General features: G+C 41.4%; 1 protein-coding gene across 1 annotated transcript; it reads right to left on the reverse strand.

Annotated features, from left to right (window-relative positions):
• Positions 1-1,447: 1,447 nt before the first annotated feature.
• Positions 1,448-61,314, reverse strand: AP4E1 (adaptor related protein complex 4 subunit epsilon 1). The gene is made up of 21 exons (XM_075207993.1): positions 61,144-61,314; positions 59,512-59,583; positions 56,806-56,929; positions 43,394-43,467; positions 42,385-42,506; positions 40,760-40,919; positions 37,516-37,682; positions 36,499-36,572; positions 36,274-36,396; positions 35,389-35,498; positions 32,991-33,134; positions 29,606-29,714; positions 27,969-28,087; positions 26,146-26,448; positions 25,425-25,539; positions 20,108-20,243; positions 19,180-19,435; positions 17,439-17,915; positions 11,840-12,030; positions 8,427-8,584; positions 1,448-1,776 (listed from the first exon to the last, which is right to left on the reverse strand). Exons 1-21 carry the CDS (start codon positions 61,267-61,269, stop codon positions 1,616-1,618), a joined length of 3,321 nt encoding a protein of 1,106 aa, XP_075064094.1. The 5' UTR covers positions 61,270-61,314; the 3' UTR covers positions 1,448-1,615.
• Between the last annotated feature and the right edge of the window lie 54,693 nt (positions 61,315-116,007).

Consider the following 116,007-nt stretch of genomic DNA (forward strand, 5'->3'; position numbering starts at 1 on the left):
GGATGCGGAATTCAAGAGAAAGTGTATTTTTACATTTTTATTAACTTTTCTTTAATCTTCATTTTTAACAACAGAGATCCTTAATAGTGATGGGATTCCCCTGTACACTAGAACTAGTAGATCCAATGTAAGTTGGATCTGTTAGCAGCTGCATTGTAATGCAGCTGCCACTTTTAAATTACATTTATAAACCGATCATTTATATATACAGTGCCAATCTTATTACACAGCAAATAAAACTAACTTGGGTTGTTAAGTTGGTAAAGTGGATTAGTTATTTTACTTCCAGTTTATTTACTAGCTTTTACGCCTTTTAAAGGAACAACTTAAGTAGTGAAATATTTCACTGTGGGCCCAAAACAACATAATTGCGCTCCCCCTGCACTTGATGGCACGTAGGAGTTGAACTGAAAAAGTATAATTTTTGATATATAGCAGAAAAGGGTGAACTTTACTATCTTAGATACCTTGATTGTCAAAACAGCTAAATGAATTAGAATATGCTCACTACATAATGCGGAGTGCTGGCATATTTCTATGAAACTGTCCAACATCCTTAATCATTCACTTTAATCAATTAACAGACAGCCCCAATCACACTTCTTTTTAAACCAGTTCAAATGCTCTCATCCTATTACTAACAAGACAGCACACTTCTAGGGGTATATTTACTAAACTGCGGGTTTGAAACAGTGGAGATGTTGCCTATTGCTGCCAATCAGACTCTAGCTGTCATTTTGAAGAATGCACTAAATAAAGGATAACTAGAATCTGATTGGTTGCAATTGGCAACATCTCCACTTTTTCAAACCCGCAGTTTAGTAAAATATACCCCCTAAAGTACTAATCCATTACAGCTACCAGTCAGATGAGGGTAGAGTCAGCAAAACTGATAACGGATCTATTACCTTCATAAGTATAAATAGCATCCTCTTACATGAGGTTTTAAAACAGGTCCTTTTTTTAACTTTAGTTTCAGTTGACTATGAAATAAAAAGCCAACAAAACATTTACAGCGACTTAGGTGAATACTGTATAGCTTTCAACTCATTTTAAAATAAATAACATATGTGCCATTAGCATACTAAATAAGATATTTACCAGTATGTTTATCTGTCAGATAAGAAAGTATAGGTTTGTATTGCTATTTGTTTCAGGCCTTGTTGAAGTAGATTAAGAAGCACTGCTGTAAAGAAACATGAGCACATTAGCAGTCTAACCAGCACCAGCTGCAGTCAGCTAGAGGACACCATACTAAGCTGGTTCTTATTTACCCAGCAGGAGAGAAATACTTGGAGGTGTCCTCTCTTATGGCGGAGCTTTATTAATACTGGAACATGCCAAACAGAATTTTCTTGTGCAGAATAACAAAAATAAAAACCTATTTACATTCATTAAAGTGCAAGCTAAATTAGCAAGTATCAACAACAAATAAACTTACAAAAGGTTTATAATAAAATAATTTAATATAAATCTGTTACTCTTCAAAGTCCTTAGTATCTTTGTCACCCTAAGACTGCTATTCTCCGCATTGGCGACTAGTGTTGCTTTGGTATACAACATATTGATGCTACCGTGTAAACCTCAAGATCCAGAAGAGGAGGCGCTGCAATTCTCAATCTTCTTTTAATGCTTTATGGCAGTAGTAAAATAAACATTCTGGTAAAGTTGAAGACGATGATCTTAACCACAGCACCAACATTCCCTCCTGAAGGTGGCAGTGCAACAGGGATGGTATAGAGGGCAACATCTGGCATGCAACTATCCCTTCATCACCTTAACAAAGGAAAAGACATGATTGGTTAAAGTAGTAATTACCCATTAGTACAAGATAAATACATACAGGTATCGTGTTATGGCCAATATAAGAAATGTAATGAATATATTTATATCATACTCGCCAACTTTTTTTTTATTTTCCTCGACAAACCGCTTAATGGAGGTCCCCATTCCATTGACTTGACTAGGGAGTGGGTAGGATGCGGGAGCATAGCCTGCACTCACAGGAGAGTGGGCAAGTATGATTTATATAGGAATTAATGAACCCCCTTCTGTGATTGATAAAGACATTATAAAAAAATAAGGTGTTCTGTGATCAGAACCTAAAAAATTGTTAAAAAATAAATAAAAACAAAACTACAGAACAATTATTTGTAACATTCACAGAAAATTTTTAAATAAAGTCTGAATTACTGTTCTATGCAATATGGAGTCCTATTTTAGAACAAGGAAATAAATCTGTCACAGGTAATACATTCAGCTGAGCAAAACTAACACATGGATAGTTACAAACTACACACTTTCAAACCTTATATCACTGTCAAATTTAAAAAACAACTTTTTACCTATTTCAATGTTCTCGACTGAAAGTTTATTTTGATAGAAAAGGATATTTTAGTACAACCATTTTAACTTAAAACCCACAATAATAATCACAATTATTAACCCTCTGGTGCAATGTTTCCCCCCCCCCCCCCCAAAGGCTGCACGTGTGCATGCCAGATTAATAACCTGTGCTGGATGGAGGCATGACAATATTCATAAGCACAAATACCAATTACTTATTTTTAATTAGCTATAGAATTAGTTAATTAGGAGACAGAACCCAGGAGGGGAAAAAAAAACACCTATTGTGAGGTGTAGCTGTAGGATGTGTACAAAACAGGTTGGGACTCAAAGCACTGAAACATACATGCAATAAAATAGGAATTTTGTACTTACCGTAAAATCTCTCTGAACACGAGTTGGGGGACACTGCTCACCTTGGGGTAAAGAGGGAGCTCTGGGAGTAATGGCACTAAAAACCTTGTCTAGCCTGCTCCCCTCCCCTCTATGCCCCCTCCACAGGAAGAGCTCAGTTTATTTACTAACCAGGCCACAAGAGAGGGCAAAAACCACAACCAACAGAACTGTCAGAACAAAGGGTGGGAGCGCAGTGTCCCCCAACTCATGCTCAGTGAAGATTTTACAGTAAGTACAAAAATCCTATTTTCTCTTTCACACTAGTAGGGGGACACTGCTCACCTTAGGAACGTTCCAAATTTGCCCCTATGGGTGGGAATGCTCAGAATTACCTGCACGTAAAACTTTACGGCCAAAACTTGCATCTTTTTGAGCGAAGACGTGGAAATGATAAAACCTGGTGAATGTATGAACAGAAGACAAAGCAGCTGCCCTGCACAACTGCTCAGCCGAGGCGCCATGCCGCGCCACCCTAGAGGCGCTAACCGACCTCGTGGAATGAGCAGTCAGACCTTCAGGAACTGGAGAGCCCTCCAAATGTATGCCTGCCAGATATTAGCGGTGATCCATCTAGCCACCAGACTTCTAGCCACAGGACTAGAAAACTATTCGTCTTCCGAACCGAAGCTGTACGGTCCACATAAATCCTCAAAGCTCTGACCACATCTAAAGAGACTGAGTCCTGACTGGGCACCAGAGAATCCTGAGAAAGAAGTGGCAGAACAATATCCTGATGTGAAACCTCAAAACCACATTTGGTTGAAACGAAGGCTTAGTTCTAAGCACCGCATGATCGGCATGGAAAATCAGAAGAGGAGCCCGACATGACAGGGCTACCAACTCCGATACCCGTCTGGCTGAAGCAATGGGCAGCAAAAAGGTCACTTTCCACGGGAAAAGTCTTAAAGAAACAGACTCCAAAGGGCGACTTTTGAAGTGCCGAAAGGACCAAGTTTACGTCCTATGGAGCCACTGGCGGAACAAAAGTCGGTTGTACATGAAGTACACCCTGTAGAAACGTCTGCACCTCCGGTAACAGAGCGATATGTTTCTTAAAATACGACAACGCCGTTACCTGGGCTTTAAGGGATGACAACCTCAATCCCTTCCTTGTCCAGACCATCTTCCAGAAAAGCCAACACCCTGGCTCAACAAAAAGAATTAGTAGGCACTTTGACCTTCTTACACCAACATATATATGCTTTCCAAATGCGGTGATAAATAGTGGATGATGACTTTTTTTCACCTGGATCATGGTTTTAACTACTCTCTAAAAACCCTTTCTTTCTGAGAATCAAGGATTTAACCTCCAAGCCGTCAAAGCCAATCGATCTAGGTCCTGATGAAAGAATAGACCTAAACTGAGAAGATCCTTCTTGAGAGAAAGAAGCAAAGGACGATCCACCGACATGTCTAGAAGATCTGAGTACCACACTCTTCTCGGCCAATCTGGTGCCAGTAGAATCAATGGAACCCTTTCGCCTCTCACTTTCTGCAAGATCCATGGCAGTATCGGAAGTGGAGGGTAAAGGTACACCAACTTTAACTTCCAGTGTACCGTCATAGCATCCACTAAGAACGCCTGGCAGTCTTGACCTGGCACAATACCTTTCTACCTAGTGGTTGTGCCGCAAGGCCATCATGTCTATTTCTGGATGACCCCACCGGAGGACTATTTGAGAAACCACCTCAGGATGGAGCGACCATTCGCCTGGGTGAAGGGCATGCCTACTTGAGTTAGTCAGCCTCCCAGTTGTCCACCGCAGAATGAACACCACTGAAATTGCAGAAACCTATTGTTCCGCCCATTTCATGTTCTTTGATACATCCTTCATGGCAAGAGGACCATGACTGTTCCTCCCTGATTATTTATGTAAACTACTGCCATAGCGTTTCCAGACTGTATTCGGATCGGCCAATGTGCCAGGAAGGACTGTGCCTGAACTAGAGCACTGAATACTACCCGTAGTTCCAGAACATTTATTGGCAACCGTGCTTCCTCTGGCATCCTAGTCCATTGCAATCTGAGGTGAAGAGTGACTGCACCCCACCCCAACAAGCTGACATCAGTTATTACCACGGTACAGTCCCACACCGAGAAAGTGCTCCCCTGTGTTAGGATGTCCCTCCTCAGCCACCAGAGAAGAAACAGGCGTGCTGTCTGTGACAACCGAAAGACATGCTTTTCTAAGAGGGGATCCAACCTTGACCACTTTGCTTGTTTCCATTTGTGCAAGTCATATTGCTTGTTTTTCTGCTGGCTTAGGGGCAAGGCGACATTCTCTTTGCCCCATCCCTTTGTAACCGTTCTTGGATTCTGAAAGAACCACCTCTAGAGCGACCAACAAACTGAAAAGAGCGAAAACGCCTCCCTTTTGCTTTTGGCACAGCTATCGGAAGAAGAGCACTCTTCCCCACCTGTGGACTGAGCAATGAATTTGTCCAAAGGAGAACCAAACAAATCCGCTCTGTCATATGGGACAGATTCCAAAGCTCTCTTGGAATCAGCATCCGCCTCCCAAAATCTTAACCACAATGTGCGCCTAGCTGCCACTGCTAGGTAAGAGGGTTTTGACCCGCATCCAGAACCGCATCCCCTAAAAACTCAGCAGCATCTTTAATATGCTCTGCCAGAGGAGCCAACTTAGTTCTGGTCAGTACTGTCTGCCACACCAGCAGACGAGCGCCCACCCAGGTCTTCAGCCTCGCATACCGTGCACAGGCCCCCCTGGTCTGACCGTCCATCAGGCAATTTGGACTCACACGTAATACAGGTGTAGTACACTAGAGAGACAGCCTTGAATTTGGCCCTGGTCCCACTTTCTGACATATTGCAAAACAGAAAGGTAAATGGGAGACACTGTAGAACCATCTTACAACAAAGAAGAACTGTACAGTATATGGCAAACTGTAACACTATAGAAATACACAATAATACAGTGCTTCAGCTAAGACTAGAACCAGAAGTATTCTGCAATGTACCTCTACAGGATGTACAGCAGATAAAAAACACACAAACACTGAAAAAGATATAAGAAATAGCAAAACCACTCTATATCTACTGGTTCTCAATCCCCAGGGATGTGTCTGCGTCCTGAGTGTCCTCCAGGAAGGGTGGGAAATGGCTAATTCGCTTGCCAGAGCCCTGGAAAAAAACTGGCGATTTAATTATTACCTAACCACACCCACTTAACTCTTTGCTGGCCTGTACAAGTCAGAAAAAAATATACATTTGTAATTGCAGAAAAAAACATACATCAGACCAGGGTTTCCCAAACCCAGTCCTCAGGGCTTCCCAACAGTGCAGGTTTTCTGGATCACAAGTGACATAATTAGTACCACCTATGGATCTGTTACAATGTGTCAGTCAGTAATGAATACACCTGTGCTCCAGCAAGGAGATATGGAAAACCTGCACTGTTAGGGAGCCCTGAGGACTGGGTTTGGGAAACCCTGCATCAGACTGTGGTATGGACTGCGCTCCAGCGACAGCTCCCCACCAGCATAACATGCCTCATTGCCTGTTTGCACTGCAACTTCTCCTCCAAATGCCAGCTGATAGGCTGGGCAACTGGCCCGCAAGCAGCAACGTCCCAACAGCAGTCATGTGTGACCGGAGCATGGTGCCGTGGCTCCCTGGGCGCCCCGCATCGCCTCCCTGAAAGCGGCTGAGTCCTCGATACAACCGGAGTGCCAAGTGACCCTTTTTCCAGTAGCCCTACATAAATCAGGGTGGACAGCACTAAAGCGCCTCAGGCACTTTCCTTGAAGAAGCCGCAGCGATCACCGAGAAATCCTAGCTATCTATAAAAAAAAAAAAGAAACTCTAAAACTAGACTAAAAGTGCCCTACTCCACGGGCACTAAGAAAAAAACTGAGCTTTTCCTGTGGAGGTGGCATAGAAGGGAGGGGAGCAGGCTAGACAAGTTTTTTTGTGTGCCATTACTCTCACAGCGCCCTCTATACCCCAAAGTGAGCAGTGTCCCCCAACTAGTGTGAAAGAGAAAGGCACTTTAACCTTAAACATTATCTTTACTTAATGTTGTCCAGTACACGGGAATGTATACATTAGACATGTAAACAATTTAACTAAAAACTCCCTCCCCTCTGCTTAGTTCTGGTCCTCTGTACCAGTTCACACCCCTAGGGATGTCATGTTTTATCTCCAACTATGTCAAGATTTACCCCTGGGAGTAAATGTATCAAGCTGCGAGTTAGTGGCGGGTTTAAAAAGTAGAGGTGTTGCCTATAGCAACCAATCAGATTATAACTACAATCTGATTGGTTGCTATAGGCAACATCTCCACTTTTTAAACCAGCTTGATACATTTAGCCCCTGGTATTATGCCATGCCCCAAACGATTGTACTGTAAGAGAATTACCACACATATAGAAGGTGTTTGGGGAGAAAATGAGGGGATTATGGGATAGAGACAAGAAAATGGTCTTGGTTATAGCTGAGACACATGTAGCTACCATAGCAACTGCATTTATGTGGTGGCTGTGTGTGTGCAGATGGCAGCTATTGGCATGCATAGTGCTCTCCTGGATGACTTGTGAACAACACTTAAAGCTGTACAACCACCAAGGAAAATATATTCCTAAAACGGACCATCCCCTATATAGATCACTAGGGGGTGCTACCTGCAGCCTTATTTCCCAGGGCCCTGCCGCTTCTGTAATACAGAATCAGCAAATTAATTTTGTTAACAAACATTAAATGGCAGTGGAGGGGGTGTGAGTGGGAAGACCAATCACAAGCAGCAATCTCTTGGTATTTAACTGGGGAAATGGAGAAGCAATAAAATAACAGTTGAGCCAACAGGCATTTTTAGGCAGAGAATATCCATAGAAGTGTGATGCCTGTAGCTGATCGGAACCATGAGATAAAACCAGAACTAAGCTGGTATCTTCTGTCGTATCCAAGTAGGCATGTGTTTTTCAACTACAGTGGCAGTAGAAATGACAAGAGACTGTTCAGACAGATCTGTAATATGAGTATGCTGTTTCAAATGCATAGGGAAGGCTTTGCCTATTTTTCCACACTCTCCTTAGAGCGTAAGAAGAGATGGCTCTGGATGAAGCAACATAATGCCTGGCCAAATCTTCATAAAATGGTTCTAATCAGCATAAGAAAAAACTAATATGCCCTAGCTATGTGAAAGTGATAGATTGAACTGTCAGTCAGAATTTACGTCCCTACTAAAAAAAATGCTGCCAGAAAATGCAAAATTTAAATAAACAATGTAAGCAGCAGGTCCCTGCAGACTTCAATCACAGAAGCCAGGCAGACCACTGGCCCAGAAGAAGTGCAGTAGCAGAGCCAGATGTATATATATGAGAAAATTAAAACTAAATATAAAAACACTATATAATAAAATTGTAACAAGGACTTGACCCTGGTCCTTCTGCTGCCAGTACAAAACTAAGAGCTAGAAAAGGAGTCTGCTTATTCTCCGAAATGTCAAGTCAGTACAGGTTAAAATCTAGGGTTTGTAATAACACTAAGATCGCTGGAGAACAAGTAGTTCTACCTTAACATAATTGCCACAGCATTACATCCCACACATAGTAAATTATTTATGATATTAGCCAAGAGGAGAGAGATTAAATAATACCAGCTATGTGTGTTTTGACAGATTTCAAAACAAAACAGTTTTTGGTCATTGTGGCCTCACACTTACCTATAACTTCTACAACATAAAGGTTTAGTTTGCGCTGAAAGACCAGCAGTACTTCAGAAAGGGACCACTGGGGACTTGGGATCTGAACTTCTAGCTTCACGTCATTACACAATGTCAGCCACATTTTACCAAACTCTTCAGTGGAAAGGATAAGGCGCCTGTATAAGACAAAAACAATAATAATGTTCAGACCCACATATTGATTACCAAGTATCACATTTGTGCTGCTCTCAATTGCATAATAAATAAGCAAACCGATATAACTACTCTCACTAATTATTGTTGCTAAGTCACCATGGTTTTACTCACTGCAGGAGTTAAGTACCAGCCTATTACAGAGACACCATGGAATGGCAGGTTGGCATGTGTTTATACACCTGTACTAAGCTCTCTGCTCTTAATATTTACATTACAGAGAGGTATATACACATAGGATTTTGGGGAAGAAGTGTAGTATGAATACAATACACTAAGGAGTTGGAGGCATTTGCTCCCTGACAATAAGCAGGAAAAGACACAAGCATGATAAAGTGCATTTATGTTATGTTCAGTCGGATGCATTAGAATAATAATATGCCCCATACTAAAGATTTGGTTTGCAGTCAGTAGTAAAAGTTGAATTAACCTACATGCACATAAACATATAATGAAGTGTCATATACACAAGACAGAATAACATATTGACAGAGCTATTAATGCAAAAGTTTTTTTCAAGCATTTTCAACATAATTATGTAAAAATTCAATTCAATTAAATAAAAATATCTGTTGTTTCACCTTAAAAAATCAAATGGGAATTCCTTTCACAGTACAAATGGAAATATCAATTAAGTAATGCAAATAGATGGCCACAACTTCATATAACATAGCAGCTACACTAACTGATAAACTATCTGCTAGAGAGGTCATTCTGCAAACAGCCAATCAGAAGCGGCTAGTTAGTGCTCAAATTCATTCTTCGTGTCTCACCAGCCTTCCAGCAAGATGAGCTTCCCTACAGAAGCATCTGTGTCTGTGTCCAGGACTACATCAATCACAATTACATGACTATTCCCTTACCTATGCTTGCCCACCACTTCCCTCCCCCTTTCTGCCTCTCCAGTTGTAAAGAGTTGTAAGTGTAAGATGTGCAAAAATCTGTATATAAACATATGCATATTCATTTTTAGTGCACATGTGCGGTACAGAAAAAAAAACTATTTTAAGCAAACAAAACAGAAATTACACTCCACATGAGCCCCTAAACTTATAGATTTTAATTATCAACATTTACTGATATAGAGCAAACATAATCTGTAGCACTTTACAATTGGGAACAAACGCAGCAATCAGACATATATATATATATATATATATATATATATATATATATATATATATATATATCTATCCGATAAACGGCAATGTGTTCAAAGGCAAAACTTGCCTTTAAGTAAACTGCCGTTTTAAACCTGGCCGGCAAAGTCACCACATATCGGCAATTTGCTAGGATCGGAGGTTAATACATTTACCCCTATATCTTTAACTGTGATAAAATTTCGCAACAGTGCACCTAGTTTAAAGGCAAACAGGTGGATGATATATGTGTAATTTAAACTAACATGTTTTGTAGTGGTTTAGAGGGATCTTTTTTCACAGCCAACAGCAAGCTGACAGGGTGTGTAAGAGCAATCAAGCAGAACACCTTTTTAGATGCAAGGTGGGAGTATCACCTGTCTATCAAGCTAGGGCTGAGGGAGGAGTGTATACTATTTAAACCTGTCCATTTCATTGTTCATGTGTGACCGATGCCAGATAGTGGTCTGTGTTTAGGGAGCTGGTCTCTGTTAATTTAGCATTAGGGTCACAAGAAAGTGCGCAGAACTTATGTGCTCAATTACTTTGCCATCCTGACAATAAAGCGAAGTGTAAAGCAAGAAGTTGTACGTGTGTGCATCATTAGAAAGATGCCCGTGCCACAAACACAATATCTTTTTTAGCTGATGTTAGGAAGCCCTCCAGCCAGTACAGCAAAACCCGGAGTCTGCTCTGAAGTCTGGTGTTCACTGTTGCCCGTAGTGGTGGGGACAGACTTGGCTGCAGACAAACAGAGGGTCGTGAGATGTGTACCGGCCAGGGAGAATCTAGGAAGAGAGTGCTATGGCAGACAGCAGCGTGGGGTCCAGGCAAAGGTCAGCCGGCAGCAGACAACGTATCCAAGGAACAAACCAAGGTCAGGGGTCACAGGCACAGGTTCTGAGTCCAGAGACAGACATAAGATCGGGGTCACAAGCAGAGGTTCAAATTCCAGGTTCAAGCAATAGGTCGGGGTCAGAAGCAGAGGTTCAAGGTCCAGAAACAGGCAAAGGTCATACACAGGTAAGCAATCTTAGGTTAAACACCAAATACAGGAACAAATAGCAGGCGGCAGTACTGGGACAGGACGCTATAACCGGCAGTGAGGCTCAGTCCTCACTGCCCGAAATAGTGCAGATGGCCAATCAGGACACAGTCCAGAATGTGTCCTCAGCTGCAGTATAATGAATATGCAGAGCCTGCAGCCAATGGAAATAGGCAGAGTGCCACGGGTAACTATTCCTTAATCAGCCATTTGACAGCTGGCCGAGCGCGGCGCCAGGAGCTCATCAGCGTCCCGGTTGTTGCCCAGGCAACCGGGACGAAGATACAGGAAGTGATGTCTCGGTCGTCATAGCGACGGCCGGGACACCCGGAAGAGACCTGAGAGAGTCGCGACGGTGCCCGCGGCCACCGCGACTACTAACAGCTGGGGTGCCAAATGTCAGTGAACAATTGGGGAGGGTTGATTTTCAGGCAGGCCATGCGGCATTGACAACCCAGTATCAATATGGTCTGAAAATCGGTTAAAGTCTGGTACTGTTTGCAATTATTAATAAACAAACTAATTTCTGTGTCGTATCAGAAATTCCCCCCTAGTTCTGGGATTCCAAGTATCATTGTTCCAAAATTCTGTGGTTGGGGTAACAACCTATAGGTTGAGCACCCTTGCTCTATCCAAATAAAATTAAAAAAAAAATTCAATATAGAAATTATTACAATTGAGAAATACACAGTGATGGAGATTCAACTGTGCACAATGTGCCACCGGACATCACTACGATGTGCGGCTGCGCGTACTTCCGCCTAAAATGGTACTGAAATTTTTACCTATTTTTGCAAACACCTCAATGAGGTGTGAGCTAAACTAAATAAATATTTCAAGCATGACAATGCTGTGTAGAGTCTTCACTGACCATTCTGGAGGCACTTGACGCACAATGGAATCTCCTCAAGTATGTAGTGACTGGCAATTAACATGGTCCTAGTGATACATGTCAATGAAGCTGTGAATGATTACATGAAAAAAACCAATACATGTAGTACAGACAGCAGGAAAAAACATAAAATCTACTTTACCTGATAAAATCCGAAAGCACAAAATCTATAGAAAAGTCAAGTTGAGAAGGCACGTCTGACTCCAACTGGTAAGTGACAAAGCCAGTGATCACCCCTTTTTTGCATGGGTGCATCATGTGTACAGTACCCCAGCACTGGTGTACTCCATGCACCTCCAGATGGGAGAGCTGGCCACAAAGGCTTTTGGACACCTAAATCACAAAGAAATAGCAGCAATGTCCACATTACAACACTACTGTATATTCAAACATGTTGCTCATAGGATGTAATCCTCTGATCTAGGTGAATTTTTCCCTGAATAACGGTTATGCATTATAGCATGGAAGGGCAATAAAATGACTTATTGCCTTACAGAAAACAGACTAAAGAAATATTTATGCATTGGATTAGCCAATTACTAATGTGTCAAAAGATACAATGCCACATACCAGTCAACCCCATAAGACCTTAAAATGTATTGACTGGTCTATCAAAATCTCGAAAATGGATTTTAAATTAATCAGATTACTTGATAGACAGAGTTTAATATAGTTAGCACTAGTATATAATATGCCATGCTAGAATAGAAAGACTGGTGGTGAATTAATAACAAGAGCAAACCAGACAATTACTATGATTCCCTAATTTGCGTCAGATTGGTCAAAGCTACTTGCTGATTGATTGATATACCTCCACCGGCTACAAGTGGATCACCCTATGCCTTTCTATATAGAACTAGGATGACTATAACACAAAAATACAAATAGTTTGACATAGGGTAAAACAGTGGTTAGCAATGCTGGCTCACTGCTCTGAGACCTTAAGTTGGACTCTGACAAGTTGCTACCTACGTGAAATGTGTCTTTCCTTGTGATCAGGATGGGTTTTCTTCATGGTCCAAAATTGTACGTTTGTTATTATCTATTTTACCACTGACATATGCACAAAACAGAATAAACCAGAGTTCCCATAATCGCTGCTCTTTCATATTAAATAGTGCCACTGCACCAAAAAAAATAAATCTATAAACCCATATGATAATGTGAATACCGGCACTATTACTCAAATTAGGCAGTCACAACAACTGAAAGTGGTTTTATACCTTGTGTTAATCTTATCTTCCTTTCTTTTCTGAAAATCTGTACACTTTATGCGTGAACATGTTAATAAACAAATAAAAGAGGATTTTTATGCTCACGATAAATCTGTTTCTCTGATTCCATCTGGGGGACACTGCTACCATGGGATTGTGGGAGGGGAGTGGAGTTTAGCACTTAACTAGATTTTTTTGTTAACGTATACTGCTGACAAACCCCTCCCCTCTGCAACCCCCTGTAGCCTCTTCAGTTTAAGTATAAAGCCCCAAGGAAAGGGAAACAACCAACCAAAGACCCAACAACAGAAGAGCAGAAGGGAGGGAACGCAGTGTCTCCCAGGTGGAATCAGAGAAACGGATTTATCGTAAGTATAAAAATCCTATTTTCTCTTTCATCCTATCTGAGGGACACTGCTACCATGGGGACTTTCTAAATTAGCCCCCTTAAGGGAGGGATCGCTCTGACAGCACGGCATGTAGAGCACTATGGCCAAAACTGGCGTCTGCCGATGCAAATACGTTGAATTGATAACATTTTGTAAAGTATGGACCGAGGTCCCCCATTGAACGACTAGAGCCTAAAAGACCTCCGAATGAAGAGACCATTCACCCGACAGAATTGCAAGCCGGCTTAGATAGTCTGCCTCCCAGTTCTCGATGCCTGGAATAAAGACTACGGAGATGGAGGGAACGTGGTTTTCAGCCCAGGTCAAGATCTGAGCCGCCACCTCCATCGCTTCTGCACTCCTGGTGCTCTCGTCTGTTGACATAAGATACTGCTGTGGCATTGTCTGACTGCAGACAGACCAGTTGGCCTTGCAGGATAAACTGTGCGCCCTGTAAGGCCTTTAACATGGCTTTGAGTTCCAGTATGTTGATGGAGAGAAAGGTCTCCTGAGCGAACCAGAGTCCCTGGAGTCTCAAATAAAGGGCCACAGCCCCCCATCCCCGTAGGCTGGCGTCTGTGGATACTAAGATCCAAGACCATGGGGCAAAGGACCTGCCGTCTAGCAAATTGTCCTGGACTATCCACCATCTGAGGGATTGTCTCGCCTCTCATGACAAGCGAATCAATTGCCTAATAATCAAAAATTATAATGCCAATTACAGAAGCAAACGTCCCCCCACTCAAACCGCCGCGAGAAGGAGTGAGGGGGGCGTCAAGCTGCCGGTTTATCCGGGAGCTTGGAAGGACGGTTCGTGGAGGAGGAAGATCTACTTCGGTGCGAGTGTCCTCTGGTGCCAGATGGTCTGGACCTGTGTGTGGCCCCAACTAGATCAGCCCCCCGAAAGTGCTGTCTGAATGAGCCAAACCTGGTTGTCCTAGGATTTGGGACATACACTGGTAGGAAGGTACTTTTGCCTCCTGTTGCCTGGGAAATTATGCTCAGGCCCAAATAACACACCACCTGAATAAGGAAGAGACTCCAAAGATTTATGCATCCCAGGGTCTCAGCCATAGGGTCCACCTGGCCGCAACCGCCATTGCGGAAACAGGATGAGGAAATGAAAGCTGCGTTTTGCGCAGCTTCATAAACGTATCCTGAAGCATCCTTGAAGTGAAGGTCAAGGGGGAGTAAGTCTGAATCCTGCAGACCCATGTTGATGAAAACATGGGTCTGAAAGAAATATCTGCTGCCATGTTGATGGACTTTAAGAAAGCCTCTAATATACGGTCAGTGGGATCCTGCAGGGAGGCTCTTCCTGAAACAGGAAGTGTGGTGTGGCGATCTAAGCATGTCACTGGTGTATCAACCCTTGAGACCTGTTCCCAACGGTTTAGGTCATCATCCTGCAGTGGGTACAGAGCAAGGTACCTTCGTGGTACCTGCAATCAGGTTGTTTCCAGGATGCTTCTGCGATCTCTTTCAACTTCACAGATGGAAGAAAATGGATCGCCCGCCTTCTGACCTTTTTAAAGAGTCTAGAAGTCCAAGTGCCTGCCGCACCGCTGCCATCAATCCCTTGATATCTAGGAGATTCCGCTGGGTCCGTAACTTGTGCAGAATCAGAATCAGCTAAAACCTCGCCCTCCTCTTCTGAGGATGTCTCCGAATCAGAGAGGGACAGAAGACGGTTAGCGGATTTGTGTCGCTTTTTCTTGGGAAAAGGCCTTGATGCCTCCAAGAAAAGGTTTAACCGGTCTAGGCCCCTGACCAATGATGTTTACCAAGCCGGTTCTCCAATAAGAGGGGATTGAGAGCATAATACGGATGGATCCCCCGTCTGTCCTGAGACAATAGATTTGGTAATCCCCCCTGAATTAAGGGGGTCTATTGTCCCAGAGGTTGAAGGGAGTAGAGCAGCAACCGCTGGAATCTCTGCCGACTTAGAAAGCAGTTGTACCAATGTGGTAACCTCCTGCTTCAGGGCAGCCGCCCATGCTGGTGTTTCCGTTATTGGTGGTGCGTTAGTCTGTGCTTGCGCTATCATGGGAACCCTACTGCAGTCAGTACAAAGCGCCCCCGGGTCCTGATGTTCAATGGGTAAATTAACTTTACACTTGAAGCAAGTATAATACTTTGCCCGAGGTGCTTTACCCTTGTCAGACATTTTATAAGGAACAGTGTCACAGCAATAAAATGTAAAACAGGCAATTACACAAGAAGTAGACAGAAGATACTAACTAATCTATGACAGAAGTCAAAACTTATGTTGTGTGTGAAACAAAAGAATATCTATGGAAATAGTATGCTATCAATTAATATATTTGCATGAAATAAGATTTTCTAATACTATGGCAGCACGGTGGCTAAGTGGTTAGCACTTCTGCCTCACAGCACTGGGGTCATGAGTTCAATTCCTGACCATGGCCTTATCTGTGTGGAGTTTGTATGTTCTCCCTGTGTTTGCGTGGGTTTCCTCCGGGTGCTCCGGTTTCCTCCCACATTCCAAAAACATACTGGTAGGTTAATTGGCTGTTATCAAAAATTGACCCTAGTCTCTCTCTCTGGCTATGTGTATGTGTGTGTGTATATTAGGGAATTTAGATTGTAAGCTCCAATGGGGCAGGGACTGATGTGAATGAGTTCTCTGTACAGCGCTGTGGAATCAGTGGCGCTATATAAATAAATGGTGATGATGATGATGATGATACTATCTACTTTCTATTATAGTGAGTATAGAAAAGACTTGTTTTGGTACTTAGCCTTCCCAAGGCTAAGATGTCTGAAGCAGGAGAGGTCAGTCAGCAGCTCTGCTTGTTTCCTCAGAAGTAGCTGCTGCTTTTCCCGGGCAGATCTTGGCGCCTTGGGAGAGTCCAAAACTTCTCTGCAGGCGGGGGAGCTCTATTGTCCTAGCTCTCACCGTCCTGCACTTGCTCCATCTTAAAACCAAAATGCCTGTAATGGCGATTTACTGCTTCTTCCTAAGCAGTAATCGCCGCTTATTATCAGTGTGGCCGCTAAAAGTAAGGACCAAGTCCCCCCCCCCCTCCTTTTCTGAGGGGACTTGGTATAGTCTAGAAAATGGCTGCCTCCAAAGCTAGCGATCACCGGCACTCTTTACCACTTGTGGCAGTGTCGGTAATAAAGTAATGATCAGTGTGACACCGACTTATATAAGCCCCGTGTCAGCACTGAGAAGAAGCTGAAAAACTCTCTGCTGTCAGTGAGAGCCATCCGGCTCTCTTTCGGATAGCTGAGTCCTCTCCTAAACGTGTGTGCTCTGTGTGTGGGACAGACCACACCTCTGTAGAGAATAATAATAAAAAAATTAAAGTTAAAGTATATTAAAAAATATTTTACTACCTAGCTAAGTGAGCCAAACTCCCTTGGGCACTCAACTAAAACTGAAGAGGCTACAGGGGGGTTGCAGCGGGGAGGGGTTTGTCAGCAGGATACATTAACAAAGTTGACTAGATAAATGCTAATCTCCACTCCCCTCACACAATCCCATGGTAGCAGTGTCTCTTAGATAGAATGAAAGAGAAAAACATATATAGTGTAATAATGGAATGCCTTGAAAATTACAACGAGTGTTGAAATGCGTTTAAAATTGGTGGGATTACAGTGGAAAGCAATCTAATATAACTGAATCTCATTCAAAGGGAAGTGCATAGACAAAGGGTTGCTTTCTGGTGAATGGCAATTGGATATCCATTTTTACAGTCCCTTTACATGGAGAACTCATAATAGTATCACTTTCAGTTGTTGTGATGGGCTAATTTGAGTTATAGCACCGATATTCATATTATCATATTGGTCTGTAGGGAAAATAGATTTACCTGGAGCAGAGCCACATATTGGCATTATATAAAATGATTATAATAATTTTCCTCAGCAATACACACACAAAACATTTTGTACGGATCCATTCTTTAGATTTAAATAGGCATATATGCCAATTTAATAAATACACTTACATGTTTCTTTCTTCCTCTTTGATACATGTTAACAGTAGTTTTAATCCTTTCAGTCTGCTCTAGCTATATTAGTTTGATGACATACAATAATCTGCTAGCATGCTGAGAGCATTATCTGTATACGGACACACACCAAATAAATTTCCTACAGCTGGACTTACTGTAAACATTTCCGAGTCTTCCATTTTCACATGAATACTTTTAATTGCTGAAGAAATCCGATTGGCAAATAACAAGGCTAGCAGCACACCATCATCCTTCCATACTTTGCTTGAGTACAGACTCAGAGCTTCACTTCTTGCAAGCTCAGTGACTGGAGAGTGTGAATGGTGAGCAAGCTCAGGGATCAAGGATGGGACAGAGAGGTAGGTGGTGGCACCTTGGGTGGGTGGAAAAGTCTCCAGGCTTGTATTTGCAAACAAAGATGAACCTTTTTCCTCTATGATCTCCCCTCCAATTGCAATGGGTTTTTGTGATGGTAATAACTTACTACTGGTCAATTGGACATTATTTGGTAATGCTAAGCTTATGTGATTCTGTTCCTCAGAGGAATACAAGAGCAATGCTTTGTCTGTTCCATTATTTCCAATTTTAGATTTCCTTTTGAACTTGTGTGTGGTCTGGTCTGCTTTACCCATCTGTGAAATACAACACATAGACTAGTCATATATTAAGGGATATCTAAAAACTAATATATTTTCACTTTATTTTTGTTATCAATTCTTCCACCTGCTAACAGAACCCCAATCTTTGCTATTCTGGAGTTACGTAATGCCAGAAGACACCACTTGGTGGACTGTCCAGGCATAGTGCCAGGAGAATTCTAAAAGTGAGTGAGGCAGAGCCAGAGTGTAGATGTAGACCCCTATACCTGAGAGGTGAGTGCATCTGATTTTAACTGTATTTTATTGGTGCTTAAAACATATAGGTCAGTGTAGGACCTGCATATAATGAGTTGCCCTTGATGCTGGGATACAGGCTTAAATGTTTTAATTAAAATATGAACTAATACCTCATGTTTTTAATTTGCTAGATACACACAGATATGAGGTGTAAAGGATAAGCACTGACAACGGTCTTTTTTTTTTGTATACATATATGGGCATTTATATTGCCACGCAGCTGGTACCATATACAATATGGGATATACTGAGTGCGTTCTTATTGCCATGCAGCTGGTACCATCTATAATATGGGATATACCGAGCGTGGGCTTGTTTTTTCTCTGGTTTGGTCTCAAAATATTGCCTTATTGTCATAGCAGCTGTCCATAAAGCCTATTTAAGGCACATTTGGGTGTGACTCACAAGCCAGCCCTTGCTAGATGTTAACCCCTTTACTTTGGAGGTGAGTGCATCTGATTTTAATTGCATTTTAATGTTGTTTAAAGCATATAGGTCAGTGTAGGACCTGCATAAAATGAGCTGGACTTGACGCTGTGATGCAGGTTTAAATAGTTTGATAAAAATATGAACTAATACCTCATGTTTTCAATGTGCTAGATACACACAGATATGAGGTGTAAAGGATAACCGCTGACAACGGTCTTTGTTTTTTAGAGCCAGAGTGTCGGCCAGTTTACTGGACAGCACAGCTCATTGTGGTCTATGCTACAAGACCGGCTTCAACCACAAAAGTGAGGACTTTAAAAATAAAATGATAATAATGTTTATTGTTACACTAAAGTTGGTAGACAGAAAATGACATGTGATTCTATAATCTTAGCTCATATCAGTGATTTGAGTGAGACAAACAAATTGCTGTGCAATTATCACAACTAAGGACAACCCCTCTATTACATTGAAAATACTGTTAACTACTTTTAGATTTTACTTTTAACACCACCTACATCTTAGCATATGCAATGCTATGATAATATCATGCTTCAAAGTATACACCTACCAAACTGACAGCATTGGATCCAAGGCCGACAAATAACGTAGAGGCCAGCTTCTTCTTTTCTTGGTCTTCCTCTGAAATAAGGTCAACTGATTGCTCTTCCGCAGTCCTGACAGATTCCTCATCTTCCCCCAGTGATATACCACTTTCTAATGGAGGCGAGACTGACTCCGACTTAACTGTCTTAATTTCCTTTTTCAACAGGTAACCTTCCTTACCCCAAACTTTTCTCACACCATCCATCTTCAAACGGTTTTCACTATACAGGAGAACAAAAAAACAGCTATATTTTATCATATTATTTTCAGAATATATAAATATCCTATACTCGTAGAGACTGTAAACCAGTTAACTGATCTACCAGAGTCTTAGAATGAGACAAAAACTAGTTAAAAGAGAAAGTGTCAATTCTCCAAAAGAAGGTGAGGAAGGATACTTTCTCTACATCTGAAACACTGATGTGCAAAACAGCCAAGATGAGGTGCAAAATCCTCTTTGGTGTCACAAGCCGAATTTGTGATGATGCACAGAATTCTGCCAAAGCACATGGTTTGCGAGGCAAAATAGCAGCATTTGTGGAGAACTAGAAGTTTTCATCGACTATGGGACACCTATGGACTAGGCATAAAGCTTTGCCAAAGATTTGATGTGACGGTTACACATATACACAGTGCAACTTTTCAGATCTATCGCCTACATGCACACTTAGGAGAACTTCTAGCGTGCAAGGAGAGGAGTCTCCAAAGACTAGAAAGAAGAAGTGTACCTTGAAGTGCGCTATCTGTAGTCACAAAGACAGTGGGTTCTATGTTACTAATAAACTTTTGAGAATTTTACAATCCCCTATTTTCCCCCCTTTTTTTGTCTGGTGTTCATACAGTGGAACAAACTTCTAATTTGCCTTAAGTGGTTGACCCAACCATTTTCTTACCCCTTTTGTCCAGTCTCCGCACTGTTTCCAGAGATCTCAGATATAACAGAGATCGCAGAAGGTGAGTGCCCATCAGCCAGACCAACAGTAGGCAAACTGGGGGAGAAACACAGTCCATAGGGTTCTAGATTCAAAGCTAAATGAAAGACACAGAAAAGGGAACTTTAATCACTAAAAGGAAAAATATATTCATGATTTATTTGATCATATTATGGCAGTATATATATCAAAGCTAAATGAACACCAAATCTATAAGAAAGCCAAACGTATATATTTTGCAAAGGTAAATATATTTTGTATTGTATCTTAAATTTAAAATAGATCACATGTATAAATGAAAAATCTTAGCCTCTGTTTATAATCACTCAAACATGTCCAGACATGTTTCACATAGTACAATAAGGTGTTGTACATTGTAAAATTGTAACTCAAAAGCTAAATGTTGTTTAAAAACCTCTTTCACATTTTGTCTGACATGATAGAAATACAGTACATGCAATACAGTATATGCAATAGTTCCACCATTCAATACCAGCTCAATTACTAAAGACAAGCTTTGCTCTAAAGTGATTGGATTCTGGCAATGGCAGCAGAGGTCAGTAGCCAGAGTTCTCCAGGAGGTCGTTGTGTTACAGCCATGTTATTAAGAGTCTATCCTCTTAAACAGAAGTGGTTACTCTGATGAAATATCTGTTTTCCCATCTGGTCCATATGCAAATAAAGGCACTGAACCTCGAGTAAACTCTGGATTACCTCAGAGCTGGCTCAGCTTATACTTTAAACACTTGGGTAAGAGAAATCACAATATCTTTCTCACACACACACACATACACACACAATGGTTATTAATTTGGTTCCCCTCTTCTACACACGATGGCATTTCCAGAATCACAACTACAGCCCCATCTGTCATGTCGGGATATGCAATACCTCTTACTATACTATACTATACTGCAGCGTGCACCAAAATGGAATCAGACAATACTATAACTTTTTTTTTTTCAAGTTTGCCCATCTGGAGCTGCCAAATTAATTCACATATTCCCCTGAATTACCCACCTTTTAAAGAGTCAATCAAAATAGTCTTATTTGATGTACAAAATGACTGCAATTAGGAAAATATATACAAACATATCTACAGAATAAATCTTTTCTTACAATAACTTTTCTCTATCTAGCCAAGTGGTACTTCCAAGATGTAGGGGATTCCGCTGCCTAACCACTATGGCCATGTACCTCTGCATTCACTTCTATAACCGCCTAGTATTGTAAACAAACACCTTGAGCCACTTATTTCTGCAAGTCCCCTGGGCAAAAAGTTGCAGTCATCACCTGTAGATGTGTTTGCATGCATAAATGCTATAATTATTAGTATTATCCTTAATTTATAGAGCACCGACCTATTATGCAGTACATTACAGAGAATATTTAATCATTCACATAAGTACCTGCTTCAGCGGAGCTTATAGACTAAATTATCACACTCACATTAGGGAATTTCACCAGTATGTTTTTGGACAGAGAAAAAAAACATGTAAAACAGGGAGTACACACAAACTCCACGCAGGTGCTGCCCTTTGCTGTGAGGCAGTAATGCTAATCCCACGTAGATACTAAGCCACTAGTGGCCTTCCCGCGCTATCCCTGCTCTCCAAGATCATCTGACCAGGGAATTACAGCAGAAACTGTGGATTTGTTTTTCATTAGTTTATCTCTTTCCTCCCTAAAAAAAAGGGGATGCATAAGAGTCTTTGGTAATTCTGCCCAAGCTAGGCGTATTGTCCATATCACTTTCATGGTAATGGGTATACATTGCCAGATTTTTTATAAGCAATTAAAGGTAACAAGTTAGAAGCCAGTGGCCTACCCTCACATCCATTCAAGTAACACTGGACATTCATCGCAATTGTGGTTGCGTTACTGCTGAAGTGAGATGGTGGCAGCGGTGGAGAGTGAGCGCTGATGCCCATATTCACTATAGGTAGAATTATTGTTACTGCCGATTTATAAATTGGGCACTTTTACGACTGCTGACATTTTAGTGAGCATTACACGACCATGGGTTTTTACTGGGCACTAGTGACAATAGAGGACACTATTTCTTTTGTTAACAGTTTATTACCAATACTGGTGTCTTCTTACTGTACAGTACAACCACTACTTATGTTTTAGAGGACACTACCTATACTGGTGGCTTATAAATGTGTATTCAATTTTATTACTGGCATACTACTGTATACAATTACAATTGTTAACATTTCATTGGGGACTGCTATTACTAGTGGCTTATTACTGGGCATTGCTTATTACTAGTGTTCAATACTGTTAATGGCATATTACTGGACACTACTACTATTGCTGACATTTCAAAGGACATTAAAAACAAGTGCCTTCTATTAAATGAATTAGGTTAAAAATATATATATATATTTACAAAAAACAATGTTCCAGGTCCCTGGGCAAAACCCAGTAAACCAAATAAAGGTCCCACCAGTTGCTCTAATTATAGAATTCTCCTTTTACCACAGACCTTAATTTATTTGCCAAAATACTGGCAAATATACTTAATATTATTCTGACCATTTTGATTGACTAAGACCAAGTAGATTTTGTTCCCACAAGGATAGAATCAGACAATTCCAGAAGAACAATAAACCTCCTCCACCATATCAATAAAAATAAATTCCACCGGCCTCTAAGACCCCTCATTCCCTCATGTCGCTCCCATCGCCGGTCTTGAATAGACTGACAAAGAGCGACAGTAGAGGTGGAATAACATTTTGGTACCACTATATTTACTCCCTGATTCCCACAAACAAAACTCCTGCACAAACTCAGTGGGAAACGGATTTGAATCTAACTCTTACCGAACAACAATGGGAAAAAATCTACGTAACCTCCCACCGTATGTCTAAGTGCATTAACCATACAGAGATGCAGGTCAAACTTATTAACCGACTGTACCTTACTCCAAAGCGGTTGCACAGGTTCTGGCCAGTTCAATCGAAATTTTGGTGGCGTAAATGTGACCAAGTAGCGGACATCTTCCATGTCTTCTGGACATGTTCGGTGCTTCAGCCGCTCTGGAGTGAAGTATTTGCCTTAATCTCTACTGTCCTAAAAACCCCTGTTGCCCCAGATTCGGCTTTGGCTCTTCTACATGTTTACCAGACATCCATTCCAAAACATGATCGGTACCTAGTGGGCCACATGTTGATAGCTGCTAGAGCGGCAATAGCGCAAAAATGGAAGTCCCACCTTCTTCCTACTATTACTCGAATCATTTCTAAGATTCAATACAGCTTTGAGATGGAAACAACAGACACGCCCTATGCCTCATCTGCATCAGCACCTATCATAAGATGGTTCAGATGGCATGAATATATCACAGATGGCCCAGGGGCCCCTCAGGATATCTCTGGTTACCAAACGACTCATTCACTAGCAGCCCTCATAGAACTCCCCCAGTCCACTGACCAGCTCCCATCCCCGGGTATTGTCCCCTTAGTGGAGGCATCTTCAGACAATCATAGTGAAACTTAAAGTTATTTTGTCTTACGGGTTTTTATATTTGTAAATACATATGGCTGATATTGTGTGCCTTGGTTTACCTGAGTGATCCCTTTCCCCCTGCGTGGGGAACCCCTATGTGTGTCCCTTTGTATGTATTTTCTCCCCCCTTTTTTTTTTCTGCACCCCATATACTTTTGTAAAATTTGAAGAAAAACATTGATGCAAAAAATAAAAAATAAAAAATAATTCCACTTGATTTTAGCGTTGGATGCAGGAAAAGCATTTGACTGCATATCTTGACTCTTTATGTACTCTACATTAAAAATAATTTCAGAAGATTTCAGGGAAAATCATGACAAATGTTCTGAATTTGGGAGAACGAGAATTAGGCTCACAACAATGCAACAAAAACTTGCTGATTATGTAATTCAAAAAGGAAGCCCACAGATTTTGCTTACCAACTTATTTGCAGGATTACATCAATTTGGTACACTATAATAGTATAACATTTTTTTTAAAATCAGAGGCTCTATGTAGGTCTGCATCATATGAAGCCACTGCAGTCAGAAACCCCCTCACAGCATTACGAACGGTGGGGCTACTAATGTAATGTGGAATTGATGGGGGTTATTTATATATTGTAGGGGCTAATAATGCAATGTCGGGCAAATAATTTAATAATGGGCCAGTTGGGAAGGGGAATGTCTGGCTTTAGAAGAGGTTTTTACTATCTCTTTTCCAAACAGGGACAAAGCATTCCAGGCACCAGACAAGTATCAACAGAGTTTAATACACCAGCAGCAGCATGTAGTCAAAGTTGCAAGAACAGGTAGGAGAGAGCAGCTCAGTCGGACACTAGTCTTAATTCTAATGGGCTAGTCCTGAATTTTTCAAATTGTTCTGCAGAGCCAGGAATTCTTCCCGACTGTAAGGACAGACTAGAAACATGCAATTTCATACAGTTACAAAAAAAGAAAATAATACGTTTTTGCGAACCAACACAAGTTAAGAAATGTAAATACTCTGTGGGTTGTAAACAATCTCTCCCATATGTTACACAATCCTAGCTTAAGAGCTCTATTCTCGTGAATCTCATGAAGAGGCAAGCGGAAAATACGTGGGGATTTCCGTGGCTGACAAGAAAGTGAGCTGGCTATCTCTGGGATAACCCCTGTTATCTGTTTTATATGGGCTGCATATCTGATTAAGGGGGTCCACTAAAACACTAAAAAGGAAGCTTTCCTCTAGTGTTTAAGTAATCAAAGTGAATAGTCTACCATTCTTCAAAATCATATAGCGATGGGTGCACACACTTCCATGTCTACAGATCATACTACATTTCACCTGGTCAAGCAGGCAATATGTCAGCTGCCTTATTAGTAAATGCAAATATGCAGAGACATGAGGTGTGAAACCGCTTATACAATAAGGGCCTGATTCATTAAGGAAAGTTAGGCAAAAAAAGGAGTTTTCTCCTGCACAAAACAATGTTACAATGCAAGGGGTGGAAATTATTTTGTACATAAGTTAAATACTCATTTTTTTCATGTAGAACACAAATACTTGATAGCTTTATTTTTACACTGAAATTTAAAGCTGATCTAGGGCATGCCCTACCCCAACTACAAATCTGCCATTACATTTTAAATTTACCTCCCCCTTCAATGCAACATGGCTTTGCCCAGGTGCAAAGTTACTCTTTTTTTTTTTTGCTTTACTATCCTTAATGAATCAGGCCCTATATGTTCAGAAAATTTGGCAGCCTGTTGAAATAAACATCCCAAAATAAGGTGATCACACAAACCTTTCTCCCGAGAAAGCTTTTCCTCTTGGCGCTGGTGACGAGGCTTGTAGGGTGCAGCGCCTTTACTAAGAGCCTCGGCCACATATCCGTCCAGAAAAGACAGAGAGGCATCAACCTGGAATGATATCCAAAAACTGGTATAGTCTTCATAGTATGATCCCCCTGATATACAGCGCTGCATACTTTGCTATATAACATGTACAGCGCACATATTGGTAGAGGTTCAAGCAGGGTTGTAACATTCGCAAACTAACAACACATGTCGGGGGCAGCACTCCTCCAGGGTGCAGCTTACAAATGATGTTATGTTCATTTTGTTTATTATTTTGCTGAAACTCAGTCTTTACAAACTGCCTATTTTCCCCATTAAACAAAGAGAGGGTTTGGGTGGAATGAGCATGTGTAGTGAACAATTTTGGAGGTTTATCCACCAACAAGGATTAATGCACCATCAACTCCTCTATACAAGTGTAATAAACTGTCACAGACAGCATGAACAAGCTAATAAATAAAAACATTTTTTATACACAGCTAAATATAGTCAATTTTTACCACCCCCCGTTATGTAAACTGCAATAAAAACAGAAATATGCTACCATGTCTGAAGCCATGCATGAAGACTGCACCCCTGAAACACACCTTTCAGGACCTTTAAATCATGTCCAACACTCTGAAGCAGTTGTTGCCATGTTTAAACAAAACCTTTTAAACCAATATTTACCAATACATCTTCACAGCTGGAGTTGAGTGGAAAAAGTTTCTGCATTAAAGGCTTGTCCTCCCGCAGTGCTTTTAATTCACAAGCTTGCTGCCTCATTGCCGTGTCCAGACAGGTTGAAAATTCTTGGATTAGTTTATCCACTAATGAAGAATGTGAAATGATCGCAACCAGCTTTGTTATTGCGGCCATAATCCAGGCCTTTGTTTCAGAGGTAACAGAGCTTTGCTGAATAACATTGTGAAGTTTTGATATTATTAATTCTATAGGGATGTGCTTTGCGAGGTAGGCATATTCTCCAAGTACCTGCAAACAGTAAAATAATAGGCGTATAAATGTAAAATTGCAATATTAGCTTACTATATTAGGAGCACTATATTCATATTGCATAAAAACATCATTAATGTCACCTTACTTCACATAGTATATGGTACTCTCTCAGTAGGTATTTTAATAAAGGTTAAAAGGGTTCCGCAGTTTAAAAATAAAAAATATATAGATTTCTCCCCCTTGTCTATTTATGACCATTCCTTCATTATGGGAAATGTTTTGAATTTATACTCGCCTAGCCGGTGAGCCGACACTGATCAAAATTTACCAGCTTTTATGTTGAAGGTTTTGACTGTAGACCCATGTTAACAAGCAACTCTTTTGCCTCTCTCATACACATATTATAGTACAGTAACACACAGCGCTATCACAAGCTATCAAATATAGCACATTACAGTGTAATAAACTGGCAAGAGAGAGCTGCATGGCAACATGGGCTTACAGACCGGTCAAATCCATGAAGTCCAATAACCTGGAGATTAGCGGTGTGCAGTTTCTGCAAACATCTTAGTCAGATCTCAACTGCTAAGATGATGACCCCCATCCAACAAAGATAAATAAATAGGAGGGTAATAGGAAAACATTTTTACTTGGAGACCCCATTTCATTTTATTAATGTAAAACTATGTTTTATGTTCTATCTTTCAGTAAAAACACTGATGTGAGAGAAGTAATAGTATTCTATACATCCCTATTGGGGAACACCACATGGCTCCTCCTAGGTAACTAGTCTTATAGCACAAGATATTTGGTGCTGTCTTCAGTAGAAGTGTTCCCCTCTGATGAAATGTCCCTTTATAACAGGCCTGTCCAAACTGTGGCCCTCCAGGTGTTGTGAAACTACAAGTCCCAGCATGCTCTTCCATCTATCAACTGGCTGTCTACCGGCAAAGTATGCTGGGGCTTGTAGTTTCACAACACCTGGAGGGCCGCAGGTTGGACAGGCCTGCTTTAGAAGAAACATGTAACATCACTGGTGATTTTCTAATCTATTTCTTTTGTCCTACTAAGAAGTAACCATTCAAATGAGAGAGAACCATCCTGCTAAAGACACAATACCTGTAGTGGGAAAACAGGCAATAGAAGGTATTTCAGTATGGTGATACACCTAGCCATGGGGACAGCATAACTTTAAGAAATTAAATAGATTATCAGGTTGGTAAAGCAACCCTATTTCAGAGCAAGAACCAAAGTGACCTCAAAGCAGAATGTTATTTTAGTTAAATAAATCCACAACTAATTAAAGCAAAAGTCTCTCCGCACATTTACTGTAAGCAGATTTTAAACTTTGCCATTTAAAATTTTTTAAATATTGTACATCTTTTTAAAATCCTCTGCTAGCAAGTAAGGAGTGTATAATTAGAAGTTAGCCAGTGTGAAAAAGCCAATTTACATGGCCGCTAGAAGCGAACAGCCCGGCCTATGAATAGAAAATGCTAATGTCTGCTCCATGTATCCCAACACAAAGAAGAGCTTTTCACTAATATCTTCCTCACCCAGCTGATAACCTGTAGGAAGCGCTGGGGATAATGCACATTCTCCATTTCCAGCAAGGCAAGATAAGACTGCACTGCGTACAGCCTCAGCTGTCCATCTTCCTTTTCATCAGCAAATCCTGGAGGGTTGAAAAATTACATTTTAAACAGAGAGCTGGACAAAGGGACTACGAAGCAAACTTTCCTCTTATTTTAAGTTGCAAAATAGTCAGGCTCAGGATATTATGCAGAAATGGTGTGCGTGTGGGCACAGCGATCCCAGAAAGAGCAGATTACATAATGTTAATAGCAATTCTGCAGCCTCCAGTTCTTATAATTTATACAGATACTGAAAATGCTGCTAGAAGCTCAAGCAGAACCCACACAAAAGCAGAAATGAAAATAAAGAGGGAGTGGATGGTGAAGTGGAATAATGTCTGAGCTGGCTATACAATAATATAACTTTTAGTAAATATACTTTACCACTTAAAAAAGGAAATATTTAAAAAAAACATATATTAAAGTAGAATTGAAGTATATGCATGGTACCGCCATAGTTCTATTAAATGATGCTATGCAAGTTTATTTTAGTTGAAGCTATACTTTAGTAGCAAGTGTTAATGAGAGAAAGGGATCATTCCACAAAAAATATTTGCTACATAATATCTGACTTTCAGAAATCATGACTGCAAGCCACAATACAGGGCCAATCTGGCCTTCCCACTGAGCCACCAGTTAGCCACACATGTGGTCAAATCTGACAGAAACATAACTTGTGCACTTGCCTAAGCAGCTGACCCAATTAATATTAGAACCATTGGACGATGATCGTACATGTGGTCAGATGCAGTCATCACTCCACCAAAATTACCTTCTGTCCCAATCAACATCTTATCAAACCTATCCTGCCCATTATACAACTTTCAGTTTATTATATAAATATCAATACACTCTTTAGAAGAGGATGTCCACTTTCAAACACACCCTTCTCATTAAATAGTACCCCCCTGCATGACAGCATTGCCCAGCGTCCTATAACAACACAGTTAATAGCTACTAGACGCTGCTTCCTGTAGGAGGAGCTGGGCTCTCTCGCAGCAACCATCCGGCCAGATGTGTACAAGTAGAAAAGACCCATGTCTAATCCAATCAGGTGCAACATTAGTTACATTCCTTCCATCTAGCACAGAATGAGTATAGAGAATGTTCATCAAGGCATTAATGGAGAGGTCACTATGAGAGGGATGCATTTTTTGCTTGCATATTTAATGAGCCATGAGTAGAAATTAATTTATTTAACCTAGATCTTAAGATGTTCACACATGGCACAATTTTGGTCAGTGAGGTCATTTAGAAGAAAACCAGTCAACCATTCTACCATGCATGAGCTTCTCATACCAAATCAAAGTGTAATATGCCTGGATAGAGCTTGATTTGGCATGAGAGAAAATCATTTCAAATGATAACCACCACCAACACGTGAAGTTTCTTCATGCAAAGCAGGAATCACTGACTGCACGTTGTCTAGGCACTCACCGAATTATAAGAGAAATAATGAGTAACAAGTATGTCACTGTGTTTCCAGAATGAGATCTGGAAAACATGCCGCTTGTTGGTGCTGGAAAGCAGAAATGAGAGCAGTATATGGAGATGCTCACCTTCAGCCAGCAGTCGCAGGAAGTTGTTGGGAATATCAGGATGCACCATATCTCCACCAATAGAAAATACTACATTCATGGTCTCAACAAACCACTGGTTGTTTGGGGAATATGTGACAATAACGTGAAGAAAAACATTGCTTATTGAGAAAAACAAAAAATAGACTTCAAAAGCACTATGACCTAGAGACAGTTATAAACTATAATACAATAACAAATGCACAGACACAAGTATTAGATCGATCTGGAATTATTGGAACTTTTCCAGATAAAAGGTTTTACTGTTACTGTTATTTTAAAAATCATGCCTAGAATATAATAAATGACCCCATCTTTTCTCACACTACCACTGGCATTACACTGCTTAGTTCCTTGTAGTGACTATGAAAGGAAACATTCAATGATCGTGTCTGTGTGTACTGACATTATTGCCAAAAAGCAGCAATTCTTACTGGCTCTTGAAACTTTCCACATAATTAGTTTCTAGATAAACAATCCCTTAACAGTCGTGAAATGCATCTGTTCTGCGGCCCAAACCAGAAACGCAGCAGTTTACTAGTTCACACATTATCACAGCTCCAAACTCATAAAAATAGACACCGTATAAAAGGCTACACTAGGTAATCATGGTGTGGATACCCCATATTACACTTATAAATAAGCTAAATAATTCCAACCCCCAACATCAACTACTTCAGTCCCCTGTCAACTTCTCTCCTGCATGAGAAACATTCACTAGCCTGTACTAATCTGTGTTTTAAGTGATACATTATCTAGACTGGTGGTTCCACTCCACACAGAGACACCAAGGTAATTTCAGCTAATATCTAATATACCATATTTATTAATGCAGAATACATAATGTGAGGAAAGCAAGATGCTTAGCATGTATAATAAAGGCTACTTTTCTGGGTGATTGCTACTCCTGTCCACATTGTGTAATGTATACAATTAGGGTGCAATGAATAAGCAGTGCCTCATATTAGGTTAAAGTTAAGCTTGTAAATATGTTCATCATAGGTTATAAGTAAATGTCACAAATCGGGGTCTTAGTCCTGTTTACACCACTAGGTGGTACCATATCACTGTACATCTCCCTTTTGGTCGAAGGCAGCATTCTATCCTGGGACAAGTGTGACTTCTGTTCTGCAGTACTGGAGGCTGCCATCTTGGGTGAGACATTTGTTTTACATCATACTGAGTCTGATCACCTGATCTCATCCACCAATTGGCTTCCTCTGCAGACTATAAGAGTCTCCTCCTACACTTAGCAAATTGCCAGTGCAACACTTTCCTAGTTCCAGACTCCCACAGTTGCTGTTGGTTGCTGCTTCAAACCAGTCTGCTGTATACAGATCTCAACCATCATCCTTTGTGTGAATTCAGCTTCACCATTTGCTGTTCTATGGATTTCTACCATTAAGTCTCGAGTGAATTCAGCTTCATCGTGTATGCTGTTATATGGACTTTTACCGTTAACCATCTGTGTGAATTCAGCTTCATCCTGTGGCTGTTATGAACTGCAACCATTAACCCTTTGTGTGAATTCAGCTTCATCCTGTTGCTGTTATATGAACTGCAAACCATTAACCCTTTGTGTGAATTCAGCTTCATGCTGCCTGCTGAAATAAATACTTTGGCTATTTATTCCTTGTGTGGATTCGCCTTCATTCTATCAGCTTGTGTACAGATTCCAGCTTTTATCTTCTGTGTGGATCCTCCTCTCATCAATCTATTCCTGTCTCTCCTACTGGCTATCTGGGGTAGTAGGTTGTTATTCTGAGTCATCCACCTTCTGGAGCCATTTCTGTGTCTCGGGGTACACATTTCCAGTTCCAGGCCTAAACCCGGCTCCGAGTTGTCCAGGGCCAGTTCCAGGCTTAGTCTGTTCAGGAGTTTGCCACCCCTGTATATCCTCTGCCTGAGTTCTGAGTCTTCCCAGTCCCAGTTGTGGTACTATATTTGTCCGAGTCTCTGAGTTCTTAGAGGTACTGAGTCTCTGGCCGTGGGTTCAGGTTCCCCCTGTTTCTTCATCCAGGTTCCAGTCCATCAGCTCCAGATTCCAGGCATTTATTTCAGTACAGAGTCCAGTCCAGCACTCCTCCTCCTAACTTCCAGTATACGGGATTAGAGCAAGCTCTATGAGCAAGGCATTCATCCGGCCTCCCACTTTCCACTACACTCCTGCCACAGCTAGTCCCAGGGGTCCCGAGATGGATCCCAGAAACTCTATTGCCGTGACAGTTCAGTGCTTTATTGCTACTTTGTGCCCACTTGGCATAAGTGTTTAAATTGCACCAGGTGTGTTTTAATGTATATAGTTAAGTGGGTATAATTGGAGAGTAAGAAAAATGCCATGAGAGCCATGTGGACTTGTCCAGGTGGACAGTTAGCAGGTCCTGAGTTCTATCTGCTTCTATTGGGCAGTTAAGGGAAGTAGAAACCGTTGGTTTGTCTGTTACTGCTGTGTTGACATGTAAATCACATGCCAATAAAATTAAGTTGTATAATATACCCAAATATCCTCACACATAGCATGACATAATGCTTTGTGGTTTAAATGGTTGCTCCTTTTTATACATCGACAATTTGCTGAACACAGTGAAAGCAGATTCAAACTCTTTTACCTACTCCTGCAGATAGCCACAGTAGTTTAAGGTGACCAGTTCGAGATGGCGGTAACCAAATTTATAGTGGTTAGACAAGCAGGAACAAAGTCCCTATTTCCTATTATCATATCACCATTGAAGAAGACAATTTTATGTTTTAGAACAGCAATTCCAACAAATTATTTAAGGGGAGAAATTACTTTTATGAATATTGTCTCAAGAGGCTGCCCCAAAGTGGGCAACCTCTTTAAACAAAGATTAAAGAATAATGAAAGTCAGATTTGACACTGGCATATGGAAGACTGTGTGTTATGGAGCTGAATAAAAAACAAACAAAAATAAATAATTGAAGGATTTAAAGTTAATTATATTGGTCCATTATATTTAACTCTACTGCGGCAGGTAGCCAAATAAGGAGAGTATTATTCTCTAACTCACAGTGAGGCAGGCAGTGACTAACAGTTTTTTGGTCTTTCTCTGAAGAAATCCACAGTGTGGATTGGTGGTTTCACACAGAGGGGTATTGGTCAGTGATCACTAAACTGACTGTAATATCAGCATTTTAATCTACATGAGGTCCCACAAGGGGTGTCAGCTGTCCCTAATGGAGGGGGGAGGTAATAAATTACTTTTAACAGAGCTGTAGTGAAATGTCACAACAACATTGGATTTTACCTTCATGGTTAATATCTGAAAAATTCAAGTTTAGGATTTAGGGGACCTTTAATTATCTAACCAGATTTGTCTGTTGACAAATCATTCACGTTGTTAAAAGGATATTTTTCTGCCAAGTCTGCAATTTTCCCAGCCAATGCAATTACTGTATATGTATCTTCAGTTTGCTTCAAATATTCCAGCATTTTCTGTACAATAACGGTCACATTCCGGTCATTAGTGATTCGATAGAGAAGCTCCAGTGTCTATTTAGAAAAAAATACAAAAACAAGACAAAACGAAAAACAGAAAATGAGGTCAGAATTTGCAAAACATGGTAAATCAGAAAACGATTAAAAACACTGAGGAGAACTATAGGTATGTGTCTTATGTTCCATTTTTTCTTTCTTTCTAGAGAAAAACAAACCAAAAGTTCTGTTCCCCCAATTTAATGTAACCACTCACTGTTTGTGAAGAAACTCAATCATGCTAAGCCTCACCTGCAATGCTGCAGCACATAGAGGATTAGAATATTGGGTCTGCAGTCAAGAGTGGGGATATCTAAATAAAAAGCCATATATGCTCATACAACCACAGAGAGCAGAGCAAACTGAAAGCTGCCACATGAGAATACCCATTAACAGCAAATGAACCAAAGGCAGGACTAGGAGGGGATTTTGTTTAAAAAAAATACACACCTGAAGCATACTTTCCTACTGTCCCAGAGTGTCCAGATCTTCTAGACCCCCAGCAGAGTAGGTCACCCTCCCGGATCCCACATCACCTTCTTTGGAAGTAGGGGGAGCTTTTGATTGCACGCTGCAATTCGGATCATGACCTAAGCCACCGCTGCGCAATTACACAATTTGTGTAAATGGTCAGTGTGGGTCCCTTGGACCTTCCGCTCATGGGCAACTATGACTTAAGGTTCTCCTAACTTAAGTGTATTAGCCATAGTTCCCTGTATTTCCCATCTTATTTCTTTCTCAAGTACAATCTACTTTCATATCATTTTCCTATGATAAAGCATAGAAGTCTAATTTATTTTGCAGTTATTAATGTTATTTATTATTTATCTATATTTATATTATATCTATTATGATGCCTTTACATGTCCAGTCACTCATCCAGATCAGTTTCAACCATCTTAGAATGCATGAGCCTAATTATCATCTTGCAGAGAATAACGGCAAATGACAGGAGGAAAAAGCCAAGATCAACAAAGCAAGGGCTGTTCTCTGTTTAATAAAGTTATGTTGAAAAGTAAACTGGGGAAAAATAAATGGCAAGGTTGTGAAGGTGACAACCAGCTGACATGTAGCTGCATGTCATGTATTAAAGCTGCCAGGGACACTAATAATGGAGGTACAGAGGAGTGGTTTAGTGAGTTCAGGGGTGAGGAGAAGTATTCTGCAGAAATAGCTCATTTAGATTATATAACAGTAGAGTAATTAAATCAGTGCATTATATAATTTTACTAAGGTTTAATTGTAATACAGTTCATGAGATAGAATGCATGTAATGCGTAACAGTAGCATGAGGTATCTATTGAAGTGTAGTATGCGACAGCATTGTATACATGTAAAATATAGAATATAACAAATATAGTTTTGGGAAGAATTAATTCTGCAGCTAGTCTGTGGGATGAAATTGTATGGGTCCCCTGTTCTGACAGCACAAAGTGACTGTTCTCTGAATGGATCATTGCAAGGTGCAGGAACAATCGGTGCTAGCATTAGGTACTCCATGAGAGGCATCCGGAGCAATGAATTGTAGAAGCCAATGGAGATCACTGCAAGAGGAGCAACACAAATTGTATCACCAATAAGAGCACTGGGCCACAGTGAGCCAGAGGAATGACAGGTAAGTTATGGGGTCGGGACTAGGGATATGTTTTCCACACTATCAGGACTGAGGACTCCTTACAACAGCCATCAGGTTTGGAGGTCTGCTTTCTACACCAGTCGGCATTATTGAGGTCTATATTGTACACTCACCAGCCTTCACATGGCAAGCTGTATTGTACAATAACCATCAGACTGGAATATACTTGCATACTAGCCACTAGAAGAAGGCTCAAATTACAGAAAGGCTCCCATTCAAAAATTAGAATTAATGTTTTATGATAAGGTGGTTTTGAGCATTTGCAATGCATCGGCAAGAAATATTCTAAGGGTTTTTTGCTTTTTCTGGATTGGCGGGGATGGAGATTTATCTTAATACCATATGGGAACACATGTTTTTATTGCAAGTTCCTAGTGATTGCAAAGCGCTATGCAATATGTGGGTGCTATAGAAATAAATGATAATGATGAAGTTCAATATATAATGGATAAAAATCAGCAATTTTCAGTTTTAACAATCACTGGTTTATGGCAAAAAAAATAAAAGCAATTATTAATTCCTGTGCAATAGGGCTTCCTCTTTCACATGTGCCTAGGGCTACATATAGTCCTCATGTTGTTACAATATAATTTATATCCTCAATCCTCTTAAATAGTGAATTCAAGATCAACATACCTCTCTTTTAATGATGGGATCAGGATGGTCTAAGCACTCGATTATTGTCATTTGGTGTTGCAGTGCCAGGTTTGGATCATGCTGGATAACATATGTGAGAGCCTTTAGTCCTACAATAGAAAACCACCATTAGTTTCAGAGCAATACAATTAAATAAATAAAAAAGCTACAAAATACATGGTTTAGTTTTTAGCTCATATTTTGCAGTGCACCACAGTGCAGTTGTCGAAGTGTCACAGCTAAAACACATTTATTTAGTTGAACAAGATGGTATAACGATGTCTATACCTGGTGCACATTGACGAGACAGGTGATGGAACCATTACTAAGACTGTATCTGTCTTGCTGCCCTTCTGTGTTTTTTACCAAAGTATTTCTATCTGCCAGGCACAATTGTTTATTTTCACTGCCCTTGGAAAGGACAAAGCTCAATGATGCCCAATGTCCAACTTTATCCACTGATCAGTTTTGTTTTGGATCCAAGAGCAAGTAAAATTAAAAAAACACTATCTCTGATATAAAGCCTTTGGTAAAAGAACACATAGATAATATAAGCAATGCAAACCACTTAAAATTGAATAAAATGTGTAAATGTTTAAAACCCATTTACTAAAGGTAAACCATGAGGTAGATATAACTGCCTAGAAAATTACTTGTAGGCTTCACTATTTTGTTACTGCTTTAAACTGTATTATTGGTGACAAGTGGGTAATGTATCAAAATTGGAAGTAAACTTCAAATAATGTAAACATTTTTAGTACTAGTACTAGGAGGAAAAATAACACACACACACACATACACACATATATATATATATATATATATATATATATATATATATATATATATATACACACACACACAGTCAACAATGGTGCTACTTACCTAAATACTTCAGATTGATTTTTGGAGACAGGACAAACTTTCCAATACATTTTGCAGCCTTCTCAAATAAATCAGATTTTGGGTAGATAGTATAAATAGTCTGAACACACTCAAACAGAATAGCTGCAAAAGAAAGCCACATGTGTCACATACAACAGTCGGTAATGTTGGTAGAAACTCAAGTTAAACAAAAGTAAAACCTAAACTAAATGTATAATACCTTACCATAAGTGATATTGTGATTTATTTCTGCTCGTCTTAAGGATTCGTCCAATACATCATAAATTAATTTGCTAGCCCTAAAATAAAGTGTGGTTAAGAAAAGAAAAAAAAAAAAAGATTATGCAAATAACAATAATAATATTGACTGCTGTATAATTAAATTGAGACTACTTTTACAAAAATATGTGCAAAATAGACACAAAGGGACTATTTTGCAAGTATAACTCCTATACTATATTCAACCATTTGTTAGATACACTCTGCCAGAGGGTGTATCTACCACGTCTCCTGCAGGGGTTCCATTATCATGAGGCCAGGCATATGTTGTACTCTCTCTGCATCACATACTAGACGTCATCAAACAGAGCACTGACAATATGAAAAGCCGGCAGGAAAGTTAAGTACACTAGATACATTTACTAGCAGAAAATATCTATCAAAAGGTTAAATATTGTATAGATTATAATTCCAAAATTTTGCACATATGACCATAAAAAAGTCCTGAAAAGATCAACATAACATTTAATCACCTGACTGGAAATAAGACTACTGAACAGTGTTCAATTTGTTCAATGGGCCTGGAAGAATTTTCCCTTTTAAAGATTAAGGGCTAGATTTACTAAGCTGCGGGTTTGAAAAAGTGGGGATGTTGCCTATAGCAACCAATCAGATTCTAGCTGTCATTTTGTAGATGTACTAAATAAATGAAAGCTAGAATCTGATTGGTTGCTATAGGCAACATCCCCACTTTTTCAAACCCGCAGCTTAGTAAATCTAGCCCTAAGACTTGCAACAAAACGTCAGCCACACACAAAGTTGCAGCTGCCCCTTAACTTAACAGAAGCTTCAAAATAATGATGTATGTACGTGAAAAAGTAAGTGTTAATCAGACATGTTTGGACCTGTAATCTTTTATTGTTGTAATGGAGTAATGTAGAATAATACTGACTGCCCCTTGTCAATTGTACATACTACCAACAACCTTTGGGCTGATATAGAGCAAATCAGTTATTAGTTTACCCGGGGTCATCTTTTCCTAGCAGTCTCAGGATCCTCAAGAGTTGAATTTGTAGCCAGGGTGCTGGGACACTGTGAAAATTAAAATCTACAGGCAGTTTTCCTCCTACCACTTGTTTCAAAATGGTCACAAAGGAGCTTGTCAGATCCTTATACCCCGATGGGTTGTCCTATGTAACAGAAACAAAGTAGATGGTATCATTTGTATTTATAGTTCACAATGAAAGTATTGATTAATGGCAGTGAGGGCAAAAAAAAATATCTGTAGGGCCATATGAGCCTTCAAAGGGGCCGCACAAAGGAAATTTGTTTTATCCGTTTTATAAACTTCTTAAAAATCACGATCAACAATGAAATAATGTCGGGCAAATGTGGAAGTGTGTAGGCATCCATGATCCTCAGTGTACGAAGATCTCTTCAGAGTTTATAGAGACATGATCTTTTCAGCAGACAGTTGCAAGAGAGATATATCACAGATCTGAAAATAAATTGTGTAGGTGTGTACACATTAATCTTCATGAGCATCGGGAATTCAGTCATTGGTAAAATCATTACAGAAATCACATCTTCTGTAGTGTGTATTTTCTGTTTAATTCCCTGAAGCACATTAGAGGTAAATGTATTAAACACTGGATTCATCAAATCACCAATATTCGGCAATTGTGACAGTCGTATTTAAAATGGCAAGTTTATTAAAGGAAAACGTGCTGGTTTTTGCCTTCAATAGAATTGCCGTTTTAAATATGGCCGTCACTTGCTTATCAATACGTTACTCATGCTGGCAAAGGTAGTGATAGCTAGGAAATGGATGGCACCAGAAGGTCCGACATTGAATAGCTGGATTGACCTTGTTAACAATACAGTCGGGCATGAAAGGTTCATGTATACCAGCAGGAATTTGGTGGATAAGTATGAAAGAATATGGTATAGATGGAGGATATCCCCCATATGTCACGGAGGGATTGAGAGAAGTGGAACTCTCCTGATTGAAGCTTGGGGCAGACATCCAGCCGCCTATTATGTTATTAAGATCAACGATTGTATCTTGTATTGCCAAAGCTGTACCATTATTTCACTATATCTTGGAAAAATTTATATATCTTTACTTGGAAATGCGAATGTCAATTTTTTTTGCTTTTTTCTAACTGCATGGTGTACATATACTTGACAATACTTGTATCACTGTATGGGGTATAGTTGGGGGGATAACCTACTGTGTTGGTTTTTTTTTTGTTGTTTAAAGGAAAAAATTTAATAAAATTTTACCTGATTTAAAAAAAAAAAAATATGGCCGTCACAATTGCCAAATACCCGCGATTTGACGGATCTGCTGCTTACAACATGCTAGAGCTGTTGCAAAACAAATAGAATAAATGTGCCCTGTTGTTTACTTTAGCTTACAGTTGCATTACAGAACTGAACAATAGGATAACAGTGAAAGATGATCAAACATATGCAACATGAAACAAATAACTTTTAAATCAATCTGTTCTTTTCCCTATCAGAAACATATAATTCAATTGGGGCAAAACACCACAATTTTTATTTATTTTTTTGAAACTATAAAACAGTGGAAAGTGTGTGCATTATGTTTAATTAAAATGAATGACATTTAAGAGGTCTTAGTACCTTATGGACCACTTGTCCATTATACAGGGGCCACAGGAGGTCCGTATTAATTATCATCATTCATACTCATACAGCCCAGTGGGACGGCAAGATCCCTGGCAAAGGTTGGTAACCTCAAGGGGAGAGTGCTACACCATCTTTTTTCGTCCCCTCATCTAATGAAGACACTAGCCCTGCGCTGACCAGTCTGGGAAATTTGTTATCACTATAATAGATGCAGCGTTATAATTAGTAAAGGCTGGTGGACCCTGCAGCTGGTCAAAGAATTTGTATGGGAAAGGTTGTTGTGCTGCCCATTTCCTTATTTATTTTTCTTGGCAGTGCTGTTTGTGTCTCAATAGAAGAACTCTAATAATAATAAGGCCTTGTCGCAGGACAAGTGCTGCTAACAAAAAAGTAAGGAGAAATAATATGGACAGTATAGCCGTATATTCTGAGGTAAGTCCCATATTATAAAATTATAACTTGTTAGTGGAAGAGGTCACCTTGACATGGTAGATGAACATCCACAGTTAATCAAAACACTAAGAACCTCATGTTTATTTTAGAAGTCATAATATAGAGTTTATATTACTGCAGAGTTTAACATGTATATCTCTAATTATGTATAACTATGTTCTTATTGCTTAAAGTGTCCACCTGCATCTGTATTTTAGATTCGGCATTGTATTTTCAGCAACAGCAGTGAATGAAGCATCTTTAATATAGTTGGAAATTAGGGGGTGCGCACCAATCCCCCCTTGGAGATAGCCATACAGTCTCAAAGCTAGACAGTCTGTGTTGATTATAACTGTAATGGGGAAACCAGCAACACTAGGTCTCCCAATTATACTGATAACTAGTCAGCACAGGGGTGGTGACTATTAGCAAAAGGGATCAAAAAGCAGCCCCCTCTCCCACATCGCTTGCAAGCTACTGAACACCACTGTATTTCCAGAATAGTTGTGTAGACACAGGATGCCGGTGTTCCAAACAATCCTGCTTTGGGAACCCATATATATATATATATATATATATATATATATATATACACACACACAATTTGCATCTCTCCAGCCACACAAGTTGCCTTCTTTTATACTGTCCCTACCTCTTCTCTCCAACTCCCTTACTCTTCTTGCACATTGGTCACCCCTTCCACCTTCCGCACGCAGCTGAGCACACAGGGGCACAACCACTGGCTTCTGAACATTGGAAACAGACTATCAGCAGATCTGTGGTAGCTGGGGGATAGGAGGTCCTGCATGCCAGGGCTGGAGAGGGTAGCCACAATGCCGTTAGAGAGATGGAATAAAGGACTCCAGCTCTGCGTTAATATGAAAGTGGCAGTCAGCAGGAACAGGGAAGCTGGTTTAAGTGATGTCATTACACATACCTTCTCTATTCATTGCATTGGGTCAGGTCAGGGACTCATCTAGCCTATAGTACGGAAATGCGGCACAGCAAGATACACTGCTTTGCAGCTAGAGAGAAGTTCAGACTGGCTCCAGGAAAAAAAAAAATACATGGGTCCCCAATCAGGAAAAAAATAAAAAAAATAAAAAGATAAAAAAAAAAAAAAATAAAGTGTACCTTTAAGAGTTGTTAATCTGATTTACGAGAAATAATCTGTTTTTACCTTGATCACCTGCAGATAAATATGTAGGGAAGCAGCCATCACTCCCACATCCCTGTCACAAAGCGCCTTCCTGAACTTCTCATGTATGTGCTGCACTTGAGTGGGTGCAATCAGATAGAATTTATACAAAGCCAAGACAGCTTTTCTTCTCACTATTTCCCTATAAAACAAACCATTATTAATGTCTCATTACCCTTTCACTTACAGCAAGTCAGAGAATTTCCTAATTAGACAAAATTTGTAATTATTTGTCAACTTACAAAGTTTCAGCACAAAACACAAATGGTTTCACTGTTTCCCATACAATTTACAATTAACTCTGATAACAAATGTGTCATTTCTATGACACATGTCCCTCAATTTATCACTGGAAATGAAAATAACAGTAACCAGGAAATCATTAAACCCGACTTATCACCAGGTTTTCTAGCAAAGGCAGACTTCTTCCAGTCCTTTCACAGAAAGTTACACACCGCACTGAGTATAGTCACAAATCCCCCATATTTATTCTAATAATTCATCAGAGTAACATATATAGATAATTAGTATAGGGGGGTGCACCCACACATGACAATTCACAAAAAAAGAAAAGAGAAAATAAAATGTGTGTACAAGGAGCACTTCATGGAGTACAAGTGCCCCTTGTACACACTTTTTATTTTATTTTTCGTTTTTTGTGAATTTCTCCAGTCCTTCTCAAAGAGAAAAAAATACTGTAGTATATTGTAAGGGTGTAGTAGAGAATTTAGACTGTAAGCTTCAGTGGGGCAGGGAGTGATGTGAACAATTAAATATTTTCTGTAAAGCACAGCGTAATGTTGGCATATAAATACATGTTAATAATGTAGGCTGCCCTAAGCAGCATCCAGTATATTAAACATCAAAATAATCCTATAACGGTATTAGGGTATGGAAATGTCTAGGACGTCTCTACAAGAGACTATAGTAGAAGGATCAATAAAAGTTAAATTTACTTTGTCATGACCATTGTACTCTCAAGAGAAACAACATTCCACCAGCTGTATATATAATAATGCATGTCCTACTGTAAGTTACATGAATATTAGAGGTCACTAATGGGATCTGTGACCCTATAAAAACATGAGACTATAGGCCAAGTGCATTTATACAGGTCACAAATTCAAGACGACTTCAAATATCTGTAATCTAAGACAGGGTGCTCATTATTCTTTATTGTAAACAAGTTTTCCTAACAAACACTAAAGTGATAACATCAGAAATCCATATAACAATATCACTTGTGTGTTATAATGAAATCAACAGACAGTAAGCTCTTTATATAACATTAGCAAATGTCATTCCTCTAATGTGCTTCTAAAGAAAGTGAGTTGAAAATAAATATATATATATATATATATATATATATATATATATATAGGTCCCCTACAAACAGCTAATAGGTATTAGTACTTTCGCCACCAACAAAAAAAGCAAAACGGTGCAGGAGGGTTCTGTTATTTTAGGGTCACATTGAGACAACACCTAAAGATGGAGGCATATCCATAGAGACATTTAATAAATACACTATTATACAAAGCTAAAATATTACAACCCAGGAAACACACTACTGCAGATCCTGTGTGGAGATAGAAATTGTTTCTTACTTTGAATGTTGCAGTTTGTCTTCTATGAGTGGCAGAGCGGCTGGAATCATTTCCCGGGGAAAGATCTGACTCACCATAGTGAGTGCCATGCACACCTCAACAAGGTTGGTACTCTGAAGGTCCTATCAACAGGCACGAGTACATGAGTGGTTTATTCCAGGAAAGAGAGGGATAAACAATGCTTGATGCTATTTTACATATAAATACAGTTGAGATTACAACTATGTATACTCCATATGACTCGATCAGATTCTGGGCAATATACTACCGTATAAGCAAAAGATATTTTTTTCCGTGTACTGTACAAATTAAATTCAATACAAAAGGTGAGAGTAACAGAGCTCTACATTCGTTAGTAGTAGCTCTTACTTGATAATATAACATATTATACCTTATACAATGATGTCCTAATACTACCAACAATGTCAGATACTCATAAAAGGGACGCGATGCATCAATAACTGACTTCAGTAGTGCTTTATGGACTAGTGTAAAACACATGAGCATAGTTACAGCATTCAAATTGTATGGCTCACATACATTATATATTATTCTCTAATGGTCACATATGAAAGGTAAAATCTTTATTGGTCCGTTTTATTTGTTTATTTATTTTTTAAATAATGTGAATGTGTGGACAGATTACTGTACAAAATATACACACTCCGCAGGAGAATCAGTGGCTGCAGGTTTATAAGACTGTAGTGTTGCACATAGCGTGTTACAGTCACATCTCACAATCATATAATCACTTAAAAATGGTTATTTATCAACTGCAATGCAGACTATATATCTAAAAAACCTTGACTTGAATGAAATGGATAAAAACATTGAGGCTCCACTTGTGCGCCAGGTCTTGATGACAGTTATTATGGCACTGAACTGAGCAGGTGTAATTACTGGCCAACAGCAAATGGTAGGAATCACACACCCAGTATAAATACCAAAAACATCTCAAAAACAAATGACTATGAATAATAAATGTACAGATCTGAGGTCTGGATTTTACCTTTAGAACTGTATTCACTAGCAAAAGCAGCAACTCATGGTTTTCATGCAAGAACAACGAGACTGCCAGGTATCCTGCAAGATGGAACAAATACAGGTAAGATAAGACCTACATGAACTGCAATGAGATCTAAAGATGATTACACAATACTCTTCAGGTGAATGCATTTTAGTATTTTGTACTAATATTTCACAGCACAAAAGCTTCTATTCACATTTACAGCTGCTCAGCTTATTTGAAATGGAGCCAAGGCTAAAAGTAATGCTGTAGAGGAATGTTAAATGCACGGCTTTATCATTACCTAATTAACTAAACAGCTTTGTTACCCCACAAAATCCTATATTAGTTGCTGTTTACATGTTACCATATCTTAAGAGCATGTTTCCTACATTTCAAGTCACTAATTTGGGGACAATAAATAAAGCTGCCACAGTACAAACAATGCATGTTACAGAACTATGTAACTAACCAATTGACACACTATATTTACATTATGAGAAAGCATTTCCATTATCATAGATTTTATTATTAAATAATCTATATAATGCGTCACTACTAGAACTGGAACTGAACAGTTAGTCGATAACATTTATATTGCTATCTAACAATTGTCAAAACCAGAGATCAGTTATAGTAACTTCATAAGCAGAAGACACAGAAAGCAATAGATTTCATATAACAACGGTGGGTCATTCCACATCAAATCAACACAGGGTTCCAAACTGATCATTTCAGATTGTAATGACATTTGTTATAATAAATGCTATCATGGGTGTAAAGCAGGGGTGTCCAACCTTTTAGCTTCCCTGGGCCACATTGGAAGACGACGAGTTGGTTTGGTCCGCACATAAGATACACTAACAATAACGATAGCTGATCATCCAAAAAACCATAGAAAACAAAGTTAACATATATATATATATATTAGGGATGTGCACCGGCGACTTTTGAGGTCTCGTGTTTTGTGTTTTGGATCCGGATTTTCGTTATTTTTGAGGTTCGGATTTGTCTCGCAAAACACTTGACGAAAGGTCTCGGTTCGGATTTAAGGTATTGGATTCGGATTTTTTTTGAAAAAAACATAAAAAGTTTAAAAATCAAGTTTTTGGGCTTATTTTCACTCCTAGGCTATTATTAACCTAGATAACATTCAATAACAAGCATTTCCACTAATTTACAGTGTATTCTGAACACCTCACAATATAGTTATTAGTCCAAAACGTTGCAACAAGGTATCTTTCTGGACTGCGTAGAGGAGTGGGTCACCACAATATATATTAAAAACCCTGAACTTTTATGATTCGCACCAATAATTGTACCTGGACTGCGTAGAGGAGTGGGTCACCACAATATATTAAAAACCCTGAACTTTTATGAATCGCACCAATAAATGTACCTGGACTGCGTAGAGGAGTGGGTCACCACAATATATATAATAAGAAAACCATCAACTGGTTTGATTCGCACCAATAAATGTACCTGGACTGCGTAGAGGAGTGGGTCACCACAATATATTAAAAACCCTGAACTTTTATGAATCGCACCAATAAATGTACCTGGACTGCGTAGAGGAGTGGGTCACCACAATATATATAATAAGAAAACCATCAACTTGTTTGATTCGCACCAATAAATGTACCTGGACTGCGTAGAGGAGTGGGTCACCACAATATATTAAAAACCCTGAACTTTTATGAATCGCACCAATAAATGTACCTGGACTGCGTAGAGGAGTGGGTCACCACAATATATTAAAAACCCTGAACTTTTATGAATCGCACCAATAAATGTACCTGGACTGCGTAGAGGAGTGGGTCACCACAATATATTAAAAACCCTGAACTTTTATGAATCGCACCAATAAATGTACCTGGACTGCGTAGAGGAGTGGGTCACCACAATATATATAATAAGAAAACCATCAACTGGTTTGATTCGCACCAATAAATGTACCTGGACTGCGTAGAGGAGTGGGTCACCACAATATATTAAAAACCCTGAACTTTTATGAATCGCACCAATAAATGTACCTGGACTGCGTAGAGGAGTGGGTCACCACAATATATATAATAAGAAAACCATCAACTTGTTTGATTCGCACCAATAAATGTACCTGGACTGCGTAGAGGAGTGGGTCACCACAATATCTTAAAAACCCTGAACTTTTATGAATCGCACCAATAAATGTACCTGGACTGCGTAGAGGAGTGGGTCACCACAATATATTAAAAACCCTGAACTTTTATGAATCGCACCAATAAATGTACCTGGACTGCGTAGAGGAGTGGGTCACCACAATATATATAATAAGAAAACCATCAACTGGTTTGATTCGCACCAATAAATGTACCTGGACTGCGTAGAGGAGTGGGTCACCACAATATATTAAAAACCCTGAACTTTTATGAATCGCACCAATAAATGTACCTGGACTGCGTAGAGGAGTGGGTCACCACAATATATATAATAAGAAAACCATCAACTTGTTTGATTCGCACCAATAAATGTACCTGGACTGCGTAGAGGAGTGGGTCACCACAATATCTTAAAAACCCTGAACTTTTATGAATCGCACCAATAAATGTACCTGGACTGCGTAGAGGAGTGGGTCACCACAATATATATAATAAGAAAACAATCAACTTGTTTGATTCGCACCAATAAATGTACCTGGACTGCGTAGAGGAGTGGGTCACCACAATATATTAAAAACCCTGAACTTTTATGAATCGCACCAATAAATGTACCTGGACTGCGTAGAGGAGTGGGTCACCACAATATCTTAAAAACCCTGAACTTTTATGAATCGCACCAATAAATGTACCTGGACTGCGTAGAGGAGTGGGTCACCACAATATATATAATAAGAAAACCATCAACTTGTTTGATTCGCACCAATAAATGTACCTGGACTGCGTAGAGGAGTGGGTCACCACAATATATATAATAAGAAAACCATCAACTTGTTTGATTCGCACCAATAAATGTACCTGGACTGCGTAGAGGAGTGGGTCACCACAATATATATAATAAGAAAACCATCAACTTGTTTGATTCGCACCAATAAATGTACCTGGACTGCGTAGAGGAGTGGGTCACCACAATATATATAATAAGAAAACCATCAACTTGTTTGATTCGCACCAATAAATGTACCTGGACTGCGTAGAGGAGTGGGCACTGGGCACCACAATAAAATATATAAAAAACCTTCAACAGGTCTGCATTACACTACACATACGGCTGCTCCTCCATCCTCTCCATCATATACATGTTGGAGTTTTAGCGTGTGACAACCTCTTGTTTTTGATAATGTCAGTGCATTTTGAATATTTTTCAATTTGCCCCACACCACTGAATGTACTTTATCTATGATACGCATCTATCTATCTTGACTGCGTAGTGTGGTGGCCCCGGTACACAATTTGGTACCGGGGCCACAATAAAATAAATACACCCTCCACGTGTCAGAATTCCACCAAACAAGTATCTGGACTGCGTAGTGGGGTGGCCCCGGTACCCAACTTGATACCGGGGCCACAATAAAATAAATACACCCTCCACGTGTCAGAATTCCACCAAACAAGTATCTGGACTGCGTAGTGGGGTGGCCCCGGTACCCAACTTGATACCGGGGCCACAATAAAATAAATACACCCTCCACGTGTCAGAATTCCACCAAACAAGTATCTGGACTGCGTAGTGGGGTGGCCCCGGTACCCAACTTGATACCGGGGCCACAATAAAATAAATACACCCTCCACGTGTCAGAATTCCACCAAACAAGTATCTGGACTGCGTAGTGGGGTGGCCCCGGTACCCAACTTGATACCGGGGCCACAATACCTCCTCCAAACATGCTACAGACAATTCGTCATTGAGATCCCATTAAGTATGTTAAAGACAGACAGGGTCCAAGTGTTATTAGTTGACTTTGTAAAGAAAAAAACTGTCCCTGTTGCACATAGTCGTGCAATGAAGACTTACTTTTTCATTTAAAGGCACGATCTTTCAAGTGTAGTGTTTGTAAGTCTAAGTCATATTATACTTTTGGTAAAATTGGTTTTTTTTGTTAATCTTTATGTTAATTAATTAGTAATAGAATTAAAGTAGGAAATAGAATTAAATAGAATTAAAGTAGGAAATAGAGTGGTATAGAGTTGTAGTGTGGTATAGATAGAGTGGTCCACACAATATAATAATAAAACCCTCAACTGGTCTGAATTCCACCAAACAAGTATCTTGACTGCGTAGTGTGGTGGCCCCGGTACACAATTTGGTACCGAGGCCACCATATAATTAAAAAACCCTCCACGTGTCGGAATTCCACCAAACAAGTATCTGGACTGCATAGTGGGGTGGCCCCGGTACCCAATTTGATACCGGGGCCACAATACCTCCTCAAAACATGCTCCAGACAATTCGTCATTGACAGACCCCAGACAGACAGGGTCGTAGTGTTATTGTTTGACTTTGTAAACCCAAAAAAATGTCCCTGTTGCACTTGCACATAGTCGTGCAATCAAGACTGACTTTTTCATTTAAAGGCACGATCTTTCAAGTGTAGTGTTTGTAAGTCTAAGTCATATTATACTTTTGGTAAAATTGGTTTTTTTGGTTCCTCTTTATGGTAATTAATTAGTAATAGAATTAAAGTAGGAAATAGAATTAAATAGAATTAAAGTAGGAAATAGAGTGGTATAGAGTTGTAGTGTGGTATAGATAGAGTGGTCCACACAATATAATAATAAAACCCTCAACTGGTCTGAATTCCACCAAACAAGTATCTTGACTGCGTAGTGTGGTGGCCCCGGTACACAATTTGGTACCGAGGCCACCATATAATTAAAAAACCCTCCACGTGTCGGAATTCCACCAAACAAGTATCTGGACTGCATAGTGGGGTGGCCCCGGTACCCAATTTGATACCGGGGCCACAATACCTCCTCAAAACATGCTCCAGACAATTCGTCATTGACAGACCCCAGACAGACAGGGTCGTAGTGTTACTGTTTGACTTTGTAAACCCAAAAAAATGTCCCTGTTGCACTTGCACATAGTCGTGCAATCAAGACTGACTTTTTCATTTAAAGGCACGATCTTTAAAGTGTCAGAAAGAGAGAGAAGACACAGGAGAGGAGAGTTGTAGCTGGGGACCTGGGGTGGAAGCTCCCAGGCTCCCCCAGCATTGCCTGGAAGTCTGAGCAAGGAATGTGTGCCCTGGATGAGGGGGAGAACTCCATGCCACTATAGTGAACCCAAGAGAGAGGGGGACACTGCACATGGAAGAGGCCCTGGAGTGAGGGCTGCTACAAGAGGCATGGTAGCTGTAGTGTCAGATCCTGAGGCTGAGAGTACACAGAGTGACGTGTCAGAGCACAGGAGACATTATCCCCGCAGAGGAGGGATGAGCTGCAGTTGAGAGGTCTGCTGTTGAAATAGGACATGCACACTTTAACAAACCAATCATTTCAGCGACAGGGCCTACCAAACAACTTTGACTGAAATAATTGGTTTGTTTGGGCCCCCACACCAAAAAAGCTATTCATCTCTCCCTGTACAGACTAAACAGGCTCTACTGAGGCAAGATGTCGTCCTCATCCTCAACCTCTGATTCCTCTCCCCCTACAGTGTGTACTTCCTCCTCATCACACATTATCAATTCGTCCCCGCTGGACTCCACAACCACAGGTCCCTCTGTAGTATCTGGAGGGCAGTGCTGTACTTCATTGAGGAATTGATTATTCATTTTTATAAACATCATTTTTTCAACGTTGTGAGGAAGCAACCTCCTTCGCCGCTCACTGACCAGGTTCCCCGCTGCACTAAAAACTCTTTCCGAGTACACACTGGAGGGGGGACAACTCAGGTAAAATAGAGCCAGTTTGTACAGGGGCTTCCAAACTGCCTTTTTTTCCTGCCAGTAACAATATGGACTGTCTGACATGTCTACTTGGATGGTGTCAGCAAAGTAATCATCCACAATTTTTTCTATTGTGACAGCATCCAATGCAGCGAGAGTAGACATGTCTGCAATGGTTGGCAGGTCCTTCAGTCCGGACCAGATGTTATCAGCATCCCCGCCAGTGCCTCTTTTGGGAAAACTGAGCTTTTTCCTCGCAGCCATAGATGTGGAAGAAAATGAGGGTGGAGCTGTTGGCATGTCACGGTCCTCTTCAGAGGACAATCTCCTGACCAGCAGGTCTTTGCACCGCTGTAGATTTGTGTCCGCCGGAAACAGAGACACAACATACGCTTTAAACCGAGGATCGAGCACGGTGGCCAGAATGTATTCCTCTGACTTTAAAAGAGTGACCACCCTCGGATCCTGGCAAAGCGTACGAAGGGCTACATCCACAAGAGCTACATGCTTGCTGTAATCGCAATGGCTTACCAGCTCCTCCCTCACTTTCTCCAGCTGCTTCTGCAACAGCCTGATCAGGGGAATGACCTGACTCAAGCTGGCAGTGTCGGAACTGACTTCTCGTGTGGCAAGTTCAAATGGCTGCAGAACCTTGCACAACACGGAAATCAGTCTCCACTGCGCTTGACTCAGGCGCATCCCCACTCCTTTGCCTATGTCGTAGGTGGCTGTGTAGGCCTGAATGGCCTTTTGCTGCTCCTCCATCCTCTGCAGCATATAGAGGGTGGAGTTCCAGCGCGTCACAACCTCTTGTTTGAGGTGATGGCAGGGCAGGTTCAAGCTTTTTTGATGTGCCTCTAGTCTGCGGTAGGCACTGGCTGAATGCCGAAAGTGTCCAGCAATTTTGCGGGCCACCGCAAGCATCTCCTGCACACCCCTGTCACTCTTGAGGTAATGCTGCACCACCAAATTAATGGTGTGGGCAAAACATGGGACGTGCTGGAAATTGCCCATATTTAATGCCCGCACAATGTTACTGGCATTGTCTGACACCACAAATCCCCATGAGAGTCTAAGTGGGGTAAGCCACTGGGAGATAATTTCCCTCATTTTCTCTAATATGTTGGCAGCGTTGTGCCTCTTATTAAAGCCTGTAATGCACAATGTTGCCTGCCTTTGCATGAGCAGCCATTTTGTAGATGCTGCTACTGATGCAGCTGTTGCTGTTGCTGCGGAAGGGGATGCATCTACCCAGTGGGCTGTCACAGTCATATAGTCCTTCGTTTGCCCAGAACCACTTGTCCACATGTCCGTGGTTAAGTGGACAGTGGGTACAACCGCATTTTTAAGAGCACTGAGGACACTTGATCGTACTTCTCTGTACATTTTTGGTATCGCCTGCCTAGTGAAGTGGAATCTCGAGGGGATTTGGTACCGGGGACACAATACCTCCATCAACCCTCTAAATCCCACTCCACTGATGGCGGACACCGGGCGCACGTCTAACACCAACATTGCAGTTACAGCCGCAGTTATACGCTTTGCAATAGGGTGACTACTATCGTATTTGGTGGTCATGGCAAACGACTGTTGGACGGTCAATTGTTTGGTGAAAGACTTAGCGGTCTTACGACTTCCCCTCTGGGAAGATGACCGACTAACAGCAGCAACAGCAGCAGTGGCAGTAGTAGGCGTACCGCTGCAGGATTCCTCGGATGAATCCCGTATTGAGGAGGACTCAGTCTGGCTGGTGACTTGGGCTGCAGGACTGAATCTGATGGAGATTGTGGAGGAAGTTGACGAGGAGGGTGTTGCTGGTGTGTATCCAACTGGACCACGGGATTTAGGTGTCCCTGTACCGATGAGGGTCCTAGCCCCAGTTCCTGAACTAACCACTGAACTATGAAGGTTATTCAGGTGACGTATAAGGGAGGATGTTCCTAGGTGGGCAAGATCCTTACCCCTGCTTATTTGAGCTTTACATAAGCTACATATTGCCATACATTGGTTGTCTGGATTTGGATAAAAATAACTCCAGACCGAAGAGGTGCATTTTTTGGTCTTCTGACCAGGCATGACGATGGGCTTTTTCATCCCATGGACATCAGCTGTTTCCCCCCCTGGTGCCTCATTTACAATAACCACATCACCATCCTCATCATCAAGTTCCTCCACAGCGCCAGCTACATCATCAATAGCCTCCTCCCGAGCCACCTCTTCCCGTACAGTGATGGGAAGGTCAGGCTTGACAACCACCAACACCCTTGGACTCGCCTTGGGGATTTGTGATAATTTCTCTTTAGAAGGCAGAGTTGTTTGCTGTTTTGTTGCTGACAGCATAACTCTCTTCAATTTTTTGTAGGGGGGGGAGGAGGAGGAGGGCTAAGATCCGTGGGTGAAGCTGAACCACTAGTCATGAACACGGGCCAGGGCCTAAGCCGTTCCTTGCCACTCCGTGTCGTAAATGGCATATTGGCAACTTTACGTTTCTCCTCAGATGATTTTAAGTTTCTCTTTTTGCTACTTTTTCTTAACTTGGGCTTTTTGGATTTTACATGCCCGGTACTACGAGATTGGGCATCGGGCTTGGAAGACGACGTTGATGGCATTTCATCGTCTATGTCATGACTAGTGGCAGCAGCTTCAGCATTAGGAGGAAGTGGGTCTTGATCTTTCCCTACTTTATCCTCCAAATTTTTGGTCTCCATTATATGTAGCACAAGATACTGCAGAATGTGTGAACTTGGTAATATTGCAGTACCAATGGACTTATAATGCTGGATTGGTTTTGCAAATTTGGTTATAATTATTATATTTTTTTTTTTTTTTTTTAATTTTTTATTTTTTTTTACTTTTTTTTTATTTTTTACAAACTTGGGAATAATGGGGAAATAACTATGCCCTTAGAAGCACAGAGCACAGGACACAGCACCACTGGACTGAACAGGACACGGCACAGGACCCAGCAGCACTACGGAACTCAGCAGGACAGAGCACAGGACACAGCACCACTGGACTGATACTGCAGAATGTGTAAACTTTGTAATATTGCAGTACCACTGGACTTTTACTGCTGAATGTGTGAACTTGGTAATATTGCAGTACCAATGGACTTATAATGCTGGATTGGTTTTGCAAATTTGGTTATAATTATTATATATTTTTTTTTTTTTTAAATTTTTTATTTTTTTTTACTTTTTTTTTATTTTTTACAAACTTGGGAATAATGGGGAAATAACTATGCCCTTAGAAGCACAGAGCACAGGACACAGCACCACTGGACTGAACAGGACACGGCACAGGACCCAGCAGCACTACGGAACTCAGCAGGACAGAGCACAGGACACAGCACCACTGGACTGATACTGCAGAATGTGTAAACTTTGTAATATTGCAGTACCACTGGACTTTTACTGCTGAATGTGTGAACTTGGTAATATTGCAGTACCAATGGACTTATAATGCTGGATTGGTTTTGCAAATTTGGTTATAATTATTATATATTTTTTTTTTTTTTAAATTTTTTATTTTTTTTTACTTTTTTTTTATTTTTTACAAACTTGGGAATAATGGGGAAATAACTATGCCCTTAGAAGCACAGAGCACAGGACACAGCACCACTGGACTGAACAGGACACGGCACAGGACCCAGCAGCACTACGGAACTCAGCAGGACAGAGCACAGGACACAGCACCACTGGACTGATACTGCAGAATGTGTAAACTTTGTAATATTGCAGTACCACTGGACTTTTACTGCTGAATGTGTGAACTTGGTAATATTGCAGTACCAATGGGCTTATACTGCAGGATTGGTTGTGAAAATTTTGTGGTAATTAAAAAATATTAAAGTAGTTTTTGGTATTTTATAAAAAAAACTTTTTTTTATTTTTTTAAACACAGGGGAATATTGGGGAAATAACTATGCCCTTAGAAGCACAGAGCACAGGACACAGCACCACTGGACTGAACAGGACACAGCACAGGACCCAGCAGCACCACTGACCTCAGAAGGACAGAGCACAGCACACAGCACCACTGGACTGATACTGCAGAACACAGCACAGCACAGCACAGCACAGCACAGCACAGCACAGCACAGCACAGCACAGCACAGCACAGCACAGCACAGCACAGAACTAAACAGCACAGAGGACCACCTAACACACCCTCCCTCTACCCTGATCAATGCCCGAGTGAAGATGGCGGCGACTAGCGGGGAATTTATAGGATCCGAGTATCGCGAGATCCGACAACGGGATTATGAGTCAGAGCCTCAGTTTCACTTTTGAATTTGGCGCCAATACCCGGATCTGTCTCGGATCCGCAACGTTCGGGTGGGCTCGGATTTCAGAAATCCGAGCGCGCTCATCCCTAATATATATATATATATATATATATATATATATATATATATATATATATATATATATATATATATATATATCACTTCTTTTTCAAATCCCCCTATACTTACCTTTCAATCGCCCTGTTCAAAAATCCTCTCTACTTATTATACTACAATCACTTTTGGTATTGTTTCGATGCAATATCAATAAAGTGCATTTAAACCAGGCATTATATATCAGGGTAACCTGACCAGGCCTGCGGTACCTGACATATACACCACTGTGACCCCAAATTGTGACCTGTTTTGCTAATTACACCACTATGTTAGTTAAGGGATAACAACTTATAATGAGCCAAAGAGAATAATATATAATTCCCCATTAGTATTACAAGTAGAAGTATGTAGCAGGGAGATAAGGTCCATGATACTCCAGGATCAGGTGACTTTTATTCACTGGTCAGCGTCCCCTGAAATAAAAAAAAAAATCCCCCTTAACTTACCTTTTAATCGGCTTGTTCTCCTGTCCTCTTTTCTCCAATTCTGTGCTGCTGATTGTTCTTCTCGCGCGGGTGACTCCTCTGTGCTGCGCTCCGCAATGGATGTTGGGCGTGATGACATCACGCCTGACATTCACTGCGAACACCGCACAGAGGAGGAGACAAGGGAGGGAGCCGGAGTACAAGCTGACGTGACCGCAAGGTAAGTATTTTCCTTTCTTTTTTTTGCAGGATTTTTTTTTCCCATTAACAGCGCTGCCCCCTTGCCACAACCAAAACTCCTTATGGGCCACATTTACAGGCGTGCTGGGCCGCATGCGGCCCGCGGGTTGAACAACCCTGGTGTAAAGAAAACCCCCAAATCTTAGGCTAATATGTACACTGGTTTTGAAGTTTTTACACCTTTTTAACGTTTATTTAAATTGCATTTATAGCTCACTTGATTGAGCTAGAGGGTTGGGCAAGGTCACATTTTAAACAGCTGTATAACATTTTCCATCTCAAAATTTTGATTTTCTCAAAAAGCCATATTTTAAAAATTTTGGAAAAAATATCTAAAAAATTGTTAATACTGTTGTTAATAAATCCCCAACGTTTTATTCTGCTACAGGAGCTTTCACTTTGAACTGTTCTATCTAGGCCTGTTCATTACTTTTAATTTATCTCCTTAAACAATCCCATTGATGTATATTATATACAATGACACATTATGTTAATACTGAAATATTTAAAACATTTGTGATAATTTTATGTCTTTCACATAGTATAAGAAAGCTTATTACATATCATTACCATTTGGTGCTGCTGCTCTGGATGGATGGTGCTACTTGATGGGATGGAACTGGCTGAAGGCTACATTTCTAATTAATATTTCCATTTCAGAAATGGTGTACATCCGACCTGTTGGAGTTAACAGATTCACCTTACACAGAACATCTACCCTAGTAATCTATAAAACATCCGGCTTCCTTGGGTATGATGAAAGTGGGGATAGACCAGCTGGATGGAGGAATGTAGCTTTCACTTCATCAATGTTTTCATCTTTCTCCAGAATAAATGCGAGCCACCCTTTCTTATCACAGACAGCAGTTACATACCCTCTGATGTCAGCAAGTGGGAGCGGATACTACATTATCTTGAGGAACTGAACAATGACCCTATTGCTCGTTTCGAAGTGTCCAAAGTTGTTTTCTGCAGCTGGCACAAACTTTTGCAACTTTTGGCATTTCAGAAAATAATTTACACATTCATTCTGAAATGGTTCTAAACCCCTTCTTATTAGACGTACGATTAACCTTTTTAAATGGGTTGAAACAATAAGGTACTTGTCACTTTGCTCCATCTTTATTCTTTTTCACTTCTCTCAACCAATTTAAACACCAACCACTGCAAACACTGCTCTAAACCAATTTAAACGCCACAGCAGGCTCGGACTGGGCTACTGCAGTCGGGGAAATAATTCCCATCAGACTCTGCTGAGCTCCGATTGGAGAAGTCCATCACATGCTCCTCTGACCCGTGGAGATCAGCAGCAGCCTCATGGGCTGTGCCTTCTCTTCTCTGCCTGGCCGGGTGACTGAGGCTTCTTCTTGCGATTCAGTGTTGCTCCCAGTCTGCTGCTTCCCTCCCTCCCAGAACCACTTCTCGAAGTTGCTGTTCCTCCCTGCTCCCACATTCTGCCAGTCTGATATTCCACTGTAATTAAACACTCTGCTTTTTCATATGTGACACAAATGGTCCAGGGTTAGTTAAGGTTTGGTGGGCTTAAAATAGTGACCAAGGGGCTTTTATGTACTAATTAAAGCCCACCCAAACCTATCCTGTCCCTATAAAAGGTGTTCAACACAATTGAAGGTCTATCCACGTAGAGTATCTTTCCACTTAAGTTTACTTGCCTACGCAGAAGTGGGAGCAGGCGCTGTCTGTAAAAACTTGTCCCCAAACACACCTGAAGAGGAACGTGCATTCCTCTAATGAAGTCAACTGGAAAAAATATTGTTTTGTTGATTTTCTCAGAGGTGTAGTGCCTCAATAAATACAATTTTCATGAATCACTTAAAACTGAAAGCTCTTGTAGCAGATGATCCCAAAATAAAACTTTGGGGATTTATTAACAACAGTATGAACAATTTTTGAGATGTTTTTCAAAAATTGAAAAATATGCCTGAGAAAATCATAATTTTGATATTGAAAATGTTACATTTTTAATTTTTATTGAAACACAGTGCTGTGTTCTATATCATATGAAAGCACATAAAAAGAGGTTTAAAATGAGACCTTGTTCAACTCTCTACCTCAATCAGGTGAGTTACAAATATAATTTAAATACACATTAAAAGCAAGTTTTTCCATTAAACAATTGCAGCTCTAAAAGCATGTAACTACAAAACCAGTGCACATATCAGCCTAAGATTTAGGGGTTTTAGTTACACCCATGGCAGCATGTATTATACCAAATTGAAATTAGAGAATGTAAGGTATATTTTTTTTCTAAAATTGTGTTGATTTGATGTGGAATGACCCGCGTGCTATTTGTTGTGTAGTGTTGGTATTATGTTATTTATAAAAAGAAAAGCATTTAAATAGATTATAAGACATGGCCTTAGCACACATAACCAAATGTCCCACCTGAACAACCAGTAATAAAATGTCCAAGTTCATTACATAATTCTATAAATGCTAATAAAAGATGGGTACATACCGACTCGTTTTTCAAGTAGGTTTCCTTGTTGAGCTAACTTGATGGCATGAATATAGCCAAATGGAGCTTCATATCCCAACATTTCACAATAAATCAACCTCACCATGCATTCTTTCATCTGTCTCTATAATGAAACAGAGGACCAGAATTAGCACAAGAATAGCTACAGATAAATATTGGAGGTGCAATCAGCAAACACACCCCAACAGAACATTTCAGCTAATAACAGAAATACCCAGACTATTTTTTTAAGCAATCAGGACTTAAAATGTAACACTGTCATTAAGAAATGTTTGATTTGCAAAACTTGCTTATATAGGCACATGCTGTTATGTTTCTCTACCTGGGTAATCTGCCATTATTATTGAATCATCAAATCTAGGATGTATCACAGGGACTGGGCTACACAAAAACACAGCCCGTATGTTGAAAGTTGGAGCCCCAACAAATTACTCAGTGATCCACTGCTCAAAACAGGACCGCACAGGAAGTGTTAAGGCAATCTGCTTAAAAATCTCTCTCACTTGTGTGCACTGTTGGCCGCAGTTCTTCATGTTTGGGTTTTGGAGTCCTTCTCATCTACCCTCCCTTGCAGACATTGTTGCTGGTCTAGTCCTGGAGCATCAAAGATAGTTTATCCTTGGGGATATCAATGCATGGGTGGCTGACAAACACTCAGACCTTGGGCAGGACCTTCTCTGCACAAGGCTTACCACAAATAATTCCCTCTGCTACGCATAAAAGTGCTCACACACTTGATATTGTTTTTCAGATTAGGTTAGAAGTCTCTAGCCCCAGTGAATTGGTCAGACCACTCACCACTACCACATTTGTTTCTCAGGAGGAATAGAACGTCACCCATGGAGAAATCAATGGGCGATATCACCCGATTAGGGGCGTTCCTTCTCAAACTCTGACAGCAAATCTGGCCCACTCTGATGTAATGGGTGTCTATGAGGATCCTTACCATTTACTATAAAAGGAATGTGATGGCCACAATGGATACTATTGCTTCTGTTTATATACAACCGTGTATATCACACTTCCAAGCAGATTGGTTTAGCAATCCGATTGGGGAGATGCAGAAGAGGTGTCACATGCTTAAAAAGCATTGGATGAAGACTTGCATGGTAGAAGATAAGCTAAACTAAGCTAATAAGCTAAAATTAATCAAGCATACTGGAGAAATACCTGTCCGCAATGACCCATAAGAAGTCAGATTTCCTGTCAAGTGAGATTATGTCAGCAAACAGACCAGCTCAGCTTTTCCATATGGTTGAGAGGCTTTGCAAACCAGTTTGTCTACAACCTATGCTTTTCAAGGTCCATTGAGTGTGCAATCTTCTTTGCTATTAAGGTATCCTCCACCTGGACTGGAATTCCAATAGTGCCATCAAATGAATGTCAAGACTCCAGGCTATTTGGCCTCTTGGACTAGCTTTAATCCGTTGGATGGAGAAGTCATTGTTAAAGTTACCCTAGGGTTACATCCCACCGCTTGTGATCTTGACCCAATCCCATCAAAACATTCTACGAGGGTGTATTAATGTTATAGGTCCAGTATTTGCCAAAATAGTTGACAGGGATTTTTCTTGAACCATTAAAGGAAACAGTTGTCAGATATTTTTAGACGGAGACTGAATGACTAAGTACAGACCCGTATGAATCCTTTCATCTGTCAACCTATAATATTTATGATCCATTCCAGTCAGGATTCAGAAGAACACAGTACTGACAAAGCCCTGGTGCTTCTGCTTAATGATCGTGGCAAGAGACAGAAATGATGGACCATGGAATTCTAATAGAACGCTTGTGGACTGGTTGCAACAGTTCAGTTGGTTCAAATAGTTTGTCACTGACTGATCACAGAGCATGTCTTCAAGAGTATATCTATCTGCATCAGAGCCCCTGTCATGTGGCGTTCCCCAGGGCTCTATACTATCGCCCATGCTATTTGCAGTAAATGTGCTACCACTGGGTGAAGTAATCAGATGTCATGGTCTGAATTAGGAAATGTGTGCTACTTCCATGTTTCCTGGTTTTCTCTGTACTATAGCCCCAAAATAAAAATAAATATTTACATAAAAAAGTTCTAACTATACATCAGAAATAATTTCCCCAGGGTTTGACGGTGGACACTTTCAACTCCTGTCTGAAAGAGAATAATATTACAGCCATTATGCCATTTTTCAAGGCACCCCTAAGCCAAAATAATTATCAAGTAGTCCCCTGCCTTGCTTACCACTGGCCCTGGCCGCGAGACACCTGTGAGATTGCCGCGGCACCCCAGGGAGCCACGGCGCACAGTTTGAGAACCACTGCCTATGCATTAATCTGGTGGTCTCCTGTCAGGGTGAGCAGAAGCAGTTACAGTTAGGAAAAGTAGCTGTAACAAACAGACAAACAAAACACATATAAGCTATTTTACATGAGAAAATTTCAATTAAACATCAGGAATATGTCTATTTATTATCATAGATTTGTAAGGAGCCACAGTGCTCCGCAGCGCCGTACGGTAGGGAAGACTAGGGCATACGTAAAACAAGAACAGACAAGGCAGACAAATGAATGGAGACATGAAAACAAAGGGTATGGAGGACCCTGCTCATTAGAGAACTATATATGTCTATAGAAATTAAATGTGGGCATGTCCTTTCATTTGTGTTTAAAAGATTATATATGAAATTATGTAATATGTGATGTTACCAGGGTTGTATTAGGAGATGAAACTGTTGTTTTCAAATTGGCAAGTTCCTGCTGGATTAGTTTTTCTTCTTCCTAAAAAATAAAGCTCAATGTTAATTGCTCTGCTTAATGTAAAAACAGTGGTGTGTGAAAGAGCATGCACTTAAAATCAAGGAAACTGTTTGACAGATACAATTGTGTATTGCTTTGTGTACTCTTAAAGGCTATGCCCTCCTTTCATTGCATTACACTCCCCACTGTGCTATTTTAAGATTTGAAAGCTTGCCATCTTTGGCGATGATGTCTTCTGCAAACCAAAAGTGCTAACAAACAGGCAAAGAAAAAATATTATTTGTCTACTATTTATATTCATTATATTTCGGATTGGCACTTATATACACATAATCATATATACTGTATCTGTGTATATATTGAACACAAATGTAATGGGAGTTTGTCTTTAAATTCTTTCAAAAATGACCTCTCAAAGGAAGCCAGAAGTATTTTACTGCTTGGCAAATATAATAAGTAGCAGTACAAAGTCTTTCCATGTGAGATCATGCAACACACAAGCTCCACCCAGTTAACAATAGATCAAAACGGTACTAATGATGTTGGGTGAGGTGGAAAATTTAGTGGAGAGACTGACACATGGGTGGCAACTGAAGAGGAGTGAAGCAGAATAAAGAGAGAAAATAGTTTTATAATAAGATTGTTCATGCAATCAAGTGTATAATCCACAGTCAGGCTCCCACTGGCAGTCACAGCCAGTCCACATCCGCTCCTACTGGCAGTCAGTCCACTTCCGCTCCCACTGGCAGCCAGTCCACATCCGCTCCCACTGGCAGCCAGTCCACATCCGCTCCCACTGGCAGCCAGTCCACATCCGCTCCCACTGGCAGCCAGTCCACATCCGCTCCCACTGGCAGCCAGTCCACATCCGCTCCCACTGACAGCCACAGCCAGTCCACATCCGCTCCCACTGACAGCCACAGCCAGTCCACATCCGCTCCCACTGACAGCCACAGCCAGTCCACATCCGCTCCCACTGACAGCCACAGCCAGTCCACATCCGCTCCCACTGACAGCCACAGCCAGTCCACATCCGCTCCCACTGACAGCCACAGCCAGTCCACATCCGCTCCCACTGACAGCCACAGCCAGTCCACATCCGCTCCCACTGACAGCCACAGCCAGTCCACATCCGCTCCCACTGACAGCCACAGCCAGTCCACAACTACTCCCACTGACAGCCACAGCCAGTCCACAACTACTCCCACTGACAGCCACAGCCAGCCCACAACTACTCCCACTGACAGCCACAGCCAGCCCACAACTACTCCCACTGACAGCCACAGCCAGCCCACAACTACTCCCACTGACAGCCACAGCCAGCCCACAACTACTCCCACTGACAGCCACAGCCAGTCCACATCTACTCCCACTGACAGCCAGTCCACATCTACTCCCACTGACAGCCAGTCCACATCTACTCCCACTGACAGCCAGTCCACATCTACTCCCACTGACAGCCACAGCCAGTCCACATCTGCTCCCACTGACAGCAAGAACTTCCCCAACATGTGTGTCTGACACGCAGATCCACCCCAGCACTTGTACTGCCACTGACAGGGGCTATGTGAAGTGCTGTACCTGTCTTGAGCTGAGCGCTGTAATGTTCCGGATCAGACTCCCTAACTTTGAGCTAGGCCCAGGCGGTGGATCCTGCAGGAGCAGCCCGGGCAGAGCGCTCAGGGTCCGCTCCACAATCTCAGTCATGTTCCAACACCCTGCTCACAACAACAACCGGCATTACCCATCACTTCCGCTTTCTATTCAACAAAAGAAAACTTTATTCAGCATTATGGCATTGTATGCCGTGAGAGCTACATCCACTAGAGGGCGTGCGATCACCGCACAGAACAGCTACGTTAAATTGCAGCTTTGTTGAATTCAACGCCGGGACCTTGTTTGAACAGATTACAGTGTAAACATAAATTCCCGGGTAACTGCGCTGGTGTACTGTAAATATACTGATGAAATATGAAGAAAACGCATGCACTGACATTTTTAGTATTGCACAAGAAATCCTTTTACAGGGCAACGTCATTAGTTTTCTGAAGCAGACCTTTCTCTAAAGAATCTAAGGGGGGTATTCAATTGTCTGCGAAGTTTTTTTGACCGCTTTAAATCATTTTAACGCTGTTTTCCATTTTAGGGGCATATTCAATTGTCCGGTAGTCCCGCTGCGTAAAAACTGCTACCGTTATAACGGTAGTAGTTAGCTGGATTTCAGCTCGCGGCTCAGGGAGCTGCGAGCTGAAATCCAGCGAGAAAATTACTGTAGTAACGTTTTTTCCACGCACTATTGCCGTAAGAACGGTAACAGTCCGCGGACAGCGGGATTTTCGGCGTTTCCACCGACAATTGAATACGCCCCTTTGAACGGGTTAACTTTACCCGCGATTCAATTCCATTTTTAATGCTACATTTTTTTCATGAAACGGTCCACTCGCGCTCAAGTAGAAGGTCTATTGAAAGTATAGGGTGTGCGAGAGGCAGACATGTTAAAAGCTATTCAATTGTTTTTAACGCGGTGCGTTAAACAGGCAAATATGCTGTTTTATCTCGCACCTCTTTGGGGAGTGTTAAAAATAAAATACCTCTGAAAAGTATTTGAAATCGTGTAATAATGTGAAAAAAGTTAAACCATGTAAAACATGTAAAAGTTGATTTTCTTGTGAAAAAATAATGAAAAAAAAAAAAATTAAATCACTAATTAATTGTATTGTGTTATACATGACCGCGTTAAAACTCCCCTTCACTCGCCTTACAACTCGCAAACACAATGATTAACATGCGGGGGCAGCGGTCCCTCTTTTTCAATTGAATTGCATGAGTTTTCGTGCTGCGCTAACTAAAAACAGTCGCTATTGCAGTTAAAAACCCGCGTTAGATTTCTTGTTTTTACGCTGCAGAGAAAAAAAAAACTTGCGGACAATTGAATAACCCCCTAAGGTGGGAATTCAATGATGCGCAGAATGCCTCCGGAACGGTCGCGAGGGCATTTTGCATTACCGGGGGGGGGGGGGGGGGGGGGAAACGTAGTACTGGAAAAAATGCATAGTTCAGAGGAACATCTAATTGGATTCCCCCATCATATCTATATATGAAAAAACTGGTTCAAAGTCTAAACACATAAATACATCAAGTTATTGGCATTAAAACCTATTTAATTTGGATTCTACATAATGTACATAATTGCCATAAATTATATGAACATTTATATAAAGTTTTAGAAATTAATCACCCATAAAAGTTCTTAAACGTTCATCTGTATAGTATTCTTTATCTTCAAAAACATCCAGATCAGACGATGACCCCACATAGAAAAGTAATAATCATATATGGTATTTCTCGTATCAAGAATTAATAATAAGTGTTCAACTAAATTCCATTCTTATTGTGATGTATATTCACCGATAACCATGTAGGGTATAGGTACCCAGAGCCGTAAGTTAGAATTCTAGCGCCCGGGGCGAGAAAGAGAAATGCCGCCCCCCTAGCCCTCAATTTTAACCAAACTGACCTAAAATATTCTTAAATTGCACCTCCCTTCAGCGTTGCACCCTGAGCGGTCGCCCCTGCCGCACAGACCTAGTTACGGCCCTGTAGGTACCAAACGATCTTCACTATACCCCATTTGTGTATATGTTCATGTTGTTTGTGGAAAAACACCTCTAAAAGTGTAACAAATGATTTATTACTTCACTCTTTACATAGACCAAAGTACTGAGGGTTATTTAGTTATATTGCTCAATAGTGCAAATCTGCTCCAAAACCAGAACAACCAATACTTTTTTTTTTTACATAACATGCATTAAACAGGCAAACGTTCATTGCTGATTGGTTACTATGTTATTTAGTGCAGGTTTGCACTTTTTAGCAAGGTTAAATTGTTGTCTCTCTTCAGACTTAACAACTGTCTTTTACCATGTTTACTGCAGCAAAAATAAGCAAGTGTCAATTTATTTTCTTTTTAGCTGGGTATACACTTATGCAATCTTACTTCAGATGCGATTTCTGTAATGATTTACAAATGCCAAAGTCCCGATGAGCATGCCGATTCATGCGTACACACCTAAGCGTTATACCAGTGATGGGCAAACTACGGCCCGTGGGCCAGATCCGGACCACTTAGAGGTTCTATCCGGCCCGCCAATATTTTAAAAAATGTCATTAAAATATGCATAAAATTATTAGGGCCGACCCTGTGTGTCAGAACCTTCATTTTTATGCCTTCCCAGTTATTTCCTCCATTACACTTCATCCTCCTTCCTATAAGAACACTTCGTACGTCAATCACTCAAACACCTGCCCGCCCCCTAATGGCTGAAAGTCCTGTGAGAAGAGATGGGCTGGGCCATATACTAAGGCGGATTTCGATTGGCTGCTGTGTTGTCAGTTAGTGGCTCACCAGAAAGACGGATCTGCAACAACCTGCTGAAATAAGTGCTGTGTCTGTACTATCGCTGCACTTATAGAGGTAACACTGCTATATAACACTGTCCCGCCCCATTAAAAAAAATTGTATTATATATTTCGATATTTGAGTTTTTTAATAAATTATATTGGCCCGCCTAAAATTTTTCTTTTTTATTTGGCCCGCTCCTGAAAAAGTTTGCCCATCACTGCGTTATACCATCAGATCTGTGATCTGCATCTCTCATAACCATCTGCTGAAAAGATTGTGATTCCGTACACACTCTACAGATATCTGCCTATGCTGCTATAATATGTTTGAGGAACTATCAGCAGGAATGTTGGTGGTGAGTGCATACACACTGCCACATTTGTTCAACATCGTTCCATCGTTGATCATGATATTTAGGAAGTTTAGAAAACCAAATCAAGCGATAGGATGTGGTTTGGTACGATAAAACATTATGCTGGGAGCATATACACTCTTGCAGTATCGGACCAAATGGTCGTTTATCATGTGATCTGAACCGTAATTGCCTAAGTGTGTACCCACCTGTACTCATAAATCCTACCTACAAAACCAAAGCTCTTCTTTTCTCTGGAGTCTCTTCAGCCTGAGCTGCATTCAGGTGTTTACATCATTTGGAATAGGGATCATTTATAATAACGTAAAGTAAACAGAACAGAGATTTTCTTTCTCTGCAAAAATACTCGGATGGCCCATGACTGCCTTTTGCTGTATGTTTCACCCATTCAACATTCATTATGAGTTTTTCCAGATAACATTGATGTTTTGTTCAGCATGCAGCCTTAGAGCATCTACTCACACACAGCCTCCCATAATGCAGTTCTCTGTGCTGCTCTTACCACAGGGTGAATGTAGCATGAATGTACCTGATGGGTCTGAACGTCATTACTCATGGTACTGACACCAGATGCTGGATAGACTTTGTAATCAGCAGTTTGCATTTTTAGTTATTTAGTGAAGTGAGTACCAGTAATTATACCTCACACCTGTGCCAATTTATGTGAGACACTCCTATCAATACAACTCATGAGAAGATGGAAAGGTGATTGGGGATATTGTCATGGTGAGCAGGTGTGCCTGCCAATTCTTTTTAGGGGAGGAGGAGAGGAACGTTAGGGGTGGCCTAATGCATTGGGAGCACTAGACACATCCCCAGCCACTCGGATGACACATTTATCAGTCAGAATATTTTACTAATTTTAGTACTGAACCTGAGTGACATTTTTAGTTAACTTAGTTTCAACAATAGTTTCCTGCTGAGAGAGAAAATATTTGTTCTGTTTACAATAAGTTTCAAAGGAATTTCATTGTTTTGCCAACTCCATAAACTCCAAAAGCTAAAGTAACTCCAATAAGTTATAGTTATAAACACTGGGAACATTTATGAAAGTGTTCCACAAATAACTGTGTAGAAGAGGTGTTTTTGCTAATGCAGCTTAGAAAATTAAAGCAAATTTCTTACACAGTGCAAACAAAATGGTGCAGCTTACACATGCTGGTACAGGGCCTGATTAAGGGTTCAGACTACTCTAGGGTAATATGCTGATAGCGCCCCTTTGCCGCCCAGGCTAATATGCGAATGAATTTAAAATCTGGCTTCTTATACTCCTTATCATTGTTTACATTTGCGCTTTTTCGAAACACTTGGCATTTTAAATGGGTCACAGCAATCTGTCAAAACTATAGTGGAATAGAGGCGTGAACAAGCGCTACTGAGGGTAAAGTTTTGAAGGTGTATGGGGGGCTGTCACGCCTGCACCTGTCGCCATCCTCGTGTCTCCTACTCGTCAAGCGTTCATTCGAAGATGACTCATTGTCTTCAGTCTTTACCATGAGAACACGTTAAGATTAACACCTTATTAGATGTTTCTTTCATGGTTTCTTTTTACTTTGGAAAACAAATATTATTTTATATTTTAAAATTAATTTTAGTTTATGCCTCTCCCTGTCACAATTTTGTGCCCCCCCCCCCCCAAATAAAAACCTTGCGCCTTAGGCTGAAGCCTAGACAGCCTATTGGATAATCATTCCCTGAGCTGGTAATAAATATAACTGCCACATGCTCTCAGATTATTGTAGCACCTATGTTTCCACAAACACTGTATCAGCCATGTGCCAATGCACAAAGTGTGCACTTACGCAAAGTATTCGAGCCTGTACTCAATCAGTATATGTAAAACACATTGTCCTCACTACCACTATAGTGGGAAGGTACCTTTTAGAACTGATCCTCATCATTTAAACCTAGGGACGGTGTTCTGAAATGCTATTATACTAGTCAGATCTTGGCTATGACATTACTGGGGCTTCTATTGATGAAATGCACCACCCATACCCACACCACTGAAATAGCACAGCACAATATAATGTTAAATTGTATAAATGTTAGGCACCAGTTCTAATGGTTTCCATCTGAAGTGCCGTTGAGTCGTTGTCATGTGCATTTTTGCTTTCTGGAGGCAATGTAATAAAATGTTGTTTATGTGATTTAATGTGGGGGGTGCACCCCAGATAGTCTGTGCTTTGTTGTGCACAGTGCAAAAGTAGACAAACTCACAGACTCCCACAGAAATATATTTACCTATAGACAGAACATAAAAACAGTCAGTATTTCCCCGATTACTTTCTTGCACATAAAATAAATTGTTAAGACTCTGTCCTGAACATTTTGGGGCATCCAGTTCCTGTGTTCTCTGCACCAGCTCCTATATTACTGCTTCTTACACTGCTCATTGTTTCTTCCTGCGTACAGACTGCTACTCTGAAGTCCAGCCCCATCAAACCTTTATTCCACAGTCCCATCAGTTTGTATTGTGAAATCCTGCATCCCTTCAGGTTCCTGATCCTGGCTGCTTCCTGTTTGATGCAGAAAAAGAGCTATTATCTATTTCGCATTAGGAAAGGACCAACCTCTAGACAAATATTACAGGATATAACGGGTCTGATTCCGTAAGGAAAGTTAAGATAATGTAAGCAAGAATGGTAAAATCATGTTGCATTGGAGGGGGAGGTAAATTTAAAATGTGATGGCAGATTTATAGTTGGGGTAGGACATGTCCTAGATCAACTTTAAATTTCAGTGTACAAATAAGCTAACAAGTATTTCTGTGCTACATAAAAAACAGCCAGTATTTTCCTTATGTGCAAAACAATAAACTATTTTGCACCCCTTGCATTGCAACACGGTTTGGTCCAGAAAACTTGAGTAAGAAAACGTACTCAATTTTTTGCTTAACTCTCCTTAATGAATCAGGCACAATATCTCTAGTTACACTCAGGGGGTGCTCATCCAAATATTTACAATTTGAATACATAAGGGCTCGCTTTGGAAATAATAGATAAACAGGAACTCCAGTCCACAATTTCATAGTTACAATTATTAATTAAATTTCATCCTTATAATTAAGTTAAAAAACAATCATGCCTGGTAACTTCATATCGTAACAGCTACAACTTGGTACATTTTTCTGCTGTTTGTGTTTTATTCCACTGCAGACCAAAGAAATACATATGTATTTCATCCATTTTCTAGAAGAAGTGGTGAATTATTAAAAAAATATACAATGGTACCAATATTTTTAGCCACAACTGTAATTGTAATGTTTTATTAATCTTACCATTTCAAAGGTTATAGGCATTTAATGACTATTATTATTATTATTATTATTAATATTATTATTATTATTATCATTTCTATTTCTATTATATTATTCCGGATTTCTTCTACTATGGGCAGCAGCGGTTTAGGCCCCTTATTAACGCAATAATTTGCTGGTGCCTTTTTGATTATCAGCGGCTAAAATTGTAATGAATTAATTTAAAAATCTTATAGGGAAGTAGAACTTTGATCTGCAACGTTTATAAAAATATATAGCAATTTAATTACTCGGGACTGCATACGGATAGTGAAAAATGTTAATAATCAGTGAGTGAAATTTAAATAAGCCTCACTTCCATCCACCTCCTTGATATAAATGTATAGATTGCAACTAATTAAATCTTGCTTGACTTGGGCTCAGAATGTGAACAGAATCTCCTTGATGTTTCTCAGGCTCTACTTAAAGTTTAAATGACTGCTGTACCCGGCAACCTGGTCACAGCATGTATTAAAAGTCAGGATATAATTATAGGAATTATTTTGCTCTTTCTCTCAAAACTTAAAATGAACTGATACATTTATTCTTTTACTCTAAGCAAATTGTTATATATTTATCACTGTTTCAAAATTAACTTCCTGGCCATTGTTTACTGATCATTCATCTGCTTTGTTGATTTTTAATAAACAGTGATTTGTTTATTTTAATTTATAATACAGCTGAAACTAAGGGGCATATTCAATTCTCGGCGGAAACACCGAAAATCCCACGGTCCACAAAAACGCTAATACAGTAATTTTCTCGCTGGATTTCAGCTCACATCTCCCTGAGCCGCTAGCTGAAATCCAGCTAACTATTACCGTAATATCGGTAATAGTTTTTACGCGGCGCGGGAACAGAAGAATTGAATATGCCCCTAAGAGAGTTGTTCCAATCAGAGAATTATAGAGGGTTTACATACAATGCTTGGGTCAGAAGGCAGCATTTCCTTGATGAAGCAGGTGGGCCCTCTGGGAAACATGTTGCAGTGGTGTTTTGGAAGAACATATCACTCTGGAAAGGCTAAAATCATTCACCCAAATGTGAATTTTTAAAACATTAAAAAAAAAATTAGTTTTACAGACTGACTGACAAGGGGAGCAGTGCCTTTTCCCAAATGACCCAGAAAGGCCTGCAAGTTGTACATATTGAGCGATAGTGGAGACAAAACAGCTTTGTTAGCGCCCACCAAGAGGGTGTGGAGAGGTGGGGGGAATATGTGGGGGTAAGGGACTCAACAAGACTATTATATCCGCAAGGTTAGATCACCTCTCATCTAAGGTGAAAATAGAACAAAGTAGGATGACTGTGAAGAAAGACTACACTAAGGGGCTTTAAGGCACAGTCCCTGAATCTGGTAAATGGGAAAACAATAGAAAAGCTGAGAGATATAGTGGTAATGGCCAACTAGACACAATAGCACAATACCATCAATTGAAATATAAATAATATGTTTATCTTTAATACTGCAAGTGTATGTAGCCTAAATAAATCTGCTTAGGGTGATCTCACAATTTGAGGTAAAGGAACTTATAAATACAGAGTGGGGCATAAAGATCACTCACATTTTGAAAGGGAATAAAAAATGAACAATACTATTTAGGAAAATATTGCATTTATTTCTGAAAAGAATATAAAAAACAGTTTTGTTTTAATGGGTTTTAAAAATCATATCAGACAAATGGTGGCCGTCATTGGCAATACATTGCTGAAGACGTTCCCGGGAATTTCTCCATCACTCTCCGGGTCATATCAGGTGGAATGGCTTCGATTTCCTGTCTGATCCTTTCCTTCAAATCCTCAAGAGATCGAGGATGATGTTTGAAAACCTTTTCCTTCAGGTATCCCCAAAGGAAAAAGTCACATGTTTACAGCTCCACTGATATGGAAGTGAGCCTCATCGCACTCAGAAGAAGGAAACTGTTCAAAAATGTTCCCACATAGGACTCTGCACTTGGCATAATCTCCCTCACTTAATTCTTGAACCAACATCATTTTGTAAGGATGTCATTTTAAATCGGCATTGTCACGAGCCTCGGTCACAAAATCTGCAGCAGGAATGGTAAATGAACGGAACCCAGCCGGAGTCTAAATACAACTCCCAGTAAGGCGCGGAGTCTAACGAGGAGGTATTCACCAGGGACCCGCCGCAAGGCGGTTTGGACTTTGCTGCACCTCCTTGCAGGTCGTGGCCCTTACTGGAAGCAACTAGGTGATATAATAGGGAAACAAGCGAAAAGAGTCAGCAAACAAGAGGAGAGTGTCAGCTCTGCAGACGACTGATTACCACTAGAATGGCGGCAGGTATAGAGTTCAGCAGTCAGCAGGTTACTCCGGAACAGAGGAGATGCGCTGTAGCGTGTCAGCTCTGTGGATGACTGATTACCACTGGAATGGCAGCAGGTATTGAGTTCAGCGGTCAGCAGTTTACACAGGAACAGAGAAGATGCGTTGCAGCGTGTAGCCAGCAGGTTACACAGGAACAGAGGAGAAGCGCTGTAGAGTGTCAGCTCTGCGGACGACTGAGTACCACTGAAATGGCAGCAGGTATAGAGTTCAGCAGTTTACACAGGAACAGAGAAGATGCATTGCAGTGTGTAGAGTGTCAGCTCTTCAGACCAGGAGTACAGGAGCCAGAACTGCATGGAAGGTAATATGAAGAACAGGCACTGAGGACAAGGAGATGGTGCCTTTTAAACTTTGGAGTCTAAACTCCAACCAATAGGGAGAGGGGCAGTGAAATTGACAGATCGGGTCTGCACATGCAGAGACCCGGAAATATGGCAGCGCCCAGCCCGGACCGAGCAGACGGCAGGAGCGGGTAAGTATGCCGGGGATCGGGTATATGGCCCGATCGCCTGGCGTATGACAGGCATGTAAAATTCTCCTCAAACACTTGATGATAGCTAAATGGATGCTCTCACTGCTTCCACATTTTCTGGCGTTCTAACGGTCCTAGGTCTACCAGGTGATTTTCTTTTCAGTGTGGATTCAGTTGCCTAAAGACTAGAAATCCATAGCATTTTCGATCTGGTACAGATGCATTTCGACCTAGCGCAAAGCGTGTACGGAACGTTCTCTTCATCGTTATCACAGAACGGTTGTTCTCATAATACGCTTGAACAACAAAGCCCCAATGTTGACCAGTCCAATTCATGATGGATACTAAAAATGGCAGAGCCTAACCTACCGAATTAAATCTACCCCACCTCTTTACCCCCACTACAGCTCACACAGTGCCCCCTCGAAATATGGGAGATCTTTATGCCCCACCCTGTAGCATACACAGGCCCGGCGCTCCCATTAGGCAAGGTTAGGCACTTGCCTAGGGCGCCGGGCTCTGGAGGGCGCCACAGAATGGTAAATGACTTTAAAACTGTGCGGCGACCGCTGACCATACCTGTCACGGCCGCCGCACAGCATTTAGATGCACGGGGAGGGGGGAAGAGGCTATTGCTCACCACCGCCGCCTCTCTGCTCCGTCTCCTCCCCACTAGTGTCAGTGAGTGGAGGGGAGGAGACAGAGTAGAGAGGCGGCGGTGGTGAGACAAGGTAAGGAAAGACGGGGTGAGGAGGGAGGAGGGCGCCGATTTTTGCGCGGGGGGGGGGGGGGCGCTGATTTTTGCTGGGGGGGCGCCGATTTTGTAAAAATGCCTAGGGCGCCATGGACCCTAGCACCGGCCCTGAGCATACAATACAGTAACATAACTTCCTCTAGAGTGTGGCACAGGCTTCAATCAGTTCTATGAGCAACCTCATTATAGGCTGAACTGGGGCCTTTACAACTTGGACCACCATAGCAGGGGCTGAAAGGAGCTTGAAGGGGTTTGAGTGCCTCATTCCACTATCATGTAGAAGTGGTATATGCCACCAGTGTCGGACTGGGGCATGAAGGGCCCACCGGGGGACTGCAACGCTAGGGGCCCACCAGAGGGGGTGTGGCCAGCCATCATAGAGGCGAGACCAGACACTAAAGGGAGAGTGGTCAGCCCACGAAGGACAGCTAGCACCATAGTGTAGTATATAAAGAATGTAGTGTGCTCATCCTTCTCTTTTAAAATGACAGGCTGACTGCGCACTTAGTTACTAACCTGCTCATGCTCCTCTGGGCGGTTGGATATCCGGAACTCCTACTCTCATCTGCCCTGCTCAAAGTGAAAAACACACTACCGCGCAGGTTCAGAGAGCCCAGACGCGACTCTCTGCACCTGTGTGGTAGTGTGTTTAACGGGAGTGTTTGGCAAAAACGGGGAGGGGGGAGAGGAGTTGCGCTCTACCCCTACTGTTGCAAGAGCAGCATTAACACAGGTTATCCCTTTCTACGAACTAATAATATACTGAAAGTTAAGCGCTCATTGACTTATGTATTATTCCAAGTGTAATGCTAATAATAAAATTTGTATTCTTTTATCTTGAATACAATTCATATTTTTCTATATCTTGTATTAGACTGTGAGCAAGAGGCTCGGTTCAATTAGTGGGATAACATTTAATGTTAGTTTTATCACAATTTATTGAATCCTGGTTAAAATACATAAAAATACATTAATATAGACAAATAAAATACTCCAATTAAACCACAGTATTTATATTATGAGGCATTGATTTCTATATACATACATATGGTATGGCATCAATTGAACATACATAAAAAAATCAGACAAACCTAGGTATATAGACCTGGACTAGTCTAGCTACTGGGAGGCAAATGGCAGTGGGTATAAATGCTGCATTGATCCAGATATAACACAGTCACTGATATCTCAATAAAATAATGTTCATAGCATACATGTCCAGTAGATGGGAATTGGTATTTCTTTAAGTCTCTGCTAGTGCAAAATAAATATTCAGATCACTGTCCACATATATCACATAGTTATTGCTGCGATGCTTTCAAATTTAACTTTGTTTACTTGCAGTTTTCGATGTATATAGAGATGGTGGCCGGGTACCCAGTGTGCTGAAATCAGAGGATGTTTCTCGTGGTCCGTGCTTGTTACTGTTGGAGAGGAAGGTGCCTGCTCCCTTCCTGTTCTCGCGTATGTCCAAAAGATGAATTGTATGCAAGTCGGGAGTCAGCTGTTTTCTTAGCTCCTCCCTAACAACGGAGGGGGCGTGGCTATAATGTGGAGGGGCCTACCGGTGGATAGTCCTGCTGCCCTGCAGGCCAGTCCGAGCCTGTATGCCACCATAATGGGAGACAACACTCCTGAGGCTGAATTCTAAATAAGTGCCTGGTCTTCACTAGGAACCACTGAAAAGAGGTGATGACAGCAACTGAAAAAAAAAGGGCCGGAAATCAATGGAACGAGAAACAAACGCAGTGGGAGATTGTCCAAAGGTCAGTATAGGCAGCGCAGGAATAATGTCAGGGCACAAGCTGAAGGTTAGAGTCACAAGTCAGGAATGGTCAGAAGGCATTCTGGGTCAGATGTGGGAGGGCAAAGCAAGTAAACACACTAGCACACAATAGCCAAAATTAACATGTTGCCTAGGTACAGCGCTGTATATTAAGTGAAATTTGAAACTGACACCTGCTGATATCAGCAGTGAGAGCCTGACATGCAGCCATTATAGAATGAGTGAGACAGGTGTAGGGATGCACCAAAGCAGAAAGTGAGAGCCACTTCCGGGTCCAGTGTCAAGCATGGCAGTATGTGACGGGAATTGATTTCTTTTTATTCCTTAGCAATGTCTGAATATATGTTGCTAACATTACATTTTAAACTATATCCAGTAAAATATATCTATTCTCACACAATAATAAATAATTGATATATATAGAATAATATTGTTGTCCATTGTTACTAAAGCCAGTTCATTACAGTGTAGTGCCTGTTTCAAAAGACTGGCAAATACTGCTAGGGAAGGGGGTACAAATGGGCTGAATTTGTTCATGATGACGATTATTATTTTTATCTTTTATTTATAAGGTGCCACAAGGCTTCCAGAGCGCATAATGGTTTAGAACAACAAAATTACATGATTACATAAGTACATACAGATAACAACAATGGATACATATAAGCAGAATAATAAATACATGTATACAATTAACAGAACAAATTACATGGCATAAAAGAACAATTTAGCATAAGACAAAACAGGTGCAGAGAGGAAGACGGAGTGAGCAAACATGAGACACAGAGAACAGACATGAGACATAGAGAACAGACATGAGACATAGAGAACAGACATGAGACATAGAGAAAAGACATGAGACTCAGAGAACAGACATGAGACATAGAGAACAGACATGAGACACAGAGATGAGACATAAAGAACAGACATGAGACATAGAGAACAGACATGAGACATAGAGAACAGACATGAAATACAGAGAACAGACATGAGACACAGAACAGATATGAGACAAAGAGAACAGACATGAGATATAGAGAACAGACATGAGATATAGAGAACAGACATGAGACACAGAGATAAGACATGAGACACAGAGAACAGACATGAGACATAGAGAACAGATATGAGACACAGAGAACAGATATGAGACACAGAGATAAGACATGAGACATAAAGAACAGACATGAGACACAGAGAACAGATATGGGACACAGAGAACAGACATGAGACATAGAGAACAGACATGAGAAACAGAGAACAGACATGAGACACAGAGAACCGACATGAGACATAGAGAACAGACATGAGACACAGAGATAAGACATGAGACACAGAGAACAGACATGAGACATAGAGAACAGATATGAGACACAGAGAACAGATATGAGACACAGAGATAAGACATGAGACATAAAGAACAGACATGAGACACAGAGATAAGACATGAGACATAGAGAACAGACATGAGACACAGATAAGACATGAGACATAAAGAACAGACATGAGACATAGAGAACAGACATGAGACACAGAGAACAGACATGAGACACAGAGATAAGACATGAGACATAAAGAACAGACATGAGACATAGAGAACAGACATAAGACACAGAGAACAGACATGAGACATAGAGAACAGATATGAGACACAGAGATAAGACATGAGACATAAAGAACAGACATGAGACACAGAGAACAGATATGGGACACAGAGAACAGACATGAGACATAGAGAACAGACATGAGACACAGAGAACAGACATGAGACACAGAGAACCGACATGAGACATAGAGAACAGACATGAGACACAGAGATAAGACATGAGACACAGAGAACAGACATGAGACATAGAGAACAGATATGAGACACAGAGAACAGATATGAGACACAGAGATAAGACATGAGACATAAAGAACAGACATGAGACACAGAGATAAGACATGAGACATAGAGAACAGACATGAGACACAGAGATAAGACATGAGACATAAAGAACAGACATGAGACATAGAGAACAGACATGAGACACAGAGAACAGACATGAGACAAAGAGAACAGACATGAGACACAGAGATAAGACATGAGACATAAAGAACAGACATGAGACATAGAGAACAGACATAAGACACAGAGAACAGACATGAGACATAGAGAACAGACATGAGACACAGAGATAAGACATGAGACATAAAGAACAGACATGAGACACAGAGAACAGACATGAGACATAGAGAACAGACATGAGACACAGAGATAAGACATGAGACATAGAGAACATACATGAGACACAGAGATAAGACATGAGACATAAGGAACAGACATGAGACATTAAGAACAGACATGAGACACAGAGAACAGACATGAGACATAGAGAACAAACATGAGACACAGAGATAAGACATGAGACATAGAAAACAGACATGAGACACAGAGATAAGACATGAGACATAAAGAACAGACATGAGACATAGAGAACAGACATGAGACACAGAGAACAGACATGAGACATAGAGAACAGACATGAGACACAGAGATAAGACATGAGACATAAAGAACAGACATGAGACACAGAGAACAGACATGAGACACAGAGATAAGACATGAGACATAAAGAACAGACATGAGACACAGAGAACAGACATGAGACATAGAGAACAGACATGAGACACAGAGATAAGACATGAGGCATAGAGAACAGACATGAGACACAGAGATAAGACATGAGACATAAAGAACAGACATGAGACATAGAGAACAGACATGAGACACAGAGATAAGACATGAGACATAAAGAACAGACATGAGACACAGAGAACAGACATGAGACATAGAGAACAGACATGAGACACAGAGATAAGACATGAGGCATAAAGAACAGACATGAGACACAGAGAACAGACATGAGACATAGAGAACAGACATGAGACACAGAGATAAGACATGAGACATAAAGAACAGACATGAGACATAGAGAACAGACATGAGACACAGAGATAAGACATGAGACATAAAGAACAGACATGAGACACAGAGAACAGACATGAGACACAGAGATAAGACATGAGACATAAAGAACAGACATGAGACACAGAGAACAGACATGAGACATAGAGAACAGACATGAGACACAGAGATAAGACATGAGGCATAAAGAACAGACATGAGACACAGAGAACAGACATGAGACATAGAGAACAGACATGAGACACAGAGATAAGACATGAGACATAAAGAACAGACATGAGACATTAAGAACAGACATGAGACACAGAGAACAGACATGAGACATAGAGAACAGATATGAGACATAAAGAACAGACATGAGACACAGAGAACAGACATGAGACATAGAGAACAGACATGAGACATAGAGAACAGATATGAGACATAAAGAACAGACATGAGACATAGAGAACAGACATGAGACACAGAGAACAGACATGAGACATAGAGAACAGACATGAGACACAGAGATAAGACATGAGACATAAAGAACAGACATGAGACATAGAGAACAGACATGAGACACAGAGAACAGACATGAGACATAGAGAACAGACATGAGACACAGAGATAAGACATGAGACATAAAGAACAGACATGAGACACAGAGAACAGACATGAGACATAGAGAACAGATATGAGACACAGAGATAAGACATGAGACATAGAGAACAGACATGAGATAAGACACGAGACATAAAGAACAAACATGAGACATAGAGAACAGACATGAGACACAGAGAACAGACATGAGACACAGAGATAAGACATGAGACATAAAGAACAGACATGAGACACAGAGAACAGACATGAGACACAGAGATAAGACATGAGACAAAAAGAACAGACATGAGACACAGAGAACAGACATGAGACATAGAGAACAGACATGAGACACAGAGATAAGACATGAGACATAAAGAACAGACATGAGACACAGAGAACAGACATGAGACATAGAGAACAGACATGAGACACAGAGATAAGACATGAGACATAAAGAACAGACATGAGACATAAAGAACAGACATGAGACATAGAAAACAGACATGAAACACAGAGATAAGACATGAGACATAAAGAACAGACATGAGACACAGAGAACAGACATGAGACATAAAGAACAGACATGAGACACAGAGAACAGACATGAGACATAGAGAACAGACATGAGACACAGAACAGACATGAGAAATTGTTAGAGAACTCTGCCCGTGAGAGCTTATATTCTAAAGGGAGGCGATAATGAGAGACACAAGGAGCAAAGGGGAGAAAAAGACATAGTGGGTTGCACTGAGATAATGAGGACATGATGTGGAGAGGCCTAGATGGGGCAATGATGGTGCAGGGGCCTAAGAGTTACATGGTCCTGGAGGGTCAAGAAGGTGCAGAGGCCTAATTGAGCAACTTCCAAGATATTATTAGCAAGTTACAATGTCCAGGACAGTGAAATAAGAAGTGCAATGACAGCCTGCAGCAGTTGAAGCCAGAGGTTGTTTGTCTAGCACATACTTGCTAAACTCCATTTTAATCCCTTCCATGAGATCCCAGAGGGGAGATGAAGTGCAGGTACTGAGAGGATGAGCCATCGTGTCATTTTGGCCCTGCCCCCGTGACGCAATGCCGCAATTGTGCAATAATATCGCAGGGACGCAGCTAAAATGACGCCATTTATGAGACCCCCGTTCACTAGGAAGTCGGCAGGATGTGGGAGAATGGCCTGCTCCCATGAGAGTTGGGAATCCTAACAGTGTAATTTTACTTACATTTTGTGAGAGGAACCACTTAGTGAAAGAAACCTCAACACGTCTCCCCTTAGAGTGAATGAATGCTAATTGGGATGGATACAAACTACATCTGTGCTAACTGGTCAGCTGATTGAAAAAAAAACCTTTCCTATCCTATAATTATCATACACAATAACCTAGGACTCTTATGTTTCTCTATTTGGGCTCTTTATGTTGTAGCCTTGACGTTGGTATTCTGTATAGAATGTTACTTTTAGATTTCAAGTTGTACCTTTACTTGTCTGCCACAAGATGGTGCATTGCAACTGTTCATTAATGTACTTATCTGATCTTTTATAGAAGTCAGAGCTAGTAAACAAATGTAAATATATCCTCCAATGCAGGCATGTCAAACTCAAACCCCTAATTGAGCCAAATAAACAAAGTCTAAGATTGTGTGGGTCGCAAGAAAAACAAAAAGTCTTGTATGCAATTTTGTAAAGTTTATTATTAAGAAAAAACAAAAATAAAGTTTATTGTTTTCTTCCCAATGCTTGACACTGTGCCCTCCATGCCGCTTTTGCTCCCCTTCACTTACCTGTCTATTTCCTTCTTTCTTCTCTTCTGTTTTCTTCTCTTCTTCTCGTGGCTCCTCTTTGCACACTCCACACCAGGGCCGGATTTACCGCTAGGCAACCTAGGCACCTGCCTAGGTCCTTGCGGCTCTCAGGGGGCCCAGATGGGGGGGAAGGAGACAAGAAGAAAAAAAAAAAAAAAAATTGCGGCCCCTCCCCCGACTCGCGGCACCCCCCCCCATCCTCCTGACTCGTGGGGGGGGTCGGGTGCCGCGAGTCGGGGGAGGGGCTGCTTTAGCTTAGTTACCTTTCCAGTTGCACTCTGACATCACAGGGTCATGTGGCAGCGGTCACATGGTACACAGTGTAAGGCGACTGCTGGAACTCAGTCAGTGTGCAGGAGCTGTAGCATTGCTGTCTGTTCCTGGAGTCACAGAAAAAGGTAAGCAGAAGGGGGGGTACTGTGATGGAGAGCTGGTGTGTGTGAGATTGAAGCTGCAGTGTAAGAGAGGGGCATGTGTGTAGGTGCTGGGCACAGAGAGGGGGCATGTGTGAAGGTGCTGGGCACAGAGAGGGGGCATGTGTGAAGGTGCTGGGCACAGAGAGGGGGCATCTGTGAAGGTGCTGGGCACACAGAGGGGTACATGTGTGAAGGTGCTGGGCACAGAGAGGGGGCATGTGTGAAGGTGCTGGGCACAGAGAGGGGGCATCTGTGAAGGTGCTGGGCACTGAGAGGGGGCATGTGTGAAGGTGCTGGGCACAGAGAGGGGGCATGTGTTAAGGTGCTGCGCACAGAGAGGGGGCATCTGTGAAGGTGCTGGGCACAGAGAGGGGGCATGGGTGAAGGTGCTGGGCACAGAGCGGGGGCATGTGTAAAGGTACTGGGCACAGAGAGGGGGCATGTGTGAAGGTGCTGGGCACAGAAAGGGAGCATGTGTGAAGGTGCTGGGCACAGAGAGGGGGGCATGTGTGAAGGTGCTGGGCACAGAGAGGGGGGCATGTGTGAAGGTGCTGGGCACAGAGAGGAGGGCATGTGTGATGGTGCTGGGCAGAGAGGGGGGCATGTGTGAAGGTGCTGGGCAGAGAGGGGGCATGTGTGAAGGTGCTGGGCAGAGAGGGCACAGTGTGATGAGAGGGACAATAATGAGGGGCCGCATGGTGATGCAGGAGGAGCAGTGTGATGTGCAGTGGCATATAGCTTACCCTTCTATTTAACTATAGGAGTATATGCTACGCTAAAATATAGTGCTATGGATTGTTTTAAGGGGGGGGGGGCCTCCAAACCAATATCTTGCCTAGGGCCCCATTAAGCCTAAATCCGGCTCAGCTCCACACTGCAAATGTCAGGCGTGATGACGCCACGCCTAACATTTAGTGTGAAGGGAGGAGGGCGTCAGATGCCACCATGTCAGAAAATAACTTTTTTTTTTGTTTTATTTTTTTCCTGGGCCCCGACGGGCCGCCAAAAGTATGCACTTGGACCACAGACCGCCCGCGGGATGTGAGTTTGACGCGTCTGCTACACTGTATCCAACACATACTGTCCTGTAGTTGGTCACTTTGTGTTATGCTTTTTTGAGGTGTGTCTTTTCTCACCATTCCATTTTATTTTTATTTCCCACAAAAACATATTTTTTAAAATCAGATTACATATATAAGCTTAATTTTCCTTCCTCTTCCCTGTACGTCTCCTAGCCTATGGTCAGCACCTTCTGAACTTAGTAATCGCATCCCTCGTAGACCAATCACAGTGTGTTTTCTCTTGTATCTGTGTACAAGGAGTTAAATAACTTGCAGTAGCACTAGAGAATGTTATGGGGATAATGTGGAATTATTCCCCCCAGCCAGCAGGGAAGGTTTGGGTTGCACACGAGACTCAGGTAACTGAGAAGTAGAATAATTGGGTTACTTCTTCTGTATTATATATATTATCATGAATACTCAAATCCATCTAACCTTCCCATCTGTCATCCCTAGAGTTCTCATGGCAGAAATTCCCCTTGAATATGGGTAATATGTTTGGTAATTTTTTCATTCAAAGGCTCAAAGCCTTTTTTAACAATGTTGGGTACTTCAATTTGCCAGGAGTGCTGCCAAAATGAATGGGTTTGAGGTGCAAATTGGTGGCGTTTCCAGGACAACAGAAGTTTACACCAGCTAATGGGAGGAGTTAGGTGGAGTAAGGGTATGCTTAGCAAAGTGCTGAGTAAGCGCTTGAGTGTGTCTAGTTCTGCAAAGCAGTGCAAAAATCTGATTTAATTTTGTGCAGCAAGATGAAAATGACAAATTAATGGATAATGAGCAGTTTTACAGGTGTCCTTTGCTGTGCAAAGGGACGCACAACTATTTTTGCTCCACAAAAGGATATAAAAATATTCATAATCAGCAAATACATTTTTTGTATTCTTCTGGTAATCTGAATTTGATATGCACTGATTTCTCTTAACTTATTCACATACTCATTTTGCACTATAGTAGTAATTGTATTGGTTAATAATTTGCCGTTTACTTGCAATATTATTGGGGGGGGGGGGCTTTTGGTATTCTAATTTCACTTTCCTGTAAGGCACTCACCAAGTTATTCATACTAATTAAGCTATTATCAAGTGGCCTATTAATCTCTATTACATATTGTTTCTCCTTTGTAAATGCTTTCCTCATGTCTTTAGTAGTAAGTGAAGCTCATTTACAAAGCACATGGGATGTGTATTGCAAATTTCTTAGGTTTTGCGTTGGTGCAAACAGCATATATCAAGAAGCACACCTACTTTCCAGTGCTTAAAGACCCCTCCATAACTATCACTTTTAGTGTAAACCTACTAGTACATTATAAACACCCCTTTTATTAAATTCTACTTTACATTTTTTTGGGTTTAGCCTCATTTGCTGTTTAAATTAATGCTAAGAGTGAAGGGAACATGGGACTGCCTCTATTACTTGTGGCATTTTTGTTTGCTTTTTTACATTGGTAGAACTGCACCTAGAAATGCGTTTCTCCACTGGCGTGTAAATGGAGGGTGCAAAATGCGTCACTTTAAAAATAAAGGGTGAACCACCATCTCTGCCAGTTCTGAGTAGAGAAATAAATGGCAGTTCGCCTTCCGCAATACAAGGACCACCCCTTGTTCCCATTTCAATAACCTTGCTCTGCAAAATAAAATGTCTCCTTTGTACCTCGTTTTTCACAAACTGTGGACTATAAAATCATATAATTTTTTTAGCCCTCTGTTTCCCCATATTTGTCAGTCATATTTAAGCTTGTATATATTCTATTTTGAAAGTAGTTAAAATGTCTGCCAACATGTTTTCTTATCTTGCAGACTAGTCCATTGTTTCAGTCTATGCAAAAGGATTATTGTCCACCAGTCCTGTATGAATGTACATCACACCAGGAGGTCTCATGTATTAAGATAGGGAAAAGGTCCACAGACAGAGCTCTATGTTTAATTACAGAGGACTGTGTATTTAAATGTAAATGTATCTGGATTGTGATCTCTCCTGTTTAAACAAACTCTGCTGTATAGCCACAGAACAATACATGTTCCTAGTTAAATCAGGAGTGACTCATCTGCTATCCCTTTGTCTGTATGTTTACCTGTGAAAAGGTAAACATAGAAAAGGACCAATCAGGCAGGTCCTGAAATTGCTGATGAGGTCATTTTTGGGCTTAAAAGAGAATTCAGAGGACAGCAAAGTGAAAGCTGAAGTCAGAGGCTGGCGTTGAGATATAGATCTCTGCCCCTGACAGAAAAGAGACAATTGGTCCCTGGAGTACTACCGTTGCCCTGACTTACCTCTCCAGGTCTTTGGAGAGTTGTGTGTCCGCCGAAAGCGGAGTGACATTGACTCAAGGGCGCTACCTTTTCTGGTAGCCTTAAAGGAGAGAGGGGGATAAGCTTGGATTGATAGACAGCTGTCCCTGAGAGTGACAAGGATACTGGTGAGGTGTTTTCATTATACCCTGTATGTTGTCTGTGCCAGACTGTAATGTTATTTGCTGCAAGTTATTATTTAAATATGTTTATTGCTGTTTTGTGCTACCATTTTGTTATATAAACTTATTGGTTTTATTTCAGATATTTGCCTGGGTGATTTTGAACCTTGGGTAGGTACCCATTAGGCCAGCTGCGCGATGCAGAAGGTTCCGTTAAATCTGGTATCTTCACATGCACTAAGGACAAACCACACATCAAATTATATGAATCAAATCTGCAAGGTCTGAAATTCACATTTGTGGTTTGGACAACTAGCTGCAATACTAACCATCCCCTTTATTAAGCAGGGGATTGCCATACCACATAGAAAACCACCTCTAAATAGTCAAAACAAAGACATGATCCTAACATGCGAGATAGCTCAAACTACATGAAATTTGAGCTATCTCGAATGTCTATAATGGTAAAAAATTAAAGGATTAAATAAAGTTAAAAAAAAATCTCCACCCTTACATTCCCTGACAGTCCTGCCTACTCAGCATCAGTCCTGATACTCTGGTGCCTGACAAAATTATCTATTCCCACACCTGGAGAGTACCAGCCCAATGCTGGCTGACACAGGACCCCTCCTGGTACCTCTTGCCATTAGGTACCAGGGTTAATATGTCAAAATAAAGTGCAGGCCAAGACTGTTAATGCATGCTGACACTTGTAGAACTACATGCTCTTAGGAGCACCCACATATACACACTTGTAGTGCTAGTGTAGTGTGTAATATAAATGTCCCCCATAGCCAACATATGTCCCCCATATTTCTCAAATCAATAGTTCCCCATATTTCAAATAAATATTGCCCCGTATTCATGAAATAAATGTTGAGCTTGTATTCATGAAATAAATATGCCCCCATTATTAATTATTTTTTGCCCCAATAATTAATATTTACTTAAAATCTTTGCTTGATCTTGATCTATGAATTACAATATTCCTATTGGATTACAGCAGACAAGGAAAGAAGTAGATTTTAGTTACGTATTAATTACGGGAGATATATTTATTTAAATATATTAATTTATTTTTTACCATGTGGTTTGACTTTTTCCGTTTTTAGGTGGTACCAGGAAGAGCCCAGGTCTAGTCGTCATTGGGCCGGTGCTCTATAGGCATGAGTGCTCGGTCATTTTTTTCGGGACCCCCCCCTATGAATAAAACTGGATTTCAGGTCTGGCTTTATGGCGCTGTATGGCCTCAGCCACATGTAGTTAAGGGGTTTGCTGCTCTACACATATTGCATACGTCGAGTTTTCATCCTCCAAGCCACAGGATGATAAATAAAAAAAATGCATCCAGTTGGTGAGAGGGTATATTTAATTAGTTTGATTTTTAGGGAGCAATCTTAGGTATGGCAAATGGCTACTGAACAAGGATCTATATAATCTGGACAATGACCAAATGGACGATAAAATGTACATTTTGAAAAATTTACATTTGATATTTAGCTATGAAATTATTTTTCAGAGGCTGTTTGTGCCAGATGAGAAGCCAAAGAATAAAATGTAATGTATAGAAATCCTCTGCCTCCACTATTCGTAAGCATTTTGAGTATTTGGATATTATGAAGCATAGAGAATGGAACAAGTACTGGGAGGGTACAGAATAAAGAGTTCTCCTATCTCTGTATTAGCATGGCCTCTGATTCTATAGAGATTAGTGGAGGAGATCGGAGGCTATGTAAGACAAAGGAGAATATCATTGCAAACAATTACATTTTGTATTGTATATATAGTCTAAAGGTTCTATCACCAGGGTGAAAATAAGCTGAGAGAGAGGACAGCCATGTTTGGTGTCTTTGTGAATATTTACTTTGTGTAATGTGGTAAAATTAATCATGCCTTTCGCTGTTAGACAAGAATATAACACTTGTATACCCTGTAGGAAGTCTCCCGATAGACCAAAAGTTTCAAAGGTCATATTCATGAAAAAAATATGTTGAGGGAAATGGAAGCATTTCAGCCTTGATAATGGCTGGGCAGAAAATGGCAACCTAACTGATCCATTATCATCATCACAAACCCCACTTTCAACATTGCTCTGCCTTTCCCTCAACATAATCATTGTGAATGTCAGAATCAGGACCTTGCATTAGCGTTTCAGAAATGGGTAGTTGTACACTAGCGTTAATACACTAATAATTGGCATGTGCAGTTTGTCTACAATAGATACTCCAGTAAATAACTGTATTTTTCTCATTTGAAAATTTTCAAGGATAAGAGGTGTACAGAACAAATAAGGGTTAGTGGGGTTATGAAAAGGAAGTAAAGGTGAAGATCAAGTTACATGTACATTCATAAGTGAGTTTACAATGTTAAGAGCCTGGTAGTAACACAGAAGCTTGGCATAACATACACAATTACAAAACAGCCCTAATGGTTATTATGGTGAATACATGCTTTGTAGACTTTTAAGTCACACACAGATGCTAAGGTTCCAACAATAGGAGGAAAGAGAACTCAATCATCTCACAATCAAGCAGTAGTGATCCACATTGACCAGCTATCTGCTTCTTCTGTAAGGCTGGTACTAACAGGGAGAGATTCCATGATATAGGCATTCTGGAAATGTCACACAATTTTCTGAATCAAGGGGAATCCTGGGAGTGCCAGAATTGATTGAAAGTAGTTCTCATAGCAATCAATATATCGGTATATGCTATATTATATATCTATTGGTCTTGGGGATTATAGTGGAGAATCTATGGAAAAGTGCTGATAACAGGACAGAAGCCATGGAGATTATGCTTAGGAGTGTTAATACTTTCCTCTACAGTGGCACAATATTAGCATTAACCTTATGAAACTAGTCTGTCCACACCTGGAGGAAGTGCCCTCTCCAGCAGATTCCTATGAAGTTGTAAACAAGTAATGGAGGACTCAAGGACAAGGAGCTCTCTTTATTGAACTTGTTGAGGCAAAGAATAGAAGCCTGTTCATCCCCAAGTGAAGAAGAGATCCGGGCGGCTGGTTTAAGCAAAAAGGTGGTACAACTGCCCAAGGAGCAGGTACGGGAGAACACCAAAAACAGGATTCAATCCTGTCGCCCATTCAGCTCAGAGATATCTTGGCCAGAAGGACAGCCGGAGGTTCACAGCAGCTTTGCCGGGAGATTCAACAGTGGACCCAAGAGGAGGAGGTTGAGATGGTGGAAAGCGTACTGCGAGTAATGAGGACAGAATTGGCAGCTGTGGCCATTCTTCCTGAAAGGAGGAGAGCAGATTTCCCAAGTCAAAAAGCAAACAGGAGACACATCCAAGGCCAGAAGATAGTACCATAAGTGTGGGCACCTCGGGCACATCAAGAGATGGAAGTGTAGTTGGGTTTCCCTGCATCTGAGGGGTATGTTGAATCCAAGACACCCTGAAAGGCCTACCACCCTTATGCACCATTGGTGAGAGTGATAGAGGAGGGCTGCAAGACTGTGGTTGGTAGGGGAGGACGACTCCAAGACTCACTACACAAGCACCTACAACCAGTATGGGAGGATGGCCAGAAGACACAGGGCCTACGGGGTTTTGAAAAAGTGATCACCATTGACAGACCGGAGTTAGCGGAAGCGGGTAAGACCTTTCCTAACCGATATAGGATAGTGTTGTAGCCCGATGGACGCAGGGCTGAGATTCTTAAAGCCCTTGTTCATATTCCTTGTGGCTAGTTACACAAAACTCTGGACGTAGGACTTGTGGAGAGGTTGGGAATTGAGGAGATGGTGGGTGATGACATAGTCCAGGAACATGGGAGCTACTTTGTTGGGAAAGCTGCCTCTAACAAGCCACAATTTGAAAGGAATACAAACTCAATATACCACTAGCAACCAAGGCTTTTCAGCAGTCCGTCTTCACAGTGACTGTTCTTTGTGGGTGAGTAGCAGTGACCAACCTTATGGGTGACTGGTACTCTGAGAGGAAGATAAGGCTAGATTGTGCAACATATTGCAGCTAAAGCTAGAGCTAGTGGTAACGTAGAGGAGCTTGAGTGAATGGATGGTCTGTTATACCATGTGACTGGTCCGAATCAACAGCAAAAATGTGTGGTACCTCAGGAGTAAAAGGATCATTAGTTTACCTAGGTCCATGGAGGTAGGGGGGAACGTTCACCAGTGAAAACGGAGAACGTGAGCACAGCTTAATAAGGCACTCTCATGTATAGTGTTAGTGAGGATGTGAATAGCTACATAGCTGGATGTGTGGCTTGTCAGCAGAGGAAACAACAGCGCTACATAGGAACTAGGAAGTCCCAGGAAACGGATGGATAGTGGAGACAGGAAAAAGTACAGAACTGCCCACTAGTAATATCAGTGATCCCCAATAGGGAATTTGACTCAGCTAGTATGGGAATGAGGACAAAAAGGTGGTGGAGACATAGCCAGGCCGGACCCCAGATATCCAGGGACAGTCAGACAGAAGGCAGTAAGGCTCAGAGTAACTACTGGAGCAGAAGACCGAGACTTCCACAGAGGTTTTGGGAATTGACTGGTGCTGGCAACTAAAATAATATAAATAGGTTTATTGAAGGTGGTGCACTATATAATGTGCCAATAAACCTCTTTTTTTCTCTTCTTACTGACATTGACACTAGTTTTAGTGGTTGCACCCCGTATCTAATGAATGAGTAGTATTCTCAAATTAGAATAGAGAGTAAAATAACTCCCAACAATTGGTGCAACAGAAAAAAAAACTTTTTTCTTTGATCCAGCTACAAGAATATAACCAGGTGCAACAAGTGAACGCTTGAGGCAGTACACAGTCCAGCAGAAACTTGGTTCACCTCGCAGGGGACCGCATAAAACCTGCAGTAGTGTCTGGGACTGGGGCTCAAGATTAAAAAGTAGGGGAGGAATGTGACGAAACTGCTTGTGTTAGCTAAGGTAATTACCATTTGTCTCAAATGTCCATTGTTATGAGGTGTGGCATAGTTTAGGGTTTTTAGTAATCAAACCATTTATACCCTTTAAATATTGTTGTCGCACTAGTGTCTATCCATGAAGACTAACTCACAGCCATAATTTTTTTAAGTGTGTTAATAATTCATTCTCTTACTTTTATAAGTATCTTTGGGAATTTTTTATTACTAAAAGACATTGAGGTGTTACCTACCAGTGAATATCAGCATCACAAAGAAGAAAGGAAGGAAAAAAAAACTGACTTGAAATGGGGTGTACAATATTCTTTATTCAAAATGTATTCACTAAGTTTTGCACCACATTCCAATCCAGTTTCTTTTCCTTCTTCTCTTCTTTATGATAGTAATCAGAACAATGTCTGAGTGATTGCTAAGATAGTTAGCTAGCAGCCCAAATTAATTATCTAGCTCAACAGGTAATCTGAGAGGTAATTAGGTTAAATTATGTGCAATGCGTCTCCACAGTACTATACTGGCTGATACAATGTGTCAAATGTCTTAATGTTTTACACGAGCGTAAAGTGTCATGTTATTCCCTGATGTAATATAGTAACCCCTTGTTAAATGTATCCAGCCAAATAGCTAATTCAGTCAAGCCATTCCATTGTATAAATAAGGTACCAGAAAAGGTATGTCTAACTGTTAAAGTGTCCACTGAGAAACCCTTGCTGAAAGGGGGAGGATTGGGTATATTGACCCTACTCCCTGTGTAGACAGTTTTGAATATAAGGAGAGCAGAATGTCAATAGAGGCATGTTAGCCTGAAGTATCCTGGTGTACAACATATCAGGACAAAGTACTCTGGGCCAGGCATTGTAGGGCCCCCGGAGAAAATCCTACAGGATAGGGTCTGTGTGTGACAGTGTCTCAGGCTGGGCGATAAAGACTATCTAAATGGTAGTGGTAATATTGCGGGAGGATTAGATTCCTTTGTGTTTGATTGCTTACTTTTTAGTTGATGACTTCTCTTAATAACTATGTTTTGGATGTGTGTTTTTAACATACTCAAAGCATAACAAAGCATCTCAGAGTGATCATTAGGTGTATTAAACATGAGCATGTGCACAATTAAATGCATAAATACTACTAGTTTTATTAATCCTGGTACAAAGAATAAAGATCAAACTGTATGAATTTTAGCTATTTTCCAGCTTTGCTGCAGCTGCTGAAGCTATGCTGTCCTGAACTGGCAGTACTAAGTTTCAGTATGGCACACAGTTTAAATTGTGTTGGTGAACAGCAAGTGTGACTAACACCCCTTTATACATGTGAAAAAGATAATTACTAAATGTGACAATTACAGAGACTGAAAAATTCTCAAAGTGATTAATGTGTGTGGTAGATACTACTAAACACTACAAGTGGGGGAAAAATAATAACTGCTAGTAATTATTCTGGTATTGCAAATCAAGAAAAATGAATTACATGAATGTCAGTGTCAGGATTGGGAACAGAGGAATAGAAACAGTGGCAGACTTGGGTGTCCCAATGCATATTATTTTGTTTAAACTGGGTATATTAGTTGTCATGACATCCCTCTGACTTTAGTGTTCATAGGTTTTTAGAATTACATCATGCTGAGATGACTAGTTGATCCACTGTTAGGATTGGGTTCTGCTGGTGTATATTGCTGTCTTCCGCACTGACTCATTGTCTATTATACTGTTTCACTTAGGCTTTATGCTTTTGTATCAGTTGGAAGTCAGCTTGTGCTTGACCCTGCTTATTATGACGTTTTTTGTGTCTGCCGCCCGTCCTGACCTCTGTTTGTGACCCCAACAATTATTACCCACTTGACCCAATTTTTAGATTGTTTCTGACTGTTTTTGTTATTTTATATTACTGTTTAGTTTGTTTGTTTACCTGATATTTTTGTTGTTTCTACATAGGGAACTAGTTTCTACTATTCTGTTCGTATGACCCAGGTCTAAATATAAACCTATACAGTTGTAAATAAGACTTGGGGCAACTGAGTACTGATGAGCACATAATGCTCTACAAGAAGTAGGGGTTGCTATAGTTGACAGCAGACGCAGTTCTTTCGGTTTATGTGGGAAGCTGGTGGCATGCATTACAGTCGGCTGCTGTATTTAATAATTTTGCAAATTATAGCTGTGCTAGTCTTATCCCTAATCCTCTACCAACCACACCATAGATCAAAATGAATTAGCAGTTTTGTAGACCCAGTTTTGAAATACAGTTCAAAATGGTGCAATGTCAAGCAAAGTGGAATTTGTAGAGTGTAACACCAGAACTTCCCACTTGTGTGCAAAATGCCTGTTCTGCTGTGAAATTTGCCCATCTCCTCATCTGCTCATCCATTATTTGGTGAAAACCTAGGGGCACTAGCACAAGTTGTCTGGCCCATCAAAGTATTTAAGGCAGGAAGGGCTTAGCCTCCCTGCTGGTTATAGAGTTAGTTGCTGCTATGACTGCTGACCTGCTGTTGAATACTTTCTCTGTCCTTAAGATTGCTAACCCGTTGTGACTCTTGGCTTGTTTACTGGACTCTGTTACTATGCTTGTGCCCCTTTGACCTTTGCCTGTTTTCTGGACTCCACTGCTTGTTGCCTGCACCGACCTCTGGCCTGTTCCATGATCTTCCTTGTTTGCTTCTAACCCACAACCTCAGGCCTGTTCCTGGCACCAGCATCCAGTATTACTATACCTCCATCCTGTACTGTGGTAATACTGATAAGCCTTTACTACCCTAGAGCCTAAGACCTGGGAGCATCCGAGTACCTCAGAACAACATTATTTCTATGGGAGAGACGGCTGCTAAAGGTAAAGACCTCTTATAGCTTGGTTCTAAAGGCTCATCTACTCGCCGCGGTCATTACTATTAAAGTAATTTTATCATTTTCAAATAAGCATTGCCCAAGCAATTGTATTTCTAACGCACAAAGTGATTTATTTTAGCAGATGTAAAAAGTCAACAGTTCAATACATTATTATATTATAATACAGTACAGTACAGCCAATACCAAAAGTTAAATACATACCGCTGCTATCGCATGCATTCGCTGCGCTCCCACGGGACCCAGTGAACAGTATATCTGTTTAGAATACTGTGGTCAGAGTAGACTGAGGCTAGTGGGGGTGCAGCTATGATTATATATACATTCAGTGCTACAGAGTGAACAATAGAGATGACGTGGCTTGCTTCTATAGGTCCAGACTTCGGGTGGGTCCAGGGTAAACAGGTCATAGACTAGTTCAGACTAAGGAATCCAAAGGTGGGAGTCATCTCTCCAGGGGATGTGCTCCAGTTACTATTAGTCCATTAGCATTTTATGGTCAGTATAATATTAAAGGTTTATTTCCTAACATCAATAACTAGAGTATGCAATGTGCGATCTCTTCGCCGAATGCACCGGACAGCTGCTGATGTAAAGGGGATTAATATGATATCAGACATGACACATTTCCTTTAACCTGAACCTTAAATAACACTGAGGTGTACATATAATCATAGAATATAACGTAATATTAAACTAAATACTATCTGCTCATAAATTACTGTGTAACGGAACCAATATGAATATGAATTACATAAATAACGAAATGTTGTAATGTGAGTGTGTACGTGCGTATTTTACCGTGCGATCGCAATATGCCATGTGTAGCGTGGCATACTGAGTGCAATCGACCAATAAAACAATATCAACCAATATACTTTAGTTCATCCAATTATACGACTTCGACAGTTCCACCCTTTGATAGTATAATAAACTATCACCTTAAAGAGGTTATATGCAGGATCTCAGTACCACGTTTCATTGTTATGTAATGCAAGTCCCCCTTGGTGTATGACCACGCTGTTTGTAGATCTAAACAAGTTATCATAAGAGAGAGTCTTAATCCTCAAAACGATTTCTGCTTATACTATAGACCGTACACTTCTGGAGCTTGGAGATAACTTTTGATATGCCCTTCAAGAGTGCAATAAAACACGTAATACATTATTTGGAAAGGTACAGAGTACAATAGAACATGTATCAGTTATACAGAATACTCTACTACAGTTCCTCGAGTTTAACAGGTTCATCTGTCCAACGCATGTCATTTAGCTCAGAATACATTTAAACACTTCATGTTCATCAATAGCATCATCCTATGTCTATCAATAATGCCATATACAATCTCCTTCAGCTTGCGTTAATATACACACTTCTAATAATGTCATCAGTTCTTTTCATCAACACTTGTGGGTGGGCTATTGTCTGTTCGTTCTTCCCAGTCTCCCAATACTCAGGTTTCTTTGTACGTGAAACAGTAATCGGCTTGTAAAATATTGGGAGACTCCAGACTAAGGGACCTAGGTGTTGTACTTTTCCCCTAGTGACTTCCCACCCATAATTCGGGTACCTCAAGAATATTTAGTGGAAAGAGAACTAGTCCTACTTGATATAATCACTGAGGCATGTGAGAGCACGCCCAGCACTATGTTTGGTCTAAAACCTTACCCACCCAAGAATGATAATCATTCTCAAGGATACCTGCTCAAGTCCGAATATTACTGGACTGGCATCGCTGGGTGTACCTCTTTTTAACTATGGGGTCACCGTACTAACGGACGTAATGCTACTCAGACAATAGCCCCTCGCACTTTCTCCAAGCTCCAAGGTTTCCAAATTTTCCTTTACCCCTGAATTGAATAGAGTAATTGGCTGGACCGATTATGCTTCTAACTTCTCCTTCATCCCCAATACCTCATTATCATTACCTTAACCAGTCTCTGTCACCTGCCAATAATTAAAAGAATTGACCGTCCTGAGAAGAGAATGAAATGAGAGAAACACAAAAACAGGAAAAACTAAAACTTCATGCTGGATAACTGTCTTAGCCTTTGGCTCAGGTGCTATTAACTGCATTCGAGGCCTTCCAGAACAGATTCATGAGTGCCCTTGGACCCTTCTCTGAGTGTTGGCTCCTCTGCAGTGGGTGGAATGGGTACCAGTGTCTCTGCGACTTTTAGTGCTGGTAGCTTACACTTGGTACCTGTCTGTCAAATAACCTGAGCCTAATAAATTACTGTTCCACAACTTACTCTCCCGATCCAACATCCTGACAGTTAATGTGACTTTTCAGGAAACAGTGTTTTGGACGTTCCCAGTTGCTGTCTCACCATTTACCTCCTCTGAAGGTCTAAGCTAGCCTCTCAGTTACAATCTCATCTCAAGGGGGGTCAAGAACATCCCAAAAACCGACAGGTTAAGGGGCTGCCCAGGAGTGATCTTTTGGAAGCGGGGAAGGACTAGTGGCCGAAGCTATCAGTCACTTCAATCAAGTTCCAACTCTTATTCTATTCAATTCGTTCTACCTAGTACCTGTTAGGTTTCTAGGTTACCTTAGTCAGTATTTACGCCGGCCACCCTAGGGCGCAGAGTCTAACGGCCCTCCCGGTCTTCTCCAAGAACCGCCGCAAGGCAGGGTGGGTTTTGCTGCCGGAGAACCGCAGGTCGCGGCCCCCAGGTTAGCCTACTCATGTAAGGAGAGAGTTCTATGAGATGGACCTGTAGAGGCACGGACAGATCTACAGGGAACTGATAACCAGGTTCACTAACCGTATATCTGGAAGGTAGCAGCCTGGAGTGGAAGCTGATTGGTATGCAGGAATCAATCCACGGTGTAGCACCAGGGGTGAGGCAGAAGAGTAGTCAGGAATACAGCTGGTTCGGTATACAGAAATCAGTCCAATATGCGGTACCAGGATTTAGGCAGAAGGGTAGCCAGGGACACAGCCGGATCGGTACACAGGAGTCAGTCCAATATGTGGTACCAAGGGTGGTGAGGCAGGAGAGTAGTCTGGGATACAGCCGGTTCGGTACACAGAAGTCTGTCCAACATGCAGTACCAGGGTTGAAGCAGGAGAGTAGTCTGGGATACAGCCGGTTCGGTACACAGAAGTCTGTCCAATATGCAGTACCAGGGTTGAAGCAGGAGAGTAGTCAGGAATACAGCCGGTTCGGTACACAGGAGTCTGGAGTAGCAAGGGGAAAGCACAAGGGAGATAGGAGCACAGGGAATGCAGCCAGATGCAGGTAACACGTTGCTCTGACACAGACAGTGTGTCAGAGCAGGGCTGAAGTAGGATTTGAACTCCCCGCCCAGAGATCAGCTGACCTCCGCTGGGACCTACTCGGAAGTGCGGCGGTACAGAGCTGGGGATAGGCGCTGAAACAGGTAAGCGCCGTGACAGTCCCGTTACTTTATGTTCACACTGGTTTGTGGCTAATTGAAAGTATGTAATTTGTTACCACTACTCATACATTATACATTTATTCTCAATAACATGAATACCCCTATCACCTATTATAACTCTAGGGCTATCACATTGAATAACAAAAGCTTTGAGTATAACATAGTAATACATTATTAGACACATTTCAATACAGCTTTACCTAGACATATTTTATCGGTACACCAGTGTATACTTGAGGATCCTGCATGGTGGTAATTGGATGACGTGGATTTGTTTTACCTGGAGGAAACCCCATCTGCAGGAGGGATATGGGATGACTCTATTGGTATCATTTTCCTGACATTCTCTTAATCAAGATAGGACGTTGCCGTCCTACTAGCCTGAGAAGAAATGTCTGGTGCACCCCAATATACTCTTACCAGCTTGCACATACCTTCTGTACCCAGCTGAGCCAGACCATGTGCTGCCTCCGCTGGGTCTGGAAGATACACTCTGGGAGCTACTGGTCTACCTTGTCCATCTCTCCAGGGTCCGCCAGACTCCTAGCCACATCTCTTCACCTTCCAGACAGTTTATTCTTCAGGTAACACAAATCTTCATATATTAACTAATATGTGTATGCGTGCATGTGTGTGTGTTCACATTTTAAAACAATACAACGAAAAACAAAACAAAACATAAATTTGTCAGCTGTCACATAAAACCCTGTTGTCTATTTGAAAGCTATGTTCGCCCTGGTATGACAGCCAAGTATAGTCGTGTGTAAGTGTGGGCTTTACTAGCAGCCACTTCAGTTGGTAATTGTGTCACTGTGTAAAGTCCTCTATGTAGTGTCCTGCTCATGTGCTGGTATTGCTATAAAAGATTTTTCAGTCAACTTAACGCCGCCCCCTAGACTAGAAAAATGCTGAAGACCAATGTATATCAATCGATTTTTCCTCTGCCAACTCACATGCCATTTTCAGGTCAGCTACTTGACTAAGTGAGAGGGGCAAAGGGGTCTATCTCTATAACACTTTCTTCAAATATAACAGTATCCAGTACATGTCTGTCTGTCTGTCTAACAGTGAAAAAATATAAAACAGGAAAATTCTAAATTTTCTAGGGTTTCACATTATGTCGTATCTTGTGTTAAAAATCCTACTCCAATGTTCTACACAGAGATGCATATATGTATGCCTAAGCTCTAGCAATCTCCTGTCCTCCCCACCCTTTATGCATCCATATAAAGGCACATTTTTGTACAGGAGGCATGAAAAAAAAAAACCAAAACAAAAATGCAATCTATAAAACATGAATCGTATTTCCACACAAAAAACTTAGTATGTAATTTGTTACCACTACTCATACATTATACATTTATTCTTAATAACATGAATACCCCTATCACCTATTATAACTCTAGGACTATCACATTGAATAACAAAAGCTTTGAGTATAACATAGTAATACATTATTAGATACATTTCAATACAGCTTTACCTAGACATATTTTATCTGTACACCAGTGTATACTTGAGGATCCTGCATGGTGGTAATTGAATGACGTGAATTTGTTTTACCTGGAGAAAAACCCATCTGCAGGAGGGATATGGGATGGCTCTATTGGTATCATTTTCCTGACATTCTCTTAATCAAGATAGGACGTTGCCGTCCTACTAGCTTGAGAAGAAACGTCTGGTGCACCCCAATATACTCTTACCAGCTTGCACATACCTTCTGTACCCAGCTGAGCCAGACCATGTGCTGCCTCCGCTGGGTCTGGAAGATACACTCTGGGAGCTACTGGTTTGCTTGTCCATCTCTCCAGAGTCCACCAGACTCCTCACTACATCTCTTCACCTTCCATACAGTTAATTCTTCGGGTAACACAAATCTTCATATATTAACCAATATGTGTATGCGTGCATGTGTGTGTGTGTGTGTGTGTGTGTTCACATTTTAAAACTAAAACAATACAACCAAAAACAAAACAAAACATAGATTTGTTAGCTGTTACATAAAAACCCTGCTGTCTATTTGACAGCTATATTCGCCCTGGTGTGACAGCCAGGTATGGTCGTGTGTAAGTGTGGACTTTACTAGCAGCTACTTCAGTTGGTAACTGTGTCACTGTATAAAGTCCTCTATGTAGTGTCCTAATCATGTGCTGGTATTGCTATAAAAGATTTTTCAGTCAACTCAACATCGCCCCCTAGAAAAATGCTGAAGACCAATGTATATCAATCGATTTTCCCTCTGCCAACTCACATGCCATTCTCAGTACCTCACATTTAGCTACTTGAATAAGTGGGAAAGGCAAAGGGGTCTATTTCTATAACACTTTTTTCAAATATAACAGTCTCCAGTACATGTCATTTTAACAGTAAAAAATATAAAACACGAAAATTCTACATTTTCTAGGGTTTCACATTATGTCATATCTTGTGGCAAAAATCCTACTCCAATGTTCTACACAGAGATGCATATCTGTATGCCTAATGTCCAGCAATCTCCTGTCCCCACCCTTTGTGCATACATATAAAGGAACATTTATGTACAGGAGGCACAAAATAAAAAAAAATAAAAAAATAACAGATATGCGTCTATAAAAACATGAATCGTATTTCCACACAAAAAAAAACTTTCTGCTTAATATTACCAGCTTCTATACACATAACACCAAACCCCTGACTGTTTCTGTAACCCATGCCGATCTAGTGTGTATATCTCTGAGTTTGTCTTATGTAAAAAAAATATGTCTTAGCCCCCTTAATGAGACTGTGTCTATGTCGCTTCGTATCTTATACAAGAGGAGAGAGAGAGAGAGAAAGATAGAGAAATACTAGCATAGATGTAAAGAATGAGAAATAAGAAAGCAATGAATAATAGGAATACAAAGCTTTGAATACAAGGGTTTGAAAACAAACATACATGCAGAAAGGGAGATTTTACAGCAAAAAATGACAGCTGGATTGGACTCTATGGGAAAATGGCTGTATTCATTTCACTAATTCCCTTAGCTATTTGCTAAATTATGACCCCTCCCCATACTTGACTAGGGGGTCTTACGTCAACCGTGCAATCCAGTGTCGTCCGTCATTTGTTCATTAAGAACTCGGTATCACATTAATTACAAACCTTTTCAACGGACTTTCTGACTTATGACAGAGAAATATAGAAATTAACTCTTGACGACTCATCTGGGATACATAAAACGATATTTTGGAGCAGAGTATGTACATACTTCATTTTTGGATAATGATTCTCAGCCAAACAAATCATCATGAGTCACTGCAGCCTAAAACAGAGAATGCTCCAATGATCCATTGTTAATTTGTCTGTCAAGAGTAATTCTTCTATTTCTCTATCCCACCCCTTTAAACACTAAGGGCTAGATATACTAAGCTGCGGTTTTGAAAAAGTGGGGATGTTGCCTATAGCAACCAATCAGATTCTAGCTTTCATTTATTTAGTACATTCTACAAAATGACAGCTAGAATCTGATTGGTTGTTATAGGCAACATCTCCACTTTTTCAAACCCGCAGCTTAGTAAATCTAGCCCTAAGTCTATATTTCTTTTGTGTACCCTTATCTGTGAGGAGAAAAACAAGATAGTTATCTTTAAACAACAAATGAAACAAACATTTTCATTCTTTACCATCGGCCAGCGATTAGGAAAGCAAACATGTGACAACATAAAACAAACAAACACAATCTACAAAGATTACTTTTAAATCAGTTTCTTTCTAAACTTTCACATTAATACTTACCACAGTTTTAACCTTTACCTTGCCTGCTTGTAGGACTACAGATATAACCTGATCTTTTTTTAGTTGACTATGGTTCTCCCTCAAACATTTACTGTTGTGAGGTGTGCAGATGCCTGTTGGAAAACCTCTGTGGGTGTCTACGTAATTCCCCCTTAGGTGGCCCAAGTCTATTTGTTTCCGCTCTTGTCATTGTACAGCCCCTTGCTTGATGTCCTGTTTTATGGCATCTAAAACACTTCCTCAACTCATGTTGTTTCTGTTCCTTAAACCAGGTGTTATTATACTGTGGTCTTGTGTGCAGTCCCTCTGGTGCTGGGCTACTTACCATCATTAGCCTATCACTCTGTGCTTTTTCCTTTTTACATATATTTTTTATCATGTCCTATAACTGACTCCCTGAGAACACTTACAGTGATTCCTCTCCAGTGTGGTAATGAAGTTTGCACCCTTCTTTTCAAGTTTTCCCTGAGGCCATCCATTAGAACTGAAACAGCAACCTCTCTGTAGTGTACATTATCCTTTATGTCTGATACCCCAGTATATTTGGCCATCGCTATCAGAGCCCTGCAAAAATAGTCTGTTGCTTTTTCACTGTCCGTTTGTTTGATAGTAAACAATTTACTCCAGTCCACTATCACTGGAAAATATATAGCCAACTGTGTGATTATATGTCTAATATTGTCCTGATTATCATCCTCGTTTAAGGATTTATCCTCCTCCAACATACAATCCTTAATGAACTTTTGTATATCAATATCGAGAGAAAGACAGGCTCTAAGCACCCTTCGCCACTCTTTATTAGTAGGCTCATGTGCAATACCTAAATGTCTAATAAATTTCTGGCTCTTGGCCAAATCTTTTCTAGGATCAGGAATATCAGACATAATTGAAGACATCTGAGCTGCATCTTTTGGATATCTACAAATTTCTTTTTGGACCAGTTCTTAACCCCGGGGTTTTGTTTTTATTATTGTTCCTTGGACTATTATATGGAACTAAGTGCCGGTGGATCTATTCCAGCAAGTGAACATTGGAACCACACACAGGTTGGAACATTCCTTTTTTAATATTGAGTCAATTGCTTCTATCTATACATGCAATACAAATTTATATGGCTATACATTATAAACTGTGCGGACTATCATGCCAGTGAAATTGTTACATATTAGCCATTTTTTAACTACGCTATAAGTTTCCATTGTTTCTTCACATTTTGCACTCATTGCAATTACAAGTGGTTATGCACCCTTTTTGTGTGTGGATCAATATAACCTATTAGAATACCGGATATTTTATCTGTATAGGATACTGTGTTGAAACACATTTTTTCATTTGGACTTTGTTGGAACACATTTTTCTATTTGGACTTTGTATTTTCCATCATACTATTGGCACTCCAATCAAAGAATATATCAATATCATTGCCATTTCTGGTCTTTTATCTAAGAATATTTTGCAGTCTCACCATTTTTTATTTCATGTACTATTGAGCCATATAGTGGCTATTAAATTATTTTATATAAGGTCTAAGCTTTGCGCTATTTCTGTATCTCTTTTCTCTACATGTTGTGCTTTGACAGGATCCAGAACCTGCACAGATCAGCTGCAGCTTGATTTCAGTAATTAAGGTTAACTAGCGCCTGCATATTGTGTTGTTTGTTTATAATTGAAAACATTTCAGACCTAGTCCATGAATCATGTGTTACTACACGTTTTAAGGGAACTTCAACATCCTTGTTCACCCTCCCGTTGGGAACTGCTGTTGTGCGAACAGGATGTAAGCCTACCAAATCACTATGTTCTGAACTAGTTGCTGGAATTGCTGTTGCAGTACAATGGATGTCTCCCCCTGTGATAACCTTTTCATTATTCTCACTACTTTCAGCCGTTGCCCCTGCTGGTGGGATCGTTCCTTTTCTTTGTCCTGAAACATTACTTAAAACAGCATACAAATTACTAGTTACAGTTTTCACATTTTTGGTATTGGCTGTACTTTCCGCCCGACCGAATTTGTCAGGGGCGTGCTTGCACTTAGTTCTCCACGCTTTGCAATGCACACTTCCGAAACGCTCATTTCTGGTACGCTGATTTCCGCTGTGCGCGCGCTTTTCGCCACACTTACTTCCGCTGTGCATTCGCTGCTCTGCCACGTGTTACCTTCCATTTGCCACAACTTTAAACAATCATCATGTTCATTTCTCACTTTCGTTGACTTAATCAACCACACTTTATCTTTTACGTTATTTAGTACCTCTGCATTAAAATTGTTGGGAAAGGCCTAACACAATCTTTGGTCATCTCGACCCCCGTGTCGCAATAAGCCGTTGCGTATGCACCATATTTCTTACACATATGAAACCTTGCTGAATCAATAATGCCTTCCTTAGGCAGTACACTGGCCATCTCTAGCGTATGTTTATCACCTATTTGGAACAATACCCTTTATGCGGACCACCGATAACACTGCAATACTCTGTCCCTTCCAGCAAACAATGCCCTTTATTATAAACACTCTACCGCTAGAGATCTCTTACTGGCCGTGGACGTATTTTCTCAAGCCGCGTCCACTCGCTTCCTCTCGTACCAAACGAGGACCCCTAACACAGAAAATATCACTGTGGGACCCAAGGGCTATCAGCTCCTCGATACCCTGGCTAAACCACAAAAATCTGTTGAGTTTATTACAACTGGCAGAACAAAGTCGATACAATCAACCAGCCATTCCAATGTAATTCCTCCCCGCTGCCTTCCCAAGTTACAATCACGGCTTTCCTTGCCGTGCGGTCCGATCGCAACGCTTACAAACACTAACTATAAATAAACGTTGTGATTACTAATGGGAGCGCGCGCGAAAACTTCCTGCCCCGTATACCGTCCTTCAGTTGGGCAACTTGCCTCGTCAGACAGCAACTGAGCACATCAACAATAAACAATGTATCTACGTTACAAAATCACACACTATACACCTTTTCTGCGCAGAAAATCAAAAGTTCCCAACAATAGTAATAATGTCTCAGAGGCTTTCACAAGTAATTATACTATGCACATATTATAACTATCAAAACGATTGTTTAACCACGTGGCAAATCTACCGGAAGCTCACATACGCAAGGCAGAAAGTACATATACCCTATGCAATGCAATACCCTTTAAAACGCAAAACGACAATAAAAAGAAACATTTTTCTTTCTTGTCCCTAGATTCAAATTAGCATTCCTTCAGATTATGCAACAATGGACATTCGGTTTCTCAACATAGAATGGACAACAGGTTTTGAACACATTGCTTTCTTTCCCGTATGTGACGCGTCTTCCACCCTTTGGTGAGGAACCGAATTCCGTCAGCGTTGCATGCCTTCCGGCAACGTAACCTCCAACTCAGAGCCCCCAAATTATTAAAGTAATTTTATCGTTTTCAAATAAGCATTCCCCAAGCGATTGTATTGTGATTCTAATGCACAAAGTGATTTATTTTAGCAGATGTAAATAGTCAACAGTTCAATACATTATTATATTATAATACAGTACAGTATTATTATTATTATTATTAATATTTATTTATAAGGCGCCACAAGGCATCCGCAGCGCCGTACAGAGACAAACAAAATCACAATACAATGGGAGACAGCACAGTACAGTAAACACAGCAACTCAGTACGCTCAATGCACAGCTAGAGAGGGCGGGGAAGGGGGAGGGAGGATCCGCAAATGATGGGGCCCAAGAAGGAGGGCGCGGAAGACAGGGAGACCCCCAGGGGGGAGGAGGGAGCGAGAGTGGACGTGGGGTGGAGGACCCTCGAGGAGGAGGGCTAAGTAGCTGGAGAGCAGAGTTAGAAGTGGTGGAAACAGGAGGAGAGATGGCCCTGCTCAGAGGAGCGTACAATCTAAGGGGAGGGGTGGACAGACAGAGAGACGCAGGGGAGAGAGGGAGAGTAGGGGGACAGAGGCAGAAGATAAGGTAGGAAGTTAAGTGGGAGACAGAAAGGCTTTAAGAAAAAGGTGGGTTTTTAGGGCCCGTTTGAAGCTGGACAGATTAGGGGAAGTTCTGATGGAGGGAGGGAGCTTGTTCCAGTGGAGGGGGGCAGCGCGGGCGAAGTTTTGGATACGCGCGTGGGAGGAGGTTATAAGGGGGGAAGAGAGGCGACGGTCAGAGGCAGAACGGAGAGGGCGGGATGGAGCATGAATAGAGAGGAGGGTGGAGATGTAGGGCGCAGTGGAGTTGGCGAGGGCCTTGTAGGTGAGTGTGAGGAGCTTAAAGAGGATTCTGAAGGGGAATGGGAGCCAGTGAAGGGCTAGGTAGAGGGGGGAGACAAAAGAGGAGCAGCGAGAGAGGAAAATAAGCCTAGCTGCAGCTTTAAGGACGGATCGAAGGGGATCGAGATGAGAGTTAGGGAGGCCAGTGAGGAGGAGGTTGCAGTAGTCCAGGCGGGAGATGATCAGAGAGTGGATAAGGCATTTGGTGGCATCTTGGGAGAGGAAGGGCCGGATGCAAGCGATGTTGCGCAGCTGGAAGCGGCAGGATTTAGCAAGAGAGAGGATGTGGGGGCCAAAGGAGAGAGAGGAGTCGAGGATGACACCAAGGCAGCGAAGTTGGGGGACAGGGGAGATAGAGGTGTTGTCGACAGTGATGGAGAGGTCAGAAGGGGATGGGGTATGAGAGGGAGGAAAAACTATGAGCTCAGTTTTGGCAAGGTTAAGTTTGAGGAATCGAGAGGACATCCAGGAGGAGATGGCAGAGAGGCAGGCGGACACCCTAGAGAGGAGGGAGGGAGAGAGATCAGGAGAGGAGAGGTATAGTTGAGTGTCGTCAGCGTAAAGGTGGTAGCTGAAGCCGAAGGAGCTGATGAGTTCACCCAGGGAGGAGGTGTATAGAGAGAAGAGTAAGGGTCCCAGAACAGAGCCCTGAGGGACCCCGACTGGAAGGGTGAATGGGGGGGAGAGAGACCCAGAGGTGGTGACAGAGAAGGAACGGTGAGTAAGGTAAGAGGTGAACCAGGACAGGACTGGGCCGGAGAGGCCGAAAGACTGGAGGGTGTGAAGGAGGAGGGGGTGGTCAACGGTGTCAAAGGCTGCAGAGAGGTCAAGGAGGATGAGAAGGGAGAAGTGGCCCCTGGCTTTTGCAGAGAGGAGGTCATTGGTGACTTTAGCCAGGGCAGTTTCAGTGGAGGGGGCGGAAACCAGACTGGAGAGGATCAAGGAGGGAGTATTCAGAAAGGTAGGAGGTGAGACGGCTGCAGACGAGCCTCTCGAGAATTTTGGAGGCAAAAGGGAGAAGAGATATGGGGCGATAGTTCGAGAGAGAAGTGGGGTCGAGATTAGGTTTCTTAAGAATGGGGGATACGAGAGCATGTTTGAAGGAGGAGGGGAAGATGCCAGTGGAGAGGGAGAGATTAAAGAGGTGAGTGAGGTGGGAGCAGGTGGTGAGGGAAAGGGAGCGAAGAAGGTGGGAGGGGATGGGATCCAGGGGGCAGGTAGTGGGGGGGGAGGATAAAATGAGAGAGTGGACTTCCTCGCCGGTGGTGGGACGGAAGGAGTGGAGGGGAAGGTGGTTGGGGGGGGAGGACAGAAGAGTGGGAGGGGTGGAAGAGAGAGTGGAGGAGGAGATTTCAAGTCGGATGGCCTCGATTTTAGAGGAGAAGAAGGAGGCAAAATCAGAGGCAGTCAGGGAGGAGGGGGTGGGGGGAGGGGAGGGGGCCAAGAGAGTGCTGAAGGTGGCAAAAAGGCGGCGGGGGTTAGAGGACTGGGAAGAGATGAGGGATTTAAAGAAAGATTGTTTAGCGAGTGAGAGGGCAGAGCTGTAGGATGAAAGGATGAATTTAAAGTGGAGGAAGTCAGCCAGGGAGCGGGATTTTCTCCAGTGACGTTCGGCGGAACGGGAGCATTTTTGGAGGAAGCGGGTAAATTTGGAGTGCCAGGGTTGGGGTTCGGAGCAGCGGGGGTGGACGGAGTGGGCAGGGGCGACCGCGTCCAGAGCGGAGGTGAGGGTGTGATTGTAGAGGGAGACCGCCTGGTTGGGGCAGGCCTGGGAGGAAAGGGGAGAAAGGAGGGTATCGAGAGAGGAGGACAGAGAGGCAGGGTCAAGAGCATCGAGGTTGCGTATGGACAGAGTAGGTTTGGGCAGGGGGAGGGGAGCAGGAGAAGAGGAGAGAGAGAAGGAGAGAAGATGGTGGTCGGATAGAGGAAAGGGAGAGATGGAGAAGTCGGAGAGATTACATAGGTAGGAGAAGACAAGATCAAGGGAGTGACCAAGGCAGTGGGTAGAGGAGGAGGTCCATTGGGTGAGACCAAGGGAGGAAGAGAGGGTGAGCAGTTTGCTGGAAGCAGGGTAGGTGGGGTTGTCGATGGGGATATTAAAGTCACCGAGAATGATCGAGGGGAGATCGGAGGAGAGGTAGTGAGGAAGCCAGCTAGCAAAGTTGTCAAGGAAGAGGGAGGTGGGGCCAGGGGGGCGGTAGATGACAGTGACGCGGAGATGGATGGGGTAGAAGAGGCGGATGGAGTGAGCTTCAAAAGAGGAGAAGGAGAGGGAGGGTTCAGGGGGAATGACACGAAAAGTACAGGTGGAGGAGAGGAGGAGGCCAACTCCACCGCCAGGGCGGGCACCAGGCCTGGCGGAGTGGGTGAAGGAGAGGCCACCATAGGAGAGGGCAGCGGGGGAAGTAGTATCAGAATCGGAGAGCCAGGTTTCAGTAACGGCAAGAAGGTTAAAGGAGTTGGATAGAAAGAGGTCGTGGATAGCAGTCAGCTTGTTGCGGACGGATCTGGCATTCCAGAGGGCACAGAAGAAAGGGGAGAGGAGAGGGGGGAAATGGGGATGAGGTTAGCAAGATGAGCAGCGCGCGGGGGATGGCGGGGAGGAACGGGAGAGGTAGGGCGGGGGGATTGTATGGGTATGGAGTGAGAGCGGGGAGGCATAGTAGGGAGAGAGAGTAACAGAACAGTGAGATAGTGGGGACAGTGAAATACAGGTAAGAACAAAGGCAGGAAGACAATGAAAAGGTGGAAGATAATAACGAATTAGGGCGTGGAGGGCATGGAACAACAGTACAGTGAGATAATAAGGACAATGAAGACAGGTAAGAATGATAGCAGAACAGTAAGATAGTAAGGACAGCGGATAACAGGTAAGAATAAGCAGGGAGACAATAGCAAGATGGAGGACAATAACCAATTAGGGCATGGAAGGCAAAGAATAATAGAAGGAGAGGTAATAAGGACAATGGAAATAGGCAAGAATAATAACAGGTAAAACTAGTTGCTGGTAAATATAAGTACAGCCAATACCAAAAGTTAAATACATACCGCTGCTATCGCATGCATTCGCTGCGCTCCCACGGGACCCAGTGAACAGTATATCTGTTTAGAATACTGTGGTCAGAGTAGACTGAGGCTAGTGGGGGTGCAGCTATGATTATATATACACTCAGTGCTACAGAGTGAACAATAGAGATGACGTGGCTTGCTTCTATAGGTCCAGACTTCGGGTGGGTCCAGGGTAAACAGGTCATAGGCTAGTTCAGACTAAGGAATCCAAAGGTGGGGGTCATCTCTCCAGGGGATGTGCTCCAGTTACAATTAGTCCATTAGCATTTTATGATCAGTATCATATTAAAGGTTTATTCCCTAACATCAATAACTAGAGTATGCAATGTGCGATCTCTTCGCCGAATGCACCGGACAGCTGCTGATGTAAAGGTGATTAATATGATATCAGACATGACACATTTCCTTTAACCTGACCCTTAAACAACACTGAGGTGTACATATAATCATAGAATATAAACTAATATTAAACTAAATACTATCTGCTCATAAATTACTGTGTAACGGAACCAATAAGAATATGAATTACATAAATAACTAAATGTTGTAATGTGAGTGTGTACGTCCGTATTTTACAGTGCGATCACAATATGCCACGTGTAGCGTGGCATACTGTGTGCAATCGACCAATAAAACAATATCAACCAATATACCTTTGTTCATCCAATTATACGACTTCGACTTTACATATGGGTATGTATAGTTTATTTTATGTTTATTTATTTATTTTCATAATATGATGGTGTTGACATTGTTGTTATTTTGAAATAATTCGGATTGATCTTTACATTTTATTGATGTCATGCAACTTATGTAAAGTTATAGGTAGCTGTGCCTCATAATTACTTCAATGTGGTAAATGTGTTACTGAACTTCTCATTACAGACATCGTAATGAAGATAAACATAAACAATGTAAACTTAACATAGATCAAACATGGTAGGTGTTTTTAGTAAACAGAAACAGATGCAGACAAAGGCACAGACACATATAGGCCTGACCAAGCCACTTTATTTGCTGGTGGTCAAGGGCAGATGCAAAAACAGATGATGATAGTCCCTAGCTATAGTAAACTGCTTGTGCTTTCTTCGTTGCATCTGCATATATTATGCGTGTGTGTGTGTGTTTAAGCATGTTTTTTTCTCCTGCATTAGAGGTTTTTTAAGCTTTATTGATGCCTAACAGCACATACATATTTTGAAACAAAACAAATGGTTATGAATATGGACATAAATGTATGTGATGAATGCATGGCATAAACCATGCTTATATGCTAAAGGTGCAGACCTGCACGTACAGAATCTAGTGATAGTAACAGCTTTGCATATGCCCACAGTTACGTAATTTTTAGTGAACACAATGTTTGCATCTGTGATTTGGAGCACTATTATAACCAACTCAGTCTCAGGCCCAGTGTATCTAACCTCACTCACTTCATATGATGCCTGTCCATGAATAATGAGTGCAATAGGCACCCCAGACCTAGTTAACACTGCCTACAGGAAACAGACACAGCAAGATACAGTATACATTCAGAAAACACAGGTTTTATTAATCATAACTGTAGCTTACAACAAACAGCACCTCACAGGCTTTATATGTTCTATACTATAGGGTTATATTATTATTATTATTATCATCATCATCATCATCATCATCATTATTATTATTATTATTATTATTATTATTATTATTATTAATTAATAATAATAATAATATATTGATTTATTTGTGCCCTTTCTTTACGCTCACAGTCACCATTAATTATGTGTTTGGAAACCTAATGAACTGAGCTTCTGCATAATGATTAAGTGGACATGGTTTTTTCATGACTCACCCCTGGATAACAATGAGTTCTCATATATTGCCTAAGAAACAAACATTTCCACCAATCAGATGACTTTGACGTATGTCATAAGCAAACTCAATCTTCTTAATCTAACAAATTGAGCCATAAATAGATCTTCATGAATGAAACAAAGATGCCAAATATCATCTGCTGCTGCTAGCAACACTGCTTGACCAAATCTTTAATCCTTGCTGTGTTGCAACACATTTCAAGCACTGATTTTGGATATCATTCATTCAATTCTAGTTACTTAAACCAGGACAGTTTAAAATCAACTGGGGGTGCATGGATATTTGTTGTGAAGTTAAAGGTGATCAATAATCTAAATATAGAAAAGTGTTCTATCATATGTTTATTTATGTTATTTTGACGAACATTAAAGAGAATCATAGCAAACCATTGATTTTCCTAGATATTTGTGCAAATATGTTTGAGCATCATCGTTTATAACTGTATGACCCCAATGAACCAACTACAGAAATTGTACCCACTGTTCACTAGCATAGGAGCAAATGCAGTTGGGACTCCAGATAAAGTAAGGGTTTAATTCAAGCTTTGAGTTAAATAAAGTAATTTTTTTTTGTTTTGTTCCTTGGCACTCAAAGGCAGTGTTATGTATATAATAAAGCAACCTGGGGCCACTGTCTTAAGTAGCAGTTGTTAGGTGTACATCATACGTCCATATGCAGATATGTATGCACCTGACACTTGTGCCTCCTTACACTCAGAGGACGTGAAGGACAGGGGTAGACATGCACTGAGAGTGTACAGTAAATGCATGTTCAATTAAATGCAGCTGTGGCTGACAAGGACACAGCTGCATATGTATGGCTGTCATGTGCCTTATTTATTGTGGCTGCGGAAGGATTGATGCAAGTCTGGGCTGATGATGACAATCACTAGCACAGACCTTGCTAGTGTTAAAAAAAAAAGCAAATAAATCAATAGATAAGTTAATTCATTTTAAAAAATGTGTGCTCCCCCAAAAAAGTGTTCCCCGCAACAGCTCTTATAGCCTAGGCTGGTAGCTGCATATTTGGGGAGACAAACTGCCTGGGGTCCCCTCAAAAGAGCCACTACCAGTATTAGGCTATGACAAGCTAGTGACACTATAACAGGGAAACCCACACCATGAAGTCCCCTGTCATAATATCATATGTTCAGCATGGGGCTGAATTTCCTAGGGGAATCGGGCCTGCAAAACAAATGCAGATCCCCCTAGAACAAAACAGCCCTGTGCGGTTGGTGTTTTGGGTAACAAATAAGTAAAATATAGATATTAGCATTGTTTGTTGGTGCACTACTGGCCCCAGTAAGACCTAGCAGCCCTAAGTTGTTTGGGTATACTGGTCCTTTGGTTTCTTCCAGAGACATCATCTTCCCACCCACTGTCATCGGCTCCATCTCTGGTTTCTCCAACTTGCCTTCCAGCTCTCTGACCACAATGTCCGTTCCTTCTGCCTCATCTTACCTAATGCCTCCCCGTCTGCACTCAAATCCACATGCACACAGTGGCACCTAAATACTCTTGATCTGATCCACTTCTCATTTTCACTAAAATGATTACTCTCTCCTATGACTACACACTGGCTTGCCCTGGTCAGGCTGCCTCTTTGTACAACAAAACACTCACTTCAGCCCTAGAAAATACAGATCCAGCAACTCCAACAGTCCAAGGCACACCAAACAGACAGTGTTTCCACCCTGCTGAGCTCCATGGAAAGAAATGTCGCTCCTATATCAACTTTCTCCACTACAAATTCACCCTTTCTTCCTATAACACTGCCCTTTCACTTGCCAAACAAACATACTTAACTTCTCTAATATACACCCATTCTTCTAAAGCTCATTGCCTCTTTCCCACATTAATCTCGACTTCTTCTCACCTCTTCCTCCCTCACAGCCCAGGATTTTGCCACCTACTTCAAAGACATAATCAATACCCTTTTACAAGATGTCAAAGTCTCACAAACACCCCCATCTTCTCCAACACTCCCCTATCCACCCTCAGTTTATTCTCTCCAATAGCTGCAGACAAAATCCCTGCACTCACTTCAGCATCTCACCCTACATCCTGCTCGCTGACCCTATTCCCTTCCAACATCTCTGCTCCCAATCTCAAACTGTATGTCCACCTCTAGCTCACCTCTTCAACCTGTCTCTCTCCACTTGCACATATCCATCCTACTTTAAACACTATCATCTCACCAATCCTTAAGAAACTATATCTCCAACTACCACGATATTTCTCTCCTCCCTTTGCTGATTTTTTATTTTATTTATTTTATTTTTCAGTATTCCAGTCATCATCATCAACTTGAGATGATGACTGCAATCTCTACCGTATGTTGATATACTTAAACTGTATTATAATGCAGCATACGCAATTAATGTAGCATGTAGAGTTGCAAATATCTTAAGATACATCTGGCTCTATATACACATCCATTTTTAATGCATTGTATGTCTCCATTTTTCTACTTAAAATGTGTACAACTCTAATGTAGGCCCCAATTATGTATTTGTACAGATTCAATTAAACTGACGCTTACACAAAATACCAAGTCAGCCACCTTAAGGGTGTGAAATGCAATTTACTTTACACATAACTTCTTACTAAAATAAAGGTAAGTTCAGTGTATAGATAGAATCAGCATATTCTTAAAACAATGTAGATAACTTTCACCTATATATGTGAGTTTAATAGATATTATAGTGCGTACGTCTACAGATCTGATAAGGAGACTTGTAGCTGTACATCACAATAAACCATCTGTCAACTTACAAATATGGTCAGCTGTGCTCAAACCAATCAAATGCCACCTAGAAAAGGTCGTCCCTGAAAGCTTTCTGTGCAAACAAGATGGAGACTTGCGAGAGGAGCCACAGAGGGGCCAACAATTACTTTGATGGCGCTACAGAGTTCAGTAGCTTAGACTAAGTGCACCAGTCAGCCATACCAAGAGTTCTGCATAACACTGGCCTGTATGGGAGGGTGACGCAAATCTAACATCCCATTACTTAAAAGCCATATAAAAGTACATCTGGGGGTTGTCGAAGTCGTATAATTGGATGAACGAAAGTATATTGGCTAATATTGTTTTATTGGTCGATTGCACTCAGTATGCCACGCTACACGTGGCATATGGCGATCGCACGGTGAAATAAGCACGTACACACTCACATTACAACATTTAATTATTTATATAATTCATATTCATATTGGATCTGTTATACAGTAATTTATGAGCAGATAGTATTTAGTTTATTATTAGTTTATATATTATGATTGTATGTACACTTCAGTGTTATTTAAGGTTCAGGTTATAGGAAATGTGTCATGTCTGACATCATTTTATTCCCCCATTCATCAGCAGTTGTCCGGTTCCATCGCCGAAGAGATCGCATATTGCATACTCTAGTTATTGATGTTAGGCAATATCTTGTCATATTGATATCAGACTGTAAAATGCTAATGGACTAGTTGTAACTGGTTTCTGGGCGGGAGATTCATCTGGAATGTTGACCTCAGCCTTTGAGGGAGTTGTTTGAACTAGCCTATGTTCTGTCTACCCTGGACCCACCTGAAGTCTGGACCTATAGAAGCAAGCCACGTCATCTGAATTGTTCTCTCTGTAACACTGAATGTATATATGATCATAGCTGCGCTTCCAGTCCTCAGTCTACTCTGAACACAGTTTTCAAGGGTGAACTACTGTTCACTGGTGCCCGTGGTAGCGCAGCGGTATGTATGTATCTTTTGGTATTGGCTGTACTGTACTGTATTATATAATAATAATGTATTGAACTGTTAACTTTTTGCATCTGCTAAAATAAATCACTTTGTGCGTTGGAAACACAATACAATCGCCTATGCAATGCTTATTTGAAAACGATAGAATTACTTTAGGGTAATTGTATCATTGTAAATGTATCAAGCTGCGGGTTTGAAAACGTGGAGATGTTGCCTAAAGCAACCAATCAGATTCAAACTGTAATTCTCTAAAATGTACTAAATAAATGATAACTAGAATCTGATTGGTTGCTACAGGCAAGAACTCCACTTTTTCAAACCCACAGTCTGATAAATTAACTCCTTGGAGTTTGCTAAAAAAAAAAAAAAAATCATGAGAGTGGTCCAATTTCAGGTGAGACCAAGATAAAGTTCTCTGGCCAAAGTTGAAAGCAATGTTTGTGGCACAGATCTAACATTACCTATGTCTCAAAAAACACTGTACCTACAGTGAAGTATGGTGATGGTATTATACGTATTGTGATAGTATTATTATGTTGTGGGGCTGAGAAAGAAGGGGAGAAGGGACAGTGCAAAATGCAGGAAAATGCAGAATGAAAACCTGTTTTAATATGATAAAAAAAAAATGTAAGCTTGGGCAAAACTTCATCTTTCATGAGGACAATGTTCCCAAACACAAGGCCAAACTAACATCAGAGTGGCTTATGAACAAAAATATGAAAGTCCTACAGTCAAATCCCTGATCGCAATCCAATTGAGAATCTATAGCATTGTTTCATATTTGGGGTGAATAAGCATCATCTGACTGACATGAACAACCTGGAACAAATCTACCTGGAAAAATAGACCAAAATCACCCATACCAGAGCTAAGATGGTACATACCTGACCCAAAAGGTGCAGAAAAATATGTTTTTGTAACATAAAGCGATGTAACAATGTACAAATGTGTGTTCTCCCCGTGTTTGCATGGGTTTCCTTTGGGTGTTTTGGTTTCCTCCCACACTCCAAAACAGGAACGGGCTGGCAAATGTCAGCCCGGGGGGTGCACAGGCAGCCGCATCGCGTGTCATGTGATGTGGAGGGGGCGGCCGGCCCAAATAGCGGTCAAACTGAGCGGCGTGGGGGGGGGGGGGCGGTGCCCCCCTGCCCCCCGGCTCAGCCCGCCCCTGCTCCAAAAACATACTAGCAGGTCAATTGGCTACTATTAAATTGACCTTAGTCTCTCTTGGACTGTGTGTGTGTGTGTACTTGCTGTCACGCCTGAGGATCTGGGCTGTGTCTCTGGAGCTGAACTGGTGATTACATGGACAAAGCTGGGTGGCCTGATAATGTTCCTCTGCATGTAATGAATGGATTGGTGCAGATGGTGATTACACTAGCAGGGGAGAGCAAACTGGAACTGGATTGCTGGACTGGAACCGGAATGCTGGACCGGACTGTAAACGGAATGCTGTAACCGGAATACTGAAAGAGGATTGCTGTAACTGGAATGCTGGAAGAGGATTGCTGTAACCCGAATGGAAACGGAATGCTGTAACCGGAATGCTGAAAAAGGATTGCTGTAACCGGACTGGAACTGGAATGCTGTAACTGGAACGGAACCGGAATGTTGAAACCGGAATACTGGAAGAGGAATGCTGTAACCGGAATGGAACCGGAATGCTGTGACCAGAATGCTGGAAGAGGATTGCTGTAACTGGAATGAAGCCAGATTGCTGGAATTGGACTGGTGCCAGAATACAGACTCTGTCAGAGCTCGAGAAATAGCAAGACTGTAGTGAGATAGATAGCAAGACAGCAAACTGCTGGGAACCATCTGAAATACAACATTGCACTGGCAACAGGTAAGGTTTCCAGGAAGTCCTTTTATAGTTGTTGTTGTTGTTGATTCCTGATTGGAGACTGCAATCAGCTGAGCAGAAGCAGCACTGTGAGTTCCTGAGATGGATCAGGTGACTATATCCAAGATGGCCGTTCCCATGGACTGGTTTTGGAGGAAATCTGAAATGGAGGCTGTTATCACCTGATTGGTTGAGAGGAATCATATGACCGAATCCAAGATGAGGTCTGAAACCAGCAGAGCCTGAGGACCGCAGGGACAACTTGGAAAGGCAGCAAAGAGGTAAGTGATAGAACCTGAGAGCCTGGTGTGTTACAATACCCCCCCCCCCTTTCGAGGGTGGACCCTGGACACCTCTTGGGCTTCAAAGGGAAATTTTCATGGAAGATATGGACCAAGCGTGGAGCATATACATTAGTGGCTTTAATCCAGACTCATTTTTCTGGGCCGTAACCCCTCCAATCAATAAGGTACTGAAGATGCCCATGACGAATCCGTGAATCAAGTATCCTTTCCACTTCATACTCGACTCCTCGTTGAGTTTGGATTTTAGGAGTCTTAAGGAGCGCAGAATGAAACCTATTTAGGACCAAAGGTTTCAGCAAGGATATGTGGAAGGAATTTGGGATTCGTAGATATGGAGGAAGTTCGAGTTTGTAAACTACTGGGTTGATGACTCGCTGTATGGGAAATGAACCAATGTAGCTTGGGGCAAATTTAATGGAAGGTACCTTAAGCCTAGGTTGCGAATAGAGAGCCATACTCTATCCCCTGGTTTGAGACTGGGAATTGTTGATGGTTGCGATCAGCAAATTTTTGGTAATTGGAGGAAGCCCTTAACAGGGAAGAACCGACTTCCTTCCATATTTAGAAAACTGATGTAAGGTGTTATCAGCAACAGGTACAATTGCAGAAGGAAGAGACTGGAACTCAGGTATGCTGGGATGAAGATCATAGACTGTAAAAAAGGGTATAGACCCAGAGGAGGAGTGGTACTGATTATTGTGGGAGAATTCTGCCCAGGGTAAGAGTTCTTTCCAGTCTTGTAAAAATAAGATAAATATGTGAAGAAAAGTTTCGAAATCCTGATTCACCCTTTCAGTTTGGCCATTTGTTTGGGGGTGATAGGCAGACAAAAACTTGAGCGTCACTTGAAGAGCTGAACACAAAGACTGCCAGAACTGGACCCCATAATCGAAGAATCTGCAGGCAAGCCATGAAGCCTGAAAATCTCCTGAATAAACAATTGAGCCAGCTTTGGAGCAGAGGGTAGTGCAGTGAGAGAGACAAAATGGGCCATCTTGGAGAAGCTGTCAACTACAACCCAGATGGTGTTGAACCCATTAGAAACTGGTAGATCAATAATGAAGTTCATAGCCAGATGAGTCTAGGGTTGGTGAGGAATTGACAATGATTGAAGTTGTCCGGCAGGTGTCTGGCGAGATATTTTATGTTGGGCACACCTGGAACAGGAAGCAATGAATTCTTGGATGTCCTGCTTGAGAGTGGGCCACCAATAGGATCTTTGGAGAAATTTGAAAGTCATTTGAACCCCAGAATGTCCGGAAAATCTGGAAGCATGAGCCAACTGAAGCAATTTCTTGCAAAGTGCTGGAGCTATGAAAATTTTTCCCTGACGCAGGGTAGGAACACTATTGAAGGTTTTTATGATCTTTGATGATAGAGCTGGGATATTTGGCACCTTCCAACAAATGTCTCAATTCTTCCAAAGCCAGCTTAATGGTTAACAATTCTTGATCTCCTACAGAGTAGTTTTTCTCTGTTGGCAGAAATTTCAAGAAATATAGCCACAGGGATGAAGATATCGATCTTCAAAACGTTGAGCTAAAACAGCACCTACACCTACTGCAGAGGCATCCACTTCCAGGGTGAAAGGTTGGGATAAATCAGGTTGGCGAAGAACTGGAGCAGAAACGAAGAGTTGTTTAACGCAATGGAATGCTGCTTTAGCTTCTTCAGATCAATTGGAGGGATCAGACCCTTTTTTGGTAAGGGCTGTGATAGGAGCCACATGAGTGGAGAAATTTTTAATGAACTTTCTGTAATAGTTCGCGAAACTCAGAAAGCATTAGACCACCTTGAGAGTGGTTGGAAGAGGCCAGTTGAGAACTGCCTTGAGCTTCTCTGGGTCCATCTGTAAGTGTCACGGAATTACAGAGATGGCCGCTAACTGGTATTAGCTCAACTGAACAGGAAGATGCAGAATCTAACATACTCCCTGTATTTACCAGGGACCCCCGCAAGGGAGTTTGGGCTTAGCTGCAGAGGGTACGCAGGTTGCAGTTCTCTAAGACAGTCACCGATGTAGCGATAGTAGTAGACAGGCGTAGTCAGGCAGTCCAGGACAAACCCAAACAAGCGGTGCGGTATACAGGGAGGTTCTGGAGAGAAGTCAGGTCAAGCCAAATAGTCAAACCAGCCGAGCAGCGAGGTACCAAAATGAAACGAAGGAAAATAGTAACAGGAAGCCGAGTCAGAACCAAAGAATACTGGATCAGAAGTTCAGGAAGTGCTGGAGCAGGAGTGAACCAATACTCTGGCAACATGTGTCAGAGGGTGCTCTATAAACCTATAAACTGTGGGAACCAGTCATAGTGGGGACAAAATATGAAGTCACCACAAAGCTTCCCAAGGCTAGTCAATGCAGGGGACCTTGCTGGTATGTTCGGCATAAAAATCTGGCATGTCGCCGCGAGTCACTTTTGTCAGATCAACAGTGTGCGTGTACCCGATGTGGAGGGGCAAGTGTGCGTGCATGTGCCACTGCTAGAGGTCATATGTAAGCAGGCACGTGCCACGCGCATTTTACACTCGACGGGGATAAAGATAGTCCCATCCCTCTGCTGCTGAAAGTAAAGTGGGGACAGTGGAGCATGATAGAGCCCACCGGACACTCAAATTATAGTCCGGAGACCAGTGGAGATGAGTATGCCCCTGACACTTCACTCCATTGGTCATCCCCCATTACCCCCCAGTGGAGCAAAGTGCAGGTACCCAAACGATGTGTTGTACACACGTTCATTCCCAACCTGCTGGCAGCAGCGTCTTAAGCACAGAGGGTCAGAGATATGATGTGTTGTCTGTCCAAACGCTACCCAGAAACAGTGATGGCTCCAGGGCAAATAACAAAAAGCAGTACTGCCTGCACTGTGAGAAGCCCCTCTTAAAAATAGCCCATCACATAGAGCATGTTTACCGCAATGAGACTGAAGTAGCCTGGGCTATGAAATTCCCCAAGCACTCAAAAGAAAGGTGCATGCAATTGGCACACCTTTGCAACTTTGCACATAATGCTGAGGCAATGAGGACAGCACATGGCATTCTGGTCCCGTGCAAACTTCCAGGCAAAGTGATGTATACCGAAGGCTTCATGCACTATGAGGCCTGCCAAGGGTTGTTTGCAAGAAAATACCTGTGGCGACACATGAAGAGATGTAAGCTAAACCGAAGGAGCAACAAGCCCACACCTGCAAAAACAGTCGAGTCCCCTTTGCTAAGCCTGTTCCACCTGACATCAGTGGTGGCTTTTGGAAGCTCTTGAGCGACATAACCTGGGATGAAGTCTTACTCGCAGTCAAAAATGACCGATGCGTCATGCAGATGGGGCAGCATCTCTTCAATCGGGTCGGTTCAGATGTTGGCAGGCAAAAGTAAAATGGTCAGAAGCTTAGAAAAATAGGCAGGCTGCTGCTACAGGCCAGAAACGCTACCTCTTTGGAGAGGATGGAAGACTTTACCACCCCATCAAACTTTCTGCACGTAGTAGACGCTGTGAAGCTAGTAGCTAGCTATGAGGAGGAGACAGGTACATTTAAGATGCACTCACTGGCACTCAAGGTCAGGCATGGCCTGCAAAATAAAGCAGCATTGTGGAATGCCAAGCCATGATGGAGGGCTGTACTGCTGTTGTTGAAAATATACAAAACTCCAGGAGGCGAGATGGAACGAGTTGATCTTATCGGCTGTCTTAAGGAGTCCAAGTGGAACATGCCTTAGCTCTTACCTTTCACGGAATATGTGAAAAAGATGCACTTATACCTCAATGAGAAGCAGCAAGCCTTCCAAA

The sequence above is a fragment of the Mixophyes fleayi genome, chromosome 4 (genome assembly GCF_038048845.1).
Source record: "Mixophyes fleayi isolate aMixFle1 chromosome 4, aMixFle1.hap1, whole genome shotgun sequence".
NCBI classification, from domain to species: domain Eukaryota; kingdom Metazoa; phylum Chordata; class Amphibia; order Anura; family Limnodynastidae; genus Mixophyes; species Mixophyes fleayi.

Bases quoted from the DNA above. Each gene is read 5' to 3' on its own strand.
- AP4E1 (XM_075207993.1), bottom strand. From the start codon at position 61,269: ATGACTGAGATTGTGGAGCGGACCCTGAGCGCTCTGCCCGGGCTGCTC. The intron at 42,507-43,393 runs GTAAAATCCAGA...GCCTGTTGATAG, and splicing joins TAGTGAATACAGTTCTAAAG to GACCTTCAGAGTACCAACCT. The intron at 35,499-36,273 runs GTAAGTAGCACC...TTTCTATTGTAG, and splicing joins AATCAATCTGAAGTATTTAG to GACTAAAGGCTCTCACATAT.